We start from the raw sequence: 144,179 nt of genomic DNA on the forward strand, positions 1-144,179 counted from the left end.
CAAGGTCTTCTTTCCTTTGTAGTTTAATCCCATTGCCTGTGGGCTATAGTTCCTGTAGGCCTTTGCTGTGATGACCTTTCTTTTTTTTTATTTTTTGACAGGCAGAGTGGACAGTGAGAGAGAGAGACAGAGATAAAGGTCTTCCTTTTGCCATTGGTTCACCCTCCAATGGCCGGCGCGCTGAGGCCGGCGCACCGCGCTGATCCGATGGCAGGAGCCAGGTACTTATCCTGGTCTCCCATGGGGTGCAGGGCCCAAGCACTTGGGCCATCCTCCACTGCACTCCCTGGCCACAGCAGAGAGCTGGCCTGGAAGAGGGGCAACCGGGACAGAATCCGGCACCCCGACCGGGACTAGAACCCGGTGTGCCGGCGCCGCAAGGCGGAAGATTAGCCTAGTGAGCCGCGGCGTCGGCCCTGTGATGACCTTTCAATGCACTCCTCTAGTTACTACCCTTGATGGTCTTGCTTTACTTCACATTGCATGACCCTTTTAATCTAAGTGCAATCACAACTCTAAGATTTGCTGAACCCCAGCTCCGAGGAACCTCCTAACCCTCCCAGACTCCTCTTAGAGGCATTTAACAATAAGTCAGCTCATTGGCTTCTATAACTACTCTTGAACATAATCAGCAGGTTCCAGTACTAGGATTTTATTTATTCTTCCTTAATTCTCACTTTGTTTCAATCCCTGGAACTGAATGTGTCATGTTTCCTTGGGCCTTAAACCTTTATTCTTTCGTCTTCTTGATTGTATCCTGCTTCTTAAAGCCAAAGTCTTCAGAACTAAATTGTAAGTTCCAGATACCTTGGACTCTCTTTGTACAGGTTTCTTTATATGGTAATTAATTTCTCTCAAGTCACCTACCCAATCCCAGTAACCCATGGCCAGCTTCCTTTTAGACCTCCCCAATTAAACTCCAGCAAGAGACAACCAGGAACTCATGAATTCATATATATATATTTATTTAATTCATAATATAGCATTTGGATGGGCTGGGGTAATTTAGAGAGGGATGAGGCTGTGTAATCTGCAGATGTTCAAATTTCCGTCACTAGGAGAGACACTACTGGTCCAGAGCTCCCAGTACAAACAGGCCTGGGGTAAAGCATTTGATAAAAAATAGTCCAACAATAATCTAATAAATATTCTAATCAATAACAACAACATAGCATATGTCTGAAGTTGGCAGACCCCACCATTAAGAGGCAATTTTGTCTGACCCTATGGCAATTAGTCCATCTGACCTGTAAGACACAGCCAAATACAGTTCAGTGGCTCCAAGGCTGCAATTGGCTTCAGGAGCTAGAAATAAGTATGGGAGTGGATCTTAATTACCTGCCTTACATTCTCTGTTCCTTGGAAGAAAGGGTATCAAATATTTGAGCTGATTCAAAAGTCCATCCAGGGATTGATCCATCCAAGTAGTCATATATAAATATGTAAACCATGGAAGCTTAAAAAATTCACCTAGTGTGTTATAGCTAAAAAGCATACATAGGTGATTTTGCTGCCATCTGAATCTCACTGCACCCAAAGTTATACAATGGAGTTACATGATAAAAACACATCCAGATGCAGTCATTCTTACTTACAAATACTTACTCACTTCAATATGGCATTAAAATTTCTTTCATATTCTCAAAACAAGTGTAACTTTATTTTTGACTATTTTGTGCTTTCTTCAATAAGACAATATAAAAAGTAGAAACAAGCATAAATTGCAGACAGAAAACACGTTTCTAACGGAAAGAGTTGTGGAGAATAGACTGAGTAAAGAAAAAACACACAAAACACAAAACAAAACCAACAAAGTCTTATGGAGTCACCTTCCTTGAAGATTTTAAATATCAGTCCTGTTCCCTTTGTCCAGCTGGGCTTAGCTAGAGGTAACCAATGACTTCTCCTAAGGTCTCTGACACTGCCAGTATTCTATGGAAGTCTTAAGTTCATGGAAGTAATTATCTGGGACTTATCACCTCCCCACTGAGTACTTTACCACCATGTTACATCTTGGAAATCATTCGTCATTATGTGGCTCAAAAGTTGGGACTTGAGAGTCAAACTTCATTGCTTACCCCAAATCCAATTTAATTACACACTTCTTTCAGTAGACTTGGCTCTGAGTGATTGCTGGCTATATGCAAAACTTATATTTAACTTCAAAAAACAAAGTTTGAAATGTTGAAAAGAAAGATGCCACATACTGTAAAGGTAATTCCCTAAGACAAAAACTGCCAATGAATTTTTGAGGAGGACAATGCTCAATTACATATATAAGCCCTAGTACATCTAGTACATCTGCAAAATAATGACAATACAGCCCGAATGGAGAAGTAACCAAGCTTTTCTGCCCAGGAAATAACAAACAGCACTGTGGACATCAGAGTACAAGAGGGGAATCTTGATTTTTCATTCATCTATACATTCATTCAATAAACATTAGCCAGGCAACTACTCTGATCCAGACACTGTGCTGGGTATTAAAAATACTTCAACTGTGATAAAAGAAACAGTCCTGGTCCTCAAGGAATTCAGTCTAGTACAGAAGATGATTAGTACTCATTAAATTTTTGTGTGCATTGGAATCACTTGAGGAACTTGTCAAAACATGTAAATTTCCACCAATGCTCCTAGATATTCTAATTAAGTAGATCAGGAGTGGGGTCCGGAAATCAATTGCTTTAACAAACAACAAAAGTAATGCTAACACAGGTAGTTTGAGAACACACTTTGAAACAAACTACTATACAATGTGATTATTGCTGAGAAAGGAATGCTCAGAGTGCCATAGGAGCTTTGAAGAGGGACACATAACCCAGTCTAACAGATCAAGAGTTGATCTGGTTGAGCGAGGCAGGAGTAGGGAAATGTAGCTCAGCCTAGGGTCAAAAGTAAGATGGGAAAATTCAAGCTTTGTCTCAGGGTACTAAACTCTAAATGACACAAAACCAAAAATAAATGAATGACTTTGGAGAGCCAAAGACAAGGCAAAGGGAACTGGCCTGGGGAAGAGGTGGAGTATTTCATACTTATAGCATTTTCACCCTATTCCCTGAATTTAGGAAAAAATGCCTATTGATTCATCTGAGCATTAAAATTGTTAATAGTGTCTCTGCCCCAGGCCCAGAGAACAACTTGTGTAAATAGTTAAACTCAGTAACCAGGCTGAGGGGGAAAGTGGCAAAAGATGAAGCTGGGGAAGTCAATGAGGATGTGAAAAGCCAAATTCTATGGAATTGGGGCCTTCAACTGAATGCTAAGAGTCAGTGAAAAGCTTCCTGAAAGGAGGAATGTTTAAGAATTTGGGGATATGCCCTAAGTGGAGAGACCAGGGTAACTGGGGAATGAAAGAAACTTTAAAATGAAGGATATTTTTAAAGCGCCACTATATCGTACGGGGGCTAAATACGGGAGGAGATTAATATTAATGGCACACTTAGTAAATGCCAGACACTGTGCTAGGCAGTTTAAACATGCGATCTTAAAATCTCTGAAACAGCCTTGTGAAGGAAGTACTACTTTACAGAAGAGGAACAGGCTCAGAGAGGTGAAGTACTTGCCCTAGGTCATATGACTAGTAAATGGCAGAGAAACTAGGATCATTTTAATCCAAAGGTTATGAGCTTTCCATTATAGCAAGCTATTTACCAGCACTGCTGAATCTTACTGAGGTTACTCGTTTCCTGATTAGCAGTAAGGACATAAAATCTTTAAAATAAAAAACGCTGACTTTGCTACTTGGATAGGTAAGTTTGTGCCTTCTTTTTATATCTCAGTCAGTCTTGCCTTCCATGATAAGTGAACAAACAATATACAACTGTTACTGGGAGAGAGACTTATATAATGTCTTCTACAGAATAATAAGCCGTTTGAGAGTTGGGAACGTGTTTTATGAATATGCGCACTCCCATGGCAGTAGTGATATCTTCTGATTGTTTATTGAACAAATTAATAAATGAGCACCCACCAAGCTGATGGAAAGGAAGAAGGAGAGAAGTTCTGACACTGTTTCAAGCAAGACTGCAACCTTGGGAGTTCTTACAGACACCACTTTGGAATCATACAACAGTAATATTTTCACAACTCCCAAGGAGTAGACTCCTTGAAGCAGACTTAGCTCTGGGAAAGCTCTGGTTCTTGACATGGCCAGTCCCTGCAACTGAGCTGACAAAATTACAGACCACTTAGCTTGATTGCCTTTAACTTCACTGATGAAGACTGGGATGAAGTTTATGTCTGTATATGCCATGAAAGGTTGGCTAAACAAATGAATAATGCAAACAAGAGTGTAAAGGAATGATTATTTTAACCTACTGAAGGAAAAAAAATGTTCTCAGGCATTCTAAGCATTTCCAAAGTGCTTATCTGAAAAGACAAGTATATTTATATGCAAATAGCTGTTGCATCTTAACACTCCACTCTTACAGATTAAGTAAAGCAGGTTCCTAAAGAAACTCCACTATGCAACTTTTTAGTCCAATTCTGGCAATTGAATGTATTTGAGAGTAATAAAATAGTATTTCTTTGAAATATTTTGTCAGTTTTTTTTTTAACAATTTAGATGACTTCCTCCATTAAGAAGTATCAGAGAAATTGTGCTACATAAGCCCCTTCTGTCTATATCAATTTTCTATCCAGCAGTAGTATCTCTTGTGCAATACTGTCCCCAGATCTCTCCTAATCCCACCTAGAGCTCTTCTCACTATCTCACTATGTCATGATTGCTCATGTATACATGCGTGGCATGAGGGAGGAAGAACTGGAAGGAAGGCGGGGAAGAAAGGTTGGTTGATTTTAATATTTCCTTTAAGGGACAAAATTGGATGTTGCAATTTATTTTCCCTTCCAGTTGATTTCTCACTCAAATGAGTAACTTTAAAAGTTTATGTAAATTTTATAGGTTATATATACACATTCATGGTTTCCTTATAACAAATCCTTGGTTGTAGGTTTTCATCAAAAGCAACATACAATATGTGATAGTTTGACACGGTTCAACATTTTATATGGCCAAAGAGGCCAGTACTAAGAAGGCCTCCCATTCTCCTTACTTCTGGCTGACTAGCCCCTCGTTCAGAGCATCTTTCTGATTATTTACCTAGAATTACTCTAATTCCTCCCAATACCATTTATACTCTGAAATCACTGGGAATTTTTAATTTTCCAATGACAACAGAGACATTCTCTAAATTTCTTCTTCCATGGTTTGAACCCAGACTACTCAGATTATTCGTTCTGAGAAACTCAATATATTAATTCAAATATAAGCTTTAATGCACAAAATTAAATCTACAATATCTAGTTATTTTGGATGCTTCAAATGAACTTTATTTTGTATTTCATATATTGAGCACTAACTGAGGTTTATGAGAGGAAGAACTGCTGAATTGGAGAGCCAGTAAATTATCCGCTCTCTTGAAACTTAATGGCAAGCTTTCACCCCAGAAACATAGGGAGATTCTTGAGGCCTGCAGTTGCATTCCTGCCGCTCAGGGTAATCAATGAAATCTGGGGCAGGCAAGCCAGACAGTATCATGAGGGATTTGTTCCAGATTGTGAATGTTGGACAAACTGGAAGAATGAAGGTCACATCAAAAGTATGAAGATGAAGAGAGTTAGCTGGATCATAGAAAGACAGCATGTTGTTGTCATAATCCAGGAGCACACCCAGGCGCTTCAACTGTGGGGGCACATCCACCAGCATTTCCTTGTTGTTATGTCTCACCACGAAGTTACTATTACAACGAGAGAAGACCCACGAGGAGGCATTCTTGCCAATCCATTCATTCTTTGGAGCTGATTTGTAGGCAATACCAATTGCATACCTGTGGGACAGTCAAAAGAAGAGAAATAAACGTTCATGAATGATCTGACTGGTGCTAGACACCAGAGAGGATATACAGGAAATACAATTCATGCTTCTTCCTTAAATAATGTACACGCAGATGCAGAATATTAATATAACAAGAGCTTTAAAAAGGTATCAAGTAGAGGGGCTGGTGCTGTGGTTCAGCAGGTTAACGCCCTGGCCTGAAGTGCCTACATCCCATATGGACACTGGTTCTAGACCCGGCTGCTCCACTTCCTTCCAGCTCTCTGCCTGTGGCCTGGGAAAGCAGTAGAAGATGGCCCAAGTCCTTTGGCCCCTGCACCCGCGTGGGAGACCCAGAAGAAGCTGCTGGCTCCTGGCTTCGGATCGGCTCAGCTCTGGCCGTTGTGGCCATCTGGGGAGTGAACCAGCAGATGGAAGACCTCTCTCTCTGTCTCTCCTTCTCTCTGTAACTCTGTCTTTCAAATAAATAAAAAATAAATCTTTAAAAAATTTTTAAAAAGGTATCAGGTAAAATGATGCAATTATTTCCACCTTCTATCTCAGTCACATTTTCCATGATTTTACTTTTAAAAGCCTGGAAAATTTTTTAGGAGTGATTTTCCTCACACACCACTTAATAATTTTTAACCTTGACTCATTGGTGTTATGGTTGTGCTATAGAATTTAACCTCCCAGGAACCTAATGATAGAGAAAAGAAGATGAAAAAAAAAGGAGTCCACTCACCATGTTGAGGAACCCATGACAACTTCCCAGTAGTGGCAGCCACTGTCAATGAATATATTTCCTGCTGCCCCATAGCACCCTGTGCCACTAAACCTCTCTGGGGTATGGCTTTTCTTCAGCGAGCTCTCATCCTTCTCCATCTGCAGGCCATCATTGGAGATCTTCAACTTCTTGTGAGTCATTTTGGGATCTAGTTTAAAGGGTTGGCCTAGAAAAAGTAGAAAAACACCATGAAGTATTTAAGAATTCAACTTTTGTTCTCCAGGACCTTCACTACCAGGGGCACCTCAATAAGGTCATCCTTAGGTCAGTGCCAGTTGGCTGTTGCTTGGATTCCATTAGAAAGGCAAGAATTTGGGCCGGCGCAGCGGCTCAATAGGCTAATCCTCCACCTTGCAGCGCCGGCACGCTGGCACGCCGCATTCTAGTCCCGGTCGGGGTGCCGGATTCTGTCCCGGTTGCTCCTCTTCAAGGCCAGCTCTCTGCTGTGGCCCGGGAGTGCAGTGGAGGATGGCCCAAGTGCTTGGGCCCTGCACCCACATGGGAGACCAGGATAAGTACCTGGCTCCTGCCTTTGGATCAGCGCGGTGCACCAGCCGCGGTGGCCATTGGAGGGTGAACCAACGGCAAAGGAAGACCTTTCTCTCTGTCTCTCTCTCTCACTGTCCACTCTGCCTGTCAAAAAAAATTTTTTTTAAGGCAAGAATTTAGGTCAATCTCCCATAAAGTGGTCTTCCTGGAGGCATTTATTTTCCCACTGTGGGAAAAATTGTGGCTCTCTCATATGAGCATTTTGCTGGAATTCATATTCTAATTATATGGGTGCTAATAAGCTGTCCTCCCCTCCCCAGTCATATAGTATCAAATTACAAGGGAACTCATAAATTCTCATGTTCTCAAATATGTTTGGTATTTTGCTTTACTTCAGGGAGTGGCTTGGGATTTGGGTAGATTTTAAGGGAAGAAGTGTGATGATGTTTGAGGTGAGACAAAATAAGGGGCAATGATGAAGCAATTGTTGTCTCGTGGCAGAAGAAAATAAAAACTGAGAAGTCAGCAAAAGGACACATTTTTTGCCCTCTTAAAATTGGGATGTAAAAACAACAGATAATCGGACAACTTTGCTAGAGTGACTGTCACATCATCAACAATCAGAGGAAACATCTATTGTGTAGCATCATTCACAACAGAGAATTCCTTATAATTATACGTCAAGAGCATTGCTATGGGGGGGGCAGTTGTAGAGTACGGTGAAAGCTTTATTACACAAAATACATTGCTAATACAACACCCCCTCCCAATTTTTTCTCATACCCACTTTCACTATGGAGGCCAGTAAAGCTAAATACTTTCTCTCAGCCTCCCTTGTTGGTATGAGTGGCTAGTTAGACAAAAGCAGAAATCACAGAATGGGAAAGTTTCTACTTTCATAATAAAAGAAATAGCCATTGTGTATACCGACCCTTTCCTCTTTCCTGTCTTAAAAGGAAATATGACAACTGAAGGCTGCAGTGGTCATCTTGTGACCACGTGGCAATAAACCAAAGCACAAACGAAGGAGCCTACATCTTTAACAAAATGACAGAGCTGTCCCCCACCAGCCTTGAAATGCCTACCATCAAACTTGTTGTTTAGAGAGACAGAAAAAGCAATGCTATTTATTTAAGCTACTAATAAATACTATTTGTTAAGCCAAGTTGCCCTTTCTCCTCTTTGCAAATCCAAAGAATTCTTAACAGAAATGGCTTTTCTACAGTGGAGTTTTACTAGATTATCACAAAAATCTGCTTTTAATTTCCTCCCAAGCATCAGGGACAGAAAGCAGAGAAAAACGCTTCACTAACATCCTCCCAAGCTACCATCTATCTTAAGAATATCTCCGTGCTCACAAATCTCCCGGGGGCATCAACAACCCCTTGCCCAAAGCACAAAGTGCAACAGTAAAGCTCCTCTACCCAGTGCCACCACTCTCATGCACTGCTGGAGGTGACTGCTCAGGTTAAATGTATTTCCTGGCCTGGAGAGGAAAACTGGTTTTTCTTTTGGGATCACCACAACGTACTGTTTGTTTTCAGTCGGGTAGGTTCACTGTTCCGGCTGCCTGCTTGGTTTATGGCTTTAACAATGAAGATATAGCGTGTCCCGCTCTGGAGTCCATGCACTGTGTAATGATTCTGTTTAATGTTGGGCACAATCATCCAGCTATCCACTGAATTATACAGGCCTGTGAAGTGGGGAAAGACAAGGACATTAATGAGCAGGTAATAGACAATGAAAGGCACACTGAAAATTCATTGTAAGCACCTGCACCCCGGCCCACAAAATTAATTTTGTTTCTGTTTTATGGGGGGGGGGATTGTTTTGTGTTTTGAAAGACATAATGAGATGAACCAGGGCTTGTGATTACACTTTTTAGTTTTCTTTTTATCGCACAGAGCTAGGCCTATGCCAGGCTCCTCATTTCTGGCAATTGAATGCAACCACTAGTAAAAGTTAGATTACTTCAAATTTCTGCCAAATCACATAGAAATGGCCACTTGTACAGAATCACTGAACCACCACTTTAGAGAGTCTATGGATCTTTATTCCAAATGTCCACTCCTTTGAGCTGAATCTGACCTTGTACAGATGGGGTAGTCCTGTGCAGAGCACAGAAATATGAAAACTCAGAGCCAAAACAAGTACCTACACATCATATTTCCCTCACTTTTCAAACAGGAAGATAGGATTGAGAGAAGAAAAATGACTTGCCCATGGCCCACTGAAAGTTGGTGATGTGTTGAAAGAACCCTGGTACCTTTTAATCCTAGTCCAGTATTCTCTCCACTACATCACAATTTATGGGGTAAAAAACAATTTTGCTCTGTCTCTGCAAGGTAGTGAAGCTTTCAGGGCTTATGATTCTACTCTCCCATCCCATCCTCACCAATACTTCCCAAGTGGCTGTGCTCCAAAGCATCACAGAAAAGCCAAGGAGATGACATGGCAGACAAAGTAAGATATCTTCTCCTCACTCTGACACTATACATTTCTACTCCTTTCTGGTTCTGATTCCTGTATTCATTTGGTGTTGGATGCTACAGGAAAAAAACTGTTGTCTGGAACATTCGTCTCTCCCAAGGGATCAGATATTTATGCTTCTGCTTTTAAAAGCCATTAGATGAGAAATATCAACTTAAATGGGGATAATGAACATAATTAAAAACATCAAATTGGCTAGCTTGCATCAAAAGAGGGACCGACATTCTAAACTGTGGATTTATCTAGACTTCCCTCTTTTATTATCTGCTCTTCAATCAATTTACCACTTTTTAATCACAATTCTACTAGAGGGTAGTAAGCAAAGGGCAAGGAAAATGATCAGTGAATTTAATCACTTCTATGCAGCTCTAGTAAAGGATTTAGTGAGGTTGAAAATTGAAAAGAGAAAGTCATGAGTATTTTTCAAGAGATCTGATTAAAAGGGTTTAATAGTTAACTTGAGAGAAGTAGAAAAAAGCCTAAATTAAAAGTAGAAAAAGAATAGCAATGGTGGTCAAACAGATACGTTATAGAAAGAAGAAGAATTTGTGAAGATGTCTCACAATTCTTAGGAAAAGACAATAAAGACAAGGGCCAGGAAAAATGTTCAAGGCCTTGTCTATCTATGTACTGTTGCACAGTATGAATCACAAACTACACATGAAATTTTAATACCAAGTGAAAAGTACATGATCTTCCACATACACTTCTAACACTACAAAAACAAACCAGTAAAAACAAGCTTCACAATGAAGCACCATGCAGCCACTAAAAGAGGAATGAAGATGATCTCTAGGAGTGGCTACATGTAGAGTGGCTTCCAGGAAATAGTGGCAACTGAAAAAAGGAAACTGCAAAAGAACATATATGCTATCCTACTTTTCTGAGAGAAATAAAAAGGCAAATAAGAAAATATGCATATATTTGCTTGAATTTACAAAACAACAAGTATAAACCAGAAAATAATGACGTTGGGGACCTACAAGGGATAGTGTTGAAGGAACAGGATTAAAAGGATGTAGGAGGGGCTGGCGCTGTGGCATAGCTGGTAAAGCCGCCTCCTCCAGTGCAGGCATCCCATAATGGCACGGTTCTAGTCCTGGCTGCTCCACTTCCAATCCAGCTATCTGCTATGGCCTGGGAAAGCAGTGGAAGATGGCCCAAGTGCTTGGGCCCCTGTACCTGTGTGGGAGACCTGGAAGAAGCTCTTGGCTCCTGGCTTCGGATCAGCGCAGCTCTGGCCATTGTGGCCAGCTGGGGAGTGAAACGGCTGATGGAAGACCTCTCTCTCTCTCTCTCTCTCTCTCTCTCTCTCTCCCTCTCCTTTCTCTCTCTGTGTAACTCTGACTTTCAAATAAATAAATAACTCTTAAAAAAAAGATATCGGAAGGAAAGATACTTCTCTAAAAACACCTTTTTTTGTATAGCTTTCCCTTTAGAAAGTACAATGTAGTTTTCTTACAAACTCAAAAAATTAAAATGAAATCAACAAGCATGGGAAAGGTGGGAACAAAACTGAAGGGAAACTGAAATAGAGGAAGCCAACTGCATTTCAAATGATTAATATGACCACATCAAAGCAGTGAGGATGAAAGGAGAACTGCAAACAAATGCTTTGGGAGTTTGTTTTTGTAATGGATTTGGTGAAGAAATTCTGCTATTATTGTAGACATATGGGATTTAGCAATGAGTAAATGTGCTGATGCTGGCAGCAAGGTTCTCAATGAGGAAGAAGGAACTTAGTAATACACAATGAGGGAAGGCAAGAAAGAATACATGGGAATGGATTGGAGTTGAAGGTATTATCAACTCATGATTCCTTTTTATTTCTTTTTTTAAAGATTTATTTATTTTGTTTGAAAGGCAGAGTTACAAAAGAAGCAGAGCCAGAGAGAGAGAGAGAGACAAAGATAAAAAGAGAAGTCTTTCATCCACTGGTTCACTCATCAACTGGCCACAATGGCTGGAGCTGAGCCAATCTGAAGCCAGGAGCCAGGAGCTTTTTCTAGGTTTCCCACGTGGGTTCAGGGGCCCAGGGACCTAGATTGCCTTCTACTGCTTTCCCAGGCCATAGCAGAGAGCTGAATGGGAGCAACTGGGACTCGAATTGGCGCCCATATGGGATGCCAGCACTGCAGGCGGCACTGCAGGCTTTACCCGCTACGCCACAGTGTCGGCCCCCATTTCTCTTTTTTATGTTTTGTTTACTTGCCAGGTAGGGAGAGGGAGAGGGAGAGGGAGAGGGAGAGGGAGAGGGAGAGGGAGAGGGAGAGGGAGAGGGAGAGGGAGGGAGAGAGAGAGAGTCCAAGCACTTGGGCTGTCCGCTGCTACTTTCCCTGGCATATTAGCAGGGAACTGAATCAGAAGTGGAGCAGCCAGGACTCAAGTCGGCACCCATATGGGATGCTAGCATCACAGGTTGGAGCTTAACCCACTGTGCTACAATGCTGGCCTCTGAACTCATTATTTATATATATATATATATATATATATAATATGTTTAAATATGTGCACATATATAAACTATGTATTCATGATATATATTATGTGTATATTCATATGTGTACTTATATATAGATGTATGTGTATACATCTAGTACATAGGTCTTGGTCTCAAATACCATTCTGCCACTAAAAGGAACCAAGGTTTCTTAGAAAAATGTTTGATTTTGGCCTGAGTCAGGATAAAGTCAAAAGTAGCCTATACCATTTTGTTAGGCCAGAAAGTAAGGAAGTGCTTACAAGAATGGTGGCAGAATATCATAAGGACCCAGGAGAATATCATAAGAGCCTTAGAAGGCTACAACTGGCTAAAGCTGGAAAATTTGAGCAGCAAAATAAGTCAGAGATGTAAAGAATTATTAACCATTGAAAAAAGTGAATTTATAAGTCCATACTAATAAGTAAATAAACAAGTGGGAAACAGGGAGTGGGGCTCATGCTTAAAGTGGAATGTTAGTACCAACTTATAAATGTGGAAGGGAGTTCTGGGAATATCATTTTGCAGTCAAAGTAAAGATTGGATCAGACAAGAATCATCAAGTGATGCTAAAACAGAGGTGGAGATGGGGTGAGATGGGTTTAATGAAGAAGCAGGATATTTTCATAGTCTTAGAAAGTATCACCACATTAATTGCTTGTTAGTGGCAAAAGGACAAACAGTAACTATATAGTAAGAAATCAGACATCATCCTGACCAGGTGATCAAGGCTAGCATAAGCAATGAACAAATGGACAGTATATACCTCCACATATCACACCCTAAGGACACAACATCACTTACGCAGAGTTCCAGCTGTGAATGCATAATCTGAATATAGTTGTGAGGAAAAACACCAAAGAAACCCAACATAAGGAACGAAATAATGATAAAGAAATAAAAAAGCAATTAAAAAAAGTCAAGGGGCTGGCACTGTGGCATAGAAAGGTAAGCCTCTGCCTGAAGTGCCAGTATCCCATATGGGTGCTGGTTCAAGTACTGACTGCTGACTTCTGATCCAGCTCCCTGCTAATGCACCTGGGAAAGCAGTGGAAGATGACCCAAGTTCTTGGGCATTTGCACCCACGTGGGAGACTGCGATGAAGCTCTGAGCTCCTAGCTTTGGCCCAGCCCAGCCCTGACCATTGTGGCCATTTGGGGAGTGGACCCACGCATGGATGATCAATCTCTCTCTCTTTCTCTCTTTCCTCTTTCTCCTCTCTCTGTATCTCTGCCTTTCAAACAAATGCACAAATCTTTTAAAAAAAGTCAGCCAGTTAAGACAAAGAAGGGCTGAAGAAATGTTCAAGAATAAAGAATTCTGAAGAGATATGACAATTAAATGCAATACATGATCTTAGACTATACAGAACAATGCTGGGTTCTTTATATGTTATAAAGAATATTACTGGATCAATTGGCAAAATTGGAATATGAATGATGGTTTAGATAAAAGCATTGCATCGATGATGAATTTTTTGGAGTTGATAACTACTGTGGTTATATAAGAGAATTTCCTTATTTTTAGGAACCATACACTGAAGTATTTAGAATTAAAGGCCATGATGTATGCCATTTACTCTCAAAGGATTCCTAAACACATGGAGATTGAAAATATTAGAAAATTAGAAAGGAACTATGGCAAAATATTAACAATAGGTGAAATCTTGGTAAAGAGTAATATGTGAGTGCTCTTTGTGCTAGCTTTAACATATTTTCTACAATTTTGTAGTCATTTCTAAATCTAATAAGGTAAAAATATATGATCCAGCCAGCGCCGTGGCTCACTAGGCTAATCCTCCGCCTTGCGGCGCCGGCTCACCGGGTTCTAGTCCCGGTCGGGGCGCCGGATTCTGTCCCGGTTGCCCCTCTTCCAGGCCAGCTCTCTGCTGTGGCCCTGGAGTGCAGTGGAGGATGGCTCAAGTCCTTGGGCCCTGCACCCCATGGGAGACCAGGATAAGTACCTGGCTCCTGCCATCGGATCAGTGTGGTGTGCTGGCCGCAGTGTGCTGGCCGCAGTGCGCCGGCCGCGGCGGCCATTGGAGGGTGAACCAACGACAAAGGAAGACCTTTCTCTCTGTGTCTCTCTCTCACTGTCCACTCTGCCTGTCAAAAAAAAAAAATATGATCCCCTTTGAATCACTGAGACTTGGTGAAATGAAACTTCATGTTTGAATTATGGTAGTGAAAGTATACTTCTGATTCAAAAGGGAAAGACCACAATACAGTAATCCATGAACCTGAGGGTCAATGTGTGGTGCACAGCATTTGCATGGGAATGAAAGGAGGGGAAATAGAAGTTAAGTCATTGTGGTGTTATGTTACCGACTATCGGACAAAAAGGAGTTATATCTAATGCTTTCATAATGCAAAACACAAAAATTGAAACAGAGAAAAGATAATACATTAATCAGGAAGACAAACAACTGTTGGAATTCTCTTTCAGCTATCAGCACCATCTGAAACATTATTGGTTGTGATCATTTCAAATCTCAGATGTGGGAAGAAAGTTAAAAAATGAAGGGAGAAAGTTGAAAATTGGGGGAGCAACGTTTCTAGACTTAATTCTGGTCAACAAAGACAGAGATTTCTGGATAAAAAATGTGAAAAATCCTCAAATGACAGTAGCTTTCAGAACTGGGGTACAGTGAACAGAGGTAGGCCAGACTGGCAGGTAGGAATGGGACTCTGAATCTTCATTAAGTATTTACTCCTAGTGAAATAACTTTCTATTGGCATCTGAAATTATACTTCAGGGCTATGCTCTTGGTCCTGTCCTACTGGACTTTTCTCTCAATGATTAGAGGAGGACATACAAGGCAGCCTGGGGAGTAAAGAAAATATATTGGAAGGTTGATTCTATATCCAAAAGGATTTTGGCATGCCAGAATAATGACTTAAAGCCAACTAGATAAAGTGTATTAGGGATAAATTCAGTGTATTGCATCTCAGTTTTAGACAATTGTATAAGAGCAGGAATTGGAATACATAGGGATTTCAATTCATTATATACTCAATAAACAGTCAGTAGTCTATGTGGCTGCCAAAAAAAAAAAAAGATACAGGGAAAGGGAGCATGGGCTATTGTATAGGAGAAATAATTTGGCTGTCCTCTGCAACAGTCAGACTACTTTTGGAGTATTGTGCTCACTTTTTAAAAATTTTTATTTACTTCAGCAGCAGAGAGAGAGAGAGAGAGAGCGCACAAGCTCTCTCAACTACTGGTTCACTTTCCAAATGTCCATAATGGAGGGACAGGGCGAGGTCAGAGCCAGGAGCTGGGAATCCAATTCAGCTCTCTCATGTGGTTAGCAAGAACCCAGCTACCTGAGACATTACCACTGCCTCCTAGGGTCTGCATTAGCAGGAAGTTGTAGTCAGGAGCTGCAGCCAGATATTGAACTAAGATACTCCAATATAGGACGTGGGTGTATTAACCACAAGGATAAATGACTGCCCCTGTATTCACTTTTTTGACAGCATATTTTATAAAGCACTTTGACAAACAGGAGTGTTTCCATAAAAAACATATCAGGATAGTAAAGGGTCTGAAAACTATGCCATATGAGCAGCAATTAAAAGAACTGCGGATGTCTAAAAAGAGAACATTTTAAGAAGGACATATGCGCTACCTAAAATTATCTGAGAGCCTCCTGTGTGCGAGATGGACTAGGTTTGTTCATGAGGAACAGAAGGCAAGAACTAGGACTACTGGTAGCTGTGATTCAATGTGAGGAGGATTAAACTGGAAGTCTGGCAGACTTGGATTCCAAACATGAGTCCATCGTTTTGCAGCCCTATGTTCTTGGGCAACTCATTTGATTTGAGCCTCAGTTTCTTCATCTATAAAACAGAATTAATATAGCCTGTTTCATAAAACTAAGAACTTATAAGGATTAAGTGAGATAGTATATACGGGTGTGTTTACAACTAGCAGAGTATAATAAACCTGTAAATTATTACTGTCATTCTTATTTACTAAGAGGACGAGTTAAACCTCTTACAAGGAAGCACTGGCAATTATATACAGATGCATGGCAACTGAATGGGATTTTTTTTGTTGGAAGTGAGCTCCCCATAACTGGAAATGTCCAAGCAGAGGCAGGACGATTATCTACTAATGTCTGGCGGAAGGCAAGAAGAGACTAGATGAGTTTTGAGTTCTATTCCAATTCTAAACTTCTATAATCCTGTCACTATTAAGAATTATCCTTGAAGCTTTTCTTTACAAAAGACTATTTATAGCCTTGAAAACATAGGTGACAGCCTTTAGATCTCTGTCATTTCTTGTACTTGCTCTCCTTGGAGATGACGGCTCTCCCTGAATCAGGAAGGAGAAGCATAGTTTCTGACTCTAAGGTTTTTCCAGAGCAGGAGAGACAAGTAGAGAAAAGAACATTGGTGAGGCCTTAGAGTTTGACTTCAGAATCTGAAGAAACACTCAGGAACACAGTTCTATAGGCCAAGTGGCTTAGGCTGGAGCTGCACGAGGCAAGTGTTTTGTAGAGTTTGACCCCAAAATGTTCTGTCATCTTCCCATCCAACTAATGTCACAAAACAGAATTTTGCCCCAGAGTTGTCACAATACAGGAAAAGGAAGTATACCAGGAGGATTTAGTTGGACAAAACTTCTCTCTTGCTGGCCTATGAAGTTAGACATAAAAACACAAACACAAAGGTAAAAGAAAACACTAATTTGCATCTATGCTGATCCAACCATAGAGTGAGAATCAGTTCCAGTCTTGAATCCAACTTCAGTTCTGCTTTCATTTCTATTTGTCCCCCAGCACAGCGAGGGGGACTTTCAGCTCAAACCCTCTTGACTGGCACTCGATGAATCAAGTTCTTACTTTGCCTTGTCTTGCTCCAATTTACCAGAAAGGGAAACCATAGCATGTGAGCTTTATTAGCATCTTTCATTTTGTGGTCCACTGAAACATTTTTATACTTGGGGTCATTCTTGGTGGAAAGGGAGAAGGAGTAAAGGGAAGAGTGACAGAGGCAGGAGGCATGTCACCATATCCACTGATACAAATGTGAACAGTAAAGGAAGTGATAGTCTTTGAACACAACATATTTTACCATGATAATGAAGTGAAAGAGGAGTCAGAGACAGGGATGTTCACACACACAGAACCAGCAATGATGGCGGCTTTGCTATCTAGAAACAAACACTGAGTTAGGCTCTCCTTGGGAGAGTAGAGTGACACAGGTTAACTGAGGAAAAGCTAAGATTACAGAAACAAAGTGTCCCCAGTGAGTTCCCAGGAAGGGAATACACAACTTGCTTGTCACCCATCAGTACTGTCTGCAATGCCCGGGAGAGCTTGCACTGTCTATGAAACACTGTACTGAACAACCTAACATGTCTTACAAACACTTGCCTCGTGGCGCCCCGGCCAATCTTGAGCAGCTTACTGCTTCCTTACATTTCCTTATCTCTGGCCACAGGCCCCAACTACACCATGACTTACTGATGAAGTTAGCCTGGCCAGTGAATATGGTGTACTGAAGCTCATAGGAGCTGATGCTGAACTCATCATCCGAGATCCAGTGGACTGTAATGGTGTCATGGGAGGCAGTACAGAGTTCCTCTCGGATAGATGGTGGGTTTGGGGCTGCAAGAAAAGGTGGAAACGAAGGTAAGGAAAGCAAGCTCTCTTTTCCGGAATTTTAACAATCATTAGCATTCCTGTATAATTCAATATTTTTGGAGAGGTTTTTTTCTTAACAGAGAAGCTTTAGATTTCATAGACCATGCATACTGAAGCAAAGTGCTGAGACCTCAGGCTCCCCAAAACAATTGTTGTTTCCATGGCAAAAACAGCCTAGACAAACATATAAGACTAAGTTACTACAATGATTGCCCCAGTTGTCTCGTCTCCCTGTATAAACATTTATATAGCTATCAGAGCACAGTGTCCTATGATTTTCTCATTATATGTCCTTCTATCTACTTCTTTTTATTGCAAGAAAGATTATTATATATAATAAATATATAAATGACAATGTAGCCAGGTACAAATTAATATGAGTTCTATCATCTGTATGATGGGAATGATAATTATCTTCAAAATTTGTTGTGAGGATTAATGATATAAAATTAATATAACAGTGTCTGGCATAAACTAGGTGTTTCATATAGGATAACTATGTTAATAAATTAATAAAATAGCTACAAACATAAAATTATTATGTGTAGTTTTCCTCAGTAAGTGATCATTATGTAATTCTGAAGGTAGTCACCTTTTTTGTAAACAGACTAGTTGCATCCTTCATTTCCCAACATTGTCTTCAAGGCAGATATTTCTTACCTTTTTTTTTTCTAAGCTAATTTCTAAGTTTCCTTAAAACCCTATAGGTAGTACCTATACCATGTGGGGCATTCTGTAATAGTCCCTCACTGTCACCTGACTGCCCTCTTAGAGCAAGAATGGCACATTACTGATAGACTCATATGGAGAAATTCATCAGCAATTTCTGTGGCTTACTCTTAAGTATGAATAGTATAATCTTTCTAATCCTAGAAATAGTGGATGACTCATCGTTTTCTTCTGATACATGAACTAAAATGTACTCTATCTAAAATGGTAATTATATCATCTTAAAGATTATAAGAACATTTTATTATAAATATTATCCATTTCATGTTATTTCAAAGTAAAAGTACACCAAAAAGAAATAAGCAAAATAGGAAGGAAAGCATAGTATTTTCACACCTGTTAAATAGTCTAGCCCCTCCAGCAGTTTCTTTTCTCTGGAAAAATCTAAAGCAAAGTTTTCAAAGGCATCATTAAAATTGATGTCTGGAATCAGAACTTGAGAAGATGCAGTTGCCATAGCAACCCTGAAAAAGAAAAAAAAGAATACATCAATATACATCAAAATAAGTTTGCACCTTCATCCTGTGTTTGATTTCTAGTTTAACAAGGTGAAAAGAAATGACTTGCAAGACTTGATTCACTAAGTGAAAATATCATATTTGTGCTTTTCTAATGGAACAATCTAGATTTTAACCGTAAGGAACCAATTAAGAATTATACCATATTTGTTCACATATGTTCACCCCTCAAACACACCCCTCCATCCTGTCTTAATTTTAAGAAGTAAATACAGGATTTTTTCCCCTCTGCATCATTTTCCATCTGGCAGGCAGCATCAAAACTAGACCTCTGAAGGCTTGGGAAGAGCAGTTTGAATGTTTTTTTCTCCCAGTTTGAGTGATTTTTTTCTCCCTCTCTATTTTTTATGCTAATCAATGAGCTAGCATGCTGGATTAACACCTTCCTCTAAATACTATCCTTGATTTGATCACTCATTTTATATATATATATATATATTTCATTTTATTATTCTTTAACTGTACAATGCTATCATAATTTTCTCTCCTCCAACTAATTCTAAGAGTCTCAAGAGCAATGGTCGTATTTCCTATGTCTTATGTCTTCCATGATCCCTAACACAGTATTGAACATATAGTGAATAAGTAAATGTTGAATGAATAACTGCATGACTACCAATAACAACATAACTTCTATCATTTAATGAGTGTTTAGTATATACAAGGTACTGTGGATGCACTTTACATAATTATCTACTTTTTTTAAAAGATTTATTTCTTTATTTAAAAGGCAGAGTTAAAAGAGAGTCAGAGGCAGAGAGAGGTCTTCCATCTGCAGGTTTACTCCCCAGATGGCCACAACAGCTGGAGCTGAGCCAATCTGAAGCCAGAAGCCTCTTCTGGGTCCCACACGTGGGTACAGGGGCCCAAGCACTTGGGCCATCTTCTATTGTTTCCCCAGGAGCATTAGCAGAGAGCTGGATTGTAAGTGAGTGGCCGGGATGCGAACCGGTGCCCATATGGGATGCTGGCACTGCAGATGGTGGCTTTACCTGCTATGCCACAGCGCCGGCCACACATTATCTATTTTACCCCTTACCACAACCCTGTATATTAGACATTATTTCCATTTTTGCAAATGAAAAAGTAGACACATTAAAAGGCTAAATAAATTTCCCAAGATCACAAAACTATTAAGGATAAGAAATATAATTGAAACCATGTCCATCTAATTCTAAACTCTATATATTCAATCAATTACACTGCTCCTTTTTTTAAAAAAATGAGATGTATTTTACATAGTTCAGCCATTCCTCAACATGGTTACATATCAAAATTATCTGGAAGAGCTTTTACTAAAATATACGTGTTTAAGTCCTATGCCACATCTTCTGAATCAGTCAGTGAAGATCCCTGAGAATTCAAATAATAGGATGAAAAGAAAGATCAACTTGGCGACAATATGCAAGTTAGAATGGAAGGAAGAAGCACTGAATGAGGAAGACTAGAGAGGGAACTTTCCTGGTAACCTAGTTGTGAGGATGAAGAGTTGAAAAATACATGTGATCAAGTATGTAAACCCTGCCACACATCTACAAACAATATCTCTTGGCTACTTCTGAAAATAGAGATGTTTCAGGAATAAACTGCAAGCCAATATAAATAAGTGAAAGACAATCTCAGTATAATCTTCAGGCCTCATTTTGAATAGCCAGTCTTCTAGGATTTGGCAAGTAAGGAGACAATGAATGACCTCTTTAGGGAAATAGTCAAGCCAGAAAGTTGGCTCATAAAATTTCTTCCAGACCTCCCTAATCTTTTTTTTCATCCATCCATCCATCCAACCATCCATCCATCTATCCCTCTATTCATTCAATATTTATTTAGGACAACTAATAAGATAGGCCTTGTGCTAGGAACTGGAAATAAACAGGGAGAACCAATTTGTTGTGGTGCTTGCCTTCATAGCCCTTGCCCTCACAGCGCTCACAGTTCACAGACATTAAACAGGCAATGTAAATGCTGCTGTAGAGGGAGTAGAGCATACCCAAGAGTCAGCCGGCAGGGACTTGGGAGCTAAGGGAAATCCAAGAGGAAGTTAATGTTAAGCAATAACCTACACAATGAGTAGGAGTTAACCAAGCAAAGACTGTGTGAGTGTGTGAGTGTGTGTGTGTGTGTGTGTGTGTGTGTGTGTCCTTTCTTGGCTGGAGGCTGGAGAACGAGACAAAGTCATAAGGGCCTTGTAGTGCAAACGGCAAACTTTGCATTTTATCCTAAAAGCAGTGGAGCCACTGGAGATTAAGTAGAGAAGTGACATGTTTATGATATATTCATGTTCTAAGAAGGGTACCACAGCTGAAGTGGATGGACTGGAAAGGGTCAAAACTGCAGTTAGGCACACCGGAGTTTAAGGTGTCTAGGAAGGAGCAGAAAGGAAATTGGTAACAGGAGTGCAGACGAAATGAAAAGAGTTAAATCACAAAATATGTAAACAAGTGGTCAAAAAACATATTAAAAAGTCCAACTACATGATAAATCAAAGAACTATTAAAAACAATGAGATGACATTTAGATTACACATAATAATCATATAGAAGCTTTTAATACCTATATTAAATAATACCTACATTTTTTAGGATAAAAATGGTATACATTTTGGAGGCCCATTTAATGTTAAATATAAAAACAGCTTAAAGATAATTATCTTGTATGATCCCATAGTTCTACTTTATAACATTTTTACTAAGGAGCTCATTGAGACACATGCATAGATACAACTACAAGGGCAGTCAACACATCACATGTAACCTAATTATCTCACAATGGAGACTTAGCTAGGTAATATATTGTACATCAAAAGATGGAGTGTCATGAAATCAGGTTTTACAATAATACCCAATATCATGGGTGGAAATTCATGACACATTGAGTTTTAAATATAGAATATAATACAGCACACATATGGCATGACCTTATGTTTGTTAAATATATACAACTATTGGAATACTATATTCACCAATGTTAACAGTGGCTACAAGATTAAGAAATTAAATAACAGAGTTAAAAATGATGCTGTGATATATATATATATGTTTGCTTATGTCTCTGTTTCTTTTTTGAAGCAAAAAAGATTTATTTATTAATTTGAAAGAGTTACAGAGAGAGAGAGAGAGAGATCGTTCATCCACTGGACGACTCCCCAGATGGTTGCAGTGGCTGGGGCTTGGCCAGGCCAAAACCAGGAGCCAGGAGTTTCATCCAGGTCTCCTAACATGGGTGCAGGGGTCCAGGCACTTGGGCCATCTTTCACTGCTTTTCTCAGGCCATTAGCAGGGAGCTGGATCGGAAGTGGAGCAGCCAGGACACAAACCGGCATCCATATAGGATGCCTATGTGGCAGGCAGCAGCTTTAGCGGCTACTCCACAATGCTGGCCTCAGTTTTTGCTATCTTGTTGCACTCTGCCAAGGCCTTATATCTATTAGGGATAATATAATGTAAGGGAAAGGATATAGCTCTCCTGGCTAAAATTTCATTTTAACTAAAGCCATGATGCTTTAACACAATACAATGAGGAGCAGTTTCAGAACCTGTGGGAGACTAGTAAGAAAGATATTTAGATTGAGTAGATGATTTTCAAATCATACTAGATAAATAGCCATGTAGTCCACCTATGCATAGGCTATATCTGAGCCCATGAAAAGAAGATTAGACAGTTGGGAATAATCAGCATTCAGATAGTAATTGAAGTCCTAGGAGCTAATGGTTTTGTAACAAGGAGAATGTGTAGTGAGACAGCAGAAAAGCTTAAGACTGAATCAGGAAGAATAACAGCACTACAGGAATAGAGCAAGGAAGAGTTGCTCACAAAGGCAAAAAAAATTTTTATAGGTGGAAAGAAAACCAGTAGTGCTCATGGAAGCTAGAAATTTCAAGTCAAAGTGGTCAGAAGGGACAAATGCTACTGAGAAATCAAATGAGATGAATCAAAGAATGTCTATTATATTTACCAAGAAGGCATTCATTTGATGACTTTGGAAAGAATATTTTCAGTGATGCCATTTTGGAGGAAAATATTTCAGAAGGTTGGGTGTGTGTCAAGACAATTAAATACAGTGGTTTAAATATATGTTTTAGCTCTGCTTTCAGGAAATCCCTCTGAAATGACAAAGAATAAAATGTCATAAGCCCACAAAAACTAAGAGAATGGAAAAAGAGATGCCAGTGAGTAAGAGATTGTCAACAAATGTTTGGAAGCTATAAGGGGATGTTATGTGGTAACCAACAACAGACCAGAGAAAGCCAACAACATCAGGCTGACTGAGTGCCACAGAAAGCTGAAAATTAGCATAAGGAGCACTTAGACCCCCAGATCCACTAAACCAGAGACTGCCCTTTCCTCATCCTGGCAGCAGATGTGAGATTGACTTTCTGCAGAGCTTTGACATTATCCCAAAAGCAATTTTAAAATTCTCTGCTCTCTTTCCCTGCTTGGCTCCCGGAATGCTGGCAGCCAAACTTATATTCTCATCTCTCACCAAAAGCAGATTGGAGGATTCCTTCCAAGTGAAACTGACCCAACAGCAAAAACCCACAGAACTGAACCTGGGGGTCTTGCATAAAAAGCTGGCATTCTGCCTTATAATCCTATAGCAAAGTTCACCAAGCAACAAACTGCCCTCACCTCCTGTCATAGCATCCATACACCTTTTAGAGCTTAAATTCAAACAAGCAGCCAAAATCTTACCAGACACTTAGAGAGTGACAGTAACAAAAACACAGCAACAGAAAAATGAAACTAGGAGAAAAGCAAGTCAATGTAGAGGTTAAAAGAAAACTTCAAAATAATATTTCCAGGAAGACAGTTTGTATCCACAAAACAAGAATAGAATGCTAAAAGAGAAATGAAGATCAAGAATGAGCTCTTCTAAATAAAAATATGAAAGCTGAACTTAAAATTTCAGGAGAAAGACTGGATGAAAAATATAAATTAATAGAGCCATTATAGAAAACAGTATGGAGGGTCCTCCAGAAACTAAAAGTAAAACCACTGTATGATGCAGCAATCCCACTAATAGGTATATACCCAAAGAAACTGAACTCAATTAATAGAAGAGCTTTCTGTATTCCCATATTCATTACAGCACTGTTCACAACAACCAAGATATGGAAAGAACCTAAGTGTCCATCAGTGGATGAATGGGTAAATGTGGAATATATACATGGTGGAATCCTATTCAGTCTTTAAAAGAAGGAAATCTTGCCATTTGCAACAACATGGATGAACCTGGAGGACATTATGCTAAGCGAAATAAGTCAGGCACAGAAGGACAAATACTGTATGATCTCATTCTGTGTAGAATCTAAGAAGTCAAATGCATGTAAGTAAAGAGTAAAATAGTGGTTGCCAAAGGATGGGGAGGGGAGGAAGCGAATGGGGGGTTTTTGGTCAAAGGGTACAAAGCTTCAGTTAAGAGGAGTACATTTTTGATATCTTACATAGCAGTACGAAAATAGTCAAAAATAATATATTGGGGGCTGGCACCATGGCTCACTTGGTTAATCCTCCACCTGCAGCGCCGGCATCCCATATGAGCGCCGGGTTCTAGTCCCGGTTGATCTTCTTCCAGTCCAGCTCTCTGCTGTGGCTTGGGAAGGCAGTAGAGGATGGCCCAGGTGCTTGGGCCCCTGCACCTGCATGGGAGACCAGGAGGAAGCACCTGGCTCCTGGCTTCGGATCTGCATAGCTCCAGCCGTGGCAGCCATTTAGGGGATGAACCAACGGAGGGAAGACCTTTCTCTCTGTCTCTCTCTCTCTCTCACTGTCTAACTCTATCTGTCAAATAAAAAAATAACAATAACATATTGTATATTTTTTAAAATCTAGGAGTAAATTTCGAATGTTTCACCACAAAAAATAAGTAAGCAAGGTAATGGATATATTAATCCACTTGATTTAATCATTCTGCGTTGTATGCATATATCAAACATCACATTGTACCCTGCTACTGCATACAATTATGATTTACCAATCTAAATATTAATTTTTAAAGTATTTATTTATTTGAAAGACAATATGACAGTGTGTGTGTGTGTGTGTGAGAGAGAGAGAGAGAGAGAGAGGATCTTCTATCCACTGATCCACTCTTCAAATGGCTGCAACAGACAGGGTTGGACCAAACCAAAGCCAGGTGCCCAGAACTCCATCTGTGTCTACCATACAGGTGGCAGAGGCACAAGCACTTAGATCCTCACCTGCTGTCTTTTCCTAGCATATAGCAGGAAGCCAGCTCAGCAGTGGAGGAGCCAGGACTTGAACCAACACTCCAATATAGGATGTGGGTGTCCCAAGTGGTGGCTTCACCCGCTGTGCACAATTCCCACCCCAATTTTTTTTTTTGACAGGCAGAGTGGACAGTGAGAGAGAGAGACAGAGAGAAAGGTCTTCCTTTGCCGTTGGTTCACCCTCCAATGGCCGCCGCGCTGCGGCCGGCGCACCGCGCTGATCCGATGGCAGGAGCCAGGAGCCAGGTGCTTTTCCTGGTCTCCCATGGGGTGCAGGGCCCAAGCACCTGGGCCATCCTCCACTGCACTCCCGGGCCACCGCAGAGAGCTGGCCTGGAAGAGGGGCAACCGGGACAGAATCCAGCGCCCCGACCGGGACTAGAACCTGGTGTGCCGGCGCCGCTAGGCGGAGGATTAGCCTAGTGAGCCGCGGCGCCGGCCCTCCCACCCCAATTTTTTAAAGCTTCTAGAGTTTAAAGTGTAAGACATATTAAAAGGGTAAGGAAGCAAAGTGGAAATGAACTTTACACAACATTGAAAGTCAGGAAATAATGGAGCCATGCCTCCAAAATTACAAGAGAAATTTATTTCTAACCTATCAAGTATGAACATTAATCTAATTTTATCAGAAAATGTTCTCAACAATTTACTTCCCGTGTCTTCTTTCTTAAGAAACTCTGGGAGAATTTATTCCAAATATTTAAGAGAATAAAATTGTACAGGAAGGGGAACTTCAGGCAGAACCTGATGAACTCCCTAAAATTAATAAGACAGGGGTGAGAATCCAGGGAGGCTAAATAAGACGGCGTGAGAATCCAGGGAGGCATTCACACGGCAGTGTACCAGAGAGAGCTGCACAGCGAGAATTACAGAGACCTTCAGAGGTTTTCCCTCTAGTATTCAACAGAATACTGATCAATACATCATCTGATCATCTGATCAATGCATCTGAGGAAACCATTCAGTGCTTGGGGAAAAAATCACCCAAAAAGATTAGCGTGAACAGTCCTTGGTGCTCATGTAGAGACAGGAATTATGTCTGTTTCCACCAGCTAAACTGGAAAATCTCATGATTCATAGGACACTGGGTGGAGTACTCAGAGGCATTTTGCCTCAGTAGTGAGGAAAAATTGTCTGTAGACTAAACACTGCTCTCATCTCACCTAACAAATCTCAAATGCAAGACTTGAAAGGATCAAGTTATTTTCAAGTAAACTCACTGTGTCCAAGAACAAAGCTGAAGAATATTTTTAAAGATTTATTTATTTGAAAGGCAGAGTTAGAGAGAGAGAGACAGAGAGAGACAGAGAGACAGAGATCTTCAACACACTGGTTCACTCCCCAAATGGTTGCAATGGCCAGGGCTGGGTCAGGCTGAAACCAGGAGACTAGAACTCCATCTGGGCCTCCCACACAGGTGCAGGGACCCAAGGCCTTGGGCCGTCTTCTGCTGCTTTCCCAGGTGCATTAGCAAGGAGCTGGATTGGAAGTGGAGCAACCAGGACTGAAACTGGTGCCCATATGGGATGCTAGCACTGCAGGCAGCCCCTTAACCTGCTGTGTCACAGCACCAGCCCCCAAGTTTAAGAATATTTGTAGGAGCACAATATATACAGCACCCAACAAGAGAAAATTCACAAAGTTTGGAATCCAATCAAAAATTACCAGAAATGCAAATATTCAAGAAAATACAACTCATAATGAAGCAAATCAACTATTTTAAACTGACTCAGACTTGACACAGATGTTAGAATTAGTAGGTAAAGACACTGACACAGTTTTAATAAACTGCATCCCATACTTTAAAAAAGGTAGAAGAAAGGGTGAATTTAGAGATATGGAAGATATTAAAAATAAATAAATAAAACAAGATCGGGGTTGGCACTGTTGCATAGTGGTAAAGCCACTGCTTGAGGTGCCAGTATCCCCTATGGGTGCCAGTTCTATTCCGGCTGCTCCACTTCTGATCCAGCTCTCTGCTATGGCCTGGGAAAGCAGTAGAAGATGGCCCAAGTGCTTGGGCCCCTGCATCCACGTGGGAGACCCAGAAGAAGCTCCTGGCTCCTGGCTTCAGATTGGCACAGCTCTGGCTGTTTGGCCATTTGGGGAATGAACCAGAGGATGGAAGACCTCTCTCTCTCTCTGCCTTTGCCTCTCTGTAGCTCTGCCTTTGAAATAAAAATAAATAAATCTTAAAAAAATTCTGAATGCAAAAATGTTTATTACTATTATTATTATTATTGAACAGTGGAAATCAAGGATGGGGCATACCAATTTCTTGCACTGCAACTTGTGATAATATTTTACTTTCTAACTATGTACAAGGTATCACTTTGATAGAAATAAATTTTAAATATGAGTATTTGAGAATTAGGGGTGAGTAATTGGAATGTTTCTAACAAAGTTTGCTATGAAAGGAAGGAGAGGAATATGGTGATAAACAGAGGGGATATGAGGTGGAGGAAAGTTGTGGTTTGGGTTTTTTAAGGTAAGAGAAACAAATGAGTTTAAAAGTGGATATAGATGCGGAGAAACTGAAGCTATGGAAAAGAGAGGACATGTGACCAGTGCATGAATGAACAGACATCTCTTTCACAATAAGCAGAGGTAATGGATGTGGATAGAGGCACGCCTAGCAGTTTGGTATGAGCAGCTGAGAAATTTATCATTTCATATCTACTTTGCTTTGTAAAATACGGGGGCATCTGCTGAACATAAGCAGCAAAGTGGCAAGGCTGGAATTTTGAGATGAGTGCAAGAGATTTGAAATAGTAATTTGTGGAGATGAGTTAAAAAGAAAGCTGACCAAAGCCATACAGAGGGATTCCAGGTCAGTACCAAGAGCCCAGGTGGGATTAGCAGTCATAAACGTACGGTGCAGTAACACTAACATCCTTGATTATGTGATTTTCTCCAGCAGGGCTCTGCAACTCAAATGCAGATGGTGCCTGACTTATGACGGTTCAGCTTAGCAATTTTTTGACTTTTAAAATGGTGTGAAAGCCATATACATTCTGTAGAAACTGTAGTTTGAATTTTGAATTTTGACCTTTCCCAGCTAGTCATGGATAACACAATCCTATCTTGCAGTTCTGGGTGGTGGCCGTGACTGCCAATCAGCCACACAATCACAAAGGGCAACAACCAATGCTCTACTGTGTGTTGTGTTGCTAAGCTAGGATGTTCAATAGGTTAGGTGTACTGGATGCATTGTCCACAGAAGGAATAACCTTACATAAACTGTGACATTTAGTAAATATGAATGTATCGCTATTGGGTCCCCTGTTGTAACAGTGGAGAGGCAGAGAGAGAGAGAGAAAGGTCTTCCATCTGCTGGTTCACTCCCCAGATGGCCACAATGACCAGGCCTGGGCTGACCCGAAGCCAGGAGCTTCTGCCAGGTCTCCCACATGGGTGCAGGGGTCTAAGGACTTGGGCCATTTTTTACTGCTTTCCCAGGTCACAGTAAAGAGCTGGATTGGAAGTGGTGCAGCCGGGACTCGAACTGGCGCCCATATGGGATGCCAGCACTGCAGGCGGCAGCTTTACCTGCTACATCACATCCCTCAATCTTTTCAATTTACAACGAGTTTATCAGCATGTAAGTCATGAAATATCGGTATAGGCAAGGAAAAGGTGGGAACAGTTGGACTGATTCAGGGATGGGACTTTATCAGGTTGTAGTGCTAAAGGACAATAGGGCTAGGGAACTGGGGATGCTGAAAAGAGAATTGCTGAAGTGAGAAATCACAGACTCTAAATAAGCTAAAGAAAAAAATTTGAAATCCATGTATACAAAGGGTCTTCAAAAAGTTCATATAAAACTGTGCATGGCTTTCCAAAAATTTTTGCACCAAAATAAGCATTTTAAAAAAATTCCATTTCCACAAACTTTTTGAGGGCTCCTTGTATGTGCTGGAACAGAATTAAGTGACTTTAATTTGTTCCCTTTTCACAACAGCAAGCATTTCAAAAGAATATAAGGAACTCACCTCTCAGCGATATTTTTTGCAGACTGTAGAAACCGTGCCTGATCATTTTCTTTCAGGATATGCTCAGCTTGGTTGATGAGGACTGTTGACCGTTCAAGACACTGTCGGCAATTAGCAACCTGCTGTGCCAACTTTCTCAGTTTCATAACCTTAAAGGAGTTAGTACAAAAAGAAGATAAAACTTGCAATACTTAATTAAAAACAATAAAACAACATGAAGGAGGTCTGCAGTGCTTTTGAAAATAAAGCTTATTAACATCTCAGGGTCCCTAACTACTCACCTTCTCTCCACTAACCACTAAGTCTGTCTTGCGAACTCCTTCTCCCCCTCTACAGTTTGCTCCATTTACACAGCAACAAGCTCAGCCATATACTCTCAGTTGTCTACCTCTTCCTTGTGTTAATAGCATTCATTTTGCTGATTGTAAAGCAATGCACCCTCATTATAAAATTTTTAGAAAATAAAATGTATAAAAAGAAACTCTACAGCCCAGAGATCACCATTGTTCACATTTTATTCTCTCTCTCTCTCTCTCTCTCTATATATATATATATATATGTATATACTAAATAAAAAGTATCTTCTTTTTATTTATGAGGATCTACATTCCTACATATGTATTTCTTTGAGTAACCATGCATACCTGTATGTCCACAAATCTGTGTTCTTGAAAACTTCAATCCTGTGTTAGCTGGAACCACCCAGCATGGCCCAAAGTATTGATCATCACTCTAGGCTCTCACTAACTTCTCATACTATACACACAGTATCAGCTTATAATCACTAACACTGCCCAGCAGGCCAACAAATCTAAAATCATGTAATTGCAAGGAGGTTCATACCTAACCTTAATCATGATTCTTCATTTTCCAGGTTAGAAACCTGGAGTCTTCCCTAACTCTTCTCTTTTTTATCTTTCATATCTAATAAATTAATGATTCCTATTACTTCCTTCCTAGAAACGCCTATGATATTGTTTTAGGTCTTAATCAACTTATGCTAAGGATCAATCCATAAGCCTCAAAGCCTACTGTCAGCATCAATGTATTCTTATCTACCCTGCACACTTCTGCCATATCAATGTCTTCCCTTTTCCTAAGGCAAGTATGGCTTCACAACACCTTTCAGAGTAAGCCTGAAAGGTGGACATTCATGGTTTTTCCAAATTCCTGGTTAACATTTCTACCATTTTTTCACTTTCTGTTTCAAGATATAGAACATTTCCAACACCCCAGAACTGCCATAATGTTTACTGAATTCATATTACTGGGCCAAACATTGCCCCCCCCCCTTTCTCCCTACAACCTCATTTCTTCTTGCTTTTGTGATCCAAATTCAAACTGCAATCATGGGGATCAAACGCTTACATCTGTAAACATCAACTGGTCCTTGACCTCACTGAAGTATTGTGCTTTACCTTTGTCTCTTTGATTTTGACAGCAATCATTTGCTTCCTCTGCTGGATGATCTCTATCAACTCGTCGCATTCTTCCATAAGCTTTGCCTCATGCATAGCAGTATTCACCTGCCAAGAAAGTCCAGAATATTACACAGTGATTGTTGCCTTTGTCCCTTGCTGGCTCTAAAAGGTTCGGACTGACAGCTAAGCATGCACAACTTCTTCCATACCTCCCTCATAAGATCCACTCCTAGAAGAAGGGTAGAGATGATGATATTAATGATGCAAGGGCATTGAAGCACCACAGATAGGAAGCTCTCCGGGCCTCTGGTAGATCATGATGGTTAATGGAAGGCTGGGCAGAAGGACAGATGAGATGGGGGCATGTTATTCCCACTGTGCACTTCCCTTTACTCCAGCACCCTGTCCTCCTGCTGTTCTTTTGGAAAGAGGGTAAGGAGATTTATGTATGTCAGGAAAAGTGAATCCTTCTCCACAGGCATAATAATATTAAGATAACATTACAATAACATACTTATACTGTCCTAACAAGAATGTTTTCAATTTTCCTATTGCCTTCTAATTTTTAACTATATGAATGGGTAGATATATTTTCACATTAAATATGTGAACTGGTATATATTTTTTCTCATAGTAGTCATCACATTCTAGTGGGTATTTCTCACCCTAGGCTGTCCAGCAGCTGAACATCTATCCTATTTTGCAACACTGGCTACAACAAAATATTTTTATTACAAAATCAAGAAAGCCACCTTTCTTCATTGTCTCCATGGACTGATTTCTCTTTCTCCCTATCTCTATTACTATTGACATTACATGGTACAGAGTCCCCAAGGGAGCTTAAATTAGGGCAGGGGATCTTTGTACTGCCCAAGCATAGAGGGAAAGGAAAAGGAAAAGAACTGACATCTTTTCAGTACTTAATGTCAGGCCCTTTATAGATAAATTATTTTGTAATTACCACAACAACTTTTATTTCAGTTTCACAGATGGGGAAACTGGGGCTCAGCAAATTTTATGCAGCTAGCTCAAAATCACATAGCTAGTAAGTGGTAAAACCAGAATTCAAACCGAGTTCTGTCAAGTGAAACCCCTGGGCTGGTTGGGTGGGCAGACGAGGTTCAGATCCATTTCAGCAGCACACAGAGCAGTCACACAGGGAAGCACAATCATTCCAAGAGTTTATTCAAGGATCACTCGAGCAGAGCTCTAGAAGGCTGAGGAATAGACAATGGGTTATTTAATAGCATCAAAACTCAAGGGGCTAGACGTGCTTCATTAGCAAGGTAGGGCTGCATTTCCAGCCGCCATGCTTCTTCAGAGGTTTCCTCCGCCTACTCCAACTCCAGGAAAATATCTATCCCTGGACCCTGTTTACCTCCTCTCTCATCCACGAAGGTCCCTTCAGGCCAATTCTCTTTCCTACTTAACTGAAATGACATATGTTTGCTGCTGAGTGACAACTGAATTTTGCTTGATTTCCACTTTCCAGGGAGAATGCCATAATGAGCTGCTTCTTATTCGGAAAGAACAGTCCCACTCTGGCTACTCTACTTTTTTTTTTCTCAGAACTCCTCTCTCTTTCCCTAAATGGGATCTACCTTTCCAAGGCAGATAGCTTATCATCTCAAGGAATAAGAGATTCGTCTAGTTCTCCCCAGGTCCCTGCTTAGAGTATTTGGAAACACAAGACACTTTCCTTTTATATTCCCTTTTTCAGTCATAGTACAGTACCTTGTTGCTTGTAATTTATTCCTTGTAGTACCCTTTATATAGCATTCAGTATGTCAGACACTGCTCTAATCAGTTTACATATATCAGCATTCTCAATCCTCAAAACAGCCCTGTGAGGTAGATACCATTACTGTCATTTGACAGATGAGAAAACCTAAGCACAGAAAGATTAAGTGCCTTGCTTAAGACTACACAGCTAGTAGTGGTAGCGATGAGATTTGGACTTAGGGAGTCCAAATCTAGAGTCCACCCTTTCAACCATTTCCCATACTACTTGTCCATCTGAGGGTAACAACATCCCTGTCTTTAGTTTATGAAAATCATTATTTCTTTTGCATCATTCATCTTTTTTCTCTCATCCTTTTCTTAGTCGTTTCAGACACCTTGTTTCTCCTAGAGTACCATGTGCTTTTCATGTCCTGTGCCTTTGTCCAAGACTATCCTTTTACTTGAAAGTCATTCCCCATTTTGTTTACGGAACAAGCGTCTACTTATCTTTCAAAACTCTGCTCAGGAGCCGGTGCTGTAGTGTAGCGGGTAAAGCTGCTGCCTGCAGTGCCAGCATCCCATATGGACGCCACTTCCAGTCCCGGCTGCTCCACTTCCTATCCAGCTCTCTGCTATGGCCTGGGAAAGCAGTAGAAGATGGCCCAAGTCCTTGGGCCCCTGCACCCACATGGGAGACCCAGAAGAAGCTCCTGGCTCCTGGCTTTGGATAGGTGCAGCTCCGGCCATTGTGGCCATCTGGGGAGTGAACCAATGGATGGAAGGCCGCCCCCGCCCCTCTGTAACTCTGCCTTTCAAATAAATAAATAAATATTTAAAAAAAACTCTGCTCAATGAGCATCACTTCAGTGACTTTTCTCATCTGCCTGGACACAAGGGATTGGTCCTCTATTTATATTCTCATAGCACTTTATTTATATATCATTCAATAAAGCCACTTACTACCTTTTATCATAGTAATTGTATTAGTCTATCTTTGTTGCTTAAACATGAGTTCTAGGGACCATGGATGGTGTCTTATTATCTGGCTTAGTCTCTCTGTAGCACAGTGACTGGTACATAGTAGGTGTTCAGTAAATATTTGTTGGACTGAACTGAACAGGGAGAAAAGTATATTTTACTGCTTGCTGGACATGTCCACTTGGCTACCTAAGTGATCCTAAACTCAGTACAATATATCTAAAAACAAACATCATTTTCCCACTTGGCTTCCACCTCTGATTTCCTATGTTTTATGACTTCTACTCTCATTATTGCAGTTACTCAAGTGCAGTAAACTCTAACTTCTACTTCTCCCTCTTCTCCCACTACCGTTCTTCTGGTAAGTAATACAGTGAGGATCGGAGCCGAGAAACCAGTAAGCTGAGGCACCTATCACCCTTTTGGACTATGATTACAAAAGTCTCTTTAATCAATCTCCCTACCTCCAGAATATCTCCTTTGCCACTCATTCTCATAAGCCTTCCTGTATCCTGAAGCCAGGGGAAATCATCACCATCTTCCTCATCAAACATGTATCATCATCTTTTGTGTTCAATGCATTACCCTAAATTCTCTGCCATCCATAAATTTAAAGTCTGGGTAGGGAAGTGCCACATACTTATAAAACAAACCAGTTGAGCTAAATACCAAATGAGTGATGCAGACCATTATCTATGGAAATCAAAAGGAAGGACCATTCTTATTTGGGAAGTACCTTAATGAAAATGGGCTTGGGCAGAATTTTAAAGATGAAATAATGCTTAGATTAAATGGTGGGAAATTCCAAACCAAGCAAATGAGATTAAATTTTATGCTTTAGACAATATGGTATCTTTGAAAATATTTTTGATGGGGAAGAAAGGTAGTGACAATAGTCATAGTTTACACTTTTTTTAAAAAAAAAAAAAGAAAATGAAGTAGGATTGATTTGATGGGGCCGATGGTAAGTTTGAAGATGATTTAAGAGGGCTATTGTGATGTGGATGGAGTCTAGCCAAGGAAGATAGCAGGAATAGAAAGGAAAGGTCAAATATAAGAAGCACTTTCTTGCTCAAAAATCTTCTAGACAGCTCCTCGAGGAAAGGATTTAGGCTAACTTGTGCCTCCCACTGTAACTGGTGTAACTGGTGTAACGCTTTGCACACAACAAACACTTAAGAAATATCATGGATTGATTTAGCATAGTAAAAAAAAATCAAAATAAGAACGCCAAACATTGAAAAATACATAAATTAGTAAACATATTTTGTAAAGAAAAATGCAGGCTGAAATGAAGGAGTTGGATGAGAAAGATTTTTTTTTTTTTGGACCATCACATCAGGGGACATAAAACAAGCAGGCGCAGCTAGCAGAGCAGAAAGTTGGCTAAAGAGGCAAAATCCCAAACTGAAGGTAAAGCAGTGACATTAAAATCTTTCCATGTCAAGAAGCAGTCCAAGAGAGCAGGGTCCGTAAGAGTTTTCTGAACGGGAAATACTCCAGGGCCAAACTGTCTTCATGATGTGAATAAAACATCTCAAATTGCTTGGAAGACTCTCGAAAGCCCTCGTATTTTCCTTGTTTGCAGTTTTGTTTGAAAGGACCATGAAGTATTGCACTTACTTATTAACCCTTAGTTGAAAATAACTGGAGTTATCTTGATAAATGTTTTTGGTTAGTTGAATGAATGACAGGGTGGGGTGGATGGAAGATCCCAGCTCTCTGTTTGACCTTTGCTCTTTGTTTTGGGTTAGTGAATTTGGTTACATGACTCTGTATCTGTGAAAAAAAAATTTCTCCTTCTTAAAAATACCATTAGGGCAATCCTAGCAATCTATTTTGTATAAATCCAGTCTCCCCACAAAGGGGCAATTTGTGATACCCAAGACTAAGTGTCCTAGCCTCAAACTTCCAAGGCTTTAGCACTAAGTACACAGGTCTCCCTGATAAGTTGCTAGGACCTTTTCTCTGCTTTATGATTTGTTGCTTTCTTCCCAGAGGATGAAAGAATTTGACTTGCATATTTCTTTCCAACTGCCCATCTCTATCTCTTGAAGTTTTCTCCTACATCCCAACCTGAAGATTTACTACAGAGTAAGACCTGCTATTCTCCAATTTCCACCCTTCCCTAATGCAGACACACAAGTCCTCTGCTGGAAAAATCTCACTGCTGGAAATAAATATGTGAGAGTTCACTAAAGCCCCAAGTCACAAAGATTCAAGAAACAGCTGCTTTCAGAAAGCTTATTGTATAGGTCTTTTTTATTCCTGAATCTAAAGTTCATCAGCCTTCCCTCCAACTCACCCCCATGGGAAACATCCCCAGTTGACCCCTCCTTCATCTCAGTCATAGCCATCAGTCCCCTGGAGTGCTGCACAGGAGTTTAGAAGCCAATGAGATTTCCTCTTCAGGTGGAACATGTATGAAGTAGTACATGATTTCATACACCCACACACTCAAGGACAATTCATTTACACTGCAGTAGAATGCCTTGCTGGCTTCTCCATTTCAGTGCCCTTCATTCTACACAGTCAATGCCAACATCATTTATTTCCTAAAATCTTCTGTCCAAATAGATCTTCTTCTTCTCCCTAGACTGAAGATATTTGGGGAAGTTTTTATTTCCGCAAACATTTAGTAAATGCCTATCACATACAAGGTGTTATCCTGGGTTCCCTCAGTGGAATAGGATGATGAAAAAGACTCAGCTTCTGCCTTCAAGGCACTTCCAATCTAGTGAAAAAGATGAGTGTGAATACAACTAACTATCATTTGAGGAGTAGAAGAATGAATAATATAATACAAATAAAACCCTATGAGATCTAGGAAGTGAAAACTAATTTGGCCTGTGGAAAAGGACAACTGCAGGATTAGGAAATGTTTCATGTAGCTGAGCTGGTCTTGAAGGATGAGCAAGACCTGGTCAGGCAGCAATGGGGTTTGAGGGGAGACAATGCCAGGTGAAGAGAATGATCATTGAACAGCATGAGAAAAAACATAAACAGAAAATTTGAGTACATGTTTGGGCAAAACAGATCAGCCTGACAGCTGCAATAGAGGGAAATAAGGCTTAGAAATAGAGGTTGCAGATACAAAAGTATTTCAATGGACACTATGGGAAACGGTGACTTGATCAGCATAGCCCTGACTGTTAATGAACAACTTAATACATTATCCCTCTTAGTAGCTTTTTTGTCTGTTCTACTTAATACGACTGGTTTAATTCTGTAATTAATACACAGTTATTCTTAAGTGTTAAAAATTAACTGAAATGTGATCCCTGTTAAACATAAGAGTGGGAATAAGAGAGGGAAGAGATGTATAATTTGGGACATGCTCAAGCTGACTTGCCCCAAATGGTAGAGTTAAAAACATACCAGGGGATTCCAATTCAATCCCATCAAGGTGGCATGTGCCAATGCCATCTCACTATTCCAAGTGATCAATTTCAGTTCACAATTGATCATAATGAAAGGACTAAGAGTCAAAGGGAGCACATAAACAAGTCTAGTACCTGCTAACACTAACCGATGGAATAAATAAAGGGGAGAGTGATCCAACATGGGAAGTGAGATACTCAGCAGACTCATAGAATGGCAGATGTCCTAAATAGCACTCTGGCCTCAGAATCAGCCCTAAAGGCATTCAGATCTGGCTGAAAAGCCCATGAGAGTATTTCAGGCATGGAAAGCCAAGACACTCTGGCAAAAGATCTCTGCGAGTGAGATCCCAGTGGAAAGAACAGGTCTTCAAAGAAGGAGGTACCTTTCTCTGAAGGGAGGAGAGAACCTCCACTTTGACTATGACCTTGTCTAAACAAGATAAGAATCGGAGAACTCAGAGGGCTTCCATAGCCTTGGAAACTCATGACTGGAGCATAGGGAGACTACTGATGCCATAGACAGGAGTGTCAATTGGTAAAGTCAACAACAGGAGTCACTGTGCACTTACTCCTCATGTAGGATCTCTGTCCTTAATGTGCTGTGCATTGAGATTTAATGCTATAACGAGTACTCAAACAAAATATTTCACTTTGTGTTTCTATGGGGGTGCAAACTGTTGAAATCTTTACTTAATGTATACTAAACTGATCCTCTGTAAAAAAAAAAAAAAAAGAAAAAAGAAATTATCAACTCCCAACTTGACTCTCACTGGGATTAAACATGACAATAGGTCTGATCTGATTTCATCATCATTTAAAAAAAATCATCTATTATTTTTCACTTTATGTTTCTGTGTGAGAGCAAACTGTTGAAATCCTTACTTAATGTATACTAAGCTGATCTTCTGTATATTAAGATAATCGAAAATGAATCTTGATGTGAATGGAGGGGAGAGGGAGTGGGAAAGGGGAGGGTAGTGGGTGGGAGGGACGGTATGTGGGGGAAGCCATTATAATCCATAAATCGTACTTTGGAAATTTATATTCATTAAATAAAAGTTAAAAAAAATAAAAAAAAGTATTTCAAAATCTCATGGGAAATGGAATTAAAATATGTTTATTTTAGCCAGCGCCGCGGCTCACTTAGGCTAATCCTCCACCTGCGGTGCCGGCACACCGAGTTCTAGTCCCGGTCGGGGCGCCGGATTCCGTCCCGGTTGCTCCTCTTCCAGGCCAGCTCTCTGCTGTGGCCAGGGAGTGCAGTGGAGGATGGCCCAAGTACTTGGGCCCTGCACCCCATGGGAGACCAGGAGAAGCACCTGGCTCCTGCCATCGGATCAGTGCGGTGCGCCGGCCACGGCGGCCATTGGAGGGTGAACCAATGGAAAAGGAAGACCTTTCTCTCTGTCTCTCTCTCTCTCACTGCCTAACTCTGCCTGTCAAAATCAAACAAACAAAATATGTTTATTTTGCTGCAAAAAATTAAATCCATGCATGGTCTTTTCATAATATGCATTACTATGAACTTTTTGAAGACCCCCCTCATATGCATGGACTTCAAAAAATTTTACATCAGGGACAGACATTGTGCATAATGAGTTGAGCCACGGTCTGCGATGCTGGCATCCCATATGGGTGCCGGTTTGAGTTCTGGCTGCTCCACTTCCTATGCAGCTCCCTGCTAATGTAATGTGCCTGGGAAAGCACTGGAAGATGGCAAATGTGCTTGGGCCCCTGCAACCACGTGGGAGACTGATAAGAAGCTCCTGGTTCCTGGCTTTGGCCTGGCCTGGCCTGGCCCTGGCCATTGCAGCCATATGGGAATGAATCAGCAGATGGAAGATTCTCTATCATCTATCTCTATCTCTATCTCTATCTCTATCTCTATCTCTATCTCTATCTCTATCTCTCTCTGTGTAACTCTGAATTTCAAATAAATAAATCTTTTAAAAAATTGCATGAAAATAAAATAAAAGGTAATTTAACCCTTTAATTGCATTTTCCAAGAACTTTTTGAAGCACTCTAGTATTTATGGAGAGGTGTGCTCTCATTTTGAATATCTGAGAATGGTTGGGAAAAAAAAAGTCAGGATCATAGCAGCATACTAATACCTTAAGCATCTTAGTTAAGAACCAGGTAGAGAGAGAAAGGCACAGTTCTGGAAGGAGTGGGAGGGCAAAACCAACTTCCTGCTGCCCATTATCGCCTAGGACTACTCAGGTGATCACCACCCTACCTTCTCAAGCTCCACTGAATTGGAGTTCAGAGGCTGAGGTGGGCCTTTTCAACATACAGTTGTTGCCATGCACACGAGATGAGAAGGAAAAGTGAGAGGCAAATTAGATATCTGATGAATTATCAAGAAGATATTATGAACATGCTTGTCACCTTACTGAGCTGCAAAGAATTCATTACTTTCTTGTAATGATGCATTAAAAAAAATCCAAGGTTTATGAAGTTGACACAGTACTCACTGTGGCAGCATCAAAGCTCAGGTGCTAAATCAGATATATTCTCTCTCTCTCTCTCTCTCTCTCTCTCTCTCTCTCTCCTTCACACACACACACACACACACACACACACATCACCAGCACCACCATGTCCAGCACCTCAGCCCTGTTGTATCAGGAAGACTCAGATGTCTAAAAGGAAAACATCCCAATGCTTCAAAGATAGTCCTGCCAGTTTTACATAAAAACAAAAAGTGGGGTGAGCATCTGGTAGAGCAGTTAAGGCACTGCTTGGGATGCCTGTGTCTCATACTCAAGTGCCTATGTTCAAGTCCCAGCTCCACTTCTAATCTCAGCTTCCTGCTGAGCACCCTGGGAGGCAGCAGGTGATGGCTCAAGTACTTGGGCCACTGCTACCCACGTGGGAGACCCAGACTGAATTCACAGTGTACTAGCAATCACTCTCTCTCTCTCTCTGCCTTTTAAATAACATGAAAATAAATTTTAAAAATTTAAAAATAAAAACTAAAAGAAACAGATGTTTTAAAAATGGCCTTGTTTCTTTAAATTTGGGGGAGGGTGATGAATTAACAGAATATGGAATATGAGAAATTATTAATAGGATTTTTAGTCCCCTGTACCAAAACAACCATAGCCTAGAGGGCAAAAAATTACTGAGGTTTAACTAAGTAACCTATGGTCTTTGATGCCTCAGTTTATTATTATTATTATTATTATTATTTTGGCAGTGAAGAGGATGAGGAATTAGGTGACTAGAGATAGGTGGGGCACAGATTATGGAAGTCAGAAAAGTGGTATAGATGGGGAGGTGACAGCCAAACCATCTCTAAAAGTATAAGAATTCCAGTGAATTGGGTCCAGGGAAGCTGTGGGAAGCCTCACGATGAAGACACTGACTGCAAGACAAGCTTGTGAGGAAAATACATAATAGTTAACACTTGTATAGTGCTCACCACATGCTAACCCATCGATTCATGTATTTTCATTCATGTACTTTTTCCATGAACCCTACCAGACAGGCACTATTATTATCATTCCCATTCAACAGAAGAAACAGAAACATACAAGTTATGTAACTTGCCCAAAGTCCTGTAGCTAGTAAATGCCAGAGTCAGGATATGCATCTAAGCCGCATGCCTCATGTCTATGGTTTTTAACTACTGTGTGTGTGTGTGTGTGTGTGTGTGTGAGAGAGAGAGAGAGAGAGAGAGAGAGGGAGGGAGAAAGAAAGAGACTTCTTTTCCTGTTAGAGTTGCCTCTCAAGATAATCACATTCCCGGGGCTGGCACTGTGGTCTAGCAGGTAAAGCCACCACCTGCAGTACCGGCATCCCAAATGGGTACCAGTTCAAGTCCTGACTGCTCCACTTGTGATCCAGCTCTCTGCTATGGCCTGGGAAGGTAATAGAAGATGGCCCACGTCCATGGGCCCCTGCACCCATGTGGGAGACCCGGAAGAAGTTCCTGGCTCCTGGCTTTGGATGGGCTCAGCTCCAGCCATTGTAACCATTTGGGGAATGAACCAGTGGATGGAAGACCTTTCTCTCTCTCTCTCTCCTTCCTTCTCTCTGTAACTCTGTCTGTCAAATAAATAAATAAATCTTTTTTTAAAAAACAATTTATCGGGGCTGGCGCTGTGGTGTAGCAGGTAGAGCCACTGCCTGCAGTGCTGCCATCCCATATGGGCACTGGTTAGAGTCCCAATTGCTCCACTTCCGATCTAGCTTTGCTATGGCCTGGGAAAGCAGTAGAAGATAGCCCAAGTCCTTGGCCCCTGTACCTGCGTGGGAGACTTGGAGGAAGCTCCTGGCTCCTGGCTTCAGATCAGCCCAGCTCCAGTCATTGTGGCCATCTGGGGAGTGAACCAGCGGATGGAAGACCTCTCTCTCTCTCTCTCTCTGCCCCCCCCGCCTCTCTTTCTCTCTCTAACTCTGACTTTCAAATACATAAATAAATCTTTAAAAGAAGATAAATGAATGTACATTGCTATTGAGTCTACATGAAATGAGGCATAAACCTTTCTATTGCTTTAGAATCATGGAATTATTTGATCTGAAAAAAAATCTGAAGAAATCATTGATTCCTACCTCCCCACTTTATAGATAGAAATATAAGGACTAAGAATGGTAAGACTTATCCAACATCATATTATTAAAAAAATCACAGCTGATAAAGAATAGATCAGTGGTTGTGAGGGGGACAGACCAGACTATAAAGATGTAGCCCAGGGGCCGGCGCTGTGGTGTAGCGGGTTAAGCCATTGTCTGCAGTGCCGGAATCCCATATGGGTGCCGGTTCAAGTCTCAACTGCTCCACTTCTGATCCAGCTCTCTGCTATGGCCTGGGAAAGCAGTAAAAGATGGCCCAAGTCCTTGGGCCCCTGCACCTACGTGGGAGACCCGGAAGAGGCTCCTGGCTTCCATTTGGCACAGCTCCGGCTGTTGCAGCCAGGGAAGTGAACTAGTGTATAGAAGATCTCTCTCTCTCTCTCTCTCTCTCTCTCTCTCCTCTCTCTGTGTAACTCTGACTTTCAAATAAATAAAGAAATCTTTAAAAAGAAAGATGTAGCATAAATAAGCTTTGGGGTGATGATGTAATGTTGTACCAAATATGGTGGTGATTATAAGAACCTATACATGAAATAAAATTAACAGAACTGTACGTCCCATACCAAAAATAAAAGTTTGAGTGCGTGTAAAAACTGGAAAACCAAGTGAGATCTGTAATCTACTTAATGGAATAGTGCAGCAATGATGGTTTCCTGGTTCTGATGGTTATGGGATCAGGTAAGATATTAGTATTGGAAAATTTAGGCAAATGGGACTCTATTACTTTAGCAACTGCTATGTGAGATTAAATTTATTTCAAGAGACAAAATTGTTTTAAAAAAGAAAACTCTATAGAAGTCCCACTAGTTTTTTTCAGGCTTGAAAAACTGACATTCCTGAAGTTTTCTGAAGTTCTAACATATTTCAGGCCATTGGTCAAATGGCTTCCCTTCTCCGCCGTTAGACATATGCACACATACCCCACTCTGTACCCTAATTTATTTTTGTCGATATCATTTAGATTGCCCAATAACAATTCGTAATTGTAGACTGCATGTCTCCTTTGACTGGAATGTAAGCTGCTTAAGGTTAAGGACTTTATTTTGTTCATTGCTGCATTCCCAACACCCACAATGGTGTCTGGTAACACTGTAGGTGCTCAATAATTAGTTTTGAATGGAAGGAAAGTGTTTTGGTCATAAAATAAAGGTATAATAAAAAAAACTATGCAGCATTGTGGTGCAGCAGGGGTAGGGGTAGGGGTAGGGGTTAGGGTTAGGGTTAGGGTTAGGGCATTATGGTGCAGCAGGTAAAGCCACCACCTGTGACCCTGGCATCCCATATGGGCGCCAGTTCAAGTCCTGGCCGCTCCACTTTCAATCTAGCTCCCTGCTAAGGTCTGGGAAAGCAGTGGAAGATGGCCCAAGTCCTTGGGCCCCTGCACCCACGTGGGAGACTTGGAAGAAGCTTCTGGCTCCTGACTTCAGTCTGGCTCAGCCTTGGTCACTGTAGCCATTTGGGGAGTGAACCAGTGGATGGAAGCGCTCTCTCTCTCTCTCTCTCTCTCTCTGTCTCTCGTTCCTCCCTCTCTCTTTCTCTCTCTGTAACTCTGCGTTTCAAATGAATAAAATAGAACTCTTTTTTTAAAAAAAAAAAGCTGTATACAGTTGGCCCTCTGTATCCATTGGTTCCACAACTGTGGATTCAACCAACTGTGGAGCAAAAATTTTCAGAAAAAAAACTGGGGGCCCAGTGTTGTGGTATAGCAGATTAAGCTGTTACTTGCCACATGAATATCCCATATCAGAATGCAAATTTGAGTCCTAGCTGCTCTGCTTCCTGTGCAGCTCCATGCTAATGTGGCTTGAAAAGCAGCAGGTGATGGATCAAGTGCTTGGGCCTCTGACACCCATGTGGGAGACCCAGATGGAATTCCTGGCTCCTGGCTTCAACCTAGCTCAGCCCTGGCATTGTAGCCATTCTGTGGAGTATACCAGTGGATGGAAGACCTCTCTCTCTCTCTCTCAATCTCTCTCTCTCTCTCTCTCTCTGCATCTTTCTCTGTCACTCTGCCTTTCAAATAAGTAAATACACACATGAAAATATTCAGAAAAAACTATTGTCTGGACTGAACATATACAGACTTTTTTCCTGCTATTGTTCCCTAAACAATACAGTATGACAACTATTTACATAGCATTTACATTGTATTAGGTATTGTAAATAATCTACAGATGATTTAAAGCATGTGGAAGGATGTGCCTAGGTTATAAGGAATTTGAGCATCCCTAGATTTTGCTCTTCTCGAAAGGGATCCCCGCCCCACACTCTGGGAGATGGGCAACTGTACTATGCCAAATTTCTTCATTACATTGGACAAATTTCTTTTGTATTTTCTTTTTACACAATTATTCAAAATTATTTTATCTGATGTATCATTTAAACATTGCTTGCTAAATTATTAAATATTTAAATAGATGTTTGGATAACAACCAAGGCCCTAGGAGACCACACATTCTGAAATATTTCCTTTCCCAATGTTAGCAGGGAAAAAAAAAAAAAAGCTGCCTTTGCTAGGTAATCGCTGCACTTTCTTTACTGCACAAAAGAGTGTACTTACAATAACTAACCACCAGAGGGTACTATTTATTCAATTATTTTTTCTCAGTATCTGTTGTGTAGCAAGTCATGTGCTGGGTATAAAAAAGAAATGGAAAGGATATAGTACCTGTCCTCAGAATTTGTCCTAGTGGGGAGACAAATCAATACATAGAAGTACTATTGGGGCTGGTATGGTGGTGCAGCAGGTTAAGCTGCCACTTGCGACACCAGCACCCCACTGCTGGGAAGGCAACAGTGGATGCCTGAAGTACGTGGGCCCCTGCCACCCATGTGGGAGATGAGGATTAAGTTTCTGGCTCCTGGCTTTTTCCTGGCCCAGCCCCAGCTGCTGTGGCCATTTGGGGAATAAACCAGTGGGTGGAATGTATCTCTCTCTCCCTGCCTTCCTGCTCCTATGTCACTCTGCCTTTCAAATAAATAAAATGATGAAAGTATGCATAAAGAGCTCTGGGTACCCTGAGGGGTAACATCTGAACCAATAAAAGGAGATGGGGACACAGGCATGAGTGATGGCTTCTTGGATGGGAGGATTTCTGAGCTGGGTCTTGAGGGACAATCAGTATTTGGCCAGAAGAAAGGTAAGGAGTGTAAGTAGTGAGAGGAGAGGTGCCGTGTCCATAATTGTGTTCTCCACACCCGGCCCAAGGAAGAAATCTTAAAAAAAAATTTGTGGGACAACTAAACAAAGTATAAAGTGCAGATGACAAAAGAGCATGGTAGAGAATGAGGCATGATGGGTCTCATAAAACTTTGCCTTAGAGGAGATGGGAAACCATTGGAGGGCTTGTGCTAGGGGAGTGATATGATAGGTTTTACATTTTAGAAAGCTTATTCCCACAGAAATATAGGAAATACTCAGTAGGGGGACAAGATGAACCAGTAAGGAGCTATTGTTTCTGAAATGAATGTGGCAAGGCCATGGCCACTGCCTTCAGGAATGTTATATTTCAATGAAGAAAACAACATGTGGTCAGGAAGATCCAATATGGCAGAGTAGGCAGTGTAATACAGGTATGCACAGCTGCTTTGCCAAAATTCATGCAGCTAACATGTAGCAGAACCAGTGCCAGAACCTAGGTTTCCTGATTCCTAGTCCAGAGCTTTTTCCAAAGCCACCCTTTTCAGTCACTTTTACAATTTTGGAATTAATGGAAGGGAAGACGAAGGGAAACCAGTGAAAGCTTATGTCTTCTTCAGCTTCAGAGTGGACTGTGGGGAGCACTTAGCCCATCACTGTACACAAGTCTGACATAAGCACTCCTCCCCAAAACCTTTGTTTGTGGAAGATGGATTCAGCATCCCAATCTCTCTGTATGCATACAGAGCCAGGAATCTCTACTGGGAGGGTCAGAGAAATTCACTCTGACAGCTAAGGTCAAGAATGGCACTGTTCTGAGACAAGAAGTTATTCTTTATGAGGCAGGGGATTTTGAATGAAAAAAAGCATAAAAACCTGGTTCTACATTCAAAAAGAGGCAGATGGTTACTAGAAGCAGCAAGGGCCCAAGTGGAAGAGTGAAGAGAGCTAAAAATAGAGCCTGTATTGCTTGTAAGCTACAGGAGTGAAGTGAGATGGGGGAAGAATGGGGGCATAGGTAAAGAATAGAGAGAAGTACAAGAGAACAGCCCCAAGGACAAGGACCTGAAGAATTCTATGTGACAGTGTCAATGGGAAGGGAAGAAGGGAAGAAGGGAAGCCTCTGAAAAATATTCAACTCTGTGACTAGGTAACAAAGATAACTTAAACCATATTTTCAGGGGTCCCAACAACTTTAGGAGTCAGGAAATAGACTAGAGCAAAGCGATTTCTATGGTGAAAAGTCCAAGGGCTTAAGATGGCGATGAGTAGAGCCCTTGACCAGGTTATCTTGGTGGGAATGGGGTTGGGGGCAGGCAGAGAAAGAGATAAGGGGTGTGTGTGTGTGTGTGTGTGTGTGTGTGTTAAGAGCAGAGGCTCAGGCTGGCACTGTGGCATAGTGGGTGAGGCTGCTGCCTGCAGTGCTAGCATCCCATGTGGGCGCCAGCCAGTTTGAGTCCTGGCTGCTCCATTTCCAATCCAGCTTTCTGCTATGCCCTGGGAAAGCAGTAGAAGATGGCCCAATTCCTTGGCTCCCTGCACCCACGTGGGAGACCCGAAAGGAGCTTCTGGCTCCTGGCTTCGGATCAGCCCAGCTCCAGCCATTGAGGCCATTTGGGGAGTGAACCAGCGGATGGAAGACCTCTCTCTCTCTCTCTCTCTCTCTCTCTCTCTGCGTCTGCCTCTCTGTAACTCTGCCTTTCAAATAAATCAAATAAATCTCTAAAAAAAATGAGCAGAGGCTCTAAGGACAAATTCCCTAAGGATACTGTCAAGGTCTTGGAAGTCCTGTGGTGGGGTTGCATTTTTACTGAATCAAAAACTAAAATTAAAAGAGAAAATAGTGAAAAGAATAGACTTTGAAGTCAGAGCCCCAGGTTAGCTTCCAGGTTCTACTGTTTACCGACAACCAGCCTGCTTGGTTTTGGCCAAATGTTCCAAGTTTCTTCTTTTGAAAATGAAGATAATACTAACAGTTAGCCTCTCAGGGTTTGTACATATTTATCAAACTAAATAACATGGATAAATCACCTAATACATTTCTGATAATTGATAGTGATATGATGTTTTGGTTTTGTTTTGACTGCTACTACTATGATGATGAGGATGATGATGGCAACAGTGACTACTATTGCTGTAACTACTATAGCTTTCTGGGTTATAGCTCATCTGGCTTATTGATATTCAGTTTTTGAATAGACTCTATTTTGCTTTCTGGAATGTACTGAGTGGTGATTTGTTTTTCTCTGAGATTTCCATGGCCCTTTTCTGATTCTTCCTTCCACATCCAAGCACCAAGACCTCATTCCCAAATACAGTTACATCCACACTGCTGGACAGGGTTGGCCCTGCCTCTGAAGGGAAGATGGCTTCTCTTCCTATCGGGAGTCACACTATTACCCATTCCCTTTATTCATGGCAGAAGGCCGGTGTCAGGATGGATGTCAAGTGCTGACATCTCACAAAATGCTGATTGCATATCACATCCTAGGCTAGAAGGGATGTCGCTGGCCTGCGCAAGTTACTCCCTGTTTTTCTGCCCTGGGCTCCCCTATTATTCACACAATCCCCCTGGCACAGAGTCCAAAATATATTAGGTGGAGTCTAGAAGAAATAGGTGTGTAAGCACAAAGATATCTAACACATTCCCTCAGTTATAAAATCAATGCCTTAGTACATTCAGCTTTTGTCTCTTCTGTGATGCTCCCTGTGGGAGAAGACTCCATCTGTTCTCTAGTCTGAGCTGCAAGCAGAGTGGCGCTCTATACACTAGAGGCTTATTAAAACATTCATTAACGCATTGATGAATGTGCACCTTCCCAATCCAATCTCCGCTCTATATAGCAAGGAACCCACTCATTAGTTTGCCTTTGTTATTGACCAGGGGTAGGGGACAGTTGTTCAAAATATCAACAGTGTGGTAATAAGGAAGTATTACTGGAGTTTGAGGTGTCCCTAGCTTATGCCACCTCATCCAGTGATTCTGATGGGTACTGCCTAACGTTGAAAAGTCTGAAGGCTCAAATATGTGTCAGCGTTTGTGTATCTGCAATGCCTATAATTCATAATCTTTCCATTGTCACTAGAGCAAAGCAATGGGTCTTTATCCCCCACCTCCATCACTAGGACAAAAGGTGACCCTTTTAGGGCTTCTTTTTTCCTTATAAATCTGTTCTTCATGTTACTTTTAACCTGATTTATTTATGTGTAAATGGTGATGGTATGAGGTGAAGGCACAGAATATGATTTGCGTTGGGTCTTTATTGTTGCCTGTGGCTCAGGATTCAGTTACCCATTTTTGGAAGTCCAGCAGCTTCTAGAGAAAATCCAAAGCAAATGGGAAGAAATCTCAACCTGCTGGGAAATTCCAAAGATCTGATCACCTTATTAAATTGTTATTGTTAAGAAAGAATCACAGCTGTGTAGTTATTATAGCTGTATAGCTACAATTTAGCTTAAAGAAGTGCTTTCAGATATGATGCCCTCTATATGTGATCATCACAAGCCTATGAAATAGATAGGGCAGGTCCTACTATCTGCATTTTATGGGTGAAGAAACTGAGATCCAGAGATGTGAAATGAATTATCAAAGTGATGTAAGGCAGGAAGTGACAGAGTGAGCTTCCTAACTCTAGGGCCAGGACGCCTGCAGCTTACGCAAGTTCCATTCCAACCATCGGAACTATCAGAGCAACCCTGTGGTTTGATTGCTCTTTTCGTAGCTAAAACAGGCTTTCTTTGTGGGGTTGTTTTGTTTTGTTTTACGTTGTTTGGAGAAGAAAAGCACCCTCACTTTCTTTTGAAGATTTTCATCTGCTAGGCTTTCATTTCTTCTTAGCACCTTCTTCTTCTCCTGAGAGGCAACTAAGTAGACCGGAAAGAGCTCTGGTTTTGCAGTGAAGCGGGTCTGAGTCTAAATTCCAGCTTTGACACTCAACAAGCTGAGTGACCTTAGATAATTACTTAACACCTCTGAATCTATCTTTCTGACCAGTAAAATGCAAACACTATTACCTATCCCACAAATGGTTGTGAGAAACAAATGAGCTAATAAAGATCTCAGCATACTACCTGGACCATAGTAGGAGTTAAATAAATACTGAGTTCCTTCCTCATTCCTCCCCCACACCAACTTGCTTTGTATGCATGTACTTATTGTCTAGCGAGTTGAAATTCAGGTTTTGATTTATGTCTCTACTTATTCATCTTACTGTAAAATAAGATTGCTGCCTTTCAACTTTTGATGGATTATCTTTTTTTAAGATTTATTTATTCACTTGAAAGGCAGAGCTACAGAGAGAGGTTGAGACAGAGACAGAGGTCTTCCATCCACTGGTTCACTCCCCAAATGGCCGCAACGGCCAGAGATAGGCGGGTGTGAAGCCACCTACCAGGAGCCAGGAGCTTCTTCCCATTCTCCCATGCGAGTGGAGGGGCCCAAGCACTGGTCCATTTTCTACTGCTTTTCCCAAGCCATTAGTAGGGAGCTGGATTGGAAGTGAAGCAGCTGGGACTCAAACCAGTGCCCATTTGGGATGCTGGCATCACAATCAGTGGCTTTACCTGCTAAGCTACCGCATCGGCCCCACTGATGGATTATCTTTTACAGCTGTTACTTCCATAATATTTTGTTGGCTGAGATAGATTTAGAACTTTTGAGTATATGTGCATATACATGAAAATGTTTCTAAGTATTTGAAATACTCAAGTTATTACTCAAATATAATTCCAAGTCTATAAAATTTTGATAAACCATTCTTAGTATCATCTAGAACCTAAGAGGCTAGATTACCCTTATTTGGATAATGAGCTGATTTATTCAGTTCCTTTGGTCTGAATACACTGTAAGTAATACAGGTCTTCAATTTTGTACCAAGCTGAGATCTCACATCCTCAACACATGATTCCAAATGTATTGCCTAATACAGGATGCATCTACTAAAAGCCAATTTCTGGTGGGCTGTCTTTAAACATTAATATTGTTTCATTCTTGCACCCGGATCTTTTCCTGTTGACACATTCTCCTCACTGAGGATGGTCAAACATAGAGGAACATAAACCAGGCATGGGAGAAAACCGATCCGGACCTGAGAGTGGGAATACAGGGCTTTGGTAAAAAATGGACTTGGTAACAAAAATTAAGCTAAGCCACAAATTTTGACTGGAGAAAAGAGGAGGGGAAGGAAAAAAATGTTTAAATGCTTTCTTCAAACATTTTGACTTTTTTTTTTTTACTGGCTGCAGAGAAAACTTGCTGCTATTACCATCTTAAACATTTTATTAGGAAACTGTGTAAGTATATTTAAAAATAGAGAATATGAGGAAACCCCAGGTGCCCATGCCCCAGCTTCAAAAGCCATCAACATTTCCCTATACTTGTTTCGTCCCTTCCATGCCTTTTCCATGGGATCATATTAAAGCAAATCCAAGACATTATATTTCACCCCTAATACTTCAATTTTCATCTCAAAAGGAAAAGGATACTTTATTACATAATTACAATGATTAAAATAATCTTGGGGCTGGCACTGTGGTCTAGCGGGTAAAGCCGCCACCTGCAGTGCTGGCATCCTATATGGGTGCCAGTTCTAGTCCCGGCTGCTCCACTTTTTTTTTTTTTTTTTTGACAGGCAGAGTGGACAGTGAGAGAGAGAGAGAGAAAGGTCTTCCTTTGCCATTGGTTCACCCTCCAATGGCCGCCGCGGCCAGCGCGCTGCGGCCGGCACACCGCGCTGATCCGATGGCAGGAGCCAGGTGCTTATCCTGGTCTCCCATTGGGTGCAGGGCCCAAAGACTTGGGCCATCCTCCACTGCACTCCCGGGCCACCGCAGAGAGCTGGCCTGGAAGAGGGGCAACTGGGACAGAATCTGGTGTGCCGGCGCCGCAGGCGGAGGATTAGCCTAGTGAGCCTCGGCGCCGGCCACGGCTGCTCCACTTCTGATCCAGCGCTCTGCTGTGGCCTGGGAAAGCAGTAGAAGATGGCCCAAGTGCTTGGGCCCCTACACCTACATGGGAGACCCAGAAGAAGCTCCTGGCTCCTGGATTGGATCGGTGTAGCTCCTGCTGTTGCAGCCATCTGGGGAGTGAACCAGCAGATGGAAGACCTCTCTCTCTGTCTCTGCCCCTCCTACTCTTTGTGTGTAACTCTGACTTTCAAATAACTCTTTAAAATAAAATAAAATAAAATAATCTCTTAGTAGCATTCATCTGATGCTTGTTCCACATTTAAATTTCCCTGGTTATGTAAAAATGCATTTTTAGAGTTAATTTGTTTGTATCAGGTACTTTATGATGTGGAATTTAACTCTGATTTTTCAAATACCATGTATATTTTAATGAATAACTATTGATATTTTACAACAAAAAAGAAAAGAGCCCATAAATACTATGCACCCCTGCCATCCTAATTACTGACACTTAAAATTCTACCTTCAGGAATTTATGTGCTTTGTGAAAACACAGATCCCTGTACAGTATTTTCATTCATTCACACAGCACTGTGAATTTCAGCATCTTAGAAAACAAGGAGCTATTGGATAGAAGAAAAGGCCATCAATAGGTCGAACTGAGAGGCCTAAGGACTTGGGCCTTCTTCTGCTGCTTCCAGAGGCCATAGGAGACACCTGGATAAGAATTAGAGCAGCTGGGACTCGAACCAGCACCCATATGGAATGCCAGCACTGCAGCTGGCAACTTTACTCACTACACCACAGTGCCAGCCCCACATATAGAACTTTGTACTCCACAGAAAATATAAATACAGGGGCCAGTGCCGTGACTCACTTGGTTAATCCTCTGCCTATGGCTCCAGCATCCCATATGGGTGCCGGGTTCTAGTCCTGGTTGCTCCTCTTCCGGTCCAGCTCTCTGCTGTGGCCCGGGAGGGCAGTGAAGGATGGCCCAAGTGCTTGGGCCCTGCACCCCATGGGAGACCAGGAGGAAGCACCTAGCTCCTGGCTTCAGATCAGCGCAGCACACCGGCTGTGGCAGCCATTTGGGGGTGAACCAACGGAAGGAAGACCTTTCTCTCTGTCTCTCTCTCTCTCACTGTCTTACTCTGCCTGTCAAAAAAAAAAAAAAGAAAATATAAATAAAATTTGTCTCTTACTCCACAATTGTTCATGTACTCAGCCATAAAGAACAACAAAACAGGGGCTGGCGCTGTGGTGTAGCATCCCATGGTTTGAGTCCCAGCTGCTCTACTTCCAATCCAGCTTCCAGCTAATGTGCCTGGGAAAGCAGCAGAAGATGGCCCAAATGCTTGGGCCCCTGTACTCACGTGGGAGACCCAGAAGAAACTCTAGGTACCTGGCTTCGGATTGGCCCAGCTCCAGCCGATGCAGCCATGTAGAGAATGAACCAGTGCATGAAAGATCCCTTTCTCTCTCTGTCTCTGTCTCTGTCTCTCTCTCTCTTTTTTTTTTTTAACTTTTATTTAATGAATATACGTTTCCAAAGTACGAATAATGGATTACTATGGCTTCCCCCCCATACCGTCCCTCCCACCCACAACCCTCCCCTTTCCCACTCCCTCTCCCCTTCCATTCACATCAAGATTCATTTTCGATTATCTTAATATACAGAAGATCAGCTTAGTATACATTAAGTAAGGGTCTGTCTCTCTCTTTCAAGTAAATAAATAAATCTTTTTAAAAAGAACAACAACATAACAGGTACATTTAAAAGTTTATAGTTTATCTCTGATCATTACCCTGTAACCTCTCAAAATAAAAATAAAGTAACAAAAACATGAATGCATAAATCCTTGACCACTTGAAAATTAAGAATTTCCAAACAACCTTGGAATCAAAGAGTCAATCAAAACTGAAATTGTTAATTTAATAGAAAATAATGAAAGAGCACACTCTTAACACCAAAGCCTATGGATACTGTTAATACTCTACTTAGGAAAATGTATAATGCCTGAAAACAAGCGAACTAATCATTCAATTTTAGAAACTGTAAAAGAACAATAAAATAAACTAAAAGTAATTATGAAGAGGGCATAAATTTTTAAAAGCCTGAAATTAATGAAATCAAAATGAAGCTACCACATAAAAGACAATTAAAATAAAAAGCTGGTTCTTTGAAAATCCTGATTAAGGAAAAAGAGAGAAAGCAAAAGGAAACAACAAATTACAATACTTACAATGGGAAAGGGGATACACTCATAAATAGATGAGAGTGTGCTGTCAAACATTTCACAATTGGCCACAATTTTTAGTGCTTGCTGATTTCCAAGGCATTAAAACACTTGCACCGCAGTAAATTTTAAGCTATAATGTGTAGCTAGCCAGGTGGTTCCAGTGCACCATTGGATCAATTAATGTAATTAAAAGGGAGTGTTATATCTAATCTATAGCACATGTTTGAAAAAGCTACTAAATACTACCTACTTTTACCCAAGGAGAAATACAAAAAATCCTAAAGAGACTGGTAACTTGAGACCAAATTGGAAAGGTGATTAAAAATCTGTGTTTTGCTTGTTTGTTTAAAGACCCCAGGACCAGGTGGTTTTAGAGCTGAGATGCAAAACTCATGAAAAAACACATCATTCTCATGACAAAAACTAGTGAAGGCTACATAGAAAGATAAAATGTCCCTAATATATATAATACCAGTACCAGAAATCTAAACAGGATAACAGAAATAATAGATGATAGATCTATTGCACTTCTGAATATATACAGAAAATCTCTAAAAAAAAATAGAAAATGAAATTCGAAAGGGCAAAAAGGAAAAAAACATAGCCAAACAGGTTTATTCTATATGTTAAACAGTGATTCAACATTAGAAACTTATCAACATATAGGGTATATCAATATATTCTAAGAGATTTTTAAACAAAATCCAATAACCAATCTGAATGATAACTATAAGTAAAAGACAACTTTTAAATATAATAAAAACAAATAGCAAACTCATACTAAATGGTGAAATGCGGGGCCGGCGTTGTAGTGTAGCAGCTTAAGCCACCTCCTGTGACACTAGCATCCCATATGGGTGCCAGTTTGAGTCCTGGCTGCTCCACTTCCAATCCAACTCCTTGCTAATGCACGTGGGAGGGCAGCAGAGGATGGCCCAGGTGCTTGGGCCCCTACACCCATGTGGGAGACCCAGAAGAAGCTTCTGGCTTTGGCCTGGCCCAGGCCTGGCATTTGTGGCCATCTAGGGGAGTGAACCAATGAGTGGAAGACCTCTCTTTCTCTCTCCCTCTCTCTGTAACTGACTTTCAAATAAATAAATATTTTTTACAAAATGGTAAAGTGCTAAGGCTGTTTCCAGTAAGATCCTAAACAAGACAAGGATGTTTAATGTCATCACAGTGCTTTTAATGTTTTAGCTGAAGCAAAAGAAAATAAGAAATGTAATAATTGGGGCTGGCGCTGTTGCTGGCATCCCATATGGGCACCGGTTCGAGACCTGGCTGCTGCACTTCTGATCCAGCTCTCTGCTGTGCCCTGGGAAGGCAGCTGAGGATGGCCCAAGTGCTTGGGCCCCTGCACCCACGTGGGAGACCCAGAAGAGGCTCCTGGCTCTTGGCTTCGGATCAGAACAGCTCCAGCCATTTCTCGGCCATTTGGCGAGTGAACCAGAGGGTGGAAGACCTCTCTCTCTCTAACTCTGCCTTTCAAATAAATAAATAAATCTTTTTAAAAAAAGAAATCTAATAATTGGTGTAAATGTTATTGAAGGAAATATAAGAACCTCAAATTAAACCAGAGACACTATTTTTTAAATCTAAAATTATCAATATGCTAAGATTATTATATACAAGAAAATAAGTAAAAGTTTTTTCCATATGCTTTTTTAAAAAGATTCATTTATTTATTTGAAAGTCAGAGAGACAGAGACAAAGGGAGAAACAGAAAGAGAAAGAATCTTGCATTCACTAGTTCACTTCCCAAATGTCTGTGCCAGCTGGGGCTGGGCAAAGCAGAAGCCAGGAGCTGGTAACTCCATTTGGGTCTCCCATGTGGGTGGCAGGGGCTCAAGCACATCTTCAGCTGATTTCCCCAGCACATTAGCAGGGAGCTGGATAGGAAGCAGAACAGCCAGGACTCGATCCAGTGCTCAGCTATGGAATGCTGGTGTCACAGGCAGTGGCTTAATCCACTGCACTACAACACCAGCCTCTTCTCCATATGCTTTTAAAAAATGGAAATAGAAAAGTAACTCATTCACAACCAGGACAAGATTGCAAAATACTAGCAGTAAATTTAATAAAAAATGTTTTGTTTGGGGGTGAGCATTTAGATCAGTGGTTAAGACACTGCTTGGGACATTCACATCACATATCAGAGGGCCTAGTTCAGTCCTAGCTCCACTTTCAATTCCAGCTTGTGCTAATGTGCACCTTGGGAGGCAGCAAGTGATGGCTCAAGTACTTGGGCCCCTGCCACCCATGTGGGAGACCTGGATGGCACTCCAGGCTCCTGGCTTCGGCTGGCCCAGCCCTGGCTGTTGCTGGCATTTTGGGGGTGAACAAGCGGTAAAAGATATCTCTCCATCTCTCCCTTATCTATCTTTCTAAATAAATAAATATACCATATCTGTTTAAAGAAAACAATAAAATGTGAAAGAGAAAGCCCAAAAAACAAAACCTGAAAAAAAGGAGAGACATATCCTGATTCTTGATAGGAATAACTAACATAATAAAATTGTATGTCTTCAAGGGCCACGTTGCAGCACAGCAGGTTAAGCCACTGTCTGCGATGCAGGTGTCCCATAAGAGCACTGGTTCAAGTCCTAGCTTCTCCACTTCTGATCTAGTTCCCTGCTAATGGACTTGGGAAAGCAGCAGAGCATAGCCCAAGTCCTTGGGCCCCTGCCACCTACATGAGATACCTGTATGGAGTTCCAGACTCCTGGCTTCAGCTGGGCTCAGCTCTGGATGTCACAATCATTTAAAGAGTGAACTAGCTGATGGAAGATTCTCTCCCTCCCCACCTTCTTTCTCTCTTACCACTTTTCGAAAATAAATATATCGATCTTCAAAAAATTATATTTCCCCAAAATTAACATGTAACTGTAACACAATGATAATTACAATCTAAATTGAGCGAATTTTTAACTGGATAAAATAATTTTAAATGGAGAAAGAAATACAGAACAATAGCAAGAAAATTATGAAAAGAAATACTAGATATGGCCAAATGTTAAAAACTTATCACAAAGCCACTATAATCAAAATAGTAACATATTCGGCATAGAATAGAAAAAAATAAATCAATGGGATAGAATAGATCAAAGTACATATGAAAACTCAAAATATGCCAGATAAAAAAAAAGGATGGTTTTTAAAATAGTCTTTGCATAGTAGCTGTCTATCTGGGAAAAAAAAAAACACCACATATCCCAAAATAAATTTCAAAACCTCATAACCTAAAATAAATTCCAGGTGTATTAAAGATTTAAAATAAAATCACTTAAAATATGCAAAGAAATTTAAGGAAAGGGAGACCTTCTTCCAGCAGTCAGAAATACCAAAAGTCACAAAGAAAATAAAGACAAAAAGACAACCTGGGAGGAAAATTGCAAGATGTGTAACAGATAAATGGTTAATATCACTAATATAAGATACACAAGGGCACTTCAAAATTTATGGAAATGGAATTACAAGATAAGTTGATTTTGTTGCAAAAAATTTAAGTATATGCATCAGTTTTTCATAATACATGTTTTTCATGAACTTGTTGAAGCCTCCTAATAGTATACCTCTTCTCACCTCATCCACTTCCTCTCCCCAGGCCATTAATTCATTTTCATGATTTTAATTGTGACCTAAATGGTGATCACACCAGAACAGATTGAGTCCTCTTTAAATTTGTTGTGTCCAGCTTCAAGCAAGCTCTCAAAGTTTCCTACTGAATTCTCTTAACAGCTCTCTCCACATCTCCACAGTAGCTAATTCAAATCACCGCAGTCCTTACAGTTCCAACCCCACTATCTGCCTTCTCACTCACAGTAAAATTATAGCATATGCTTTTACTTCCTTCTTCACAGAGAAAATCGAACTCCTCCCAGAGAACTCCCTCATATTCTTACAACAAACCTATAACAAATACACCAGCAGTCTCAACTATCTTTCCCTCCTTCTCTACTACAAAGAATGGTATCTCTTTTCCTTTACAAAGTTCATCCTTCTACCTGTGCTCTGTGAATCATCCCCTGACCTCTGGGAGTCCTCACTTGATGAACCTTCCCATTCTTCATTCATTCTCTACCTGTCAGCTGTCTTCATCTCACTGGTTTAAAGATTTTTAAGTCTCAGAGCTTGTGTTGTGGCGCAGCCGGTTAAGCCGCTACCTTTGACATTAGCATCCTTATGGGCACCAGTTCGAGTCCCGGCTGCTCCACTTCTCACTCAGCTCTCCACTACTGGCCTGGGAAAGCAGCGGCAGATGGCCCAAGTGCTTGAGTCCCTGAACCCGAGGGAGAGACCCAGATGGAGTTTCTTAATCCTGGCTTCAGGCTAGCACAGCCCTGGCTGTTCCAGCCATCTGGGGAGTGAACCAGTGGATAGAAGACTCTCTCTCTCTCTCTCTCTCTTCCAGCCATCTGGGGAGTGAACCAGTGGATAGAAGACTCTCTCTCTCTCTCTCTCTCTCTCTCTCATTCTCTCTTCTCTCTCTCTCTCTAAAATAAGTAAATTTTCAAAAAATGATTTTAAGTCTCTCAAGTTCTTATTTAAAAATATCCATTCACTTCTAGAAATATGCTCATTCCTCAGCTTCCACAACACCAATTCTCCTGGTTTTCCTTCTGATCACTGCAACTCCTTTGCCAATATCTTAAATGTCAATATTCTGAGAGTTTGAACACACTGGGTCTTAGGTGGCCTCATCCATTTCTGAGGCCTCAATTATCATCTATAAGTCAGTGCCTTGTATATCCTTTACAAAGATTATTTATTTGAAAGGCAGAGAGAGAGAGAGAGAGAGAGAGAGAAAATCTTTCAACTGCTGCTTCACTTCCCAAATAGCCTTCAACAGTCATGGCTGGGCCAGACTGAAGCCAGGAGCCAGTAACCACACAGGGTTCTCCCACATGTATGGCATGAACTCAAGGTCTTGAGCCATCATCCACCGCTTCCCAAGTGCATTAACAGGGAGCTGAATTGGAATCAGAGTAGACAGAACTTAAACCAGTGCTCCAAAATGGAATGCTGGCATCACAAGCAGTGGCTTAATCCACTGCACCACAATGCTCACCTCTTGAAGGGCTTCACTGAGATATAATTTACACACCATAAACTCCATCTATTTTAAATGGAAATTTTAATAATTTTAGTATATTTACAGAATTGTGTACCCATTCACATAATCCAATGTCGGAACAATTCCATCACCTTGAAAAAAAAATCCCTGTTTTCCTCACATTCATCTCCATTCCAATTCTCTTGCTCTTGAAATGTAGACCCACATATCTAATTGCTTACTGGGCATTTTCATTTGCATAGTCACAGGCACCACAATTCAGTGTTTCCAAAACTGAATTTAATCCCCTCTCACATCATTTTCCATTCAATCTGATCCTTCTTTAATGTCCCTTGGATGAATGAAGGACACCACCAGCTCCTTGGAAATGCTGGACTTCATTCTTCTCTGTTGCTCATCCCCTGTATACAATTAATCACACATCTAATATGTTTTTACTTTCTAAATATAATTGAATTCTATCCCTTTCTATCCTTTCTTGTATTAGTTCACTAGATTACCCCACCAAAATCTGTTCCCTAAATTAATCCATCCAACCAACAAATCTATATGAAGTGCCTACTATGTGCCACTCACTGGGTTGCAATAATCCCCCAACTAGTCCCTCTGTCTTCAGTCATTTATCTTTCCATTGTGTTCTTTTTTTTTTAAAGATTTATTTATTTATTTGAAAGTCAGAGTTACACAGAGAGAGGAGAGGGAGAGAGAGAGAGAGAGAGAGAGAGATAGAGAGATCTTCCATCTGATGGTTCACTCCCCAATTGGCTGCAACAGCCGGAGCTGTGCCGATCCAAAGCCAGAAGCCAGGAGCCTCTTCTGGGTCTCCCATGCAGGTGCAGGGGCCCGAGGACTTGGGCAATCTTCTACTGCTTTCCCAGGCCTTAGCAGAGAGCTGGAACAGAAGTGGAGCAGCCTGGTCTCAAACTGGTCCCCATATGAGATGCTGGCACTTCAGGCCTGGGTGTTAACCCGCTGCACCACAGCACTGGCCCTCCATTGTGTTCTTAATCCAGCAGCAGGCAGCTTGATTTATTTTGTTTAGAATAACAGAACTACTAAATTTGTATTTATTTGAAAGGCAGACAGAAAGAGAGAGAGATTTTCCATCTGCTGCTTCACTTCCCAAATGCCTGCAACAGCCAGGGCTGAGCCAGGCCAAAGCTGAGACCAGAACTCACTCCAGGTCTCCCACCAGGGATCCAAGTACTAGGGCCATCACCTGCCTCCTGGGGTGTACATTAGCGAGAAGCTGGAATCAGAAGTGAAGCTGGGACACAAACCAGCCATTCCAATATGAGATGTGGGTGTCCCAAGTGGCATCTTAACCACTGCACTAAATGCCCCCTGCCCCAGACCCACTGTAATATATTTAAAAACACACAACTCCCAAGCTTAAAACAGCTTCATATTAAACTTCAGTTGACTTCCCTCTGACCTTAGGATAAATTCCAAATATCTTAACATAGCTCTTAATGTCCTTTGTGACCAGTGATCAGGTCCCTCTCATTTCATCTCTCTTCATTCTCCTTGGATAAGTCACTTATCCAAAACATAGGGATAATAATAGTTCCTATCTCAGAGGCAGTTGAGAAAATACAAGGAGATAATAGAAGTAAAGCACTTAGCACAATACCTGCAGCATGTTAAGTGTCAATACAATTAGGTATTGATGATAGTGATGATGATATTAGCCACCTTCCATCTCTCCTCTGAACTCCTACAGCACTTAGTATCACACAATTTACCACGGAATTATTTTATTTTGTATTGCTACTGTTGTTTCATACTGTTATTTCTGCTTCCCCAACTAGATTATAATGTCCTTGAACACAAGGAAAGTGACTTACATGCCTGCTATATGTCCCTATAGCACTTAGCACAGTGCTAAACACATAGTGGAGCTTATTTTTGAGAAAGGTCCATAGAGGAAAAGGGGACAGAGGTTTTAATGACTCTCTAGAAGGGCAGGTTTTTTAAGACTATAAATAATAAACACCAAAACACTGAGAACACCATTTGCTGTCACCTCCTGGGCTAATGATGTGTCATTGAGTTAGCACGGAGCTTTATAGTTCTCACTGTAGCTCAGATGTTTGTTTTTTTTTTAAGATGGTTTGCTGCTAATATCCTGTTTTTGACAGAAATGATTGTAAAAGCATGAAGGTGTTTAATTCTACTCTCTTGTACATCGACAATATGCAATTTGCCTAATCATCTGTGATATCAGATTTTTACTTTTTAAAAAAAATTATCTATTTGTTTGAAGGTCAGAGCTAGAGAGAGAGAAAAGAGAGAGAGAGAGAATCCTCTGTGTACTGGTACACTCTCCAGATGACCACAATGACCACACTGAGCCAGGCTGAAGCCAGGAGCCAGGAGCTCATCTGGGTCTCCCACATAGGTGGCAGGGGCCCAAATACTTGGATCATCTTCCACTGCTTTTCCCAGGCCATTAGCAGGGAGCTGGATCAGAAGTGGAGCAGCCAGGACACAAACTAGTGTCCAGATGTGATGCCAGCTTCATGGGTAGAGGGTTTTTACCTGCTATGCCAGAACACGGGCCCCAGATTTTCACTCCTTAAATGTAAACGTTCTAAGATACCAATATAATATGTTATATTTCACTTTTCAAAAGCCAACAGAATTCTCCTGAAATGGTTTGGATTTCTTGGCTGATGACTGAGTGGTAATCGGAGTCCCAAAAAAAACCTCAGGGTGCTAGAAGATTTAGAGCTAAAACACCCCCACAAATTTGGAAAAAATGTCATTGTATGTGCACTATAAACTGGCACCTTGTGATTGTTTTCCTTTCTTTCTACCATTGTTATCCTTAGTCCTGTCACCCTCTTCTCTAATTCTGCTCATGTCCTAGGCTTGGTCCTGAACCTGAGATTTTTCTAGTAAGACATCCTTGGGTATTTGTATATCTACGGTTCTATGCCACTGTACAGTTACCAATATATAGATTGAGGTGGAGAAGTTAAGGGTGGAGCCATGTGATTCTATGCAGCATGGATTCCCAATGGTACAAGATAATTATTTAGCTAAAGTTTTATTGGTTTAGAAATTATTCGAATCAAAGCTAATAATTGTCTTGAACATTTAATGTTACTAAGTAGAAGCTGAAATAAGCTTGGGATATGTAGAAGAGGGGGGAAACCTGCTCTGAACAGATAAGACAATGTTTCCAACTTGAGGAACAAAAAGCAGCATCCTCCAGTTGTTGTCCATTTCTCCTCTCCCCTCATACATGGAAAACAGCAAGGGACTGAAAACAACTCTGCCGGGGCGGGGGGGGGGGCAGGAATGGGGGAAGTGCTCCCCTGAGGTCAAAGCAGCCCTCACCACTCAGTTTAAATACTAATTCTCTCACTGGACATAGGGGCTTCTTTCCATGCATGTCCTCTTTACACATACAACCCCATGCATATACACACAAAGATGAACACATGGCAGCCATCTATGAAATTACACCGAGGCATAGCACATGCAATGGCATTAAGATGCATGCTCTATAAACGTTTTATCACCACAAAGAAAAACGTGCCCAAGTACTGCTCTAGTATCTATCACGCTGACATTCCCACGTGGACACACCAAGATGGCTTATACAGACATCTCTTATAAATCATATAATATTGTCTCTTATGTTTAGAGCAGGCTTTCCCTCCTTCTACATAACCTGTTGTCACTCAGATAAATACAGTAATCAGCAACTTGCAAAACTTTGCACGTAAAGCCATCAAATAATGAATCTTGTTAGTTTTGCCCTTCAATTTTTTTTCAGATTTATTTATTTGAAAGGCAGAGCAAGAGAGGGAGAGGGGAAGGGAAGGGAGGAGATGGGATGGGAATGGAGGGGCCGAAAGGAGAGGAAAGGGAAGGGAAGGGATCTTCCAACCTCTAGTTCATTCCCCAAAGGTCTGAAATAGCCTGGGGGCTTGGTCAGGTCGAAGCAAGAAACCAGAAACTCCACGTAGGTCTCCCATATGGGAGGCAGGAACCCAAGTACTTGGGCCATTGTCTGCTGGGTTGGAAGCAGGGTAGCCAGGACCGGAAACTGATCACTCCAATTTGGCATGCAGGCAGCAGCCCAACCTGCTGCATCACAATGCCTGCCCCTATCCCTCACTTTTAATACAGCACAGTGGCAAATGGCATAGACATTAGTCAAATTGGATGCAAACCTCAGACTTTCACTGCCGGTGTGACTTTGTGCAAATTAGTTACCCATTCTGTGCCTCAAGGTCCCCAAGTATAAAACGAGAGTGGGAATAGGCTGTAACTACTCAGGTTATTGTGCAGAATAAATGGGCTAATGCACTTAAAACTGGTAAAAGTATTGAGAGGGGCTGGCTCTGTGGTGCTGTGGGTTAAGCTGCTGCTTGCAGTGCCGGCATCCCATATGGCACCCATATCCCAGGTGTGTGTCCTGGATGTTCCACTTCCAATCCAGCTCTCTGCTAATATGCCTGGGAAAGCAGTAGAAAACGGCTCAAGTGTTTGGGCCCCTGCTGCCCACATGGGAAACCCAGGTGAAGCTCCTGACTTTGGCCTAGCCCAGCACCAGCCATTGAGGTCATTTGGGGAGTGAATGTAACTCTACTTTTCAAATAAATGAACAAATCTTTTAGAAAAGGAGTAATGAGAGTTCCTAGAATTGTCTGAGACACAACAAACTTGGATTCAAGATTCAACACAGGTGAGAGGTCAGGTAGTGGCAATGGGTTGAACTGTGGGATTCTCTTTCTGTCCTGAGGTACATATACTCTTGAATGATTCCATCAAAGGATACAGGTCCACCATTTTTAAACTTTTATTTAATAAATATAAAATTCCAAAGTACAACTTTTGGATTATAGTGGCTTTTTCCCCCCATAACCACCCTCCCACCCGCAACCATCCCATCTCCCACTCCCTCTCCCATCCCATTCTTCATCAAGATTCATTTTCAATTATCTTTATATACAGAAGATCAATTTAGTATATATTAAGTAAAGATTTCAACAGTTTGTACCCACACAGAAACACAAAGTGTAAAGTACTGTTTCAGTACTAGTTATACCGTTAATTCATATAGTACAACACATGAAGGACAGAGATCCTGCATGGGGAGTAAGTGCACAGTGACTCCTGTTGTTGATTTAACAATTGACACTCTTATTTATGATGTCAGTGATCACCCGAGGCTCTTGTCATGAGCTTCCAAGGCTATGGAAGCCTCTTGAGTTCACAAACTTCGATCTTATTTAGACAAGGCCATAGTCAAAGTGGAAGTTCTCTCCTTCTTTGACGGCCCATTCTTTCCGCTGGGATCTCACTCACAGAGATCTTTCATTTAGGTCATTTTTTTTTGCCACAGTGTCTTGGCTTTCCATGCCTGAAATACTCTCATGGGCTTTTTAGCCAGATCCAAATGCATAGGTCCACCATTAATAGTAAGAATGCATTCACTCTTTTTCTGAAGAAATCTATATATTTGCAACCACTATAGTATTATATTTATTATTTATAGTTTTTAAAACTGTAGTAATATGAAGTGTACTTTTGAGAGTATGTCTCTACTGCCAAATTCTTTGTAACTTTTAAGAAAATCTGTTTCCGGAAGACTACTTTTACCCTTCAACATGGTCATGCACAGCCCTAGAATAAGGACTCAGCCAGGCAGTCTTGGCAAAGCAGTGCAGGCCCCACTGTAAACTGTGTGCCTGGGGACAATACTGATCCCTGGAGCTGCCCACTATATTTTCACCCCCTACATGGACAACAACAATCTGAGCAAATAAGTGCGGGATCATGGGTACCACTGCTTACTTCTGCCAACTGGAGCAGAAGTCTTCCGTCTCCTTTCTACCTGCAAGAAGGGCTGTTAGGCTACGGAAAGCTTCTGTTGGTGACCAAAAGCAGGACAATGGCAACTAGTGGCTTACCATGGATTCAGGAATGCCAAGCCCCATCTGTTCTTCCAGAACTACAGCTATTTATCCCAGAAAAATAGTGAGCATTCTAGAGCTATCTCCTTTCTATCTGAACACAAATGAATCCGTGGCAAGTGAATAAGCTCCTTCTCCACCAGGCTACATAATGCTATGTAAAGAATATGGACTTGGAGGCCGGCGCCGCGGCTCACTAGGCTAATCCTCCGCCTAGCGGCGCCGGCACACCGCGTTCTAGTCCCGGTCAGGGCACCGGATTCTGTCCCGGTTGCCCCTCTTCCAGGCCAGCTCTCTGCTGTAGCCCGGGAGTGCAGTGGAGGATGGCCCAAGTGCTTGGGCCCTGCACCCCATGGGAGACCAGGATAAGTACCTGGCTCCTGCCATCGGATCAGCGCGGTGCGCTGGCCGCGGCGGCCATTGGAGGGTGAACCAACAGCAAAAGGAAGACCTTTCTCTCTGTCTCTCTCTCTCTCTCAGTGTCCACTCTGCCTGTAAAAAAAAAAAAAAAAGAATATGGACTTGGAGTCGGAGGGTCCCAACTTACTCTATGTGTGACCTTGAGTAAGATGATTAATTTCCATGACTATCAGGTTCCTCGTTTGCAAAATGAGACTATTACCACTTGTATCACATGGCTGTAATAAACACTCTGTGATATTAGAAACAATAATGCCTTTAGCACAGTGCCCAGAACAAAGGATTCAAATATGATTCTCTCCTCCCAGTCCTTAATTCCCATATCATACAGCTGGACTCCTCTAGATGGGCAGGCAGAAAGGACACCTCAACAAACTGCGTACAAGACTGTCGTAATGATGCCTGTTTGGTTTTAATGTTTTTAATTTGTTTGTTTTTATTGGGTTTTATTGCAGATGAGATTGAACACAGGCATATGACTGAAAAGATTCAAAGGTAAAAGATAGGCTTAATAGTCTTTTAGCTGAATTCTTAGGATTTCAACTTTCTAAGAACACACTGATAATGGGACAGATTATAAAAAGAGTGAAGCAAGGAGGAGGGGCCAAAATTAGACAAGTGTTCTGATGATTTGGTGAGTAACCTGGAATTTGAATACTGAGAATAAACTGGAAAAAAAGGCAGCAGCATATGGGAAATGGGGCTTTTGGATGAGCTAAAAGCTTTTGGATGAGCTAAAAGGGAAGTGCAAAAGCAGAATGAGAGTACATATCTAAATGACCTGTTTGACTTTAAAGACATAACCACACCCGGAATCTTAACTGCCCTACAGATGTAGGGGATGTGGAGAAGGAAAACAATATTAATCCTAACTTGTATTTTATCCATACAATCCTATCATGTGTCCATATCTTACAAATATTTCAACTGTAACATTTAATGTTCTCAAAAAATAGTATTTCACTAAAATATATCAAGAATTGTCACAAAGTATTTTTGAAAAAGGATTGAGCATGTTAGGTATCTAAAAAATAGCATTTCCTTTCCTAGCATAAAAAATAGGCCATGCCCACACTTCAGATTGCACAAATGATTTAGGGCTTTCATCTATGTTAAATGTCAATTGCTATATACACAATAAGATTGAAGGTAATACTCTGAATTAGTCTTCACAGTAGTGTAAGTAACTACACTGACTATATCACCATGCTCTTATTTTTCCATTGTTCATAGAAACCATTTCCTCTACCTAATAATCCACAGTAGTTTCAGAACAGGTGTTTCATTCTCACAAGGTGCTGACAGCCCAAATCCTTCTCAGGAACTACTGCTTTTGCTCATTCAGCTCTCACAAAAATATTCACAGAACATTTTGGCTAATAAACATTTACACAACCCAAAGAATGATGAATGATCTCTCTCTCTCTTTCTCTCTCTCTCTCCCCCTTTCTCTCTCTACTAGAAAAGAGAGAATGTTTGGGTGTTTGGCCTACCACTTGAGATTTCTGCATCCCATATCCACAGTGCCTGGGTTTGAGTCCTAGCTCAAATTCTAGCTCCTCTTCCGATACCAGTTTCTTGCTATTGCACACCCTTGGAGGCAGCAGGTGATGGATCAAGTACTTGGGTCCCTGCCACCCAAATGGGAGAGCTGGGCTGAGTTCCTGGCTCCTGGATTACAAGCATTTGGGAAGTGAGCAGTGTATGGTATCCCTATCTCCTACCTCTCTCTTTTCATGTCCTTCTCAAATAAATAAATAGAGGTAAAAGCATGTGTCTCTACCTAAAACTTTTTTAAAAAAAAAAACTTTTGCTTAGAAACCAAAATCAAGGGGAATTTGGGCAGGATAACAAACAAGTTTCCTTATATATCAAATAAAGAATTCTTCACATATTCGTTTTTAAAAAATATTTATTTTATTTATTTGAAAGGCAGGGTTACAGAGAGAGAGAGAGGGAGAGATGGAGAGAAAGAGAGCTCTTCCATCCACTGGTTCATTCCCCAAATAGTTGCAATGGCTAGGGCTGGGCCAGGCAGAAACCAGGTGCCAGATTTATCCAGGTCTCCCATATAGATTCAGGGGCCCAAGTACTTCGGCCACCCTCTGCAGCTTTCCCAGGTGCATTAGCAGGGAGCTGGATCTGAAGTGGAGCAGCCAAGACGCAAACTGGTGCCAATATTGAATGCTGCCATTGCAAGTGGTGATTACGCCACAACACTGGCCCCATCTCTCTCTCTTTCTCTCTCATAAAAGAAAATAAATAAATAAAAAGAAACCCAGACTTTGGAGCTAGGAAATAGGGTTCAGGGTTGGAGTGGTGTCTAGATACCATGTCAGGAATCGAAATGACGCATATGTGGTCAGAGGCAGTGGATTTAGTGATTCCTATAGTTAGCTGCCCAGTAACACTATAATACACAACTAGAGCTTTATATCTGATTTCTGCACTTCAAAAGGATAGTAATTACCATTCTATTTGTCTCTTCACCTTCATGATCAAACTTCTCACAGCCTGCACTTTCCTACAACTTACTTTGTCCTTGATCTCTGAATCTGTCATCTACCCTCCCCTTTGCCCAGAACCACCTTCTCCCTCAAAAGTCACTAATGATACCTTCCTCTACAATGTCTCTGTGCCAATGGACTCTGCCAAATGTTTTACACCTTAAAGGACTTGCTTCCTTTGATAATCTGAGCCTCTGTTTTTGTTGGTTGTCCTCCTCTCTTGACTTTTTTTTTTTCCATTTCTCCTTTGCTTTCCTCTAGAATTCACATTCCTACCTCATACTCCTTACTTACTATAAATCATCCTCCTGATTGGTCCAGGAACCACCAGTGATGAACAAGAGACATCCAAATGGTGTGTACCTTGATCTTGCAAAAGGAAATGTAATGGAGTAGTTAGGGACACAGGCTCTGGAGCTAAAGTGCCTAGATTGAAATCCCCACTCTGTTACCTACTAGCAAAGACTTTGGCAAATCACTTAAACCCTTCTGTATCTCCACTTCTTTATCTTTCAAGCAAGAATAATGACACTGTCTATCTCACTAAGTTCTCGTGAGGATTAAGTGAGTTAAAATACATAAAGGGAACAGAAGAAATTCTCAGTAAGTGTTTCTTATTATTGTAGTCATCCCAATAATAACATCCAAAACTGAATGTTTCCACAAATGAATAATTTACTTCTGATGTTTAATTTTTAAAATGTATACCAGCCCTCAGTAATCTCATCTAAACACCAAAGTCCTATCTATTTTTGGAAGGTCAGTTGTTGTATTCTGAGTACCAAACAACTGGATTGGAGATCTTTCCAAGGCCCTTTTCTCAGTCCACACATTCCCCATGGCTTTAAATGATATTTAGATGCTAATCTCTTCCAACTCTATTCCTTTCTGAGACCTTTCTCCTGACCTCCAGATCCAGCCAGCCAATTGCCTACTAGCCATTTCCCACAATACCACAAGCATCGTGTGTCTCAAAAGAACTCCTTTTGTATTTCCTAACCTATTAAAGGCAATAGGTGCACTCAATAAGCCAATTCAGAAACTTGTGAATCATTCTAGAATCCCCTCGCATTCCTTTACCCATTATATCTAATTGAGCATCAAGTAATATTGATTCTGTTAGGTATGTTTTGAATGTATCTTTTCCTTCCTCATCCTACCATTACTACTTCAAGTCAGACCTTCATCTCTCCCTAGATCAGTAAAAGTATAACTGGTCTCTTGGCCTTCAATTTTGACCCTTGCCCCATCCTCCAGTCCACAGCCATGACAATCCTCCTTTTTTTTTTTTTTTTGGACAGGCAGAGCTAGACAGTGAGATGAGAGAGACAGAAAGGTCTTCCTTTCCGTTGGTTCACCCCCCAATGACTGCTACGGCTGGCGCGCTGCGCCAATCCAAACCCAGGAGTCAGGTGCTTCCTCCTGGTCTCCCATGCGGGTGCAGGGCCCAAGGACTTGGGCCATCTTCCATTGCCTTCCTAAGCCACAGCAGAGAGCTGGACTGGAAGAGGAGCAACAGGGACAGAATCCAGCGCCCCAACCTGTGCCGGTGGCGCAGGCGAAGTATTAGCCTAGTGAGCCTAGTGAGCCATGGTGCCGGCTGACAATCCTCCTTTAAAAGCAGATTTTATCCAGTTATTTGCTTTAAATCACTTCATGGCTCCATAGCCTCCTTAGAATAAAGTCTCAACACCTCTACACGGCATACTGGCCCTTCATTATTTTGGCCCAAACTGTCTCTCCAGGCTCACTTCTTGGCAATGATTCTCAACATATTACATTCTTACTGAACCAACCTTCTTGTGGTTCCCTAAACATCTCTATGCTGATCACCTTTCTGTAGTCCTGCATGTGGTCCCTTTCACGCCTCTATTTCATGTTTGTTGGCAAAAATTCTACCTTTATTTCAAGATAGTTTTATTTCTATTTTCTTTCTACAGCCTTTCTTAAGTTCCTCAGGTAGACTTGGGTATTTCTTCCTCTATACTAACTTGTCATCTTGCATTTGCCTTCATTACAATAATTATCCCTTCACATTCTATTTGTCATTTTCTTTTGTCAGGTACTCAACCAATCTGTGCCTTTCTTGAGTACAGGAATCATTTCCTATTTAGCTCTATATAGCAAGTGCTTAGGGTGCCAATTTGCTGGTACAATTTGTTCATTTCTACCTTCCACTAATATCTCTGCTCTCTATCACTGCAGAGAGAATAATTTATTTTTTCTCCTTCAACATTTGGCTAAAATGCCTTTTCCCTGATTACACTCACTTCACTCTAATCACTCCTTCATTTTATGGTGACCTCAGTGCTTTGTAGAGGGCTCCTCCAACAAACATTTGCAATTTACTGGTTTGGATGATTCCATTCCTTCTTCTAGTTCAACACACTAAACATTTAAGGATCATTTGCTGAAATCATCCATAGCAGTGTTTTTAAAATTAATTTTTCAAAGGCCTATTTTTAATGTTTGGAGAAGCAATCAAACATCTATTACATGGATTCTAAGATTTTTGCCCTTTTCAAATCAAATACCCCTCCATTGATCAATAGGAACAAAAAAAAGGAGTATACTAAGCTCCAAAAATTTGAACTCTAAAGAGAAAGAGTTCCAACAGTGATAAACATAGCAGAAGAACAGAAAACAGAAACTCCCCAAACTAAGGGAAGCAACTCCCTCTCTTCCAACTTATCTCACTTTTCCCCCCTTCTATTCCTAATTATAAAGAGTAGTGCCAGCCAGCTCCTTAAAAAGCTGGCAAGAGCCAGAAAAAAAAAATTAACCTGACCATGGAGCTTCTGGAATGAATTAATCCATTCAATTACTACGATTTGGGAGAAGAGAAAAAGAAGGCACAACACAGAATATCCTGGTAAGGGCTTTCATATTCTCAGTGTACTAAAACATAAGAACAAGGATAAATGAGTAAAATCGGAAGGGCTACCCTACATTTATTTGTAATTCCTATACTGTATACTGCTTTATTTTCTTTCTTACTAAATATTGTGATTTCTCTAGGTAGAGTAAAAGTTCCATGGTGTCATCAACCACATAGACTTCTTTTATAGCCTTCACATTACCCACCATACTAAGTAAATAGTGTACGCTTGAGAAATGTTGTTCAGTGACTGATTAATAAGTACTTAACTCTTTTTTCCTTTGCTATCTTCAAGAATGATTATTATTCACAAGCCCATGGGGTCTTGGAAGCCAAGAGGAAGTATCCATCTGTTGGTATACATTTTCCCTTGGCTATGCATTATACAGAGATTTCCTCTGGAAATGTAAACAAAGGATGCCTGATGAGCCAGGACAAAGAGCTATATATAAAGATCAAGTAGCCACCGTTAACAAGGTCAAAGCATTCCCTTCCTTAACCAGAACAAAAAGAATCTTGGGTCTGTCTCTACCTCCTTATCATGCTCTCCAGTCCAACAGATAGTATTTTCCAACTGCCTAGCTACAGAACTCTAACAAGATATATTTCCATAGAATTCAGCTAACAAATCTGTAGTGATCTTAATCTCTGTTTCTCTAATAATAGGAAGACTTCAGCTTTGTTTACTTTCTGAGGAGAATACAGAACAGGGAAAAAGAACAGGGATAGGGAGGCAGTATTTATGGCTTCTTTATGGCAAGTCAATCTGTGACAAAAACATTTGCAGACAATAAGAAGGGGAACAGGTTTGGCAGGAAAATAGCCTATTCTAGTTTCTCAGAAGTGCCTTAGCTGGTATCCTCCACCCCCGCCCAATGTGAAATGCCTGGTTTACACCATGAGTATAGTCATTCCCTTTAGACAAATTAGGATTAGATAAAATGAAAAAAATTCCAAATCACTCTTGAGTGTTTGGTTCTCCAGATTAACAATATCCTATTATTTATTTCATTTTATGAAGTATTTATAAGCATTATAAAATCTCAGGTCCCTTCTTTAACTGAATTTCTAATCCTGAGGCTTGTCTTGAATCTTTTTGCCCACACAGGCTCTGTGTTGAATGAGTATAATAAAGTAACCTAGATTCACCTATTATTATGGGTATGGTAAGGGCACATCCTTGACCATCCAGAAGCAATGAGGTCATGGAGGACTGTCATGGTCTTCCATAAACTCTCCTGTAGGGCTCCTGTCAAAGACAGAATCCTAAACCAAGTAGATTATGGAGTTAATTCCCAAAATACTCTCTCACACTCAACAGTATTATATATCTCACTATCTTCCCCCAGTTCTCAATTAACATTTTTATTCTGTTGTCCCTATTTCCTGCATATATGCATCCATATCACAGTAGATTTTTTGTAGTGTGACATCCCTCAGAAGCCAGATATTTTGCCCCTGCTGTTTTCTTTGTACCTGGTACAATGCCATGCATAAAGAGGTATTAATAAAAATTGACCTTTTGTGTAGCCAAAGCTGACAATGGCTTGCACAGTGGGATTTAACAAGCATCCCTAAGGGTGCTTCTTGAATACCTACACTGCTGGTTCCTCATGGAGCTATTCATCCCTCCTACTTCACTTACATATGGGCAAATGTCACCACTTTAAGACTTGGGCAGGAACACTAACTTCAGAAAGGTACTGTTAAATAAAACATCACCTGATACCTGAAAGGCTAAAATGACTCCTCCCCTATTAACACAATGATAAATTGTTTTTATGAAACTAGCTCCTTGCCACTTGAAAAGAGTAGGACTCTGAATAAGAAGCTTTGGTTGGCAGGATGGGCTTGGGAAGGTTGGAACAAGTTTAAGTCTGGGTGAGGCAGGCCAGGGTGATAAGTTTCCAAGGGTGGAGAGATTAGATGTTAAAGAGGTCCTAAAGTGAATGAGTAATGAAACCAAACTGCTTACTTCGCTCTTCTGACTGCAGCTTGCTCCGTACTTAATAAACTCTTTGATAAGAATGAAGAAGGTGATGATTATAATTTCTAACCATGTTTTATTCACTATTAACTGTCACTCCACCTTCAATCATGCAAATTCTATACCATGGGATTCCTTATCTTGTCTCCTGCTTACAATATACTCTTGTCCCTTCACCAGTGTGAGTTTCTTATACTGTCATCTAACAGCATAATCAGAGGCTGAGTAGAACACAGAGAGATTCTGATGAGCTGGAAACCATTCTAAAATATTTTATATTTTGTTTTTATCCTCCTGGAAAAGATAAGACAGTAAAGAAAAAGAACAGAATAAGGAAAGTAACCACTCACAGAATCATGACCTATGAAATCTTGGAAGACATCAAAGGTCTCATACTATTTTATAGCTAAGGACACTGAAACTGAGAAGCTAAATGAATTACATTCAAACCATGATTAATGAAAGAGCCAAGTCTAGAACTCATTTTTGCAATTCACATTCCAGCGTACTTTCTTTTCATTCTTTATGCTTGTTCCCAAATTACTCCACCCCATTCCTCAATCTCACACCTGAGTTTAATCAGTATTCTACATATAGCATTACTCTCTTCCACAAATGGAGTATCCAGCAGGGATTAAATTGCTATGGTGTGCTCATCACACAAGTACACTCTATTAGATTAAAGCCAATATTTTACAAAAGCCAAATGTTTGGAGAGCAGGGGGTTACTCATAAAATAAGATGATTCTTTGCCTTACAAGAAGATTCTCCACAATCTCTTAAAATAAGAATCCTCAAGTGGAATTCAGACATAAGAATTTAATTAAATTATCTTATTGTTTAAGATAGAACAAGCTTGAACTTTTACACCTATCTGTCATACAAGTAAGATTAGAACTAGACTAGCAGGCTCTAAATAGAATTAGAAACATTTTTATCCAACCACTGTCCGTGAGGAATCCTGTAATATTTTACCCAGTTCAATTTACACCTTAAACACTACCATCACCTATTCAGCAAAATCAAAACAAAATCAAATGCTATGGCTGAAGTTTAATTCTCTTGAGAACAAGAGAGAAAATAGCATCTTTTTTTCATGTACATTTAAGAAGAGGTCAACCCCTCTTCTAAGCACTGCTTTAAGCTTTGATGTAACAATTTTTAAGACCTTATACTTGCTCAGAACTTTACATCTTACAGACAAATTTAATATCAATATAATTTATTGATAACAAGAACTGGAGTGGTAACAAGTGGGGACCATGTGGGAACACACAGAGTTTAGATAGGACTACCAGCAAGGGATGAAGGGAGAGTAGCTAAGAAGAAGAGAAACGGTTCTGATAATATCATTACAGAAAGGATATTACGCTGAATGAACCTCAAGGACCCAGGATTCCCAACTTTCAGGAGTGATAATGTCCAATTTGCTGAAGAAAGAAGCAGACTTCTCTGATTCTGACACTGCCTTCTGTTTGGAAAGGAGAAACGATTTTCCCTTAGACTGTTGCCTCCTACTCCGTTGCCACTGCATATCTATTGTTTTAAACCATATATGTCTGTCACTTTCCATGGAGTAAGCATCCTAATGAATGACTTTCCTCCAACTACCATTAAGTCCTTCATTCCAGATGACTGAGCTACACTCTGACAAAACTGAAGTCCCCAAACGACTGAACTATACTTTGATGAAACTGAAGCACCCCAAAAGATCACCCAATTCACAGTCTCTGAAAGAATCACAAATGTTTCTGTTACATACCTCGACCTGCTGGCAGATCTGTATTAGTTTGGCCATTTGATTTTCTAGTTCGCTGTTGCGTTTAACCAGGTTGGTGAGGTTCATCTCCAGAGTTTGCTGTCATCGCAGAGTGTGAAGCCAGAGGGAAACAGGGAAGAGGGATAAAAAAGAACAATAAGCTTGAGAAACAATATCATGTACAGATCAGTCACAGTCAGTAGTCAAATACTTCAAAGATTCATTGAGCACTTGTGAAGCACTGGTGTAGGTACTAGTTAATAATGCTGTCTATTTGCTTCAGACTGTCATTATTGGGGAAAAGATGGCATTTATGATTCTTTGGGTGTAGGATGTATTGACATTAAAGCACCTAATGTGGGGCCAGCGCTCTGGCACAGCGGTTAACACCTTGGCCTGAAGCGTTGGCATTCCACATGGGCACCAGTTCTAGTCCCGGCTGCTCCTCTTCCAATTTGGCTCTCTGCTGTGGCCTGGGATAGCAGTAGAAGATGACCCAAGTCCTTGGGTCCCTGCACCCGCGTGGGAGACCTGAAAGGAGCTTCTGGCTCCTGGCTTCGGATCGGCGCAGCTCCGGCCGTTACGGCCATCTGGGGAGTGAACCAGCGGATGGAAGACCTCTCTCTCTCTCTCTCTCTTTCTCTCTCTCTGTCTCTACCTCTCTCTGTAACTCTGTCTTTTGAATAAATAAAATAAATCTTTTTTAAAAAGCACCTAATGTGCTATACTATTTCTAAATTTTATTCTATACTATTCCTAAATTTTCAAAGTATTTAATAACCAACATCTCATTTTCCCCTCATAGTAATCCTATAGTATATGAAGAACAGGTATCACTGTCTTCTTTTATAGAGAAGTAGACTAAAAAATGCAATTTGGTGGATGAGTACTATCTGCCGGACACTATGCCAAGCAATTGCATATATAATATTTAACAATCATAACAACCTCATGAAGTAGGAGATTCCAGCATTTTACTGATAAGAGAATCAAGCTTCAGAGTGAAGGAAAAGTGTTTGATATACTCATATAACCATGAGACAAAGCTAGGACTGGAATTCAGGTCTTTAGCTCTCAGTCACCGTTTTGATTTTTTTTTGTCTTTTTAATGATAAAATTTTATATTTTAACAGTAGCCTCCTTCAGAAAAAAGAGGTAGTATTTTCAGTGTAGGATTCATCAAAATCAAGCATTGTATCAATTTCCCTTCTTTGGCCCTGAGGCATCACCCACAGAGATGCCAGGCTTCAAAAGCAAAGCCTGACTGGAACAAGAGAGGGCATTCTTTTTAGGAACACATTAGGAGCACTTTGCAGATCTGTTGAATATGACACAGTTACAATAGTACTAGAAATTCGAGCATATTTTCAGTTGAGCAAGCTACTCGCTCCCATCTCTAATGAGAAAAAATACAAAGTATTCTGACCCTGGATTGATCATGGGCTTTTGTAATTCCTCTGCATTCCAAGTCTTCAATTATAGTAGCTGCTTCTCCTACAGGATCTGCCCCAATATTCCATCTATTCCTTTCTCACTAACCATCCCCAATATCTCATAACTCTGTTCCAAATGTAATACTGTAACTTCCTGTTAGCACTCCTTCCCATGGTTGTCTCCATGGTTTCGAGTTGTTAAAAGTTCATGATTTCAGAATGGATGATGGAGAACCTGGGAGTGTAGGTGGGATGTGGAGGAAAACAGGGGACTCATGTTCTTGGCTCATTTTCTATCCACTAAGTAGCTATAGCTCCCTAAAATCTTGGCTTTCTTCCACTTAATATATCCTAGAAAATATACATAGATATATCATTTCTAGGCTACATAACCTTATTTTACTTGTTGGGGGCTATTGAGCATGGTGATGGCATAATCATGGATGCACTTAGGAGATTAATCTAGCAACAATAAGGTGGGGCAGAGTGAAACAGGAAAGCTTGGGGCAGAGGGACACTGGTTAGCAGGAAGCTGCAATATTCCAGGCAGTTGGTAATGCAGATCTGGGCCAAGATAATAGGATAATCGAAAAAAACATGTTTCAAGAGAGAATTTGTCATGTCAAATATGCAGAGAGTACAAGAAATATGAGAACTGATAAAAGGCAGCTGGATTCAGTAATTAGAAGTTGCAGATGACTTTTGAAAAAGGAGTTTCAGTTTTTGGAAGTAGATGCCAAATCATACAAGGTTAAAGAGCACATCAGTAGTGACAAAGTGAAGGCTGCAAGTCTAGACTCTTCTTCAAAAGTCTGGCCATAAGGTGAATACAACAGAGCTTGGTTGGATGAAAGGGTCTAGCTTAAGTTAGAGAGTAGGAATCAGTAATGGATTCAATCAGCTGATGATTCCTCTAGCAGACTAGTCCAAATTCCTATATCGATGGAAATTCCATTTATCACAAAAGATTATATTGACCTATAATTATATGGAAATAGAATGTAGAATGATGAACCCAGAGCAGATACAGAATTAGAAACCTGTAATTAATTTCCATTCAAACACAGATTCCACAAGGAGAATGTGTTTAACAAGTATATGTGACCTGTTGCAACATTGGTCATGAAATTGATATCTCATAAATAATTCATAGCATAGAGCAGGACTAAGATCCCTGCTGTGTATTCCTCATTTCTAGCTCAGAATGGAGACTCACAGCTTCTAAAAAGCCACTGAAAACAAAAATTAGGGCTAAACACATAATGTTGGGTCTGGTTAACTATGAGTCTTGGGTCACTATCACAAAATTGTGGCAAATGGTCAGTTTGCTCTGGACCCCTAGCAATTTGCAGAACGCCAGCACATTTTAACAACCCAAAACTAGAACTGACAAGATGACTCTAATTTCAACCTTACTTCATTAATATGAAAATGCTTTGAAAAATAAATCTTTGGCTAATGAAAACACCATCTGTTGATGGCTTTTTGCCACTGTTTTCTTACATTACGAGACATAATTTGAGGAAAACACCGAACATTTACTTACTCACTTCCTATTCATTTACAAGAAATTAAAGCCTCCTCTCAAATTGGAATTGATTCTCGATAATGAACATATGCAAAGGGAAGCAGAGAATTGAAGCAATTATGCAGTCTATTTCCTCACCCCGTCCTTATCATGCCTAACACTGTCGATTCATTTAGAACTAAAATTCCTGAGCCATTCTAGGTTTGACTGATTTGACTGATTTGGTCAAGTAATTATCTTGTCTGTACTCTGGCTGAGCAAACAAAGAGGGTGTGTGTGTGTGTAAAATCTCTTTATGTAAAAGTAAACATGTCTGTTGTCCGGTTTTGAAAAATTGGTTTGTTTTGATCTTTTCTTGTACAGTCCAGTTTATGACCGGGCCAAGTTCCCTCTGTCCAAGTCCAGTTAGTGCAGCTCTCTCAGAACAGTGGAAGCGTGATAGCAAGAAGTGGCAGGGGAGATTGGAATGGAGATATCTGCTGGGAGGAAACGGGGACAGGAGGTTGGCAGGGAGAGCAGGATGAAGCTCCCATTTCCTGCTGCAGGAGGTTACCTCTGGGCCTTTCTGTGCTTCCCCTTTGTGAGGATTACAGAAGCCGCTGCAGCTTATGAGGCTGTGAGACTCTTCAGCTTCCAGAGGACTACAACACTTTAGTTCTCCCCAAATTGTACATGTGTCTAAACAGTACAAAACGGGGGGGGGATTTGGTTGACTTGCATAATTAAAATTGTAACAGGCTTGCGTTAGCTAAATTGGCAGATTATATAATTCTGTTTTTACCTAGGTTCCCCTTTGTGTTGTACAGACTCCACCCTTCTGTGTTGCTACACCTTTCCCAACAGGAAAATGTTTTGCCATTTGAGAAAGTTGGGTACAGGCTATTTTTCTTCAAGACAGCATCCCATTAAAAGAAATGGCTTTCCTAACACTCTCAAATAATTGCTGTGGTTTTTTTTTTCCCACTTCTCTAGACACAAGTTATTTCAGATAATTTTCTCTTTGGCTCCTTCAAGAATGCTACCCAGGCCGGCATTGTGGCATGGTGGGTAAAGCCACCACATGCAGTGCTGGCATCCCATATGGGCGCCAGTTCAAGTCTGGCTGCTCCACTTCTGATCCAGCTCTCTGTTATGGCCTGGGAAAGCAGTGGAACATGGCCAAAGTCCTTGGGCCCCTGCACCTGCATGGGAGACCCAGAAGAAGCTCCTGGCTCCTGGCTTTGGATCCGCCCAGCTCCAGCCATTTCGGCTATTTAGGGAGTGAACCAGCAGATAGAAGATCTCTCTCTCTCTGCCTCTGCCTCTGTGTCTGCCTCTCTGTAACTCTGCCTTTCAAATGAATAAATCAATCCTTAAAAAATGAGTCATACTCATACATCAAAACACCAAATTTTCATTAAAGTGAGAAAGATTATTCTTAGGGAACAAACTAGACAATAATCTCTGTTTGTCATGCTCTGTAAAGGTACATGTGTTCACACATATATGAGCATACTTACATATATCAACCTAACACAGTAAGTCTTAAAGTCTGAAAACGGGTATAGCCTTTCTGCTTGTTCTGTTGAAACATGTAGTATTGCCACCAAAGCCCATATTCTTTTTTTATTTCTAAAAAGTGCAAAGAGAAGATTATACAAATCTAGATAAGTTCCTGACTGTTTTGATGTGGGAACTGAACACCAGGTCAAGGATGGGAGAGAGAAATGAAGAAGTGAAGAAAGATCAATTTATCCCAAACCTGAGTCTTCCCAAATGACAAAAGACCATTTCATCTTTAAGGATAATCTGAGCCAGTGACTTCATTAGTATTCCCTGATACGCTCTTTTTTGACATCTTGTCTACACATTGATGTTCCCAGATTTCCCAAAATCCAGAAGCCAGAATCTTCACAGGATTTGAGGGTCATATTCTGCCTTCTTTTTTAAACTGCTTGTCTTAAAATACTTACTTTGCTTTTGCTTCAGTCTGTCACTTTATATATCAATTACATATGGCCTTTCAACAACAGAACACGCCATCTGGCCCACAAACTGAAGCCTACACCCTTATGCCAGAGTTTATTCTTTCCCCAAACATTTATTTGCTTTTGTAGACACAGGCTATGTGTCAGAATGAGTTGTGTATGATATACTGGATGTATAGCATGTAGGTCTCCTTTACTTGAGCTTTGTTAGAGAATAATCAAACCTTCAAATTAGGTTAAACAGGTTGTCATTCTTCATTTTAGAAGTTTCTGCAACTAGTAAGCAAAGATGGCCCGAACTTCTCCTACTCCCCTTATCAGAAATGCTACCTGAACTGCCTAGCATTCTTTCCTTTTTCTGTGCACCCTCTCTTCAAGTGCACAACATGACCAAATGTCTAGCTTAAATGGCTAAATTTTTATTTGGACTTTCTAAAAGAAAACCTGTACTAAAAACCTAAATCAGATGTTTATTTTGATAACAGAATCGTGAGCCAAAGCCAACTCTGCTTTCCTGGAGGCCATGGATTTATATTCCACTTGCACTATTCCTTTTCATTTCCTGACTCTCATACACACCTTCCTCTTTCTCTTTCATCTCCTTTTCCTTCATGTCTAATTTTTAGACCATGAGTGTGCTTCAAGGCTCAATCTGTGGTCCCCATTCAGCTCACTACTGCACGACTCTACCTCCTTGCTGCAGATACACAAATCTATTTCTCTAGCTTTGATCTTTCAGCCACCAGACAGGTTTGAATTTCAACTCCTAGAACATTTTGTCCTTTCAGTTCTCAGAGTATGCCATGCTCTCTCCCATTCAGAAGTTCAAACAAACTTTTCTCTTGGCTAGAACATTCCCCTCTCCTAAACCTACCTATGTCCCCAGTGAAGGGTTCAAAAATCCACCCCAAATTTCTTTTGTGGTCTTTTTCATGATCCCATAAAATTCCTTGTGCTTACATTGTCATAGTACTTCCCACAGTCTTACAACTAGGCCCTTGATTATCTGTCTTCCCACACTAAACTGAAAGCTCCACCAGGGCTGTGATAGTGCTGTCCTTATCACTGTAACCCTGATACCTCTCCTGATGCCTGGTACCTAATAGGTGTTCTGTAAATGATGAATGATTTTAAATCAATGACATAAAACTCAAATCTAAAGTCAAAGCATCCCACCAAAACTGCTGCCCTTCCTTATCTCCCCATTTTGTCCTTGATATCACCATTCATCAAGACTTCTGCAACTCAATGCTTTTACAATGCTTTCTCTATGTCATCTAGAACCACTACAACCATCATTCGCCAAGTCCTGTCAATTGTGTCTTCATGGACTCTTCAGTTTGCCCTCTCTTCTCTAACAAACTAATTCGTGATTCCCTATTTTGAGCTGCATGACATCCTTTCCTTGACCCCTCCTCCTCACATCAGGCATCCTGTGAAAACTTGTTTCATGGCACTTACCATACTTGAATCAACATTTTTCATTTGATTGTCTATCTACCATACTGAACTCAATGCCCCTTCATGGCAGGGACTATGCCTTTATTCCCCGTGTCCCCAGCTCCTACCACAGTATCCAAAATATTCTATAAACAAAGTTAATGTTCATTAATTTTTTGATAAATGAATGAATAAATCCCTAGCTTAAATCTTGGAAGCTATAGTTTAAGTTACTGTCTGCTCTAACTTCAGGGGAGGCAAAGAACATGGTATTATTTCATAATATCAACCTTTCATGAACTTGAAGGCCATTATCACACTTTTCTCTTTAAAATCCACTTCTTTCAGTTCAATAATTCTTATTTCCTTAATCTTTTCTCACCTATATTTCTTTTCTTATTTTTAAAAGATTTATGTATTTATTTGAAAGAGTTACAGATATATATATATATATATATATATAGGGAGAGAGAGAGAGAGAGAGAGAGATCTTCCATCCATTGGTTCACTCCCCAGATGGCTGCAATGGCCTAGGTTGGGGGCCAGGCTGAAGCCAGGAGCCAAAAGCTTCATCTGGATCTCCCAGGGACCAAAGCACTTGGGTCATCTTTCATTGGTTTTCCCAGGCCATTGGCAGGGAGCTGGATCAGAAGTGGAGCAGCCAGGCAACAAACTGGCACCCACATGGGATGCCAGCACCTCAGGTAGCAGCTTTACTGGCTACACTACAATGCCAGATCCTATATTTCTATAATATGTTTCTTTGCCCAATAATAACAGAATTTTCATCAACCCAAGAACAATCTCTGAGTCAACATTTAATAAACTGTTCTCAAACTAATTATGGTTAGCTCCTCTCAGATGTTTAGGGGGAGTAGACTTGGGACCAAAAAAAAAAAATAACAACAACACAGAAAGCTGAGAGCACAGAGAATAGGAGTGTCTACTCACTAAATTTGATCTCAACAAGAAGAAACAACAGAAAATATCTTCCAACACCAGATCTGGCTAACAACAAATGAGTACAGAACCAGAAAAATCATTACAAATGTTGTAGGGAAAAGAAGAATTCAAATGATTCTTAGAACACAGTTTGAGTGGAGATGCGATAAAACACTTTTTTTACCCATAGACACATGTGAAACATGTATAGATTTATACATATTATGGGGAGCAAGCTTTGAATAGAGAGGAGAAGCTGATCTGCAAACAAGAACATCTTTACGACTATGACTTGAAGGCTGGTTTAGATGAGAAACCCCATGGCAGATATTGCCCCCTCCCCATCCACACACGTCCACCACCATCACTGCCACATCTTGGAGAACACAAAGGTGGACCAAAATGCTTTGTGTTTATTTTACTGAGCTATTATGATTCAGTATCTAAATGTGTTAGAATAAAAAACTACTTTACGGCTGGCGCCGCGGCTCACTAGGCTAATCCTCTGCCTGCGGCACCAGCACCCTGGGTTCTAGTCCCGGTCAGGGCGCCGGATTCTGTCCCGGTTGCTCCTCTTCCAGTTCAGCTCTCAGCTGTGGACCAGGAGTGCAGTGGAGGATGGCCCAAGTGCTTGGGCTCTGCACCCGCATGGGAGACCAGGAGGAAGCACCTGGCTCCCGGCTTCGGATCGGTGCGGTGCACCGGCCGCAGCACGCCAGCCAGAGTGGCCATTTGGGGGGTGGGGTGAACCAACAGAAAAGGAGGACCTTTCTCTCTGTCTCTCTCTCTCACTGTCCACTCTGCCTGTCAAAAAAAAAAAAAAAAGAAACTACTTTTTTCTATTCCCTTACTTAATGGTAACTCACCCTGGCCTCCATTGAAGATATTTCTTATCATAAGTATGTGTGAACTGATTTATTTATTAGAGTGATTCTTAGCTTCAAGATAGATTCTACTGAACCTTCCATAAGGTAGACATTGGAAGGCTTGTCTTACATCATGGCCACCTCCTACACAACTTATCAGAAAATTATACCAGACACTCTCTCATCTTCACATAAATAACACACATTTATCGATGCACTTTGATATACAGTCATTCTCACTTACTCATTCATGCAAGAATACGTACTCATATATAGTGATAAATATATTATGCAAATACATTCTCTCTCAACACAGTCTTTCATAAAGATATTTCTCTTTCTCTTATATTCATACTCATACTGGTTCAAAAACAGTCAAATGCCCATTGGTATCTAAGTTGAAAGGGTAACTCTGTTGGCTGACAGAAGTGGGTGTCAAGTGGGTGAGTAGACAAATGACTTGGAGAAGGCAGTGGCTGAGTGAGAATGGGTGGGTGGATGACAGAGTGACAAGTTAGGAAGAAAGACAAGTAATCAACTGTGATAAGATTCTAGAATATCATATTTTCCAACCTTTTAACTCTCTTTGTGGCTTTCCTTTGAACTTTCTCCAAGTCTCATATCTCCCTTCTTTTTGTCTGGCAATCTCCAGCTTTCTCTGTTTCACTCTGTATTCCAGTGTGTGTATGTGTGTGTGTGTGTGTGTTTTTCCCGTGACAAAAAGCTTACTCCAGTGCTGGGTAATATTTTAAAGTAACAATATTCCTGATATGTAAATTTAATTGCATTTAAGAACTATCTGTAATAATGAATTTGTGAAAATATGATGAAAAAAGAAAAGGTGTTTGTTTATTCATTTCAGGAAATTACTCTATTCCCGCTGGTTTTCATCCCTATATTTTTGTCAGCTGTGGGTATAAATGTGAAGATATCACTCTCAAAGAGAATTATAATAATCACATCTGATTTATACTCATGTCACCATAGGGTTAGACAGTTGGAAAACCCAGCAATTAAATGAATAGGCACTTAAAATTAAGGACATGTCATACTTTTGTTAACACTCTGGTTTTGAACATTGTCAGTTCACAGGATATTTTTCAGACTTCTAAAGAACTCATAATGGCAAGACAGGCTTATATCTTTTATTACAGGAACCAAAGCAAGCTACAGACAGCTGTATACTTCCTGAAATTCCGTTGTGAAGACTTAATTCATTTAGGTTTCTTGAGCATATACTATGTGTGCTAGATACTAAGGCAGATAGTGAAAAAATAAAAAACATTGAGTCTGGCCTCAAGGAATATAAGATATATCTTTGATGTGTTAAAGTGTCCTTATCAGATATGAATTGAACAATAAGTAGGATTCCTAAGTATTTCTTTTTTTGTTGTTGTTTTTGACAGGCAGAGTTGGACAGTGAGAAAGAGAGACAGAGAGAAAGGTCTTCCTTTTCCGTTGGTTCACCCCCCAAATGGCTGCTACAGCCGGCGCACTGCGTCAATCCAAAGCCAGGAGCCAGGTGTTTCTCCTGGTCTCCCATGTGGGTGCAGAGCCCAAGCACTTGGGCCATCCTCCACTGCACTCCCGGGCCACAGCAGAGAGCTGGACTGGAAGAGGAGCAACCAGGACAGAATCCGACGCCCCGACCGGGACTAGAACCCAGGGTGCTGGTGCTGCAGGTGGAGGATTAGCCTAGTGAGCCGTGGCGCCGGCTGGATTCCTAAGTATTTCAAGAGAAGAGCAGTAGTGGAAGAGTCAGAAACAAGAATGGTATAGTTAGAAGACAGGAGGCTCACCTGGGCATATGAAGGTAGCATGTTTGAAAGTAGTAGGGGCAGCATGGAAATCAAGTTGTATAGGACTTACACTATTAAGTTGAGGTCTGTCAGCAACAGACAGCTACCAAAAATTGATCTATTTACAAATCCAACATTTATTAATAGTGATATCAATCTTTTATAGGGCAGGAACTCATGTGATAATGTAAATTAAACTATGAAATTTTTCTAGAAATGCAGCATACATTATAAATTAAGATATATTGGGACTACTAAGTGAAAAAGAGAAGGGATGGAGAAAATAATTGCTGTGCTAGACCTTACATTAATCATAACTGTTAAGAACACAAGTACTCTTTAAAGCTACTAGCCTTCTGAAGGACACGTGTCTTGCACTGCACCCTACGGGTAGACCAGATGACTAAATAAGATCATGAACCTACACCTAATACCTGAAGCTCTCTATTCCATTTTGAGTATATCTTGAGAAGACACGCTAGCTACCCAGGTTATTCTGACCTATAATATAATGATTTTGTCTTTGCTGAACAAATAAATATTAGAGGTCATTAATCTTAATCAGAGTTAGTATATAGAAGGTAGTTATAAATGCCAACAATGAAGCTCAGAGCCAAAAAGTAAAAACAAATACTGTGTTAGTTACTGGCCAACAAGTCAATCCTATATATATATTATTTCTCCCTGTTCCTTTAGGACTCTGCTGCTCCTCTCATGGTCAGAGGAGTATGTTCAGAGTCTCCCCCATCACTTCTGGCAACCAGATTTCTCCTTTTTCCTTGGGGGAATAGTCAAGCAGATTAAGGGGATAATCCTAAATGAATTTCTAATTTAAAATTAACCCAAAGAAGTGAGCATATATGACACTAAAAGTCAGACTTCCTTTCTGCTTAATGTGGAGAACTAACATCCTTTTACACTTGGCACCAAACCAAAGTGACCACACACACACACACACACACACACACAAGCACCAGCTCCCTCTCCCTCCCTAAAGTCCAAGATGTTCCAGACATCATAACAAACCACACAGTTGAGAATGATTCATATGTTTCTACTCTCTGCCCAAAAATGAACAAAAATAGTTTCCATTTAATTTATAATCAGAGTTTTCTGCACATTTCCTAAAAATATTAAAGGGGAACTATTAAAATGGCCTTTCTTTCTCTAAAAATTACTGATTTGTCATAGACTAGAGTGTCTTTCGATAAAATACGTTTGTGTTTCCTCCATCTCTGGAGACAAGAGCTATAGCTACATGATGCCAAATATCTAATCAATCATCCAATGTTTTCATGTTTTCGGAAGTTTTCAAATAGTTGGTGTTCTGTAGATACAGGCTGACTCGATCCAGTCTTTTTGTTATCTCAACAGTACATATGGCTACAGATTTTTCTGTTTGGAATATTTCTCAAGGCCAATGCCTCATTATAGTTCCAACACCTGCAAATATTTGGCAGAGTTTGTTCCATCCTCTCTACGTCCACTATTCTTCCTACAACCCTGCCCCCATCATTTGCTATTATGAAGCTGTGTGTTTATACAATACGTCCTTTCCTTGATGCTGTTAATCGTTTATCTGTGACCCATGAAATGTGAAGTTGCTGGAGCATAAATTAATGTTTCAAATCACATTTCATGGGGAAAACTTAGGTCCAAAACAAAGTGGCAGAGGCTACAGCAGAAAGGACAGTTAATCTAGAGGCTGGGTTCCAATTCTAGCTCTGCTACTATTTACCAGTTCCTAGACTTTAACTTAATCACTTTTCAGTTTATATGACTTTAAAGCATAGGGCTGCGTGGACAATTTACTTAGTGGTTAAGCCACCAGTTGGGATACCCACAATCCAGATCAGAGTATCTGGGTTCCAATCCCAGCTCTGCTAACAATTCAAGCATTCTGATAATGCAGACCCTAGAAGGCAACAGGTGATGGCTCAACTAATTGGGTCCCTGCAACCCACATGGGGGGCACCTAGTTGGAGTCCCCAGATTCTGGGCATTTGGGGAGGGAATGAGCAAATAACAACTCCCTCTCCCTCTCTCTTTCTCTTTCTGCCTCTCAAATAAATACATAAAGAAAAATTTAGTGTAGGGCTTCAAGTAGATTGAGTCCAAGGTCTAACATTTTATGATTCTATGAATTAAAGTCGATGAGATTATTCCCCTCTGTAGCTTTGATGTTAATAAACTGAAATGAAAAGATAAATATTGACTTTTTAATCCATTTATAAACAATACATAAAAAGCAAAAAATAATAACAGAGGCACCAATTGTTGTCAGTGTAACTATTCTCAATATTATTTGCAATAAATTTCACAAGGGAAATGAATCATACTCTGAGTACTAGTCCTGTTACCCTCACTGATATCATAATTTTTTTTATAAATAAGTTACAATGAATTTTCTAGAGTATGGCAGGAGGGAAATCCCCACTCCCTTCTTGCCCTTCTTTCATCTTATATGGATCATTTTACTAACTTAGCTTATGTACTCTGGCCCTATTTTGGAGTGGTAATCTTACTACCCACTTAAACATTTTATTTTTCTGGAATCTCTATTAAGTAACTTCTTTCTTGTGGGAAATTATACCATGCAGCAGGTAGACGATAGAAAATAAAACAATTTGCTGGATCTGACATTTGATAACATCAATGTAAAGTAGGAGGACTTTAAAAATTAGGCACTTTGACTTCCATATAAATATCATATGGCAAAACTTCAGAAAAAAACCTGTCCAGTGAACACAAATAAAAGAGCAGAAACTTCCAAGGTGGTGATTGTCAACAATGGGTTCAGTCCATAGCCCACCATAATGAACACTGGCACATTTGATACTGGATGAAACATCTGTCTTCAGTTAAAATTTTAGCTTAGAGCAATGATTATCACTCCTGATTTCACAGCACATTGGTTTCTTTTTTGTTTATTGTTTTTTTTTAAGACAGGATTTAGAATTAGCCTGTGTTAAGTGCTTATAGGCAGTCGGTAGTGGCCGATGCCAAATTTTTGCTTCTTCAGTGTACTGAGTATGCAACAAACATACACTAACGTCCTTCATAAAAATCTCTCACTTAGATAGATATACTCAGACATCTCCACCCACACCTACACAGACACACACCCGAAACATATGCAAATCAGCACATATGCTAATTGCAGTACACCTACACAGGTACTCACATACTTAAAAGAAGAGGTAGAAAGAGCAGAGGAAAAATATGTAATGTACAATATGTCACTGACAGAGAAGAGAGGGTGTTGCTTTCCTAGACCAACAACTGGTGGGGCAGGCTGTAAGTTAACTCCCCCAGAATCAGCTAGAAGTGAATGAATGCGAGCAGATTTATGTACAGATGAGACAGGTTCTAGTGGGAGCTAACAGATGAATAAGTTATTCCTCACGATAACAATTTGAAGTTAACTCACTTGTCATATAGGAAAAGTGACCCATTTTATTAGGGAACTTGCTACCTGTATAACTGTGTATTAAGAGTAAAAGTTGTGAAAGGGACATTTCCCACATCCCTTACCTTGAGTTTCTCAAATCGATCATTCAAGGAAGCAACCTGATGGTCTCGGTGACGACCCACCAGTTTGCATAAGGCACAGATCAACTGATCATCAGATACACAGTACATATTCACTTTCTCATTCTCATGGTCCAGGCAGGTGATTCCTCGAAGATGTGTGTCTGGCACTGGTTCCACCAGGCGGTGGCTGGTAAAAGGTTTCTTGTTAGGGTGCGTGGCCCGCAGACAACGGTCACAGTAGGAGACCTCACAGGTGATGCATGTTTTCACTGCATCCCTTGGTGGGTCCTGCTCACAGAATTGGCAAGCAATTCGCTCACTAGACATGGCGGTGCTGGGCCTGTAAGTCCTCTCCCGACGGCTCTCACTTGGTGAATTGGGCCCACTGACAGAAGCCTTCTGGAAGCGATCAATAATGTTCTGGAGTGTCACATTCCTCTTGAGCCCATCCAGGCCTCGGTGGTTCAGTGAGATAACATACCTGCAGGTAGGACACTGGAAAGCAGTAATGGGTTCAATGGATTCACCAGAGCTGCAGCTCGAGACCAAGATGCGGTGGGCACAGTTGAAGCAGAGACTGTGAGCACAAGGGAGAAGAAGGGGGTCTTCAAACAACTCTAGACAGATTGGACAGGTCAATTCAGACTCCAGTGTTTCCATCTTTAGTGGAAATAATCCTGCTGAGGCATTAACAACCACAGAGGCTGGGCTTTCACCTGCAAGGAATTACAAAGCAAGAGTCATTAAGCATTTCCAAAGGAAAAGTGGATATAGTATAACTCTACACAAACCAATGGAGGTTTTGCACAATGGACTACCCAGGGATGCTTGAGCAATAAGAAAGCAATCTGAGAATTAATCAGGAAACCTTTCTGCCCCCTACCCCCTCAAACCTTGTTTTTGATAAATGTATGAGTATATTTTTGCGCACTGATAAATAGAACTGAGTGGCCTCTTCTGAACTCTGGTTTACTGATTAACATTATCCTTCACTCACATATTCTCCTGACCTGTACTATGATGAGTCTGAGGCCCTGCAAAGTTCTCAATCTCTGTTCTTCAATATTGTTCTCTTTTTCACTTCAAGGTGAGATTTAGGGGCTGCTCCTATTTCACATCCACTGGAAGGAAAACAAGGCCATATTTCAAACTAACTTTCCACTTCCTGACATGATTCCAGCCTGAGAAGCTGCATAAAAAAGAAGAGAGCTTTAGAAAAATCTAGTTTTTGGTGCAGGATAATATGTTCTTTTTCAGTGTACACTTGAATTACTTCCTATTACCTCACATGGAAATTTCTATTCCATCTCACTTCTAGTAAACTGAGTTACTAGAGAAAAAGATGATAGTTTTCACTTTTACTTTCTGCCCTCAACCTCAGAAAATATCTCATCAACCCAAATTAGAAATATTGGGGCTGGTGCTGTGGCATAATGGGAAAAGCTGCTGCTTGCAGTGCTGGCATCCCATATGAGCACTGGTTCAACTTCCAGCTGCTCCACTTCTGATCCAGCTCTCTGCTGTGGCCTGGGAAAGCAGCAGAGAATGGTCCAAATTCTTGGGCCCCTATACCCAGGTGGACCATCTGGGGAGTGAACCAGCGGGTGGAAGACCTCTCTCTCTCTGCCTCTGTGTAACTCTGCCTTTCCAGTAAATAAATAAATAAATCTTAAAAAAAAAAAAAGAGATATATCTTCAACTTTTTTACTTACTCAGCAATAGTTGCTGATCAATGATGAAGTCATACTACCTTGTGGTTTCAGCTTGGTTTTATTATTAAACACCCACAGAACTAGTACAAATCTGCTATGAAGCTATCACGTGTCTTTTTGTATTTCCTAAAACATAACAGGGTACAAATCAAGACCTAGATAAAAAATTAGCAAGACGAGCAGCCAGAAATTTTCAGATCTTGTATCCTTCATTTTGGTATGCATTAGAGAATAAAATAAGTCACCCAACCAACAAGAGACCAACTTCTTGTCAATCTATCTGTTTTCCCACAGGCATTTCTGAGCTGAACATACAGATTCTTATTGCCATGGGTCTGCCATAATCTACACACATAAATATTCTAGGTTAGCCATAAATAAGGAAAACTATAAAACATGTTATTGACTGAAAATGTTAATCCTACTTATAGAAAATAAAAACATAACTTTTTGTTTTAAGTACATTTATTCATCATCTCATCATCATTGGAGACACTCAACAGGTCTTGATAATTTGATTCTGCCATTGATATTTGTTCAAATACCGTCATTTACCAGTGATATCTACACAGCCCTCTCACAGGATTCATAAATAGTGAGTACAATCATACCTTGTGCATAAGTATGATAGATATATACATAAAAGCTATTGCTATGTCAAACCTTTTTAAGTACAATGAACTATCTATTTAATGGAAACCTATAGCAAATTGAGCCATAAAAGTGAAGCATTTGTTGGTAATGCAGTCACTCTTAGTTGGTTTTATAGGTTCAAATGCTTATATAACCACTTTTCAAAAAATGTATATGTATGGTATTTTTATTTAACAATTTACAAGTGCTTGAAAAATTTTGGCCAGTAAGATATAGCTTACAACACCTAACAGCAGTTACTTACAGAGATGAAAAAGTAAAACTGAAATGTACATATATCATAGAATATTAAAATTGGAAGAGACCTGGGGCTGGCGCCACGGCTCACTAGGCTAATCCTCCGCCTTGTGGCGCCGGCCCACCGGGTTCTAGTCCCGGTCGGGGCGCCGGATTCTGTCCCGGTTGCCCCTCTTCCAGGCCAGCTCTCTGCTGCGGCCCGGGAGTGCAGTGGAAGATGGCCCAAGTGCTTGGGCCCTGCACCCCATGGGAGACCAGGAGAAGTACCTGGCTCCTGCCATCGGATCAGCGTGGTGTGCCGGCCGCAGCGCGCTGGCCGCAGCAGCCATTGGAGGGTGAACCAACGGCAAAGGAAGACCTTTCTCTCTGTTTCTCTCTGTCTACTCTGCCTGTAAAAAAAAAATTGGAAGAGACCTTAGAAATGAAGGATTCCAGCTTCCACTCAAGGTACAAATATTGCCTTAGATAGTACCACCTGATATCCCTCAGATGCTCGAATTTAACATGTCAATGAAGGAGCTTCTTACGCTCCTTCCAACACACACACACACACACACACAAACTCCTGTTTTTCTGATTTCCCATATCTTGCAAATATCACTATACAAACAGAAAAACTAAGAGCTCTTTAATTTATATGTTTATCATTTCAGTCACTAGTGGCTTCCAGAAAATTGTTTTATTTTACTTATATATCTGTATCCATAGATAACTCTGACTGTTCCTTAAGAACAGGGACTATTTCATATTTTTGTTCACTTCATGGTGACTTCCACAAACTAGGTATTCAATATTTCTTAACAAAGTTTCCCTCAGACTAGAAGTAAGAAGATGGAATCTGGAATTTATTGAACACCTCCTGTATACTGAGTACTATGTTAAACATTTCATATGCATTATTTCATTGAAGGCTTTCAAGAATCCTGTGAGAAAGGTACTAACTAATACTATAGCCATGTTGTAGTTGGAAAACAGAAGTTCAGGGTCAGTACCTAAATCAACCAGGAACACACATATATACACAGTGCATGGGCCAATCTACTGCCAATGCCTGTGCTCTTTCTCCTACACTTTTATTTCAATCATCTCACCACCCTCACTGAAGTTTATCTTGACTGTTTACAAGAGGTTTCCTAAACAGCATGTTTCCGCTTCTATTTTTGTCTCTCCATGCCTCTGAATTTCTCAAATGTGCCTACCTCATTCCAACTCCCTTCCAGAATCATATCTCTTTCCTCTAGGCCCATCTCCATCTCACACAGTACTTCTACTACTATCTCTTCTAGAATTGCGTGTCTGCATTCCTCGATGTGTGTGTTGGAAAGTGCCTGAGTTGGTTGAGAGCATTGCTGAAAGGCGCGTGTACATGTTGAAACCTACGCAAAAACAACTAGAGTAGCAGTTCTCCTAAGTCTTAGGAGGGTGCCATACAAATTCTTCTGTGAAGAGGAAAAGTGTCATTTGTTCCCAAGTTGGTATAACACTTGAATTTCACCATGAGATTAAGCTGGGGTAAGCAAGCTATCGGTCAGGATTGCCTTGGGTGAGGTCAAAATAGGATTTTAAACCAGGGATTTCTGAACCTTCTATAAACGTTTTCAGAATGTTGGGCGCATGTTATACATGCATTTGTACAGGGAAAGAGGAAAGTTTCCCACAGCTTTTAAAGGATTCTCAGGAGAAATCTTGACAAAAAAAGTATCAGTGCTCCAATCTAACTTATCTTAACTGATTTCAGCTCTATAGAGAACAATATGAGTGTTGTTAGTTGCTTATTATAAGTACACTTTGTATATTGCTTCTACATTTTTCCATTTTATTTTCTTACAGGAACAGCTTTAGCCAATTATGGGGAACTAAATATTTTTCCAGTTTCTTAAACATCTTCAAAACAACTTCATTAATCTCTTACGTATGAGGCCTCCTTGTTCTGGTCACTCCTAATATTTCATCATCCTTTCAACTCTCCATTTTCTCTACCTCCTTGATTATCTAAGAACCTTTACAATACCATTTACATGTATTACCTCATTTAATTTTCACAACAACTCTCTAAAAGATAGGTACTATCATTACAAAAAAAAGTAACCTGTCCTAGGTCACACTTGTATGCAAATACCAAGCTAAGATTCAAACTTAGAATAAAACTCCAGGCCGGAGGTGCCATAGCTCAATAGGCTAATCCTCTACCTGCGGCGCCGGCACACCGGGTTCTAGTCCCAGTCGGGGCACCGGATTCTGTCCCGGTTGCTCCTCTTCCAGTCCAGCTCTCTGCTGTGGCCCGGGAGTGCAGTGGAGGATGGCCCAAGTGCTTGGGCCCTGCACCCCATGGGAAACCAGGAGAAGCACCTGGCTCCTGGCTTCAGATCAGCGCGGTGTGCTGGCCGTAGCACGCCGGCCGCAGCGGCCACTGGGGGGTGAACCAATGGAAAAGGAAGACCTTTCTCTGTCTCTCTCTCTCACTGTCCACTCTGCCTGTCAAAAAAATAATAATAAAATAAAACTCCAAAAATAAATCCATCTATTTATGGTAGACTAATTTTCAGCAAGGATTATGACATCATTCAATGTAAAAAGAATGATCTTTTCAACAAATGATACTGGTGCAACTGGAAATCCACATGCAAAAAGATAAAGATGAAGTCCTACCTTACACTATATATAAAAATTCAATCAAAACAAATCAATAACAAAATATAAGGGCTGAAACTATGAAACTTTTGGAGGAAAAGATATATGTATAGCTCTGTATTCTTAGATTAGACAACAGTTTCTTAGAAGACTTCAAAAGCACAAAGAAAATATAAGCAACACCTCATCAAAATTTAAAACTTTACTGCTGCAAACACCATCAACAAAGTGAGAAGACAACCCACAAAAGAGGAGCAATTAATTTCAAACCATATATCTGATACAGGTGGTACCCTGAAATATACAGAACTCTCACAAGTTAATAATAAAAAGATAACCCATTTTAAAATGGACAAGGAGGGGCTAGCATTGTGGAGCAGCAGATAAAGCCACCACCTGTGATGTCGGTATCCCACATGGCACCAGTACATGTCCCGGCTGCTCTGTTTCTGATCCAGCTCCCTGCTAATGACCTGGGAAAGCCGCATAAAATGGCGATAAGTACTTGGGCCCCTGCCACTCACATGGGAGACCCAGATGGAGCTCCTGGCTCCTAGCTTTGCCCTGGTCCAGCACTGGCCATTGTGGCCATCTGGGGAGTGAACCTGCAGATCGAAGATCTATGTCTCTCCCTTTCTTTCTGTAACTCTGACTTTCAAATAAAATCAATAAATCTTTTTTTTTTTAAAAAAAGGACATGGATGGGCATTCGGACTAGAAGGTAAGGTGCCAGTTAGGAGACCCGAACCCCATATCAGAGTATCTAGGTTCTGATTTCTAATTCCTGGCTCTAGCTCCTAACTCCAGTTTCCTGAAATGTGTACCCTGGCAGGCAGTGATGATGGCTCAAGGAATTGAGTTCCTGTCACCAATGCAGGAGATCTAGTTTGAATTCCTGGCTCCTGTCATTAGCTTCCCTAGCTGTTGTGAGCATTTGGAAAGTGAACCAGAGGTTGGGAGTGCTCGCTCTACCTCCCCTTCTGTCTGAAAGAAAGAAAGAAAGGAAGGAAGGAAGGAAGGAAGGAAGGAAGGAAGGAAGGAAGAAAGAAAGAAAGAAAGAAAGAAAGAAAGAAAGAAAGAAAGAAAGAGAAAGAGAGAGAGAGAGAGAGAACTTGAATACACCTTTCTCCAAAGAATACATACAAATAGCCAATAATCCCAGGAAAAGATCCTCAACATATTACCTCACACCCACTCGGATGACCATAATAGAATACAGAAAATAGTATATGCCAGCATGAATGTGGAGATCTTGGAATGCTCAAACATTGCTGGTGGGAATATAAAATCAGGCAGCTGCTTGAGGAAGTAGTTTGGAAATTCCTCCAAAGGTTAAATGTAGAGTTACCATATGACCTAGCAGTTGTACTCCTAGGTATATACCCAAACGAACTGAAAACATGCTCATTAAAAAAACTTGTACACAAATATTTATAGCAACAGTATTCATAGTAACAGCAGTACTCATAGTAACCAAAAGGGAAACAACACAAATGCCCATCAACTGATGACTATATAAACAAAATGTGGTATATCCATCTGGAATATTATTTGGCTGTAAAGAAGAGTGAAATATTGATATATGCTACAACATCGATGACATCTGAAATCATTATGCTAAGTGAAAGATGCCTGTCCCAAAAGGCAATGTATAATATAATTCCCTTTATATGGAATGTCCAGAACAAGCAAACCCACAGAACAGAAAATAGATTAGTGGTTGCCATGGGCCAGGAAAGGAGAGGGAAAGAGAGAGATTGATAACAGATACAGTTTCTTTCTGGGATGATGAAATGTTCTGGAATTAAATAGTGGTGATGGTTGTATAACCTTTTGAATATACTATAAAATGTTGAATTGTATACTGTTAAATGGTGACTATTAGGTTGAATTATATCTCAATTTTAAAATTTATTTTATTTATTTGAAAGACAGAGTTACAGAGAGAGGTAGATCCAGAGAGAGAGAGGTCTTCCATCTGCTGGTTCACTCCCCAAATGACCTCAATGGCCAGAGCTGAGCTGATCCAAAGCCAGGAGCCAGGAGCTTCTTACGGGTCTCCCACATGGGTGCAGGACCCAAGGACATGAGCCATCTTGTACTGCTTTCCCAGGCCATAGCAGAGAGCTGGATCGGAAGTGGAGCAGCCAGGACTCGAACTGGCGCCCATATGGGATGCCGGTGCTGCAGGCCACGGCTTTAACCCACTGTGCCACAGCGCCGGCCCCTATATCTCAATTTTTTAAAAAAAGATTCAAACCCAGGTCTGTCTGACTCAAGAATGTGAGTAGTTAACTACTGTACTATACTGCCAACTGTGTAATTATGTAGTATTTATAAATTTGGTTGGATTACTTATTCTTCTCAATTGTTTTTCTATATCAGTGATGACCTGTCTAGGTTTTGCAATACCCTAGGATATCTTTAATGATCAACAAGTATCAGAAAATTCTCAGCTTCCTATTTTTATTCACTTTAGAAAACGTTTAAAGGACTTTTGAAAATATTTTACTAGTATCACAGAATACATTTAGCAGGAGGAAATAGTGTGACAAAAATAAATCAATGTAGGCCGGCGCCGGCTCACTAGGCTAATCCTCTGCTTTGCAGCGCCGGCACACTGGGTTCTAGTCCTGGTCGGGGCGCCAGATTCTGTCCCAGTTGCCCCTCTTCCAGGCCAGCTCTCTGCTGCGGCCCGGGAGTGCAGTGGAGGATGGCCCAAGTGCTTGGGCCCTGCACCCCATGGGAGACCAGGATAAGTACCTGGCTCCTGCCATCGGATCGGCGCAGTGCACCGGCCACAGCAGGCCGGCCGCGGCGCGCCGGCTGCAGCGGCCATTGGAGGGTGAACCAACGAACGGCAAAGGAAGACCTTTCTCTCTCTCTCTCACTGTCCACTCTGCCTGTCAAAAAATAAAAATAAAAAAAAATCAATGTTAGAGTGTTGCAACTTAAAAACCTGGTGTATCTCTAATCTATGCAGAATTAGAGTGAGCTAAGTTTAAAGATCGGATGTGAACCTGATAGGGTGAGACCCAATGACAAGTAATCATGAAGCTTTTGCCAGAAAATACAATAGTTTGCTATTAAAATGCATTGATGAAATGGCTGGGAAGGCAGACTCAATTACCATGTAAATAAACAAATGCCAGCATCCACACATCCTGATTAGTTTGATTCCAAATCATTTAATTACTGTCATGTAGTCAAATGTATACGTTTGGGGCTGATGTTGTGGTGTAGAAGGTTAAACATCTGCTTGCAGCACCAGCAACCCTTATGGGTGCTGGTTCAATTCCCGGCTGTTCCTCTTCCAATCCAGCTCTCTGCTGATGGTCTGGGAAAGCAGCAGAAGATGGCCCAAATACTTGGGCCCCTGCACCCACATGGGAGACCTGGAAGAAGCTGGCCTGGCTTCAGTTTGGCCTGGCTCCGGCTGTTACAGCCATTTGGTGAGTGAACCATTGGATCAAAGACCTCTCTCTCTCTCTTTGTCTCTTCTGTCTGTAATGCTGCCTGTCAAATAAATAATTTTTTTTTAAAAAAATCACCTATTAAAAAAAATGAAACATGTACATTTATGTATTTGCCCTTGCTCAATTTTATAAGAGCTTTATAATAATCCTCTTTCAGGCTGAGTCCCTCAAAAAAGGAAGTTCAGGAGAATAAACTATAGGAAGGTATCAAAGCACTGTGTGACTGAGTAGGAATATAAAGGAAGAGTTTCAATAAACACGATTAAGATAAAAAGAATGCATTCTAACATTTATACAATGGATGGCTGATTTCAGCATTGCCCTCCAAATCCAGCATTTAGTTAACGCTGATCAAGAGAGAAGCCATGATCTGCACTTGACAGCATTCTATTATTTCAAATGTTATTTGAACATAATTAAATGCCCACTTATTTCAACAGCTAATATTCCATCTAGCTTTCATATTCCAGATCTGCAGAGCATTGCTCCGGGCTATCACTACCTCCCTAAGGACTCACTGGTCTCCCCCTCTTCACAGAAAATCCCTGAGTGTGAAAATCAAGTCTGCTCTCTAGATGGTAGACTGAGAATTGAACTGAGTTGTAGGGTAATTTTACAAAACAAATCAACATAAAATAAGCAGTTTTTAAGATATTTTATTATTGCAAAAATTAACATCACATGAGCTCTTCCTTAAAATACTAGAAACTGTCTCTCTGCCTTGTGGGGTGAGCAAATGAGTCCTGGCTTGGTCTTCCATTTCCTCAACTGTAAAGTGCCATCCAAGTTAGACTAGAACATAGGATGATCTTTTAAAAATACTTTCCTGCTCTGACATCCTATTATCATAGAGCCCTTGCCATCTGTTACCACATAGAAAAGACACCTTGCATTATTGTAAACTAGCTCCTAAAAACACAAATCATGTTTTGTTAGTGTGACTAGAAAGACTAACAAGTGATAGAAATCATCACTAAAGGAACTGTAAGCAAAATGTATTACCTTCACTGGCAAAGCCAAGGTACAAAGTACAGTGTATGGTTTTATTGGTTATACCACAAGGAAGATATAATGAATATTCCTGTGGGCAACTAAAAATTAGAACGATCCCATGGGAGTAAGGACTAATGAGAAGTGTTTTATGAACAGAAAAGTAAGAAGGCCAAATCCCAGGACACTAGGATTAAGAAAGTACCCCTTGGGGCCAGCATTGTGACACTGTGGGTTGAGCCACTGCCTGCAACACCAGCATCCCATATGGGTGCCAGTTCGTGTCCTGGCTGTTCCATGTCTGACCCAGCTCCCTGCTAATGCACCTAGGAAAGCAGTGGAAGATGGCCCAAGTGCTTGGGCCCCTCCACCCACATAGAGGACCCAGATGAAGCTCTTGGCTCCTGGCTTCAGCTTGGCCCAGCCCTGGCCATTGTGGCCATTTGGAAAGTGAACAAATGTATAGGTCTGTCTGTCTGTCTGTCTCTGTAACTCTGCCTTCCAAATAAATAGATAGATAGATAGATAGATAAATAAATAAATATTTTTGTTTTTTAAAAAAGCAAATACTCCTCAAAGTTAAAAAAAATCATTTGGGAACATAAAGAGCAAACAATGCATAGAATACTTAAAGGACTTAAAATAGAAACTCGGAAAAAGGGAGCTAGGTGTTCAATAATCACAATTCATCATAATAGTCATCTTACATTTGTATAGCATTTTATACTTTTCAAATTGTTTCAAAGCCATTATCTCTTTTGATCCTCATAATAGAGCCTGGTTGTAGTCCTGGGTCTAAAGTGAATTTGCACAATGATCATAGGTAAGACATTTAAACTGTTCAGGCTGCAGCTTCCTCATCTATCGGACTCTTGTAAGGATCAGCTAAGGATAAAATGAAATTATTAACTTGCTCATCATATATTTACTGATGATAGATACAAATCAAGTTATTAAGGAAAACCAAAATCACTTGAAAATTTATCTCAAACATGGTTGCCAAAATGGAGGACACACTCCCTGACAATATTTCTGGAGAACCATGGGTCTGATTGTGGTATATCTTATGCTTATATGTCTTCCCCCTTAGACTGGCACCCCCCCCAAGGAAAAAATTGTCTTTATCTTGTTCTCTTAAGATTCCACCGTGAAAGCACAGGGAGAGCTTAGGACTGGAGGTTGATTACCAATTGGTAGACAGCACTGGAGCCAGTTCCTGTCTAATAGGTTATTTAAGCCTAGTTAATATTTTATAGCGTGTGGATTTAATGATATTTTCTTTTCCTTCATTAGCTCCTAAATCCAACCATTTGTGTATTTTACACATCAGAGTCATCATAAACACTAAAATGAATTATCAGGATAGCAGAACTAGAAGTCCTAAATCTGCATCAAATGCAAAATATTAATCTAAGTAAACAAGAAATGAATTTGTCTAGGTAACACATGAAAATTGACAGGGATCCTAAGTATAATCCATAGCACCTTTATCTTAATGCACATTACACTGGTAGTTTCAGATTGGGGAACAAATGAAGAACAAACTTAATTTACTTACTGCTATCAGTACTTTCAATCTATTCTAGGACTGCTTTTACCAAGCTTTGCTACTCAGTGAAATATTAATAAATCTTTAAATGTTCAATAGTACACCTGGATGGGCAGTCATCTCTATTTCTACAGAATAAAATGGAATATACATGTTATACATATTGGGTGTGTGTGCATAGGGCATGCTGTTGAGTGTTGGGCTGACAACATCCCAAGTTCAGGTCAGAAACAAGGGACAAAGAACAGAGGCCTATTTGAAATCGAGCATCTAACCCCCCCTGGGAGTCATGTGAATCCTAGCAACATTGAACAAAGGGCTATAGACAAAGTGATTCAGGATTCTGACTATAAACCATTTTTCTATATCTGAACTCTACATTTTCAGACACTTTGCTGTCATGAATTAGCACTGCCTGCCATACCCACACATTATGCTTCTATCTAGGTAAATTGCAAATACTGTGATTTTATGTTTCAGGAGGATTTTAGATTATATAATGGGTTTGTTATCAGATTGTCTGGTCTCTGTAAGAGGATGATCCAGAGACTAGGGACACTATTCATCAACCGGAGGAGTCTGACCTGCAGGAAAGAAGCTGAGACAAAGCCCAAGGTCAGGCAGTCAGAGCTCTACAGGGAGACAAGAACCCAAATAAGATAATTCTCACAAATGATACTTTGGTTAGGCTGACCCAACATCCCAGAGTGTAATCAGGTGAACCTCATGTGGATAAGGGAATAAGATGTTGACACATTACTCAAAATCTGTCCTCCTATACTTTAAACATATTATACCATCTAGTAGTCTTAGCAGCTTATAGAATTTCTAAAAGGGGAATTCAAGAGCTGAGAAATTCACTATCAGAAAGCATATACTTCCCTGTGGTCAGGAAGAAGGGGAAGATGGAAAGAGAAACAACTGGAAAAAGTTGCAGACCTCCAAAGCCCACAGAAAATTCTTAGGAAAGTTTTAATACATAAAAGTGGAAAGAGAAACATATCTTGATCTTTGGAGCAGAGGGATTTTTTTTTCTAAAGGAAGTCTGCACAGGGGAATGATTGCAGTTGAGATTTCTCATCTCAATGCCACTCATCTGGCCTTCTCACTTATTAGGTGACCCAATGCACTGATTGAGAAACACTTTTCTAGTCTTCTCTGTACATTGCTCAATGATTTACACAATTTTTTGAGAAACCTGAAATACACTAATTAGACACCACTCTGTTACCAAAATTTCATGCACTGACAAGTAAATGGATTTGAACTCTAAACTTTTGAATATCCAGAATGAACATGTAACACCTCATATTTTGATGACACAGTGCTGCAAGTCAAAATATTCAGCTTAAATAAGCAGGCACTTCATAAACAGAAAGCCTCATTTTCCCCACTGAGAGGAACAAAATGTAATTGCTAATCAGAAATAGAGCACCCCCTTAACCACCAGTCACATTCCATGACCTAACACCTAGGAAGTTACCAAGATCCATAAAGACAGATCCACATGAGACATGTTCTGGGGGTACCACCAGAACAGCCATTTGAAACATATTCTGTGCCTCAGCTCTATCTTCACCGTTTCCATGGCTCTATGTCCCTACTGAAAAACAGAACTTGAGTTCTAAGGGATAAAATGAAAAGATAGCATTCCCTCCTCTTTCCCAAGCCAATGAGGTTTGCTGAGTGATAAAGATATACTCTTGTAGTTTCCATTCTCAACTGCTGTAGTGTCAGCAGATTTTATGGGGGGAGGGATGAGGGAATGGACAAGCTCACTACCCAGAGCAGTATCTGGATACAATTATGAGACTCCACTGGCACTACTTTAGGACCAGCAAGTTGGAGCAAGTTACCCTGCTCTTAGAGAAGGGATTACCTAAACCAATTTCATCTAAATCTATTTGCACTGTTCCGATACACTCAAGAAGCAACCAAGTCACTTTGAATTGCAGCAGCACTCTCTGGAGGAGGCCTTGTAAGGTACAACAGGCTAGATGGGAATTCTAGTAGTCACAAAAGTAAATAGGAGGGACAGAAGTAGCCCTTCCTGTACCTAGCCGCTATCTCTACCCTGCACAGCCCCTCCCTGTACTAATCCTGGAGCTGCAGGTATGGAGTTAGGCCTGGAACAAGCAGGAGGCCAAAATGCTGTGCCAAGTCTGGGGTCTCAGCCCAGTCAGCAAAGGACTATTCACAATAAAGGTGCTTAATAAATATTGTTGACTCATTGCTGCTAGCTGCTAATGATGCTTATAGAGCTATGCCTAAATTACTGTCAGTTTTCATTAGAAATTAACTAACTGTCACCCAAGTAGGCTAAAAAGGGGCAAGATTAGATTTTCAAAGGAGTCTGACTCAAATTGTGAGGTTAGAGTACATTAGATATGATTTAAGCACTTATATGATTTATACCATTATCTGTGTGCCAAATTGTATGTAAGTTTTTATTCAATTGTACACACATTGGGGAGAAACAGACTTAGGGTGTAAGTATAACAAATTTGGCTTCCAAAGGGTTAACAATGGCAAATTAAGGTTTCCCATAAACTAGGGTTCTTACTAATGCCCAATCCACTAACCCAATAAAAGGTAAATGAAGTGCTTTCTTTGAAAAGTATAATGCTGAGGATTTATAGAACTCTTTCATCTTCAAAGGACCAAGGCAAAACTCACAATACCCAACACACAATATTATGCCTTTTACAGAAGTGCACCAACTATGAAAGAAAGGTCATAGGCATGTGCTAAGGTCATACAGCCAAGGCAACATCAGATTTGTCATGAACTCCCTGATCTTCAGGTTTCCTAGACCTCACAAAAATCAATTTGTGAGGAACAATTAGGAGAAATCTAATTCACATTATGTGTCGGCATTAAAATAATTCATTGGGCAGGAATAAATAAAAATAGCAACTGTTAGGCCTTCAGGGCAGTGATGAGTGGAGAGGAGGTAGAAAGGGGAGAATGTGTGGAAGCGGGAATAACCATCTGGATAGAATGAAATTGCCCCCCAAAACGAAAAAAAAGTAGGGGAGGGGACCTCCCTGTTCAACAACCCCCTCTATTGGGAAAATTGCCACAGAACTGATCGGAGTACTGGGAGCAAACAGAAAAAGGGTTAAAGGCAGCCCTTATAACCCAACTTGAGATCAGACTAAGCAACCCACGCACAGTACTTGTCTATTACACAATTTCCAATACACTGTATTCCTTTAAAAGGGATCCTCCTTAAAGACACACAACCATCGCCATCCACCAGCCCCACATTCTGAAATCCTCCAAAGGGCAAAGTGGTTGAAAAAGCAAGAGGCTGCGTGGCTGGGGAGTGCACAGATTGATGGGGACAGGGTGAGCACGGAAGTGCCGGAAGGGCCATGGGGGGAGATCTCGATGGGGCAGAAATTTAGGTATTTTCGCCATAGGAAGAAGGTGAGTGATCCTGAAGGTGGTATGGAAGTGCGGAAGAAAGAGGGAAAGTGCTGAGCCCTACCACCCTAGGATCCCAATTTCCTGCTCTACAAGAAACGCCTCCGAAAAATAATGTGCTGCACACGAAGTGCTAACTAACCGAAACCAGCAATGTTTCTGTAAATCGACTCCGCCGTTATTTACTTAATACTTACGAGCAAGGAATGAAAAAAAAAAAAAAACACACACCTCTCCCTGATTCAGTCGCAGTCAGTCCTGTGGACATACGTTAAGTTTCCCCTCTCCCCCACACAGCTGCTTTCACAGCTAGGCCAGAAATAAGAAGCCACCCAGACGTGGAGGATCGCTCCGGCGGCAGAAAAGGGATTAAGTTTCGCCTGGCCTCCCCGCCGGCAGGGTGTCCGCGGCATCGCCCGCTGGCTGCTGGGCCAGCCCCGCCAGACACGGGCGCCTCCCGGGCCGACTAGGCTGCCGACCGCGGAAGCGTGGGAAGGCAGTAGTGCCCTTTTCCCAGACTCGCGCCCAGGCACCGAGGGAACGGCTCGACTGCCAGCGCCCAGCCCGGCGCGGCTCCGCTGGAGGCCTCGGGCCGCCCCCGCACCGCACCCTGGAGTACAAACTCCGTCCGGGGGAGGGGAGGAGGGGTGGGCGGCAGCGGCAGCAGCCCGTGCCCCAACGGCGGACCGGGGAGCCAGAGCCGGACCGGGATCCCGCCGCCGCTGCCTCCAGCCTCACGGGCCCCGTCACTCCACCCTGCCGAGCCCCGGAGCCCTCGGCCAGCGCCGGGCCCGGCGGCACCTGAAGAGCGGCCGCAGCCAGGGCCGAGACCTGAGTGGGCGAGGACACTAGACCCTTAGGGCCGCGGCGAGGGGGCGCGTTTTACCCATAGCGTTCCCAGGTGCCAGCCATCTCCTCCGCGCGCCAGAGAGCGCCGGGCGCTCGCTTGCCTCCGCAGCGAGCTGACTCGGGCTCCAGCGCAAGCTCCCGGGCCGCCGTCGCTGCCGCCGCCACCACCACTCTAGGCCGCCGCCCGCCTTCGCTGCCGCCTTCGCTGCTGCTGCCGCTGCCGCCGCCGCCGCCGCCGCCGCGCAGCAGCCAGGATCCAGCAGCTCGCGCGGCCCGCAGGGGACGGCCCGGTTGTCGCCTCGCTATCGCGGCCGGCTCTCCCCGGCTGAACTTAAAGAGTTTTCACTCCTCAGTCCAGGGGCAGCACCATGACACCACGCTAGCACCACATTGTCATTTCCGCCGCCGCAGAGGAAAAAAAAAAAAGGCAATCCTTTCGCAAAGGGGGGTGGGGGTGGAGAGGGGCAAACAGGGCTGGGGCTAACACCTCAAGGGAGCACTGGGAAGGGCCCCGGCAGAAGGGACCCTGGGCCACCTTCCAGGGCTCACCTTCCGCCACCCCCGCCACTCCCAGCTCCCCTAGCCCCTCCTCTGGAGGCGCATTACATGTTTTCTCCCCTGGCAGGAGTGACCAGAGAAACCTGAGCAGGCAAAGGCAGCCGGTGGGTGGGGTTCGGGTTACTACTGTACCTACCAGCTGATTCCAGCAGCCTTTTCTCCAGCGCCCTGGCATCTTGAAGGAAGGCACACGGAGAGGGGCCTGAGCGGGCGTGTGTGTGTGTGTGTGTGTGTGAGAGAGAGAGAGAGAGAGAGAGAGAGAGAGAGAGAGAGGAGAGAGCGCGCACAGAATGGAAATGCAGAAACAAGGCTATAGCCAAACTCTTCTCCCACCCGCCACCTCTACCCCCACCCCCACCCGTTGGTCCCACAAACCCCCCAGGTTAGGACAAGGAAAAGGCCGCTGCAACCGCCAATGAGAAAAGTGTGCCTGGGTCCACCGCACAGGTCCTCCCAATGAAGCTGATCTATGAAAAGTTAGCTACAGAGTAAAACAAAAATAGTGGAGGAGACAGAAAAGGGCAGACAATTGTAGGAAACCCAACCCCTGTTTCTTTTTACAAAGGGAGAATGGCTGCGTTTTATTGGCCTGGGACAAAAGTTGGGGAGATGGATTAAAGCCATCAAATAAAAAAAATTAGTTTCTTTTGCACCTTCAGTGGTTGACCAGCAAAACAATAGGGTTATTACTAAGAGGACAATAGGGAAGATGCTACTTATCCAGGTATTGAGTGGCCCTAATAACCTGATTGGGCCATTTGGAACCCAGGAGCCTCCCATTGGTCTGGAGTCAGCCTGTCTGCCAACCCGTCATTGGCTCAGAGACCATGGCCCCACCCACAAGGTGGATGGGAAAGGGAAGTAGGAGGAAACCCCAGGGCGGAGATTGTTTCTTACATGGAGCAAAAGCAGAGAGGAAGGGGAAAGAAAATAGGGTGAAGCACCCTCCCCCTTCACATAGTCCTCCACTACTGTGCATGGGAACAAGTCCAGAAAATTAAGGTAGCTCTGGGTGTATCCTGTCAGGGAACCAAGAGTAATCAGCCAACACCCTTGTTAAACAATGTGCTAGACAGAGCAATGAGAGGGAACTGAAGACAAAAATCACAACCAGGCTATCCTAATGAAAGTGAGAATTAATGAGTCACACCAAAAGTGTACACAACAAAAGCAAAAATAGGTACATGGGACTACATCAAACTTAGAAACATTTACACAGCAAAGTGCACAACACAGTGAAAAGGCCACCTACAGAACGGGAGGAGATGGGTTAATATCCATAATATATAAAGAACTCCAACAATTCAGCAACGAAAGAAACAAATAACTCCATTTAACATTAGGCAAGGCTGGCCCCGCGGCTCACTTGGCTAATCCTCCGCCTGCGGTGCTGGCACCCCGGGTTCTAGTCCCAGTTGGGGCGCCGGATTCTGTCCCGGTTGCTCCTCTTCCTGTCCAGCTCTCTGCTGTGGCCCGGGAAGGCAGTGGAGGATGGCCCAAGTGCTTGGGCCCTGCACCTGCACGGGAGACCAGAAGGAAGCACTTGGCTCCTGGCTTTGGATCAGTGCAGTGCACCGGCCGAAGTGACCATTTAGAGGGTGAACCAACAGAAGGAAGACCTTTCTCTCTCTCTCTCTCTCTCTCTCTCTCTCTCTCACTGTCTAACTCTGCCTGACAAAAAAAAAAAAAGACATTAGGCGAGGGGACCAGCATTGTGGTGCATCCAGTTAAGCCATGGATTACATGCTAGCATCCCATATTGGAGCACCTGTTCAAGTTCCACCTGCTGTTCTTCCCATCCAGCTTCCTGCTAGTGTGCCTGGAAAGACAACGGATGATGGCCCAAATACTTGGGCCCCTGCCATCTATGTGGAAGATGATAGAGTTTCTGGCTTCTGGATTGGGCATGGTCCAGCCCTGGCTGTTGTAATCTTTTGGGGTGGGGGGTGAACCAACAGATGGAAGGTCTCTCATTCTCGCTCTTGCTCTGCCTTTCAAGTAGATACAGGGGACAAGGCACTTGAAGAAACATTTCTCCAAAGAAGCTTTACAAATGTCCAGCAAACATATGAAAAGATCACCATTGTCAGGGAAACGAAAATCCAAACCACAAAGAGCTATCTCTTTTGAGGATGGCCACTATCAATATATAGAAGATGATGTTAACAAGGTTGTGCAGAAATTGGAACCCTTGAGCACTGTTGTAAAATGGTGCCCCTGCTATGTAAGGGAATGTAAAATGGTGTAGCTGCTGTAGAAAACAATATGGAGGGTCCTCCAAAAATGACAGATAGAATTACCATATGATCCAGTAAGCTCATTTCTGGGTGTATTTCCAAAACCACTAAAAACTGGATCTCAAAGAGATATTAGCACATCCATGTTCACAGCATCATTATTCCCAGTAGCCAAGAAGGGAAGCAACTTATATATCCATTCATGTTATACTTAGTGAAATAATCCAGTCCCAAAAAGACAGATACCATATGTTTTCTCTGCTTCAAGGCAACTAATAGAGTACCTAAAATGTAATGTATTGGAGTAAAATGGACATTTTGAGATTCAATGATTGTTTATAGCCCATTTCTCTTCTGTTTAGGAACAGTGTTTTTTTTTTCTTCATACTACTTGTTGAACTCTTTTACTTAGTATAGGGTTAACTTTACGTTCATTAAGTAAACTGAAAGTAGATCTTCGTAAAAATTAAGAGGGGGAATGGGAGAGGGAGGAAAAAGGGTTGGAGTGTAGGTGGGAGGGAGGGTAGGTTGCGAAGTGTCACTATGTTCCTAAATCTGTATGTATGAAATACATGAAACTTGTGTAACTTACATAAAACTTTAAAATAAGAAAGAATATGAAAGCTGAATTATTGAATAAACAGATTAAAGATACCATAAAAGAAGCCATTGGTGGCTGAATGGTTTAAAAAGTCAGTGTATGCTGAAATACAATGGAATACAAGAGTTACTTCAAAAGTTTGTGGAGAATGGAATTAAGAGACAATCTTGGGTCTGGCGCTGTGGCGCATCAGGTTAAAGCCCTGGCCTAAATCGCCAGCATTCCATATGGGTGCCACTTCTACTCCTGGCTGCTCCACTTCCGATCCAGCTCTCTGCTAATGGCCTGGGAAAGCAGTAGAAGACGGCCCAAGTGCTTGGACCCCTGCACCCACGTGGGAGACCCAGAAGAAGCTCCTGGCTCCTGGCTTCAGATCAGTGCAGCTCCGGCCCTTGCAGCCATCTGGGGAGTGAACCAGTGGATGGAAGGCCTCTCTCTCTGTAACTCTGTCTTTCAAATAAATAAAATAAATCTTTAAAAAAAGAGAGAGATAATCTTTTCTGGTGCCAAAATAATGTTAAGCCATGCATAGTTTTTTTTTTCACAATACTCATTTTCATAAACTTTTTGAAGAACCCTTACGTGCAGGAATTTCAAAAAAATTTGCACCAAAACAAACTTTTAACTCCATTTTCCACAAGCTTTTTGAAGTTCATGCCCTTGTACTCCTCAGCCTTAAGCAGGGAGGAAATCCTGTCACATGCTACAATACAAATGAAACTTGAGGACATTCTCCTAAGTGAAATAAACCAAAAAGACAACTACTGCATGATTCTACTCTATGAGCTACCTAACATAGTGAAACAGAAAGTATAGGGTAGTTGCCAGGGGCTGGGTGAAGGGAGAGAGGAGGGCAGCTGTTTAGTGAGTCTAGAATTTCAGTTATGTAGCATGGAGCTTCTAGGGAGGAGTGTTTGGGGATCAGTTGTACTGTTCACTTGGAAATGGGTGGAAGAGCAAATTTTATGTTGTTTTAGAAACAATAAAAAATTACTTTTTTGGAAAGTTAATGAGTCAAAAGTCTATTGATCTCAGCATAATAGAATAGCTAAATAGTTACTAAAATAATTATATATATGTATATGTGTATATGTATATATACAAAAACAATCTCAGATATTGTTAAATGCAAAAGGCAAAGTGCAGAGCTGTAGTTGATTTGCTACTACTTGTGTGAAAGGGAGGAGGCTGGGGCCGGCACTGTGGCGTAGCTGGTAAAGCCGCCACCTGCAGTGCCGGCATCCCGTATGGGTGCCAGTTCGAGTCCAGGCTGCTCCTCTTCTGATCCAGCTCTCTGCTATGGCCTGGGAAGGTAGTAAAAGATGGCCCAAGTCCTTGGGCCCCTGCACCCACGTGGGAGACCCAGAAGAAGCTCCTGGCTCCTGGCCTTGGATCGGCGCAGCTGTGGCTGTTGCAGCCAATTGGGGAGTGAACCAGCAGATGGATGACCTCTCTCTCTCTGCCTCTCCTTCTCTCTGTGTGTAACTCTGACTTTCAAATAACTTAAATAAATCTTAAAAAAAAAAAAAAAGGGAGGAGAGGCATGCAGCCACCAATACTGGTAAGTGCGTAGACTCCTCTGTGACATACTTGAGAAAACCATCCCACTGGTTGCCTGGGGATGAAGCATACTGGGGAGGAGTATTTAACACGGTTTATTTTGTATTTTTGAATGTTTTATGATGTCCATGCATTTCCTTTCCAAAAATAATGTAAAAGAGCAAGGAGCATAGAGGCAGAAAGTAGAACAGAGGTTCCCAGAGCCTGAGGGAAGGGAGAAATCAGGAGTTACCATTTCAAGGATACAAATTTCTGTTTGGGCTAATGAAAAAATCCTGGAAATAGTGTGTTACACAGCATTGTGAATGGGCCTAATTCCCGTGAATTGTATGCTCCAAAGGGATTAAAATGGTAAATGTTATGCTATGTATAATTTAGTCCAATAAAATAAAAAGGAGGAGAAATACAGAATCAGCACAGGTTTTTCTACTTGTGTAAGAAATTGATACACGTATATGCCAGCAAATGCATCAAAAGGGACCTGAGAGCACCCTGCGACAGTGTGAGCCAGAAACTGACGTGGGTGTCTGAGGGGATCTTTTGGTTTTGATTCTATTTATTTTATAACTGAATATTCTAGAGTGGTCATTTCTTTTGTAATTAAAAAAAAATAAAATAAGTTGCAAAAACAACAAGTTGAACCCAAAGTTGACTCAAAAGTCAATTGAGGCCTGAAAGTACTACTTCAATCTCATTTGGTATGATCCCCACAGAGAACTGGAGATTTTTCTAAAATGTGAAGAAATGACCACTTTCATCATTGGGGATACCGGTACAGAGCTAGCCAGCAGGACTGCTAGTAAAGAAAATTTGCTTTTAATGGCTTTTGTCATCCTTTAGAAGCCATCCTATCCTTCACGTTCTAGCAGTCTCCCCTGCATCTGAGCTGCTGCTAGTGCTTCCAAACTAGAGCCTGGCTTATTAGAGCTGTCCACAGAGCTCCCTAACCTCATCTTCCCTCCCCAGGCAGAAGCTCATGTACTGGACCTTTACCTTCCCTCGTCAAAAATTAGCTGCTTCTGGATCCCTTTAACAAAGGATCCTACTAGGTGATTAAGGAATTCAATCAGCTTATTTGAGCTAAATGTTAATAGCTTCAATTTTCTCTCTATTAGTAGATGATATTTTAATTTTAACACAGCCCTTCAATATATTAACTCAAAAGAATGACTAATAGTGTGTGTGGGTGCAGATGGGGGTGGGGACATGTTGCTAATCACATCACACAAGCAGCCGCTTTGAAATTTTCCCTACTTTCAGTGATTTTATGCAAATCACTCACTGTAAATTTATTAAAGTAAATGTTTTCTATCTGGCAGGAGAGCAAAAGTGGCTGAGAGTTTGTGATGAAAATTATTTGTTTATAATTATTTAATGGTTACCTTTGTATATAACATATGTTGATCCTATTAACAAAATCTGTCCCTCGGGGTGGGGGGGAAAAGAGGCTTGACAGATTCAACTCGAGGTGTTTAATTGAATTAATGTGACGCAGACTCGCCACACCACAGGCCTACAGTATGAAAGGGATAGCTCATGGGCTATTTTTTCCAGCTAAGAATGGGGCGGAGTGGGGGGAGTGTGGCCCGCTCCAGATACTTTCAGAGAGGCACAGAGCCCGGTCTGTTCCAGAAGGAAAAAAATCACAGAAGGGTGATTTTGTTGTGCAAGAGAATCTGCTACTGCAGAAGGAGGCTTTCACATTGCTCTCAAAAGCAGCAGCTAGTTGTCTGAAATCCAGAGGTTGACCAAAGGCTTTTTCAACCAGGGAGCTCTTAACAGGACAGTGAGAAGCATTTTTGGCATGGACTCATCAATAGCACATTATTCTAAAACTAGTTCTGAAAGGGCCCTGTAGGCTGCTTAAGAGAGAGTGGTTTGCCAGTGCTGTGGCACAGCGGGTTAACGCCCTGGCCTGAAGCGCTGGCATCCCATATGGGGGCTGGTTCAAGACCCGGCTGCTCCACTTCCGACCCAGCTCTCTGCTATGGCCTGGGAAAGCAGTACAAGATGGCCCAAGTCCTTGGGCCCCTGTGGCCGTGTGGGAGACCTGGAAGAAGCTCCTGGCTCCTGGCTTCGGATAGTTGGAGCTCCAGCCGTTGTGGCCAAATGGAGAGTGAACCAGCGGATGGAAGACCTCTCTCTCGCTCGCTCGCTCGCTCTCTCTCTCTCTGCCTCTCTTTCTCTCTGTGTAACTCTGACTTTCAAATAAATAAATAAATAAATAAATCTTTTAAAAAAGAGAGAGAGAGTGTTTCCAAATAAATATGGTCCCACTATGGAGATATGGCTTTTTATCGATTTTCTAAGTTATCTGAATTGTTATATTTGTTATAATGAGCATGTCTGTTTGATATCTATGACATATTGGTAAATATTTGAACGAGCCTTCAAACCAAAACCTGAAACTAAACTCAGGCCTTGCCCTTTCCTAACCAGCAGCACCAAGTCACTCAGAGTCTAGCTTTCCTGATACCACATCCTCCTGTGTTTCCTCCCATCTCACCCCATTCCTGAAGTTCTGGTTCTTCCTCCTGCTCTTCCACCTAGGAAGGCTGGCGGACCCCAGGGTTCGGTGCTTGGCTCGCTTCTCCACCTACAGTCACTCCCTAGGCAACCTTCTCTGCCATGGTTTTAAGTACAATGCATGTGCCAGTGGATCCCAATTTTATCTTTCCAGCTCAGACCTCTCTCCTGAGTCCAGACTTGCATATCCAACTTACTAAATTACATCTCCACCTGGCTATCTCAAGATAGCAGCCAACTAATATGACCATAAGAGAACTCTTCTCCATCTCAGTAAATGGTACTACCGAACTGCTAAAGCCAGATACTGGGATGCCATCCTTGACACCTTCCTTTCCCTGATGTGGGACATTCAATCCATCATTGAGTCTTATTTTGGTCTCCCCATTATCACTTTTGCCATCTTGCAATAAGTACTATAGTGGTATTTCCAAAGTGGAAATCTGATCATGCTACTTCCATCTGCTGCTTAAAAACCTTCAATCTCTTCTTACTACCATTAGAGTAAAATTCATATGGCTTGATGTGGTCTGTACGACCCAGCATTAGCTGGTCCCTGTCTACATCTCCAGCCTCATTCTGTTCTATTCTCACCCTTGCTAACTATAATCCAAACACACTGGCCCCTGATACCTGCTGACTCATACCATGTTGTTGTCCAACATTACATATATTCTTTCCCTGCTGCTGAAGTGGTCTTCCTTTCGGTCCTCATATGCCTGTCTAGTGCCTGGTTTCAAGTTACACATCAGCTTCTTGGAGAAGCCTTCCCTGACCACCCTATTTAAAATAACCCCTCCACATTATTTTTTAAAGATTTATGTATTTATTTGAAAGGCTGAGTTACAGAGACAGTGAGGCAGAGGCAGAGAGAGAAAAAGATAAATAGATAGGCCGGCGCTGCGGCTCAATAGGCTAATCCTCTGCCTGCGGTGCCGGCACCCCCGGGTTCTAGTCCCGGTCGGGGCGCCGGATTCTCTCCCAGTTGCTCTTCTTCCAGTCCAGCTCTCTGCTGTGGCCCGGGAGTGCAGTGGAGGATGGCCCAAGTGCTTGGGCCCTGCACCCACATGGGAGACCAGGAGAAGCACCTGGCTCCTGGCTTCGGATCAGCGTGGTGCACCAGCCGCAGCATGCCGGCTGCAGCAGCCATTGGGGGGTGAACCAACAGAAAAAAGGAAAACCTTTCTGTCTCTCTGTCTCTGTCTCTCTCTCACTGTCCACTCTGTCAAAAGATAAATAAATAAATAAAAATTTAAAAAGATAGATAGATAGATAGATCGGTGTTCCTTCTACTGGTTCACTTCCCCAATGACCGCAATGACCAGGGCTAGGCCAGGCCAAAGCCAGGAGCCAGGAGCCAGGAGCTTCTTCTGGGTCTCCCATGTGTGTGCAAAGGCTCAAAGACTTGGGCCATCCTCTGCTGCTTTCATAGGCACATTAGCAGGGAGCTGGATCAGAAGTGGAGCAGCCAGACTCAAACTGTCACCCATATGGCATGCTGGCACTGCAGTCAGTGACATAACTCACTATGCCACAGCACCAGCCCCTCTACATTATTATTTTTTTTTTTGACATCGCAGGGCCGTTTATTTTTCAGGGGGAAGTGAGATATATACAGCAGTCTACATTATTTTTTAAAAAATGTATCGCCCTATTCATTTGCTTCAGGGCACTTCCTGGCTAAAACTATTATATATGTTTATTATACATCTACATGTACACACATGCACGCACACACACATTCCATAAAGCAAGAGCCTTGTCTATATCATTGATATATCTACAAGTACCTGGCTCATAGTAGGTGCTAATGTTTGCTTGATAAATGTCAATAAATGAAGGAAGAGATGATCTTTGTGACCTTGATATAGATTTACCTCTATCTTCAATCTACAATGAGATTATCACTCATGGATAGGACCTGTTTGCAAAACCAGTGCATTTTTAGAGAGTTTACATTGGAAGTCCAGACACATTACTCAGGGCCTCAACTGCGCATATGCCGGCAACTCACAAACTGACTTAAGGAACAGTAGAGCCTGTCTCTGTGGCCCCAGAAGTTAGCATGATTTGCTGTTAACTAAAAGGTCAATACTCCACGCCAACTCTGAGGCATATGTTGCGTGGGGGTGGGCATTTTAGTGCAGTTGGTGAAGCCACTGCTTGGGACATCCACGTCCCATATTGGATTGCTAGTTCCAATCCTGGCTACCCTGAGCTTCTGATGCAGCATTCCTGGTAATGCACACCCTGAAAGGAAGCAGGTCATGGCCCAATATTCGGATTGCTGCCACCCAGGTGGGAGACCCAGATGGAGCTCCTGGCTTCAACCTAACCTAGCCCTGGCTCTTGCGGGCATCTGGGGAGTGAACCAATGGATGGAAGTTTTCTTTGTCTTTCTGTGTCTCTCTCACCCTTCCTTTCAAATTAATCTTTTTTATTTATTTATTTGAAAGGCAGAGTTACAGAGAGGCAGAAGCAGAGAGAGAGAGAGAGAGAGAGAGAGAGAGAGGTCTTCCATTCACTGTTTGACTCCCCAGATGGCTGCAACAGCTCGAACTGCTCTGATCTGAAGCTAGGAGCCAGGAGCTTCCTCCAGTTCTCCCACATGGGTGCAGAGATCCAAGCACTTGGGCCATCTTCTACTGCTTTCTGAGGCCATAGCAGAGAGCTGGATCAGAAGAGGAGCAGCCGGGACTCGAACCAGCACCCATATGGGATGGCACTGCAGGCGGCGGCCTTACCCGCTACACCACAGCGCCAGCCCCATTAATAAATAAATATTTAAAAAAGCAAAAAAGAAGAAACACTAATGTCCCCCAAGATATTAACTGGTGTTTTGAGGGGAAAAAAATTCAATCAAGCATGTTTGCGAAATGCTACAGACTGAATCTCCCTCTAAGAGACTCACAGAGCACATTAGCATATGAAAGCTCTAAGAAGTCCTGCCAGAAATAAGATCCTTTTTACCTCTGTTTAGCATTTCCCAAACATATTTGACCATGGAACGTTTATGTTTTCCTCACTTATTAGTATCTCATAGGGCATCGGTGTCTCTCAGAATGTAATATTGGCAACATCACCATAGATATGTAGAGGTAGATACAGAGATGTATGTGTGTGTGTGCATGCACATGCATGCATATGTGTGTCTATATCATGGATATCAATGAGTTAACATAAGTCCATGGCAATAAATTCCAAATATATCTGTAAGATGAGGTAGAGTGGGATTCAGGTTTAAAATAAGGCATTGATCGATGATTGTGCATTCTGATAACATTGATACTGGCCTGCAGTAGGTTATGAGTGCTGTTCAAAATGAGCTCATATGTTCTGGCCTGAATGAATTACCCCTAGGCTACTGAGAACCTGCAAATAAGATCGAGCCTTAGGAAAATGTATAAAGGTATAAATTGGAGAAATATCAGTGTTATATCCCCAAAGAGGAGAGATGAGCAACTTTCAAAAGGGGAAAAAATGGATTCTGCAAACTGAAGACTGGTGGACTTGATTTGAATCAAGATTCCTATCACTCTTCCTCTTACCCATTTCAATACTTCTTTCTGTTCCTTGAACTTTTCACACCCATCCTTGCCTAAAGTCTTTGCATTTGCTGTTCCCTCTGCCTAAGGCAGGGACTGGCAACCTTTTTCTGTAATAAGCCAGTAGTGAATATATTATATTTTGTAGGCCATGTGATCTCCATCCCAACTATTTAGCTCTGTTGTGGAAAGTAAATAAATCATAGACAATACATAAACAATCAAACTTTATAAAATACAGTATTTGAGCTTCTGTCACCCACATAGGAGACCCAGATGGAGATCCAGGCTTCTGATTTTGGACTAGTCAGCCCGGCCTTTGGGGAGTGAACCACCGAATGGTAGATACCTTTCTCTCTCTCTCTCTCTGTTTCTCTGTATCTCACTGTCACTCCGCCTTTCAAATAAATAAAATAAATCTTTAAAAAAAAAAACCATGCAGACAGTGGACCAGATTTGACCCAAGGCCATAGCTATTCAACCTGGAGAGCATTTTGCCAGGATCCTTACATGACTAATCCTTTTTGCTTAAAATTCAGCTCAAACATCATTGTCTCAGATTACACCACCCAGTCTAAAGTAACTACACATATACTTGCATTTAAATCTCCCTATTTTAATCATTCTCACTGTGCATATCACTGACTGACATTTTCTTTATTGACTCGTCCCTGCCTCCTACACACACCAGCATAATAACTAATGTCTATTGAGTTCTTATTGCGTGCCCAGCAGTGTTCTAAGCGCTTTACATGTATTAACTCTTTTAATCTTAATAATATCCTCCTAACAATAACCCTTAATCTCTGCCATTTTATAGATGAAGAAATGAAGACTAAGAAATTAAGTAATTTATCCCTGATCTCACAGCTTAGCTAGTGGTGATTCTAGGATTTAGACCCAGGCTCATAAGCATTGTGCTATACTATATCTCAGTTATGAGCTTCATGGGAGCAGGATTCTTATTTACTGATAATCTTAGAATAAAGTCTAGAGCAGGGGTGGGGAACCTTTTTCTGCCAAGGGCCATTTGGATATTTATCACATCATTCACAGGTCATCCAAAATGATCACCTTAACAATTAGCCTGCTATAGATTTACTGAATTTTTATTTTTGTAAAGATTTATTTATTTATTTGAGAGGTAGTTACAGTCAGAGAGAGGGAGAGACGGAGAGAAAGATCTTCCATCCACTGCTTCGCTCCCCAAATGGCCACAATAGCCAGAGCTGGGCCAATCCAGAGCCATGAATCAAGAGATTCTTCTGGGTCCCCCACACAGGTGCAGGGGCCCAAGGACTAGGACCATCTTCCACTGCTTTCCCAGGCCACAGCAGAGAGCTGGATCAGAAGAGGAACAGCTGGGATAAGAACCGGCACCCATACGGGAAGCCAATGCTACAGGTGGAGGCTTAGCCCACTGTGCCACAGTGCCGGCCCTGATTTATTGAATTTTGAGTCCTGCCTGCAGTTGCCTTGGCAGTGCCAGACCAAATGACTTCACAGCTTACAGGCCAGATGTTTCCCATCCCTATTCTAGAATAATGCCTGGCTTATAAGTGCTTAATAAATATTGCTAAATTTAATATAAAGTTTTTTAAAGTTTTTTTTATTTATTTGAAAGCAGAGTTGCAGAGAAAGGGAGAGATACAAAGAGAGGTTGTCTATCCGCTGGTTCACTCTCCAAATGGCCACATCGGCCTGGAGTTGACCTGGCTGAAGCTAGGAGCTTCTTCCAGGTCTCCCATGCAGGCAGCAAGGATCCAAGCACTTGGCATATCTTCCACTGCTTTCCCAGGCCATTAGCAGAGAGCTGAATCAGAAGTGGAGCAGCCAGGACACGAACCGGTGTCCATATGGGATGCCAACATCATAGATGGCAGCCCAATCTGCTACATTTTAAGACACTCAGGTTATTAAAAGAAGACTGAATTTACTAGGAATAAGATTAACTTGATTTCCATCTTTGATAAGACTGCTTTATAGGGAGAACAAGGAAATGGAAAGGATGTTGAATTTGTTTAGACTTTAGTGAACATAAAGCAAGGTCTTGGCTGAAACACTTAGGTTTGCTAGATCTTTCCATGTCATTTAACATTGTTACTCTTTTCTTTCTTTTTTGGGCTTCCATGACATTTTTCTATTCCTTAGTTCCCTATACAACTTACTATTCTTTGTCCTTCATGTAATCCTCCTCCTCTATCAGCCCCTAGAATGTGGGTGTTGCCGGGATTCCAAGCCCAGTTCTTAGCTAAACCTACTTTCCAAATTGTCTTAGGTGGTCCCATCCATTTTCATCGTTACCATTTTTACCATCATCTTGATGACACCTTAATTTATATCTCCAGGCCATAACGTTTACTAATCCTGAAAAATCCCACAGGCATCTCAAGTTTAACATGTCCCAAACCAAACTCTGTCTCCTTCCCAAACCTATTCCTTTTCTTATATTCCCTATCTCAATGGCACCACTCAATGACCTCCACACAAGGAATCTGAACATTATTTTGTCTCCTCACTGTCTCATCACCCCCCTTGTCCCCCCCATATCTAAATACTGATCCAATCTTAGTGATTTTGCTTCTCAAATATTTCACAACTCACACACACCTAATATCTGTAATCTACTCTCAGCCAAGGTCTCTGTCTTTGGTTTTGAACATATCCAATTGTACACACAGCCACCAGAATTAGCCTTTTGAAGTGAAAATATGCTCATGTGATACCTTATTCCCTAGAAAATGGAGATGGATTCCACGCTACATTAGGGCCATACAAATCTCCTCTAACTTGCCAGCTGCTGTGTCACTCACAGCTAATGGTTCAGCATTTCCCAACTGCTTACAACATTGCAAGCCCCCATATAAGCATTTTTCTGCCTTTGTTCATGCTGTAGCCTCTAATGCTCCTCTACCTACTTTTCACTTCCCTTTTGCATGGCAACTTTCTTAAATTGTTTTGATTTATTTTTATCTTTTTATTTGAAAGGCTAAAAGACAGAGTGAGTTCTTCCATCTGCTGGTTCACTGCCCACAGCATCCAGGGCTGTGCCAGGCCAAAGCCAGGAGCCTGAAGCTGCAACCAGATCTCCCACATGGGTGGCAGGGATGCTAGTACTTGAGCCATCACCTGCTGCTTCCTAAGGTGTGCATTAGCAGGAAGTTGGATCAGAAGTACGATAGCTGGGACTTGAACCACACAGTCTGATTTGGAATGCAGGTGACTTAAGTGGCATCCTCACTACTGCACCAAATGCCAAGCCTTGGCTATCTTCTCAGGCATGTTGAACTTTCCTCTCTCATAGGACTTGTCCATCCATATTTTTATTGCCTGTTCACATGCCTGTATCCCTCATCTTACTATGAGTTCCCTGAAGGCAGGGATCATGCCTTATCCAAAATGGTACACAAGATGCTGTGTACAGTGCTTGGCACATAGTACAAATTCAATGACTGCTTGACGAATCAGCTATGTTATGGCCACAACACACTGTTGGCTCATTGAACTGATGTATAATATCCTTAATTCTTTTTCACAAAAGTAATTGTTATGTCATGTAGTAAGTGCAACGGTAGAGGTAAAACAAAAGAACAGGAGCAGGACACCTAACTTGGCCTGAAATGAGGGTGATTGCAGGGAGGGGAGACACAGAAAATGCACTCGTTCAAACTTTGACTGCAATAATAGAAACAGAATATGAGAAACCAGGGAAGAAATAGTGTGGATCTACTTTTCATGGCTATACTCCACGGAAACAGCATTTCGATTGGTAGGGTAAGTTGGATTATTCAATAAATTCCAGTAGCATGGAAAACATAAAGCTAAACCTCAAAAATAGTTGAAGAAACAGGAAAGGATTAGGTAGGATAAAGGAAGATTGTAAGGAATCTTATGGTTTTCTTCAAATGGTTTATGTTATGAGTTGAGTTGCATCCCACCAAAATATATGTTGAAGCCCTAACCCCCAGAATATCAAAACGTGACCTTTATTGTGAAGAGCACCTTTGCAGATACAATTAATTAAGATGAGGTCATACCAGAATAGGGTGGGCCCTCACTCCAGTCTAACTGATGTCCTTATGAGAGAGGGAGAAAATTGGACACACAGAAGGAAGATGGCCATGTGAAGATGGAGGCAGAGATCAGAATTACACTGTCCTAAGCCAAAGAACAAAGGTCTCCCCCACAAAAAAAAAAAAAAAAACCACACACACACACAAAACAAAACAAACAAACAAAAAAAAAAACACATCAAGAGACTAGGACAGATTCTTCCCTATAGCCTTCAGAGGGAACATAGTGCTGTTAAAACCTTAATTTCAATATTTAGCTCCAGGGCCAGTGCTGTGCTCTAGTGGGTAGAGCCACCACCTGCAGTGCCGACATCCCATATTGGTGCCAGTTTGAGTCCTGGCTGCTCCACTTCCAATCCAACTCTTTGCTATGGCTTGGGAAAACAGTAGAAGAAGGCCCAAATCCTTGGGCCCTGGCACCTGCATGGGAGTCCTGGAGGAAGCTCCTGGCTCCTGGCTTCAGATTGGCCCAGCTCCAGCCGTTGCGGCCATTTGGGGAGTGAATCAGTGGATGGAAGACTTTCTCTCTCTCTCTCTCTCTCTTTCTCTCTGTGCCTCTGCCTCTGCCTCTCTGTAACTCTGACTTTCAAATAAATAAATACATAAATAAATATTTTTTAAAAAAGAACAACATATGCAGTGAAACCAAAAATTATTTTAAAATCTAGCTCCCATAGCAATGATACAATGAGTTTTTGTTGTTTTAAGCCCTGTAGTTTATGGCACTTTGTTAGGGCAGCAACAGGAAACTAATACAGACTGTCATGGAACATAAGGAGCAGATCTGTTTTTTGTAAGACCAATGGATTGGAAATATAAGGAGATTGAAATGCTTCTTTGTATTGAATGAAAGCCCCATAGTCATGCTATCCAAAGATTAAAATGAGCAGCCATGGGAGCTAGCAAGCTCATCACCGGAGGTCCATGTATAGGCTGAAAGTTTGTTTGACTGAAATTATAATAATGATATTAATAATAGCACAACTACCGTCTTACCTTAATTTGAACAAGTCAATTCAAGCTAACATTTATGAAACAATTGGGAATTTCTGAATGCTAATTGGATGTTTGATTATATTAATGATCTCGTGTCATTTTTAGGTGAAAATTATTGCATGATAGTTATAATGAGGAGCTGGCATGTGTCATAGTGGTTTAAGCTGCCACCTGCAATGCCAGCATCCCATATGGGTGCCGGTTCAAGTCCTGGCTGCTCTACTTCTGATCCAGCTCTCTGTTGATGGCTTGGAAAAGCAGTGGAAGATGGCCCAAGTGCTTGGGCCCCTGCACCCAAATGGGGACCCAGAAGAATCTCCTGGCTGCAGGCTTCGGCCTGGAGCATCCAGGAATCAAACCAGTGCCCATATGAGATGCTGGCTTTGCAGGTGACGGCTTTACCCACTATGCCACAATGCCCTGGAAATCTCATTTTTACAGTGATAATAAATGTAGGAGAAATGATGGAATTATAAAATCATCATTTGTCCGCCATCATAATAATAATTGAATCAAGTGAGAATCATCAGTGACTGCTAGAACTAATAGATGAAAGTAATGAGATATTGATATGGCCTCAAGTACCTCCTTACTTATTAGTGCAGAGGAAAAAGTAGTAATTCTAGGGGCCGGCACTGTGGTGTAGTAGGTTAAGCCTTTGCCTGAGGTGCTGGCATCTCATGTGGGCCCCGATTCAGGTTCTGGCTGCTCCACTTCATCCAGCTCCCTGTTAATGCACCTGGGAAAACAGTGGGAGATGACCAAGTGCTTGGACCCCTACATCCTTGTAGGAGCCCTGGAAGAAGCTCCTGGCCCCTGGATTTGGATCGGCCCAGCTCTAGTCGTTGCAGCCATTTGAGGAATGAACTAGCAGGTGGAAGATCTCTCTCTCTCTCTGTTTTTCCCTCTCTCAGTCTGTAACTCTGCCTCTCAAATTAATCTTAAAAATATAGTAACTTTAGGGCCAGCACCGCAGCTCAATAGGCTAATCCTCCGCCTAGCGGCATCGGCACACTGGGTTCTAGTCCCGGTCGGGGCACTGGATTCTGTCCCAGTTGCCCCTCTTCCAGGCCAGCTCTCTGCTGTGGCCAGGGAGTGCAGTGGAGGATGGCCCAAGTGCTTGGGCCCTGCACCCCATGGGAGACCAGGAGAAGCACCTGGTTCCTGCCTTTGGATCAGCGTGGTGCGCCAGCCGCAGCGCGCTGGCTACAGCGGCCATTGGAGGGTGAACCAACGGCAAAGGAAGACCTTTCTCTCTGTCTCTCTCTCTCACTGTCCACTCTGCCTGTAAAAAAAAAAAGATAGTAACTTTAAAGTAGAATAAGCTAGCAAACAGTATCTTTTTTAAAGATTTATTTATTTTTTTGAAAGGTAGAGTTACAGAGGGAGGAGAGACACAGAGAGATTTCTATCCCCTGGTTCACTCCCCACATGGCCACAATAGCTGGGGCTGAGCCAGGCTGAAGCCAGGAGCTAGGAGCTTCATCTGGGTCTCCCACATGGGTGCAGGGGTCCAAGCACTTGGGCCATCTTCCACTGCTTTCCCAAGCCATTAGCAGGGAGCTTGATGGAAAGTGGAGCAGCCAGCACTTGAACCTGTGCCCATATGGGAGGCAGGTGTGCAGACAGTGGCTTTGCCCATTGTGCCAAAATGCAGGGCCTGAAAACAGGATCTTAATCAAGTGATCAAATTTAATATGATCAATAATAGAACAAATTAGCATCATGAACCCACTGAGGACACAGCATTTCTGTGATATTATTTCCTAATGTGTATAAACTGAATATAATCATGAGGAAAACTCAGCTATTCCCAAACAGAGAGACATTCTACAAAATTTCTGGCCTGTACTCTGCAAATTTGTTAATACTATGAAATACAAGGGCTATAAAACTATTCCAAATTAAAAGAGATACAAAACTGAGTGCAACTCATGAACTGAGTTTTTTTATGTAACAAAGGAAATTATTTGTACAATGTACTCAACCAAATCTAAATTAGGACTGTAGATTAGTTAATATTGCATCAATGATAATTTCCTAAAGTTGATCATTATACTTAGTTATGTAAGAGTGTCTTTATTCTTAGGAAATACACTGAAATATTTAAGAGTAAGTGACATCATGTCTACAACTTATTCTCAGATGGTTCAGAACAAAGAGAGATGTGTGTTCATGTTTGTGTGTGTGTGTGTGTCTGTGAGAGAAAGAGAGAGAGGAAGCAAATTGGTGAAAATATGCTAAAATGTTAGCATTTGAGGAATCAAATTGATTTAAGGGTCAAGAGTAAATGGTGTTTTTTACTGTTCTTGTAACTTTTCTGTAACTCTGAAATTATATTGAAATAAAAAGCTGAAAGGGAAAAAGTGATTATGAAATAAAGATATGGAGGCCGGCGCCGCGGCTCAATAGGCTAATCCTCCACCTTGTGGTGCCGGCACACCGGGTTCTAGTCCCGGTTGGGGCGCCGGATTCTGTCCCAGTTGCCCCTCTTCCAGGCCAGCTCTCTGCTGTGGCCCGGGAGTGCAGTGGAGGATGGCCCAAGTACTTGGGCCCTGCACCCCATGGGAGACCAGGAGAAGCACCTGGCTCCTGCCATCGGATCAGCGTGGTGCGCCGGCCGTGGCGGCCATTGGAGGGTGAACCAACGGCAAAGGAAGACCTTTCTCTCTGTCTCTCTCACTGTCCACTCTGCCAGTCCAAAAAAAAGAAAAAAAAAATGAAGTGGAGACAACAACTCCATTTCAACTTTTTTTTTTTTTTTTGGTTACTTTTCAACATCTTTCAACAAATTTGAAGTCCAGTGGTGGTAGTGCTTGCAGCTGCTGCTATTGTACAGATGGGACAGACTTGTGCATGTTTATAACCTTGGGAGAAACAACAACTAGAAATAGGATAAAGACACAGGAGAGAGAAAATATGTTGGCATGAGGCCCATTGTCTATCCTTATACCAGTTCTATCTTGTCTTCTGAATTGCAGTTTTATGCTAAGTTTTGAAATCACGAAATGTGAGTTCTGCAACTTTACTCTTCTCTTTCAAGATTGGTTTTGGCTATTCTGACCATTTAATTGCCATATAAAATTTAGGATCAACTTGTCAAGTTCTATTTGAAAAGCCAGCTGGTATTCATAGTAGGAATTGCATCAAATCTATAGATCAATTTGGGAGATATAGTCCTCTTGCAATATTAAGTGATCCAATTTGTAAATATGGAATATCTTTCCATTTATTTAAAACGTCTTTAATTTCTTTTTGAAACATTTATTTTATTTATTTGAAAGGCAGAGTTAGAGAGAGAGAGACAGAGAGAGGTCTTCCATCTGCTTATTCACTCCCCCAAATGGCCACAAAGCCAGGAGCCAGGAGCTTCAAATCGGTGCCCATATGGAATGCCTTCATTGCATGTGGTGGCTTTACCCACTATGCCACAACACCAGCCCCTCCTTAATTTCTTTCACCAAATTTTTTATAGCTTTCAGAGTATAAGTTTGACACTTGTTTAATTAAATTTATTCCTAAATACCTTTTTAAATCCTTTTATACATGCAGTTGCTTTCTTAATTTCATTTTGGATTTTTATTGCTAGTGTATGAAACACAATTTATTTTTGTACTTTATCTTGTATGCTATAACTTTGTTGACTATTAGTTCTAATAGTTGCTTTTTTAAAAAATATTTATTTGAAAGGCTTGGAGACACAGAGAGGAGCATGCAAGGGCGAGACTGAGAGCAAGAGGGCACTCTCATCTGCTGCTTCATGCCTCCAAATTTCAATAATGGCTCAAGGCTAGGGGCAGAAGCCAGGAGCCTGGAACTCAATCCAGGTCTCCCATGAAAGGAACCCAATCACTTGGCCATTACTGCTGCTTTTTGGGGTCTGTATTAGCAGGAACCCAGAGTCAGGAGGAGCTAGATATCAAATTCAGATACTCTGATATGGGGCATTGGCCTCCTAACCAGTGTCTTAACCACTAGACTAAATATCTATCTCTAATAATTCCTTTTTGTGACTTCCTTAAAAATTTCTGTATACAAGGGTCGGCGCCGCGGCTCACTAGGCTAATCCTCCGCCTAGCGGCGCCGGCACACCGGGTTCTAGTCCCGGTTGGGGCGCCGGATTCTGTCCCGGTTGCCCCTCTTCCAGGCCAGCTCTCTGCTGTGGCCAGGGAGTGCAGTGGAGGATGGCCCAGGTGCTTGGGCCCTGCACCCCATGGGAGACCAGGAAAAGCACCTGAATCCTGACTCCTGCCATCGGATCAGCGCGGTGCGCCGGCTGCAGCGCGCTGGCCGCGGCAGCCATTGGAGGATGAACCAACGGCAAAGGAAGACCTTTCTCTCTGTCTCTCTCTCACTGTCCACTCTGCCTGTCAAAAAAAAAAAAAAATTTCTGTATACAAGATCATTCCACCTGTAAATAAAGATAATTTTACTTATTTTTTCAATATGAATGTCTTTTATTTCATTTTTACTACCTAATTTCCCTAGCTAGAAACTCCAGTACACATTGAATAGAAATACTTTGTTTCTGGAGTGGGCATTGTGGTGCAGCAGATTAAGCCACTGCTTGGGATCCCTGAATTCCATATCAGAGAGCTTGACTTGAATCCTGGTTCCTCCAATTCTGATCCAACTTTCTGCTAGTATGCCTAAGAGGCAGCAGGTGATGGCTCAAGTGATTTAGGCACCTGCCACCCACATGGAAGACCCAGATGGAGTTTCTTTTTCAGCCTGGCCCAGCCCCAGCTGTTGCAGCCATTTGGGAAGTGAACCATGAGACGGAAGATCTCTTACTCTCACGTTCTCTTGCCCTCTCTCCATCACTCTGGCTTTCAAATGAAAGGTTTAACAATCTTTTTTTAAAGATTTATTTTGTTTATTTGAAAGTCAAAGTCACACAAAGAGAGAAGGAGAAGCAGAGGAGAGAAAGGTCCTCCATTCACTGGTCACTCCCCAAGTGGCTGTAATGGCCTGAGCTGTGCCAATCCGAAGCCAGGAGCCAGGAGATTCTTCCAGGTATCCCATGTGGGTGCAGGCCATTTTCTACTGCTTTCCCAGGCCATGGCAAAGAGCTGGACTAGAAGTGGAGTGGCCAGGACTCGAACTGGTGCCCATATGGGAGGCCAGCACTGCAGGCCGTGGTTTTACCCGCTACACCACAGCGGCGGCCCCTAAAAAATCTTTCTTAAAAATAAATATCTTGTTCCTGATCTTAAGGGAAAGCTTTCAGTCTCTAAGCATTAATGATGTTAGCTGTGGAGTTTTCATAGATATGCTTTATCAGAGTGAGGAAGTTCTGTTCTATTTCTAATTTGTTGACTGCTTTCCATTATAAAAGGGATATTGACTTTTTTCAAGTGCCTTTTGCTGAGTCTATTGAGATGATCATGTGTTTTTTTTTAAGATTCATTTATTTGTTCAAGAGGCAGAGTTAGAGACATACAGAGACAGAGACAGAGACAGATCTTCCATCTGCTGCTTCACTCCCCAAATGGCCGCAGCAGCCAGAGCTTGGTGGATCCGAAGCCAGGAACCAGAGTCTCCCATGTGATTACAGGAGCCCAAGGACTTGGGCCATCCTCTCCTGCTTTCCCAGGCCATCAGCAGAGAGCGGGATCAGAAGTGGAGTGGCAGGGATTTGAACTGACGCCATAGGCAGACTTTACTACACCACAGTGCCGGCCCCAATTGTTGCAGGTTTTTTTTTTTTTTTTTAAGATTTATTTATTTATTTATTTGAAAGTCAGAGTTACACAGAGAGAGGAGAGGCAGAGAGAGAGAGAGGTCTTCCATCTCATGGTTCACTCCCCAGTTGGCCGCAATGGCCAGAGCTGTGCTAATCCGAAGCCAGGAGCCGGGAGCTTCTTCAGGGTCTCCCACGTGGGTGCAGGGACCCAAGGACTTGGACCATCTTCCACAGCAGAGAGCCAGACCAGAAGAGGAGTAGCCGGGACTAGAACCGGCGCCCATATAGGATGCCAGTGCTTCAAGCCAGGGTGTTAACCCGCTGCGCCACAGCGCTGGCCCCTGTTGCAGTTTTAATCCTTTATTTTATCTATATATTCAGCATGATTTTGAAAGCCATATTGTAAGAATTACTAGAGGAGTCATCTAGTCACCTAGTGGAAAATCTCTTTACTTAACCAAAAGTATACCGCACAAGACAATTTCGAAAGCTTTTTCTGACTTAGGAAAAAACAACCTTGGGAGTAATCCAAATGGGCAGCTCTTAGGAGTGGCTGGCAGATACTCAAAGATATCTTTCCAGAAATACCATGCGATAAAAACAAATTTTAATCTCATGACTTTATAGCTCTCTTTTTCTTGGAGGTGGGCTTTGGAACAGTAGTTAAATTGTCACTGGTGGGGGGGGGTGCATTTGGCGAAGCAGTTAAGATGCCACTTGGGATGCCTGCATCCCATTATCAGGGTGCTTGGGTTCAAGTCCCATCTCTGCTTTCAATTCTAGCTTCCTGATAACAAGCACCTGGAGAGGCAGCAGATGATGGCTCAAGTACTTAGGTCTCTGTCACTCACATGGGAGACTTGGACTGAGTTCTGGACTTCTGGCTTTGGCTGGCGCAGCTCTGGTTGTTGTAGATGTTTGGGGTTTGGGGGAGTGAACCAGGAGATGGAGTCTCTGTCTGTCGCTCTGCCTTTCAAATAAAAATGAAAAAGTAAAGATGCCACTTGAACCACCTACATCCTATATTGGAGTGCCTAGGTTTGGGTCCCAGTTCCACTCCGATTCCAGCTTCCTGGTAATGCACACGCTGAGGGGCAGCTGGTGATGGCTCAAGTACTCTGGTCCCTGTTGCCCATGTGGAAGACCCAGGTGGAGTTCATGGCTCCTGCCTTTAGCCTAAACCAGTCTCAGGTCTTATAGGGATGTAGCGAGTGAGCCAGTGGATGAGACAATCTCTCTCTCTCCCTCTCTCCCTCTCCCTCCCTTCTTCCTTTTCCTCTCCTCCCTTCCAAGTAAAAAATAAAAATTTAAAAAAGGAAAATGAGCATCCATGTTATTCAGAGATATGAAGGAAACTACCAAGAAACAAACAAAAACTGATGAAAAATAAATTATTACCAGGGAAGAAGCCTAGGGTAGAAATGGGTGCGACAGGATTTTTGCTTTCCTTACAAATTTTTCCAGACCTTTTTTGTCATTTAAAGTAATGGACTTGTGTTCCTTTGATAATTTTTTAAAATTTCTACTTATTTTAATTGATTTTATACAAGCTCTAAAAAGTTATCATTTTGAGACCGTGGAAACAAGATCATAGACTCCAAATGAAGTCTCCTTAAAAAGAAAATTGTGATTTGGCTGACTCAATCTGTCACACCTAATTAATTCCTGAAGAACGCTTTGCTCTTGACACCTGATGGTCAAATTGGTAATGTGGTGAACAGCTTCAAAAATAAGATGAGAACAAACGGGTTTGTTGCAGTTTGTACCATTTAATAACTTTTCAGAGAGAACAATATGGAAAAAGGGTTTCTGCTCAGCAATTAAGGTAATTTAAACTTAGAACAGAATGGACTACTTGCAGATGTGGTGTTGTTCTTTAATAAGCTTTCCAAGGGGTTAGATCGGCGAGTTTGTCTCTACTGGCTTCTTCTGTTACAGACCTGAGCTAGTTTTCCAAAACATCCTCCTGACAATCAAAGTCTACACAGAACTCATCTCTCACCCAGCCCCCAGAGTGGCCCCAGCCATGCTGTCTGCACTCTTTAAAACCTAGATTCCATTTGGTGTGGATGATACAGTTATCTAGGCGTGTGCCATTTAGAAACCTCAAGGCATTTTCAGCATCAGCTCTGTTGTGGTATTCTCCAAAACAGAAACCACATGCTGCTTTCTTTTTATTATCCAGGCCCATAAATACATTCTTGATGTCACCACATCTACTAAAGAGCTCATATATTTGCTCTTCAGTTGTAGAAAATGAAAGATTACCCACATACAATGTGGAGCTTTCCTTCAGTAATTTTTTATGCTCATTATTATTGCCACAGAACTGCTGGTCCCAGTCCTCACTCAGTGCCAGAAAGGAGTTGCTACCCAGAATTCTCGAGTTGCTGGGCAGGGTGCTCAGTAGGCAGAATACAGACAGTAGTTCTCAGTCCAGCTGGAAGCAGTGAAACTACCACTGAGACCCTAAATTAGATTTTGAAAAAGAGAAGTAACAAGGAGGAAAACAGAAGTACAAACTTCTGGATATTTAAGAGATTCGTGTCCAGATGCAACGACATTGCAGCTCCTGACTGTGAGATCCATGTCAAGGCAAATTAAAAATGGACAGTTCCAAGCTCCAGAACGTAGTCATAAAATCCAAGTTTCCAAGTCTTCCTAAAAGGGAAGTTGTGCTGTCTTTGGTTGACTTATATCTTGTGTACCTAATCTATCACCAAAGAACACTTTTAATAGCAGTATGCTCTTGGAAAATATGGCATAATCCAACTAAATAGTTTAAATTCTCACAGAGAATAAGCACTACCATTCCTGATCGAGGACTAGACATCAGATATGCACAAACACAGTTGAGATATAGTCTTTCATAATTTGTAGTTCAAGCCTGTAATATTGGAATCAATGCATTATCTTGTTAGGTTACACAAAGGGTCCCTGTATACTATGAAGTATGTAAATAGCTCTATAAAAATGAAAATTTTCTAGTAAAATACCTTTGACCAAAATTAAAATTAGATCTTATTAGTATCATTCTACTTGTTGTCTTACACTTTAGAAATACTTTAATTACTTGAACATTCCAAATCTATTTAAATGTCCTTTCTAGAGAATTTGAACTAATGTACCTTTTCTCCTTCCCTTAAATCTTTACTAAAATTTCCTACAGCAGTCAGAAACATTAAAATTATTCAACTGGAGGCAGCATTGCGATGCAGCAAGACACCAGCAGCCCATGTCAAAGTGCCTTGTTTGAGTCCCAGCTATTCCGCACTTCTGATCCAGCTTCTTGCAAATGCAACCAGGAGGCAGTGGATGACAGCCAAAGTACCGAGTTCCTGTCACCTGGGTGAAAGGACTGGCACCTGGCTTTGACTTGGTCCAGCCCTGACTGTTGTGGACATTTGGGGAGTGAATAAGGGAATGGAAGATTGATCTCTGTCTCTCTTTCTCTTTCTCTCTCTCTTGCAATCTGTGGCACTCTGCCTTTAAAATAAATAAATAAATAAATGCTTAAAATGGAAGTGAACATATAAAAGAAAGATTCAAATTGGTTTTTAGCTACAGTTTTCAAAAATAAGCATTAGTTTCCTCCTTCTCTCTCCTATTTTGCAGTGGTTCCTAGATTTTAGTGTGAAAGAAATTCCTGAAAAACTAGATTAAAATGCAAATTTTTGCAGCCCACCTCTAAGAGATTCTGATTCAGTAGATTTGGAGAGGGACCTAAGAACTGCATCCCTCAGTGATCCATATGCAAGGGCCACACTTTGCGTAACTCTGCTGAGGAAGTGCATTCTCTTAACAAACATTGAATGAGTACTCATTTGTCAGACATTACACTAAGTGCCACGAACACAACAATGAAAAGACACGGTGAAAGTGCAAATTTTAGGAATCATTGTATCTCCAGCCCTAGAAAAGCAATGATTGCACACACAGTAAATATGCAATAAATATCTATTAAATGAATTAATGAGCAGATGAATGAATGAATTCATAATGGAGCCGGGGGAGTATAGCTCAGGGGTAGAGCATTTGACTGCATAATAGAGCCATGAAGTCAGACAAGAAAAACAACACCATGTGATTCATACTATTTTAGATATATTCATGAAGGAAGGAGAGAAGGAAACTAATATTTATTGAGAATCTACTTTGTGACAATTACTGTATGTAGTTATCCTGACTTGGGGAATCAGAGAGGGTTTATGGACAAGGGACTACATGCACTGATTCTCAAAGGATGACAAGGGTATGTGTGTGTGTGCATGTGTGTGTGTGTGTGTGTAGGTGTGTAGGAGTTTAGGTAATGAACCAGGCAAAAGAAACATGTGCAAGGGCAAAACACAGTCAAAAGCAAATAAAAGCAGAGAAAATGGTAATGGAAGACTAAATAAAACCAGGTGCAAACAACAATTCTATATGATTCAAAGCAATGAAAATGGAAGTCTTGCTTTTTTAGATGCTGTCTGAAGAGCAGTAGGAAGCCCACTGCCCAAAAATCATCTTTTTGACAGCCTGTCAATGATGTCTGAAAATGTGCCCTTGGAAACTCATTACTTTGAGTCATTGACAAATTGCTCTGTTAAAAAACAAATATCCCTCCAAGATTTCATTTCCCCTTTTTGATCTAGTTACTAGATTGGCAGATCAGAGACTATGATAGCTATAGTGGATTTCATTTCATCCAGGAATTGGATAAATTTTCCCATAATTTCCTTATAGATGAGATGGGAAAACATAAGCTAAATGCTTGAGCTGTTTGTTAAGATGTGCCTGTAACTAGTTAAACAATCATAGCTAAAGAAGTAAAAGAATTATTTAGTATCAGACTGGAAGAGAAGTTCTAGAAGTGAGCCAAAAGGCCCTGTTCTTGGCCACATCTTGTTTAGTTCATTTATAATTTTGACTCACTACAAATAAGAGCTTTTAAAGCAGTCAGAGCAGTCCAACAACAGATGAGCTGCCTTGGAGAGCAATGAGCACTAGGCCCTGAGGGATTCAAGCCAACCTTGGAGAACCTATTGCCCAGTAGTCAAACACTGGGGAGGCCTCATTTAATCAGTGTATTGTTATGAATAAAGCATCGATTTTGAGGTTAAAAGACCTTGATTTAAATCTCAGCTTTACTACTTATCAGTAATTTGGCCTTGGGCAAGGCCCTTAACCATACTGATTTCAATTTCCTCACTTGTCAACTGAGGCTCAAAATACTTACTTTTCAGTAAATGCTGTGACAAAGTCATATGTAAAAGCCCTTAGCACAGTGCTTGGCACACTATAGGTGTTTAATAAATAATAGGAATAATACATACTATTCTGATTCAGTGTCTCAGAATAATACAAACAAATACATCTCATATCTACTGATGATACAAAGGTAGGAGGGACTTTGAAATGAACTGGGCAGTCCTGGATAATGCAGAGCCCAAACTGATAAGGTTATTGATAACACTTAACAAGAAAAAAAATATAATGTCCATTTTTTATCCTCAACTCAGGGCAAAGGGGGCAGAGTGAGGGATATCTGGAAAGAGCACAGGCTGGAGAACTCTATTTTATAATTGGGGCATCCCAGACTCCATTCATACAATAAACATTGAATAAACAGAGACATGATGGGATGGTCATCTTGACCTTATTTGAGCAAAGAAGATAAGGAAAGGAAGACAATAGATAGCATTGGAAGAGTAGGCAGGGGTAAGTTGTCACAGGCATTGTAAGGCATGTAGAGCAGCTTGGACTCCACTCGTAAGCAGTAGGGAGCTATGATAGGCCTTTAAGGAGTGGTATGATCTGAATTGCATTAGAAAACTCATTCCAGCAGCAATGTGGAGGAAGGCTTAAAGGAGAGTAGGCCAAGAGAAAGGAAGACTATTTAAGAAGCTCTTTGGATTATTAAAAAGAGAGAGAGAGAGAGATGATAAAGAGCTAAGACTAATACACTATAGCAACACAAAGGAGAGAAATTTCAGGTAGATACAAGAAAGATAGATTTAATGGGTCTTGGTGACTGGTTGAATGAAGAATGAAGGATAAGGGCCGGTGCTGTGGCATAGCGGGTAAAGCCGCCACTTGCAGTGCCAGCATCCCATATGGGTGCCGGTTCAAGTCCTGGCTGCTCCACCTCCAATCCAGCTCTCTGCTATGGCTTGGGAAAGCAATGAAGATGTCCCAAGTCCTTGTGCCCCTGCATCCACTTGGGAGACCTGGAGGAAGCTCCTGGCTCCTGATTTCGGATCGGCACAGCTCTAGCTGTTGCAGCCATTTGGGGAGTGAACAGGCAGATGGAAGACCTCTCTCTCTCTCTCTATCTCTCTTTCTCTCTCTCTGCCTCTGCCTCTCTGGAACTCTGCCTTTCAAATAAAATAAAATAAAAATATTTAAAACAAAGAAAAAGAATGAAGGATAACTCCCAAGTGCCATGGCTGGTAACTGTGTGGATAAAGTTCTAAATCACCAAAATGGTTGTAGAGTGGTAGAGGAGGAAGGGAGGATTTGAGTAAGGAAGGTGAATTTGAGACATACTGAGTTTGGTTTTGATGTACCTATGGGACATGCCATGTTCTATATGTCTAGTATCAATTTGCCATACATATCTGAACCTCAGAGATGTCTAGGGCCACAGATATAGACTTAGGTGTTGGTAGCATGCAGATATAACGATGGGAAAAGATGAGATTATTTAGGTTAAAGTTATAGAACGAGAAAAATCTTCGGAAGGACTGGCATTTAAGGGGTGGCAGAGAAAGAGTCCACAAAGGAGCATAACAGAGATTAATTGCAGAAGAATGGGAAAGATCAGGAAGGGAGCAGCATCACCATAGCCAAGGAGTAGGCACTTTCAAGAAAGCCGTGAGAACAGAAATATTTTGAGAGTGATCAATTATATTAAATGCAGCAGAAACAGGTCCAATAAAATAAAGACTTAACAATGTCCATTAGGTTTGCCAATTAGGATGTAATTGGTTTCCTTAACAATAGCAGTAACAGTGGTGTTCTAGGAACAGAAAAGCTAGAGTGGGGGCTGAGAATATGGAGCAAATGTCTACTCTTCAGAAAAGCTTCTGTGATAATGGAAGAGAAGTAGGACAAGTGCCAGTTGCATCGACAGTGGAAGGAAAGTTTTGTTTGCTTGTTTGTTAAGGAATGGAGGTTGAGTATATGTAAAGGCTGATGGGAAGTAGCCAATAAAAAGAGATGCAGTGGTTTGAAAGACAGATGAAAAGGGGACAGCTGATGAAGAAATGTCTTTAAGGGATTGGGAGAGTACAGGTTCCAAAGCACAGGTGGATGATTTAACCTTGAACTGGAGAGAGATATCTATTCCTTCAAGACGAAAGAAAGTAGAGACCATGATATTTAGGGATGCAGCTGTGGGGAGCAACTGGGAGCAACTCGGACTAGACTAAGTTACTGGAATTAAGACTTATTCTATGCATCTGCTCTCCCACAATATGGCGCTGAGAAGGGAGAAACAGCTTCTACACAGCTGCCTCCAGTTCAACCAATAAACTGTAGGACCTGCTCCTGATTGGAGGAGAGCAGCGTACTCGGCGTGTGGGCAGCCGAGTTGGGATTGGTGGAAGAGGACTATATAGGAGGAGAGAGACAACATGCACCGGGGAACATCTAAGGGGAACATCTATCTGAAGGAACACCTGTGCAGCCCCCGAGAGAGCCGGCCGGTGGTGTGCCGCTCCCCTGCGGAAGTGGGGAAAGTGGCAGGGGGAACCGCCCTTCCACGGAGGTGGAAGGGACAGTAGCCAACCCGGGAAGAACCAGCAGCAAACCCGGGGAGGGCCGAGCAGACAAAAGAACAGCGCAGGGTCCTGTGTCGTTCCTCCACGAAGACGGGGAGCGACATGCAGCTAGGTGGCAGGGTGTAAGGGCAGGAAAATGAGCACTGCCATCTTATGGCCTAGATTTTCTTAATGGAATAAGAGATGAGGCCATCTTCTGTGAATAAACTGTACCATGGAATCAGTTGGTGAAGTAGAGTGGAGGTGAAAATGAGTGAAAGGATGACGTTCATAGATGGGTCATCTTCAAGGACATTAAAATAATTCAGGATGGTGGCCAAAGTTGGAGTAGAGAGAAAGGCTTGTAAGTGAGGTACTGAGGCTCTTGATAAGTGATAGAAATGGAGGATAGCACATGATAGTGGAAAGGATTTGGAAGAGGTTGGCTATACCATCTCCTTGCCTCATGGAGAGAACAGAAGCTTCTATCCTTGAGCCTTTGGGGGAGGATTGTTAGGTACATGGCCCAAAGTAGGTGCTCAGTAAGAAATGACACTCGGGGCCAGTGCTGTGGTGTAGCAAGTAAAGCCACCGCCTGCAGTGCTGGCATCCCATATGGACGCCGGTTCAAGTCCCGGCTGCTCCACTTCCAATCCAGCTCTCTGCTATGACCTGGGATAGCAGTAGAAGATGGCCCAAATCCTTGGTTCCCTGCACCCACGTGGGAGACCCAGAAGAAGCTCCTGGCTCCTGACTTCAGATTGGCACAGCTGCAGCCGTTGCAGCCAGCTGGGGAGTGAACCAGCAGATGGAAGACCTCTCTCTCTCTCTCGCTCTCGCTCTCGCTCTCGTTCTCGCTCTGCCTCTCCTTCTCTTTGTGTGTAACCCTGACTTTCAAATAAATAAATAAATCTTAAAAAAAGGAAATAACCAAGGACTAATTAGGAATTGGGTATGTTTAGTTTAGCAAAGAGATGGTTAAAAGGGGTTATGATGGCCATCGAACAAAATTTGAAGGGCTATTTCTGCCCCATATGTTAAAACTAAGAAGAATGGACAGGGGCCAGAGCTGTGGCACAGTAAATTAGGCCTCTGCCTGTGGTGCTGGCATCCCATATGGGCGCCGGTTATAGTCTCGGCTGCTCCTCTTCTGATCCAGCTCTCTGCTATGGCCTGGAAAAGTAGTAGAAGATGGCCCAGGTGCTTGGGCCCCTGCACCTGCATGGGAGAGCTGGAGGAAGCTCTTGGCCCCTTGCTTCCAATGGATGTAGCTCCGGCCACTGCAGCCACTTGGGGAGAGAACCAGTGGATGGAAGATCTTTCTCTCTGACTCTCCCTCTCACTGTCCAAAACTCTACCTCTCAAATAAATAATAAAACTCTTTAAAAAAAGTGGACAGAAGTTATAAAAAGAAGATTGCAGTTCTTTTTCAGCACAGTTTTTTACTTAATCCACTGATGAAATGTGAACTTACATAGTCTATTTTTAAGTGGAGGCTGGATAAACACCTCCCTGCTTAGGGTGTTGGAAAGGCCACCCACACGAGGCTTACCTCCCCAAAGGTTAAAGAGAAGATGGAAAAAGCAATCCAGTTGTCAGGGGCCACAAATCATTGAGTTGACTCGTATACACTGTGAGAGACTATTTCCTACCTAAAAAGTAGAGCTTGGCTGGAGTAGGAGGCCCTCCCTGACTCTTGCTACTTAGGGAAGAATTCATCAGAGAATCTAAAAATAGAAGGAACACTTGAAGAATGACTCAAAATGATCACAGTCAAAATCCTAAGGGGAGAAAGGAAGGAAGGTGGCAAGATAAAGCAAAAAAACAAACAAGCAAGCAAAAAACCTTCCAGGAAACAAATTTTACTAGGCTTCTGGAATTGTGAGAGGCTGCAGAGAATCTTTACAGTGGTTGCCATAAACTAATACTTGGTGTTGTTTCAACTATTTGGATGGAATAAGGGTTTGGATTCTTTTAAAAGCCAGGCTATTTCTGTTCCAGATGTAAGCAATAGCTCTGAGAAAGGAAATTAGAACATGTTACATGACTTACCTTTATAAGATTGTTTTCAGCGGGAAAGAGAGCTGAGAACAGTTATTGAGACACGAACTCCAAGACCAGTGATCTAGCTTGTGCCAAGAGAAACTAGTACCTTATTGAGACTGCTTAGAGCTCTCAGTGATAGAAAATGCTCATATGCATTTAACCCCTGTATTGAAACGGCCTGTCAAACATAAAATGAAGCAGAGTGGCAGTTCCAAAGCAGAGACAATGGCCTGAGGCAGCCTGCAAAAGAAAAGAATAAAAGAGAATTTAGTATAGAAGTTGATCTCAATTAAATTAGGAACTAGGCCTGAATTATTTTGTTTATCGTTTGCACTATATGTCCTTGCTATTCAAAGTGTTGTCCAAGAATCAACAGGAGTAACATCATTTGGTAGCTTATTAGAAATGCAAGATTTCAGACCTCTCCAGAGACATGCCAATAACAATTTGCATTTTAACAAGCACTGTGTTATTTGCATGCACAGTACAATTTGAGAAGCACTGTTGTATGTGGTTTCTAAGTTGAACTTTTGCCTAACAAAACTCTCTACCTTCCTCCTTCTTTCTCTCTCTTCCTCCACCTCTCTTGATTTCTGTGATCTTTGTTTCCTTGTGAACCAACAAACAATTGGCTGATAGCCATAGCAGTAATGCTCCTGATATATCCAGATAGAGAAAAGAAAAGAGTGGTTGACTATACTTGCTAAGAACTAGTTTGGCTTTAGAAAACCATTGACTTGATTTGCAGTAGTGTGCTGCCTGTACAACTTCTGTAAATCTCATTAGTGTCAGTCTCCTCATGTTCAAATTCATGGAAAAGGAATATTATGAAAAAATGCATGGATTTCAGGTTTTTGCACCAAAGTAAACTTCTTTTTTATAGGTTTTGAAAAATTTATTTGAAAGGCAGAGTATCAAACAGAAGGGAAGACACAGAGAGGGACAGAAAGGGAGAGAAAGAAAGACCTTCCATACTCTAGTCACTCCCCAAATGGCTGCAATGGGTTCAGCCAAACCGAAGCCAGGAGTCTAGAACTACATCCAGTTCCCCCATGTGGATAACAGGGTCCAAGGACTTGGTCCACTATCCAATGCCTTCCCAGGTACATTAGCCAGGAGCTGGGTTGGAGGCGGAGCAGCTGGGACTTGAACCAGCCCTCTTATGTGGGATGCCAACATCACAGGGAGCAGCTGAACATGCTGCGTCACAACATTGGCCCCCAGAATAAACTTCTCTTAATCCTATTTTCTATGAATGTTTTGCAGTACCTTCGTATCTATCTCATAGTGCTGTGGTAAGGATGAAATGAGGAGAAGGTATGTAAACCACTTAGCATTATGCCTGGCACACAGTAGGTGCTCAGTACATGTTAGTCATTAATACTGAAAGCCATCAGTTTTGGAGTGAAATCAGAAATACTGAAGAATTATGTTATGACTAGCTGCAACTTTTCCAAGTCCTTGAATTTTCTCTGGAGAGCCTCCAGAAAGCCCTGTGCACCTCATTTTAATTCAACCTCCTTGACTCCAGTGGCAGCAGTCAAGATAAAGTATTTCTTGTTCCACTGGACTCTCTTCTTCCAAGGTTTCCTACTTTTTCATTACAAATGGCCAACCCTTCTAGTACATGAAAGCTAAAACAAATATTTTCTATGTTGGCCTGGAAATAAAATTCCACTTATAACAATTTTTTTTCTCCTGTAGAAAAAAATGCATGCTGTCTTCCAAACAACTGACTTCAGAATGAACTTTGAGAAGTTGACCTATTTGTAAATTGCAGACTGCTTGTATGTCAACATGGTGGGGGGTGGTCACAAAAGTCTGGATAATCCCAGTTCAAAGTTCCAGAGGTGGCTGAAAGTCAAATGAAAATGCTACATACAGAGAGTGGGAAATAGGGCAAATATATCAATCTGAGTGCACAGTATTGAGATTTAGAAAGCTAGTACAGGAAGAGAGATACACCTTGTGAAGGATATTAAAAAACAGCAACAATGACAACACAAGCCATTTTTCTACTATATTAGGCCAGAGAGATTCTTAATCAGTAGCTTAGAATCTACAAACAATATCCAGGCCCTACAAGCTAACTGTCCAAGAAGGTCACCCTCTTCCTGACTTGCTCTCTGTGGTTTGTCTGGATTCTTGGCCCAGACAGGAAAGCAGTAAGAAGTGTTGCCCCTCCATCCTATTCAGACCTATACCCTGACAACCAGCCCTTAGGTTCTGTACTTTCCTCCACCCTTAGTCTCTCTCTTCCCAGAGAGGTCAAGGCATCGGAAAAGTACAAGACAGATTTTTCTTACAATAACAATAATAACAAAGGATCATGATAAAAGCAAAGGACTTTTTTAAGCCTCCTCACTGAAGTCATGAGCAGGAAGATTGATTGTATCTAGGGGAATTCTGGATTCACATCACAGCAAGCTGGCACTATCTGATACTTACCATTTACAAATGCCCTTTAAAATATCCATGAAGCAGGGTGGTTATTTGGCTTTACAGTTAAGACAACAGTTAAGATGCCTGGATCCCATATTAGAATACCTTGGTTAGAGTCCTGGCCCCACTCCAGATTCCAGCTTCCTGATAATGTACACTATAGGAGGCAGCAAGTGATGGCTCAAGTACCTGAGTCCCATCCCTGCCTCCCATATGGGAGACCTGGATTGCGATTCTGGCTCCTAACTTCAGCCTGGCCCAGCCCCAGCTTTTGCAAGTATTTGGGGAGTGAACCAGTGGGTGGAGCATCTGTCCCTGTCTCTGTCTTCTTGCCTTTTAAATAAATAAAATGTGCATGAAACTATGCAAAAACACTAAAACTTGCACTAGCTCAGGAAACTGGGGAAAAAATGACTACCAATTTCTGGCAAGGCAGAAACTTTTGCTAGCTGTTGTGAGGAGATGGTGTTGGATTAAGAAACATACTGACAGTCTACATATACTCTACCTTTGATCCACAGCAGCAAATGTGCCCAAGAAAAATAGGTAGTTTTTAAAAAAGATTTATTTATTTATTTGAAAGGCAGAGAGAGAGAGGGAGAGAGGGAAAGAGGGAGGGGGGAGAGAGAGAGAAGAGAGAGAGAGAGAGAAGAGAGAGAATCTTCTATCTGTTGATTTATGCCAAAACCAGGGGCCAGGAACTCCATCCTAGTCTCCCACATAGGAGACAGGGTCCCCAGCACTTGGGCCTTCATCCACTGTCTTCCCAGGCATATTAGCAGGAAGCTGGATGGGAAGTGAAGTAGCTAGGATTCTAATAGTACTCTAAAATGGGATGATAGCATCACAAGGGGTGGTTTAACCCGCTGTGCCACAAAGCTGGCCCCTAAAGTTATTAATTAACTTCTACCAACTGACTTCAGCTTAGCAATACAGAGGCTGTGTTAATCAGAAAATGAGAGTCATCCTTTCACCATACAGAGAATGTTTTCAGGAGCAGCCATGGTTCTGCTCCATTTCTTCCATGATTAACTCTTCTGTGTGTTTTTAGAGACTACAGCATGAGCATATCATGCAACTGGTGGTAGTGGTGGTTGGGGCCAAAAGTTGCTGCCAGGAAAAGCTCCAAATATAAGTATGCTGGGAGACATTATATCTGAAATAATGTAATATGAAAAACTGCAGAAATGGACAACCCAGAAGGTCAGACAGAAGATTCCATCTCAGTCCAGTAGAACCTAAAAATAAGCACAGCAGTAACAAAATACTATCAACAGTCACCATTCATTGTGCAATTATTATATTCCAGCTTTTAGATTAAGCACTCTACATGCTAAGCATTGTCTCATTTATTCCTCATGGGAAATACAGGTTATCATTCAAATTCCTTGGAAAAGCTCAGGTAATAATAATGATGTCTAGCATTTATTGAGTTCTTACAAGGTGCTAGACACTAAGTGTTATTCATCCACCATCTCATTAGATGAATGCCAACTAGACACAAGAAAATAGGATAAACACATTGGCCTTCCCAGTTCATCCTTCAAGGGTCAGTTCAAATTAGCATCTCTTCTAGGAAGTAAAGGAAGCCCTGACTATTCCAATCAGAGTTAGGTATACCTACTCTTTTCCTTCTATAACTACCTTGTGATTTCTTCTATCACAACCATTATCATATATACTGTGATTATCTCTTTACTTTTCTATATTTCTTCTACACACACATATGTACACACACACACATCAGACTGTGAGCTCCAGAAAAAAATCATAGTTTTTAAGATACAATAATATATAACCTCCATAAAACAGGTCTATGAAGAGAGTCTGGTCAATATATTAATTCACCTGACTGTGGTAATCATTTCACAATGTGTATATATATAAAAACATTCTGTTGTACACCTTAAATATATACACTTTTATTTGTCAAGTATACAAAAATATAACTGAGGGAAATTAATAAATAAAAGGAGAACTTAAAAAAAGAAAATATTTACCAAGTCCTGTCCTAAGAAGACTGTAGAGACTTGGGCTCTGAAACCAATAGGGACCCAGGTGCCCCAAGCCCCCAAATGTGTGGGCTGCTTTCTCTAGAGGTTAACTCTGACAACTCTTATTCTGCATCCTTACAGTTTCTATCATGAAAGGAAAATGCACAGTTCCAGGCACTGGTCCTATACTTAAAATTCAGATGTTATATGGTCTCCTAGATCAGCCCAAGGTGTTGAGGTTAAGGATCTAGGGTGAACTGAGTGTACTGAAGCCTCAGCAAGGGTGCCTTTGTCATCAAAGGGGTCACTTCTGTACAATCTATAGAAAAGGGGAAGTGGGCTAAAAGTAGAGGCACCAAGGTGTTGACAGTAGTTACCTGGAGTGGTAGTCAATGTTCTCTGTGCTCTTAAATTTGGATCTCAGGGCCAGCATTGTGGCATAGCAGGCTAAGCCACCGTCTGCAATACCAGCAACCCATATGAGCACCAATTCAAGTTCTGGTTGCCCCACTTCTGATCCAGCTCTCTGCTAATGCACCTAGGAAGGCAGCAGAGGATAGCCAAAGTCCTTGGGCCTAAGCACCCATGTGGAAGACCATGATGGGGTTCTCTGCTCCTGGCTTCAGCCCGGTCCAACCAGGCCTTTGTGGCCACTTGGGGAAGTGAACCAGCAGATGGAAGGTCTCTCTCTCTCTCTCTCTCTCTCTCTCTCTGTGTGTCTTCCTCTCTCTCTAACTCTGCATTTTAAATGAACAAACAAATAAATAAAGTTTATACTCATTTGAACATGCACATTGAAAAAGGGGGAAGCATCCTGTACCATCAATTTTCTAAAATCATTTTGTATTTACTTTCAGAATAAAAATATTTTAATTTATATAAGTGAAGCATAGTTTTTGGTCAAATGATATAACTAGAAAGTCCCTCTCCTTCACTCCTTTCTTCTGGTACATAATCCCATCCCTTCCCTAGAAATACCCAATATCAACAATTTATTTGGGATCCTTCCACACAAGGATCTATAATAATTTAAGCAACCGAAAAATGTGTGACTCCTGAATAGAGCAAATATCAGTTGTAATAAAAGGATGAAAACTCCAATTATAGTAAAATAAATCAGTGTTTAAGGAAGATATAAGGGAGTGGCCATTTGGCATAGACAATAAGGTACCATTTGGGAGGCCTGCATCTTATATATCATATTACTTGGGTTCAAGTCCTGGCTCTGCTCCCGATTCCAACTTCCTGCTAGCTACTGCATCCTGGGGGGCAGTAGATGATGGCTCTAGTACTTGGGCCCTTGCCATCCATGTGGGAGGTGCAGATTCAATCTTGGCTTCCTAGCTTCAACCTAATCCAGCCCTGGCTGTTGCGGGCATTTTGGAGAGTGAGCAAGCACAAGGGAGTGCCCTCTCTCCTCTCCAATAGAAAAAATAAATAAATAAAACATTTTAAAAAGAAATCTAGGCTTGCTTGCTACTATTTTGGAGCTGACTTCCCCAGGAAGGTGTGGCTTATTGGGAATCTGCTTTCCTTTAAGAACAGGGAAAGAAGATCTAGAAAAACTAGAGATTCGTGAGGACAGGGACTTTATACTACTACTACTGCTCTTGCTTCTGCTGTTGCTACTTGTATTTTTACTTTTAATTTATTTGTTTATTTTTAAAGGATTTATTTTATTTATTTGAAAGGCAGAGTGACAGAGAGAGGGGGAGAGGAAGAAAAATGATTTTTCATCCGCTGGTTCACAATGTTCAGGGCTGAGCCAGCTGGAAGTTTGGATCCCAGATCTGCATCTGGGTCTCCCATATGGGTGGCAGGGGCCCAAGTACTTGGGGAATCTTCCATTGCTTTACCAGGTACATTAGCAAGGAGCTGGATCAGAAGTGGAGACTGAGACTCAAACCAATGCTGGGATATGGGAAGATGGCATCAAAAGTGTTGGTTTAACATGCTGCACCACAACACTGGCCTCTTTCATGAAAGGCCCAGTGTCTCTCTCTCTCTCTCTCTCTCTCTCTCTCTCTCTCTCTCACACACACACACACACAGAGAGAGAGAGAGAGAGAGATCTTCCATTTGTTGGTTCATTCCCCAAATGCCAGGGCTAGGCCAGGCTGAAGCCAGGAGCCAGGGATTCCACCTGGGTCTCCCATGTGGATGGCAAGGGCTCACACACTTGAACCATCATCTGCTGTCTCCCAGGATGCATTAACAGGAAGCTGAGTAAGATGTGGAATAGCCAGGCACTCCAATATGGGATGTGGGCATCCCAAGAGGAGGTTTAATCCATTGCATCACAATGTCTGCCCCAAACTTAAATTTTTAAAATATTTTATTTATTTATTTATTTGAGAGACAGAGTTACAGAGAGAGGGAGAGACAGAGAGAAAGGTCTTCCATCCACTGTTTCACATCCCAAATGGCTGCAACAGCCAAAGCTGTGCTGATCTGAAGCCAAGAGCCAGGAGCTTCTTCCTGGCCTTCCTCATAGGTGAAGGGCCCAAGGACTTGGACCATCTTCTACTGCTTTCCCAGACCATAGCAGAGAGCTGGATCAGAAGGAGAGCAGCCGGGTCTTGAACCGGTGCTCATATGGGATGCCGACACTGCAGGCTGTGGCTTCACCTGCTACACCACAGCGCCAGCCCTAGAGAAGGTGGGTTTTTAAAAGAAATCAATCTTGTGGCTACCTTGATCTTAGGCTTTCAGTCTCTGGAACTATGAAAAAACAAATCACTGTTGTTTAAGCCACATGGTCTGTGATATTGTGTTACAGTAGGCCTAGTGTCCAAATACTTGAGTTTTCTGCAATGATGCTGTGGCGTAGCAGGTAAAGCTGCCACCTGCAGTGCCGTATTCCCATATGGGCGCCGGTTCAAGACCTGGCTGCTCCACTTCTGAACCAGCTCTGTACTATGGCCTGAGAAAGCAGTAGAAGATGGCCCAAGTCCTCGGGTCTCTGCACCTGCATGGGAAGATCAGGAGGAGGCTCCTGGCTCCTGGCTTCAGGTCGGCGCAGCTCCAGCCATTGCAGCCAATTGGGGAGTGAACCAGCGGATGGAAGCCCTCTCTCTCTCTCTCTCTGCCTCTCCTCTCTCTGTGTAACTCTTTCAAATAAATAAATAAACTCTTTTTTAAAAAAAAAAAAACCCTGAGTTTTCAAAATGATCTTCTCAGGTGATTTCAGTGTAGGCATCCTAGTGCCTATCCAAGGCTTGAAGTTTGGTTAAGAGCAAGAGTAGGGCTTAGGGGGCCGGCGCTGTGGCATAGCAGGTAAAGCCACCACCTGCAGTGCTGGCATCCCATATGGGAACCGGTTCGAGTCCCAGCTGCTCCACTTCCAATCCAGCTCTCTGCTATGGCCTGGGAAAACAGTGGAAGATGGCCCAGGTCCTTGGGCCCCTGCACCAGTGTGGGAGACCTGGAAGAAGCTCCTGGCTCCTGGTTCCTGGCTTTGGATCGGCGCAGCTCCGTCTATTGCAGCCATCTGGGGAATGAACCAGCGGATGGACGATCTCTCTCTCTCTCTCTCTCTCTCTCTCCTCTCTCTCTGTGTAACTCTGACTTTCAAGTAAATAAATAAACCTTTAAAAAAAAGAGTGAGGCTTAGAGTCACACTGATTTAGGGTCAATTCCCATCTTTTCCACTTGCCAGCTGTATGAACTTGGTAAACAATTTCATATCTCTGAAAGCTATAAGACAAGGCTGACTCACAGGCTTGCTGTAAGGAATACGTGGAAAATTGCTGTAAAGCCGTTAACGCGATGTTTGGCATATAGTAAAAGTTCATTCATGTTAGCTATTATTAGTCATATTATAAGGAATTTGGTCTAGAACATGAACTCTTAAAACATCAGGGAAATAAATAAACTTCAATGGAAAAATATTGCAATTTTATTTTTAGTAACCTCTAACTGAAATTTTTATTTCCTTCAAGTACAAATGCATATAACACATCACAGTACTATTAGCAGTGCCTGTGACTTTGTCATCAGTAGAAATCATAAGCAGCTTTATGTCACAATACTGCTTTTTAAAGGCTTATTTATTTACTTGAAAGGCAGACTTACAGAGAGAGAGGGAGATATAGAGAAAGAGAGAGAGAGAGGGAGATATGGAGAAAGAGAGAGAGGGAGATATGGAGAAAGGGAGAGAGAGAGAGAGAGAGAGAGAGAGAGAGAGAGAGAGAGAATATCTTCCATCCACTGGTTCACTACCCAAATGGACACAATGGCCAGGAATGGACTAGAGCAGTCTGAAGCCAGGAGCCTGGAATTCCATCCCATCTCCCACATGGATGGCAGGGGCCCAAGCACTTGGGCCATCTTCTGCTGCTTTCCCAGGTACATTAACAAGGAGATGGATAGGAAATGAAGCAGCTAAAACTTGATCCATCACTCCTGTAGGATGCTGGCATCAGAGGCAACAGCTTAATCCACTATACCACAGTGCCAGCCCCCACATTACAGTTCTTACAGGTATCTTTAAGCATTTTTACACTCATCATTACTTTGAAGTTATTATGTTTTTTTCAAAAGATTAATTTATTTACTTTAGAGGCATAATTATAGACAGAGAGGGAGAGACAGAGAGAGAGAGAGAGGTCTTCCATCCACTAGTTTACTCCCCAAATGGCCACAATGGCCAGAGCTGGGTTGATCCCAAATCAGGATCCAGGGGCTTCTTCTGGGTCTCCAATGCAGGGGCAGGGGCCCAAGCATTTGAACTGTTTTCTACTGCTTTCCCAGGCTATAAGCAGAGAGCTGCATCCAAGGAGGAGCCACCTGGGACATGAACTGGCACCTATATGGGATGCCGATGCTGTGGGCAGATGTTTAACCTACTATGCCACAGCACTGGCCCCTATCATGGTAATTAAAGATGCATCTTGATCTTACTGTTTACTATATCAATAGGTGTATAATTATATAACACCACAATTTTCTGTGTTTTGTATGTTGATAACTGCATTTCAATATCATTTATTTCCTTTGTCATCCCATATATTTTATTGTATATATCTAAAAGCACTGTTCTCAAAAAAGGGTCTAATAGGCTGTACTCTTCTTTTTTAAAGTGTACTCTTCTTTTTTAAAGATAGATTAATTTGTTTGTTTGTTTATCTATTTAAAGGCAGAGTTACCAAGAGAGAGAAGGAGCAGCCAAGAAAGAGAGGTCTTCTATCTGCTGGCTCACTCCCCAAATGGCCACATCAGCTGGAGTTGGGCCAAGCTGAAGCCAGGAGCCTGGAACTCCATCTGGGCCTCCCACATGTGTTCAGGGGCCCAAAGACTTGTGCCATCTTCCGCTGCTTGCCCAGGCCATTAGCAGGCAGCAAGATTAGAAGTAGAGCAGCCGGGACTCAAACCATTGCCCATTTGAGATGCTGGCGTCACAGGTGGTGGCTTAAAATGCTAAGCCACAATATTGGACCCAGGCATAATCTTAAAATGTCCATGGCAAAAAAAAAAAGTTAAAAACCCCTTACCCTTTAAGGATAGAAGATTTTTAAATCCTTACTAGCTTTAACAGTGTACAAATCAGTGATAAACAATTGTGAAGGCTTGGGGGGGAGCGGTAATCTGATTTCCCCAGTTAAGATAGGTTAATGCAATAGTATATCAATGATAAGGAAATGGATTTGCCTACAAATCTCCATTGTGTGTCTTGATGAGAACCTAACTGCAAGTGTTTAAGGTAGCTACCTATTGTGCTACACTATTTCTTTGTGCCTCAGTTGCCTTTTCTCTTAAATGAGGATGATGGTAGTATCTAACTCACAGTGGTTTTTTTTTCTTAAGATTCATTTATTTGAAAGGCAAAGGCAGAGTTACAGAGAGAGAAGGTGAGACAGACAGAGAGATCTTACATCCACTCTTTCACTCTCCTAGATGGCTGCAATGGCCAGGGCTGGGCCAGGCTGAAGCCAGGAACCAAGAGCTTCATCTAGGTCTCCCACGTGGGTGCAGGGGCTCAAGAAGTTGGGTCATCTTTCTACTGTTTTCCGAAGCACATTAGCAAGGAGT

General features: G+C 41.6%; 1 protein-coding gene across 7 annotated transcripts; it reads right to left on the reverse strand.

Moving 5' to 3' along the window:
* Positions 1 to 948: 948 nt before the first annotated feature.
* On the reverse strand, positions 949 to 103,225 carry MID2 (midline 2). 7 transcript variants are annotated; one of them, XM_070067451.2, is made up of 10 exons: positions 102,838 to 103,225; positions 86,617 to 87,332; positions 73,111 to 73,206; positions 30,599 to 30,706; positions 29,181 to 29,329; positions 18,780 to 18,907; positions 17,535 to 17,678; positions 8,623 to 8,784; positions 6,561 to 6,768; positions 949 to 5,828 (listed from the first exon to the last, which is right to left on the reverse strand). In XM_070067451.2, the coding sequence occupies exons 2-10, from the start codon at positions 87,274 to 87,276 to the stop codon at positions 5,426 to 5,428; spliced, it is 2,058 nt and encodes a 685-aa protein (XP_069923552.1). In that variant the 5' UTR covers positions 87,277 to 87,332; positions 102,838 to 103,225; the 3' UTR covers positions 949 to 5,425. The 7 variants fall into 7 exon arrangements, with proteins under 7 accessions (XP_069923552.1, XP_069923550.1, XP_069923553.1 ...); XM_070067449.2 differs by having other exon boundaries at positions 17,445 to 17,678; XM_070067452.2 differs by lacking the exon at positions 102,838 to 103,225 and adding an exon at positions 102,181 to 102,550 and having other exon boundaries at positions 17,445 to 17,678.
* Between the last annotated feature and the right edge of the window lie 40,954 nt (positions 103,226 to 144,179).

This window comes from Oryctolagus cuniculus, chromosome X (assembly GCF_051225735.1).
Source record: "Oryctolagus cuniculus isolate XC-2025 breed Fujian yellow rabbit chromosome X, ASM5122573v1, whole genome shotgun sequence".
In the NCBI taxonomy this organism is placed as follows: domain Eukaryota; kingdom Metazoa; phylum Chordata; class Mammalia; order Lagomorpha; family Leporidae; genus Oryctolagus; species Oryctolagus cuniculus.

Coding starts and splice junctions, on each gene's coding strand:
- MID2 (XM_070067447.2), bottom strand. CDS start 101,562: ATGTCCACAGGACTGACTGCGACTGAATCAGGGAGAG. Junction 18,908..29,180: donor GCAAAAAATATCGCTGAGAG/GTGAGTTCCTTA, acceptor TTTCTTTTTCAG/GGTTGCTATGGCAACTGCAT. Junction 8,785..17,444: donor ATTGGCCGGGGCGCCACGAG/GCAAGTGTTTGT, acceptor CCCACTTCACAG/GCCTGTATAATTCAGTGGAT.